The sequence below is a fragment of the Mytilus edulis genome, chromosome 3 (assembly GCF_963676685.1).
Source record: "Mytilus edulis chromosome 3, xbMytEdul2.2, whole genome shotgun sequence".
In the NCBI taxonomy this organism is placed as follows: Eukaryota; Metazoa; Mollusca; class Bivalvia; order Mytilida; family Mytilidae; genus Mytilus; species Mytilus edulis.
The window spans coordinates 77,746,982-77,860,637 of NC_092346.1; the positions used below are offsets into that span (position 1 = coordinate 77,746,982).

General features: G+C 31.4%; 4 protein-coding genes across 14 annotated transcripts; 2 read left to right on the forward strand and 2 right to left on the reverse strand.

Annotated features, from left to right (window-relative positions):
* Positions 1–7,061: 7,061 nt before the first annotated feature.
* On the reverse strand, positions 7,062–35,349 carry LOC139517499 (cell division cycle protein 16 homolog). The gene is made up of 16 exons (XM_071308639.1): positions 35,205–35,349; positions 30,828–30,882; positions 28,245–28,342; positions 23,596–23,634; positions 20,837–20,953; positions 19,285–19,444; positions 18,175–18,269; positions 17,283–17,416; positions 16,812–16,891; positions 14,377–14,426; positions 13,711–13,781; positions 12,675–12,953; positions 12,054–12,179; positions 10,393–10,528; positions 10,095–10,185; positions 7,062–7,262 (listed from the first exon to the last, which is right to left on the reverse strand). Exons 1-16 carry the CDS (start codon positions 35,307–35,309, stop codon positions 7,120–7,122), a joined length of 1,779 nt encoding a protein of 592 aa, XP_071164740.1. The 5' UTR covers positions 35,310–35,349; the 3' UTR covers positions 7,062–7,119.
* A 68-nt stretch (positions 35,350–35,417) lies between these two features.
* LOC139517500 (A-kinase anchor protein 14-like) lies at positions 35,418–39,779 on the forward strand. Its single transcript, XM_071308640.1, has 5 exons — positions 35,418–35,539; positions 36,882–37,152; positions 38,224–38,403; positions 38,797–38,849; positions 39,620–39,779. The coding sequence occupies exons 2-5, from the start codon at positions 36,892–36,894 to the stop codon at positions 39,702–39,704; spliced, it is 579 nt and encodes a 192-aa protein (XP_071164741.1). The 5' UTR covers positions 35,418–35,539; positions 36,882–36,891; the 3' UTR covers positions 39,705–39,779.
* A 7,947-nt stretch (positions 39,780–47,726) lies between these two features.
* LOC139517502 (sperm axonemal maintenance protein CFAP97D1-like) lies at positions 47,727–58,531 on the reverse strand. The gene is made up of 5 exons (XM_071308653.1): positions 58,343–58,531; positions 55,653–55,733; positions 50,856–50,974; positions 50,487–50,670; positions 47,727–49,862 (listed from the first exon to the last, which is right to left on the reverse strand). Exons 1-5 carry the CDS (start codon positions 58,433–58,435, stop codon positions 49,698–49,700), a joined length of 642 nt encoding a protein of 213 aa, XP_071164754.1. The 5' UTR covers positions 58,436–58,531; the 3' UTR covers positions 47,727–49,697.
* Positions 58,532–62,930: 4,399 nt separating this feature from the next.
* On the forward strand, positions 62,931–109,643 carry LOC139517501 (uncharacterized). 11 transcript variants are annotated; one of them, XM_071308646.1, is made up of 17 exons: positions 84,547–84,840; positions 91,446–91,682; positions 94,904–94,960; positions 95,431–95,559; positions 96,432–96,485; positions 96,820–96,891; positions 97,273–97,386; positions 97,985–98,080; positions 98,505–98,633; positions 99,622–99,768; positions 100,092–100,154; positions 100,669–100,760; positions 102,144–102,249; positions 102,635–102,818; positions 103,685–103,752; positions 106,849–106,970; positions 107,795–109,643. In XM_071308646.1, the coding sequence occupies exons 2-17, from the start codon at positions 91,476–91,478 to the stop codon at positions 108,906–108,908; spliced, it is 2,754 nt and encodes a 917-aa protein (XP_071164747.1). In that variant the 5' UTR covers positions 84,547–84,840; positions 91,446–91,475; the 3' UTR covers positions 108,909–109,643. The 11 variants fall into 11 exon arrangements, with proteins under 11 accessions (XP_071164750.1, XP_071164752.1, XP_071164747.1 ...); XM_071308647.1 differs by lacking the exon at positions 84,547–84,840 and adding an exon at positions 84,862–84,972; XM_071308644.1 differs by lacking the exon at positions 84,547–84,840 and adding an exon at positions 86,885–87,360.
* Positions 109,644–113,656: the final 4,013 nt, after the last annotated feature.

The following is a 113,656-nucleotide window of genomic DNA, read 5'->3' on the forward strand; positions in this document are numbered from 1 at the left end:
TTCCATTTACAATAGCTGGTTATTGTTGCAGGTCAAAAGTGGTCCTTTAAAGTGCAAGTATTGTTGTAAAAATGAGAATGTCCATAACATCACAATTTAACCTCTAATTGACAAAGGATACAAAATCTGTCTATTTTTGTATGACTTATGATCGCTAATTACAGGTAATATTGAAATCCGCCTATCTTCTAATGTTAGTTCAGTTCCCACAAAATCAATAGATCTATCTTTCTAATTTGTTTGGAAATATTCACAAATCTCATCATTCTCGTTTGTCATTGTGAAACAGTGCCATAGAGAATTACACGGATGAAATCATGATATGCCGGAATATTAGATATGAATAATCATTTATTAAAAGTATTAAGTGATTATGAACTATAATAATGGTACATGTATAAAAATGGTATGCTGATATTGTCAATCTCTAATTGATTTGTTTATCTCCAGGTAATTGAACTGTGCCTTCTTAGTATTTTCTTCAATTTTCAAAATAAATATAAAAAACCATAAACAGAACTCTTCAGATTAAGATTTATAATTATCTTTGAAGATTGAAAATAGAGTGTCCGATGTTTCTTTTTTTTTTTATTATTATTAATAATAAATAGATAAATTGGATGGAGAGTTATTTCATTGGCACTCATACCACATCTTTTTATATCTAGATATCTAGAAATAAGAAAATGCAAGCGATAGAAAATGTATCATATCTAAAAACGCAAAAGGATTTGTCAAATGTCACTAAATTTGCTTCACATACACAGACTGAATAAACAGCTCTTCTGACTTAATAACAACACGAAATATGAACGAGCTATAAACTCTAGTTGGAAATGGTTTGACTCGATCGTCAAATAGAGACGAAGCACAAACAGCAACTAAGAAAAAGAGAAAAGCCGTGAAGTACCGAACTTAGAGTACTCGCAGTTACTGAAAATAGTTCAAATTTAAATACAAATTACAATCGTGAATAAATAGTATTCTCCAAGACTGAAGTATCAATCAGTAAACATCCAATGGATTAGTGTAAATATAATACGTCATATACATTACTATATTCTTTATTCAAAATGCTCTTATGCTCTCAAAGTTTTTGAATATTATTGTAAAATGAGCAAACTTAGTGTTAATATTGGTAAAACGGTGAAGTTGTTTGCAAAAGAAAAACAAGAATTGATTTTGAGTTTAAACTTAATGGTATGTCTCTTGCAATTGTAGATAGTTATACATACATTGGACTTATGGTAAATTACAATGGGTCATTTGTTTGTGCAAAAAAAACTTGGTGTAGATCACCTTTTTTCTGTTCAGTGAAGAGTTGCGTTTTGTTTTTCAAGGGTATAAACAACTCAATTAGAGATTGACAATATGATTTCATCCGTGTAATTCTCTATGGCACTGTTATACAATAACAAACGAGAATGATGAGATTTTGTTTTTCAAGGGTTTGCATTGCTAACCTTATTTATTCTGTAATTGGGAAACATTGTTAATTTTCTGAACTCTATACACAACTTGTCAAAGTTTAAAAGAGGAATTTGAAAATGCACTTGTTTACACAATAAAATATTGTTTTAACACACACACACACAACTTGTTAAAACATGTTTGTGTAATCCTTCTTTTTTAAGATTCACGAAAGGAGTTATATGGTTCTCTAGCTTTCTATGATCATATAGACAACTTTTTGCAATATCGTATGACCTCTATTGTTTGTGTGTTTGACATGTCTTCGATTATTTCGATATCTCTCTGTGTCACTGTTCGAATGTCAACAGCCAATGACAGTAAATTGTCGCCATTAAACATTTTTCTTAAGTTTGTTGTCTTCTGAAATTAAGAGACCGAGGTCCTTTCATTTTTGGTCGTCTCCAAATATATGCATATCTTATCTAAAATATATGCTTCATCAAGATCAAGTTTTTACTTCCTTTTGTTTTCTTCCTCCTTATTACCCTTTTCGTCTTTTTTTCCCCTGTAAATTTTGAAGCCCATTCGTCATGCTTATGGTATTACTTTTTCTTAGTCTCAACAAAATCTCTTTATATTTCATACCAAATAATAAATTAGTTTTTGAACACTGTTGGTTTTTTTTTTTAACAATTTACACCTTTGCTTTCATTAAGTTTTAAACATTTATCTTAAATTTTAAACTAGGAATATATGGTACAGCTGCCACTCATCCCGAAAGACCAAACAAAAGGGGTGAATCGTCAAGACTTTGATGTGTCAAATTAAAAAAAAGATTTAAATGAGAATTCCTTTAGAGTAAAGGTCGTTTTGTGGCAATTTCTCTATCCTTATACAGTAAGTATGTACATGTTAACGATCGATTTATGGTTGCTAAACGTTCAGTGGCAAATATTTCATGCATGTTCAAGACATCTTTCAATTACTGCCATTTACACACTCAGCTTAAATGTCATCATTGTCTCTGCTTTGAAGGGGGGTTATACTATTTATCCCTAGTGTTGCATTTATTATTATTCCTCTAAAGTTCCATTAATATGTCCTTCCTTTTGAAGAAAGGTTGTACAATATTTCCTTTATCTTTAGACAAAGGCTGATACTAGGTAAAACTATGTGGGAACACTTAAAACCGATGTATTGATTCCATGGGGCATTCGTATACCTTTTGACCATAATGTCAATTTATTGATTTTGATGAGTATTGTGACATGGCCTGTCATTTCTTATTTTGTATAGAAATCTTTTGTCATTTAGCATACATCGCCAGACAATGTGTTCTTGACCTTTGACCCCAATATTCACTTGCAATTGTACAAGATGAAACTTAGATTATCATGTTGTTTAAAGGCTAAAAGTACTTTTATTGTTAAACAGCAATACTGTCTTACATTTATACCCACTGATAACACAGGATGTAGCCACACATTGAGTAGAGACATGTTTTAATCAACTAAAATGATTATTATTTGATGTTAAGCGTCCTCTGTGGATGTGATGAATAAGTTAATTAATATTTATGTGTGGTATTTGGTGGATTAAATGTATGGTTTAAGCTTTTCTTTTCACAGTTTTAAAGATAATAACCAAATACTTTGAATATAATTATATGCAAAGAAAAATTGCATTACAGAGTCAATAACTCTAAATGGATCATTGTCCCATTTAAAATGAAATACATAGGATCTATAGAAATAAACCAGCTGATCATTTATCCAATGTCAGTTTTAGTATTTCAGATATAAACCAAAAACAATAATTGTTTTTGAATTTCAGCAGCAATTACTCCAAAATGGGTTGTTTGAGTTTTCTGAAAATTTGACAAGAGATAGACTTAATTTCTGTGTCATTTGGTCTCTTGTGGCGTGTTGTCTCATTGGCAATCATACTGTATCTTCTTTTTTTATATCCTGACTTACTGTTAATTTTAGCTCTAAAAATTTTGCTCCAACTGTTAAGATTTTTAGATATGATCAACAACAAACTGTGCCATGAGAGTATGATACACCCATTGCCAAATAGACATTTTTCGTCTTAATAAAGTTCCATAACTCCTCAATGTCATATCGGGAATTTTTTTTTTTTTTAAATCCATGGAACCCAGTGTCTCGCCTACTTTATGAAGCTAATAAATCTTTTAGGAACTTAAACTGAAGAGTGTATGTTATTTTAAATGGAAGACTACGTACATAATAAAGTAAAATACGGAAAACAGGAAATTAATTATTATTACAAAATTGCCTTCCCAGATAGAAGCTTTTGATCATAAACAAGCTTCTGTCCAAGTTTGGTAGATATCCAGCATTTACGATGGCCTAGAAAAGAAAACTGTCGTTATGAAGAAATCTATTCAAAAGGTTGGGTACAACCCATCGAATGAGACTAACCCTTCAAATAATGACTACACCTTAAACGAGGGATCGCTTTCAAGTGATAACCCGATGCTCCGCAGGGCGCAGCTTTTTACGACCGCTGAGGTCGAACCCTGAACAATTGGGGCAAGTATGGACACAACATTCAAGCTTGATACAGCTCTGATTTTGGATTGTGATTAAATAGTTGACACAACAAAGGTTTCTAACACAGAATGAATGTGGTATAATGAACTTATTTTTTTGTGTGGCTTGGAGCAATATGCTATCGAATATAAATCCCCTCAAAATAAAATATTTGAAGAAAAATTCTTTTGAATTTCTAAAATCTCTAATGAGAAATTTTTTACCCCCACCCCTTCCCATTTTTTTTCACCTCCCTCAATCCCTTATTCCAAAAATAATCTCAATTCAAATTTCTTATTAAATTGGCAACAATAACTACTCATTTAAATACATCCTAAAGTATTAAAATATATAATAACTTACAGTCATGGTTAAAATTAATATTAATTAACAGTAAGATTCTAAAAATAAATTTACAGTTACACATCTTGAGACAATTATCACTTCCTTTAACATAATTTTCAAGCAGTGTAAGGGAGGTAATCAAGTAATCAAACATATATATAACAGTATTCTTTAAATTTTAATTGGAATTGGATTACCTTCCTTAAACTGCTTTTAAATTGTCTAAATTGTCCTTTAACCAGAAAAACCCTTGCCCCCCCCCCCCCCCCCCTTTGCCCCTAATTGCTAAATATTTGATCCATTACCCCCTATAACCATCCCTTTGTAGTATGGAAACAGTATAATTTCAGACAGATTTATACACTTAAACACAAGTTATTGACTGAAAACTACAAAAATGCTTATTTGGGCCCCTTTTTTGGCCTCTCACTTGTTGAAACCTCCCTTGGAGCAAGAACCCCAAAACTCAATTCCAGCCTTTCCTTTGTACTAAGAAACCTTGTAGAATAATTTCAGAGAGATCCATACACTGAAACACAAGTTATTGTCTGTAAACTAGAAAAATGCTTCTTTTTGGCCCCTTAAACCTAAATGTTCAAGGGCATTAACCCCAAACTGACACCAAGCCTTCCCTTCATTATATGGAACCTTTGGGTACAATGTTAGAGAGATCCATACTGTTAAACATAGTTATTGTCCCGAAACTTCAAAAATGCATGTTTTTGGCCCCTTTATAACCCTTGTTTCCTAGACTGTTTGTCCCCATAACCCTTGAAATAAATCCCAACCTTCTACTTACCCGGTAATGTCTCTTTTATATCTTGGCGTCACTTAATCATGTTTTTCTTTGTCTAATATGTTCTATTAATTTGTATTGTAGTCCTGTAATATTATGTTGTCATTTCAATGTTATATTTAACTTTACCATTAAAGTGCGAGGTTTGGCATGCCACAAAACCAGGTTCAACCCACCACTTTTATTCCCCTTTAAAAGTGTCCTGTACCAAGTCAGGAAGATGGCCATTGTTATATTATTGTTCATTTCTGTGTGTGTTGCATTTTAACGTTGAGTCGTTTGTGTTTTCTCTTATTTTTGAGAAATTGAGTTAAGACGTGGCACGGTACTTGTCTATCCCAGATTCATGTATTTGGTTTTCATGTTATATTTGTTATTCTCGTGGTGTTTTGTCTGATGCTTGGTCCGTTTCTGTGTGTGTTACGTTTCGGTGTTATGTCGTTGTTCTCCACTTATATTTAATGCGTTTCCCTCGGTTTTGGTTTGTTGTCCGGATTTTGTTTTTTGTCCATGGATTTGTGAGTTTTGAACAGCGGTATACTACTGTTGCCTTTATGAATATTGTGGTACAATTTCAGAGTAATTGAAATACTTCTACACAACTTATTGTCTTGAAACTAGATAAATGTATGTTTTTGGCCCTTAATTCCAAAACCGGTGGGATCATAACCCCCAAAATCAATCCCAGCCTTCCTTATGTGGTTATAAACATTGTGTTAAAATTTCATTAATTTTTTTATAGAAATAAAAAAAGGAAAAATTTTAACAAAAACTATATTTATGTTACTTGGCGAAAAAAATCATAAAGTGGCGAAAAAATAAGTTTTGGCGAGAATGGCGGTGAAAAAAAAATTACCCAGGGGAAACCCTGTATCCAGGATAGTTTAAACAACAGAGTGAATATATGTGGACGCCGCAGCCGCTGCCAAAGGAATGTAGGATCAGCTTCGCTATAATTCGCTTTTTCAACAAAACTCAAAGGCTTGACAAAAACCAAAAGAAAGCTTGTTTCACTAGATATAAACAAGTCACAAAAGTTTCATGATAATAAGCCTTTTAGAGTTATTGTCCATAATATTGTAAAATCCCCACTTTTTTATGAATAAAGTCTGCAATACTCAAAATCATAAAAACAGAAATTTAAAACTAAAAAAGGAAATAATGTCAATATATATACAATTCACCAATATTTCATAAAATTTGTTCAAGCATTTTTAAGTAACAGAAGAAAACTGTAAAATCCCTCATGCCATAATGTGGGAAATGTAAAATCTAAAATTTATAAAAAACTCAAACGCGAGCTGACATCAATAGTTAAAGCGTTTGAGTTTTTGACAGACAAACAATGGTATATCATGATATGTCCAGTAAATAGGGAGCACTCCAGATAGGCATACCCTGTTCCAATTATTCTTCACACCATTTGCGAGTATGGTATTGAGAAACGATGATAGTCTGTCGGAAGGGGGCGATAAATGGCTGATCTGTGTTAAGAGAGAGCCATATCTCATGCACGTAAAAGACGCCCTTGAAGAATTTGAAAAAGAGCAGGCTAATGCAACTACAACTCAGCACTCACACCCGCAAAGTGGAAAGGGATTAAAATAAGTTGCAATTACTTGTTTCCCAATCCACTATAAATAAATATGTTTAAACTAGTTATTCAGCCAGTTAGAACAGGAATAACAAACTAACTCATTTCTTTCTAACACTTACACAATTGCAGACACAATATTGGGCCTGATACGTTAATATATCCCTTCAAAATACTTACTATCTGTTAAAAATCTAAGTTGCAACAAAAACTGTGCTTCTGGCAGCAACAACAAACAAACAAAATTTTATTGCAGGCTTGATAAAATATGGTAAATATTATATATGAACTTAAAGTACATTGGGTCAATTGTTTGTGTGAACAAGCTATTTAAAACTTTTGATACCAACAATGACAATTAGTGTTTTAAAATCATTTTATTCCCTTATAATTAAAAACAATGGTATAAAATATGTCTAGTCACTATTATCCATATCTACTTCTTCTATAGCCATACTACTACTATCAGCAAGCTCTGATTCCTCTAAAATCTCCTTTTCACTTCCTGTTTGTGATATCTCTAGCTTTCCTGGGATTGTAAACTCTGGGATATCATCATCTGAAACAATATGAAATATTAAGTCAGTCATTTGATATAAAGTCAACTTTATGAAATCTTTGAAAAATACCTTTGTATGATCTAGACAACTTATTTTTGGTGCAATAGTGCAATTTTTGGCTCTCTGTGCCCCTTTTATGAAAGAAAATAATATCTGTTATGAACAAAAGAAAATTGATATTTTAGGTGATGAGGGATATTGGACCCTAATACCTTGTGAACTACACAAAATACAGTGGCATTTTTTTTAACTATTAATATCAATTTAGTCACGATCAATTCTGAAGAACAAGTAAAATCAACCAATCAATACTCAGGTTCTCACTCAGTAACACTATAATAAATACATATCAAATAATACTATAAGTAAAAGATGAACAGCATTAAATACTGTAAATTTCCAAAATTGTGCTAACGCAATCTTAAACATATACTTTACAGAAGGTGTTGTATATCAATGATATTGAATATCAGACATGGAGGTTTTCTAAACTGTGTAATCTTTGCTGTTGTTTGTACATCTTTTTTTAAGGAGTCAGTTGTTTTTTTGTTTTTTATTGTTGTTGTTTTGTTTGTTAGTTTTTTTTTTTTTTTTTGTGGGTTTTTTGTGGGTTTTTTTTATGAGCACTCAGACTGTAGGGTTTGGTGATAAACTTCAACATTTGCATCACAATATGACTTAAGTTATATGTAAAAACTGGAAATTTATATAAGCATGCCTCCGGTTGCAGGATTTTCTGGCTGTGTTGAAGACCCACTGGTGGCCTTCAGCTGTTTGGTTGGGTTTTTGTCTTTTTGACACAAGCCCCATTTCCATAATGATGAATAATGCATGAATTGTGCAGGTTGAGTTAATTAAAGGAAAAGAATGTCAACATTGAACAAGGTGAATCATTGGTGTGACAGATTTGATCCACAAAAAATCATTCTTATACAGGTAAAAACGACGATTAACATATATTTTTAATCTATAATGTGAAAATAAACAGACCTATAAAAATCCAATTTCATGAGTTCGCAATATATCTATATCTATATTTATGCTTGTTACGATAATATGACCATCAGAGGACTTCAGAGGTCAACTCGATAGTAAATAAGATGGTGTCTAGAGTAAAATATGCACAAAGCGAAACTACACATCAAAGAGCCCATGCCCTCTAAATTGTTTATTTTAGACTTTTAATAGTTTGGATAAATGTTTAACATTGTTATAAATCAAATATGAGAATTTGAGTCAAATCAGTGAACATGAATTTGACAGCTAATGCCCCTTTGACGGTTTCCCAGAAATTAAATGGCCTTAAATGATTAACTAAAAATTTAGGAATAAGTCCTATTCAGAGGGCATGTTTTAATACTGAAATGTAATGTTGAAATATTAAATAAAAAAAGAGAGTTTTTTTGTTTTTCATTGTTGTTGTTTTGTTTGTTAGTTTTTGTTTTTTTGTTTTTTGTTTTTTGTGGTTTTTTTATGAGCACTCAGACTGTAGGGTTTGGTGATAAACTTCAACATTTGCATCACAATATGACTTAAGTTATATGTAAAAACTGGAAATTTATTAGAATAAAATACTAATAAATAAGAATTGTTATAGAATGTTGAACAAATTTGCACAGAAAGAAGCCTAATTTGAGTTTTCAAGATCATATAATTGTAAAGGTTGTTTGTGCTTGCTGGAAACAATTGTAATATCAAAGGTTGTAACAAGAGTGCACCGCTAAAATTTCTCACCTTCTTTACTAACAATTGATATTATGTTGATAGTCTTAAATATAAAACTTTACTACAAGTATTACACAAACTTAACACGATCCAAGAAAATGAGGTCAAGGTCAGATAAACCAAAAGAGAAATACATGTACACCTTACAATCATTCAATAAACCAAACATAGTTGACCTATAGCTTATAGTTTCTGAGAAACAGTCTTAACCAAGAAAACATATCACTGACCAACGAACCATGAACATGAGGTCAAGGTTGGATGAACCATGCCAGACAGACATGTACACCTTACAATCAATTTATGCCTTAAATACAGTTGACCTACTTGCTATTGTATCTATGAAACAAACTTAACCATGAAAACTTAACACTGAGAAATGAACCATGAAAATTAGGTCAAGGTCAAATAAAACCTGGGAGACTAACATGTACATCATAAAATAATTCCATACACCAAATGAAGTTGACCTATTGCATATAGTATTAGAAAAAAAGACCAACACTCTAAAACTTAGCTTTGACCACTGAACCATGAAAATGAGGTCAAGGTCAGATGATAGCTACCAGTTGGACATTTTCACCTTACAATCATTCCATATACCAAATATAGTAGACCTACTGCTTATAGTATCTGATATATGGACTTGACCAAGAAAACTTAACCATGTTCACTGATCCATGAAATGAGGTATAGGTCAAATGAAAATTGTCTGCTGAGCATGAGGACATTGCAAGGTACACACATGGTAAATATAGTTATCCTATTAGCCATAATAAGAAAGAAATTAACATTACAAAAAATGTTGACTTTTTTTTCAAGTAGTCACTGAACCATGAAAATGAGGTCAAAGACAATGGACATATGACAGACAAAAACTTCATTACATAAGGCATCTATATAAAAAGTATGAAGCATTTGCGTCTCCTAGCTTCTCAAATATAGCTTTTAAGAAGTTGGCTAAAGCCGCCAACACATCACTATCCCTATGTCGAACGTTCTGCGACAAAAGTCACAGGCTCGACAAAATGTTTTGCTAATAAATATAATATTTACATCACATACTGAATCTATCAATTATTTAATGATGATGTTAAATAACTAACCATCATTAGGTGCCATTTCACTCATCAAAGCTTCCATTACATTAGTTAACATGGTTGTAGAGAACGTGTCATCTCTTCTAATCCCTAAGGCCTGAAAATCAAATAACATGATTAAATCGTATTAAAATGAAAAAGATTACTAACTGTTAAATTGTAAATCATTACATGCATTTGATCAACAAGACAAAAATGTGTCAGATTAATTAATGCAATATCTGGAAATTCTGCATATACAAATAATACTTTGTGAATCTAAAATGTGAGTTGTAATTAATGTATAAGTTTAGGTAAACAATACCTTATGAAAATAGTCTACAGCCATCATGTTGTTACCCATAAGTACATAACAGTAACCAATAGCAGAAAATGTAGATGGACATTGAGGTGAAATGATTTGTGCTCTTCTATGATATTCTAAGGATTCTTCATACTTCCTGAAAATATTAAAGGAATGTTACTTTAAAACTATATTTATGGCTCAAAGATGGCAATTTTCTTGTAAATCAAATGTTGAAAAATATTTCATAGTTTCATAAAACATATTAAGTCTAATTCACCTTAAAAAAGCCTTTTATAACAAACTATCTCTATTATATAGAAAATACATTTATCCAAGGGGTTGAATGTTTGTTTTTCATTTACTAAGTTGGTATTCTTTTTAATTTTAGTTCATTACTATACTTCAGAGTTTAGTATGACGTCCATTGTCACTGAACTAGTACACATTTTTGTTTAGGGGCCAGCTGAAGCATGCCTCCGGTTGCAGGATTTTCTGGCTGTGTTGAAGACCCACTGGTGGCCTTCAGCTGTTTGGTTGTGTTTTTGTCTTTTTGACACAAGCCCCATTTCCATAATGATGAATAATGCATGAATTGTGCAGGTTGAGTTAATTAAAGGAAAAGAATGTCAACATTGAACAAGGTAAACCATTGGTTTGACAGATTTGATCCACAAAAAATCATTCTTATACAGGTAAAAAACGATGATTAACATACATTTTTAATCTATAATATGAAAATATATAGACCTATAAAAATCCAATTGCATGAGTTCGCAATATATTCATATCTATATTTATGTTTATTACGCTTATATGACAATCGGAGGACTTCAGAGGTCAACTCGATAGTAAATAAGATGGTGTCTAGACTAAAATATGCACAAAGCGAAACTACATCTCAAAGAGCCATGCCCTGTAAATTGTTTATTTTAGACTTTTAATAGTTTGGATAAATGTTTAACATTGTTATAAATCAAATATGAGAATTTGAGTCAAATCAGTGAACATGAATTTGACAGCTAATGCCCCTTTGACTGTTTCCCAGAAATTAAATGGCTTTAAATGATTAACAACAAATTAAGAAATATGTCCTATCCAGAGGGCATGTTGTAATACTGAAATATAATGTTGAAATATTAAATAAAAAAAGAGAGTCTTACAGAAGATAGCAGTGTTCGCTAAGGATTTTTTAAGGCGAGTCAAGGGACTCATCATTTTTGGCCATAGTGAGTCTTACAGTAAGAAGGAGATATTTATTGTGATATAATTTAGTATTTTAGTCTCAATGACCTTATAGCCCAATGAAATGACAATAAATTCAGAATTATTTTAAGCTTTTGCCAGATTTGAAAATTACAGACAGATTTTCATGAGTCCAGGATTTGCCTTAGTGAGAACCCTGAGATAGGTTGTAAATTTAACCAGGTAAGACTTATACATGAGATAGTGATTACAAGAAAGGACAGACAGACAGATGCCCAGAATTTTTATTTCCCCTGCAAGACTTCAGTGGGACAATTAGAGTTGACAGTATTACACTCTCCAACTTACTGCAGCTTTCTACACGTATGACCCAAGTTATTAAGTAAAGTTTCTCATTTCACTACCAACTTACTGCAGTTTTCTACACATATGACCTAAGTTATTAAGTAAAGGTTCTAATTTCACTATCAACTTACTGGAGTTTTCTACACGTATGACCTAAGTTATTAAGTAAAGGTTCCCATTTCTCCACTAACACTTGTTCACCAACACACTGAACTTTCTGTAATGCTTCTTTAAAGTATCTCTCTGCTGCAAGGTAGCTAAAAATCAAAACAACATTGAACTATGGATTCAACAGAACACTTGAAAATATACAGCAAATTCATTGATTATCTATTTTCAAAGTGACATCACTTGAGAACGGTGAAAGTGAAACCAAATTCGCACTTGATCTCAGTTTGGTGACAATAAGCATTGTGTAAAGTTTCATAACAATTGGTTGAGGCAAATTAAAGTATGAATGTACAAACATTAAATTTGGATATTTTTTGATTTATAAAGGGACATAACTGGAGAACGTAAAAGATTGATCACATTTTCATGGACCATTCTTGATTTAAAAGATATGTTCACAAAACCTAAGTAGGTATTCCTATGCATGGACATCTGAATAGAAAAGTTAGTTCTTCTTTCTTTATACCATTTCCTATGCTTCTCAACATAAAGCTCTATTTTCCTAAATCAAAAGCCTTTTCATGACCAAATTTTACCTGCAATAGCAAAGCATGTCATCAAGCAATGTACATACAACTTACTCTTGGTTCTGAAATGCTATCACACCCATCTCATGTAAAACAAATGGATCCTCAGGAGCAATACTAAGGGCCTGACTGAAGAATCTTTCTGCTAATTTGGCATTGTTTGTAAGTCCATATTCCAGTCCTATATATAAGATAGGTAAATGACAACCCTTCATTAACTGTGAAGCTGTGAAGTATGCAGCCATTGCTTGATCATGTTCATTGTCTGAGGCAAAAGAATGTCCAAATGCTAACCATGCCGGTCCGTACACTCTGTCTAATGTCGTAGCTTTACTGAAATATATAAATCATGCTAGAATCTGACATGTTTTAAAAGAAACAATTTATGAAAGAGTTACTTTCCTTTTGTTTCCATATTGGTGGTCTAAATTCTAAATGTTCTAACTTGTTACACAGACCGCTAGACTTTAAGAAAAAAGCCTATTTTTTTTAACAATTTTTATTTCTTTTAGACTTTCTAATTTTATCACTTTGATCTTGTAAGGATCTCTCATTAGACTTGGATGGATTGCATGTTTTGATTTGGTTAGTCAAATAAGGGCTGATCCATATAACATACATAGGACCCAGGGAAAGCATTTTAAAATCTCTACTAAGAGTGGTGTAAAGTACAGTGAAATTTTTGTTGAAATTCTAAATTTGCCTCTAAAATGGCTACCAAATTATGAAAGTGCCTTCCCTGGGTACCATGCATGTTTTCAAGGACCTGTCTTAAATAAAAACAACTGTTTGAACCTCAAATTCGTGACCAAGGGATTTAACTCAAACTTCTAAATATATTAGGTCATTGGAAACCTTCTGTGATATCTTCTTTTGGCTATAAATGCAAATGATTACATTAGTGTATTTTTAATTAAGTTACAATCTGATGTTGACTGCCTGTTTTGTGTGTAAATGCAGATCTGAATAAGAGCAGACATCTTATGTATATGTTTTTTTTAGGAAAGCAAATATGTCTCTTGCCCACCTTTCACAACACTAAAGAGATCTACAGCATAAATAAGTCAAAATGAAAGATGAAAATATTTACCACAGGTATCTTCTTGCAGGTTCACTTTTCTCTATTAATAAATAATAACATCCCACAGCAAACCATGATACCTGGAAACATATCATTTATGTGAATGAATATTTCAATTTAATTATTTATAATGATATTATTATCAATATATTATAGCTGTGTTATTATGCAAGTTAAGATCATTCTACTTCATCAATAACATGTTGTCTTATAATAAACTAATGAATTTCCAAAATAGAACAGACAAGTCATGAAGAATATATTTTGGAAAATTTAAAAGGACTGATCTTGTACACCATCAAAACTCTTGGTCTTTATTGTGTACATTTAAATAGCAAACCTACTGATAATATATATATCCAGAGCAAAAAGAATCATTTACAAACAGACAACAAATACAATTTGACCTCTTTCAAGAAATATAGTTATTGAATGTTTCACAATACATTGACAGTAATCGTAATTCCTTTACAGTGTCTATCTATACAAGATACTTTCTGTGCTTGTTTTAAGCAAAAAGTCTAGATTAGTACATAGTTTCATTACAAAATATGAAAAGGTATAACTGCACATGAGGATATACACAAATTTGGTTGATAACTGTCTCATTGACAGTCATACCACTTCTTTCATTTTCTGATGTACCACAGTGATGTAAAATGTAATTGTACTTACTGGTTTATTAGGATACAAGTCTACTAGTTTGTGTGCTAAATAAAATAATTCTGAAATACAAAAATAAAAGATATGGATATCATCAAGCTATCCCATTATCCTATGTTTAATATATACCTTTGTATAAACATATATCTAGGATTAAAACAATTTTCTTATTGCATTTGTTGCCATTTTGGAAATTCTGTTTTTTAAATAAATACTTTATATCTAAATTTCTAATACCATAATAGTAATAATAATGATAATAATAAAATAATAAATTCTGCATTTAAAGAGGGTAAACACAGTTAGTTACAACAAACTAATCTTCCCTGATATCTTCATCCTTTTTTATTAGGGCTATTCCAGAAAAAAATGTATGGGGGGGTTGGAAGGCACTTTATTTTTATACCCATCACCCACTAAATTACATTTCATCATGGGACAACTACCCATACAATTCATTTTCAGTTTGACCCCACTACCCATATAATTTTAAAAAGTATAAGCTAGCTTTTTCAAGTTCACAAATTAGCAACCAAAATTATATGCATTTTGGCCTTCAACAATGAGAAAATAGTCAGCTATAAAAGGCCCAGATAAGACAATGTAAAACAATTCAAACGAGAAAACTAACAGCCTTATTTATGTAAAAAAATGAACGAAAAACAACTTTGTCTGTAGGAAGTAATATGTTGACAATTAAAGTGGTTTTAACACACAGGGGGGTCTCTTCCTATATAAAGGTATATACATATGTGCCGCTGGAATGGGTCCCTTTTTTGATCCGTCAAATATATCAATGGGGTGCAATTTTACCGAGGAAATATATCAATAGGTAGTAATTGACCGATTGTGATATATCAATGGGTGATAAATATATGAATGGGTTATGATTTCGCTGTGAAATATATGTATAGGTAGGGATTTCACAATTATTCAATATATGAATGGGGGGTGTTTTTAAAATCCCAGCTGCACACCTGTACCCAAAATCCCATGTTGAGACCCCCCCCCCCCCCCCCCCCCCCCCCCGTGTTTTAACAGTTTATTTTGTAAAATTGTGAAAGCCATCAAGATGAAAATTAACAGCAATAAAACAATTTCCTTTTTTTTATCTGGTAAACATGTGTATTGTAAACCCATGTAAATAAACCCATGAAACCTTATCTTCTGCTGTCAGATGTTAAATAATGTTGGATATTGTGTTAAACAAATTTATTCAAATAAGTCATCTTCTTTTAGATTTCTGTTTTCTAGCTCCTTGTCTACTAATTTCAGAATGTCAGCTCAATTGTTCTGTTGTCGTGTGTATGAAACATTGAACTTCTCAAGTAATTTTTTAAGTTCTATAACTGTCAGCTTTCCTAACAAACGATGTGAGAATGCTTTCTTAATTTCAGTCTTTTCACTGAATCCTCCTTTTTATCTTCCCTTTTCCTAATGTATGCCCTATTTCATCAGAGCTGACTCCAATCAAATTCTCAACATTGGTGAAATCTCTTTCATTTGAGAATAAAAGTCCGCAAATTTCCCTTATCCGTTGGATTGTAGCCAGGAACAGACAGCGATAACATCCCACTGTTCTGCCATACTGTTTCCATGCGGTAAACAATCTGGTAACCGAACATGTCATATCAGGGAGAACAGTTGAAAAAGAAATTCTGGAAACCAGTTACTACTCTGACACTTCGTATCTCTCTCCCTTTTAGAAGCACCGATATGCATATATAGTTCCATTCGAAACGCTCGGGCATTATCCAACGGATTTAACATGCGCAAAAAGTAAACAAAATTGCAGAATAAAACACGTTTTATATCGATATTTAAAGGTTCTTTCAACTGAAAAAGAGATTTTCTTCTCTTTAGGTACAACCACCCATCTAATTAAGTTATATAAGAGAACAACTACCCACACAATTTCAATTCCTCCTCCCCCCATCACCCATGCAAAAAAAGATCAACTGCCGTCCAACACCCCCATACATTTTTTTCTGGAATAGCCCTTACGGTAGTTTGTATATTTTGAAGATATTTCCAAATGCCCTACAAATGTTCTAATTTTCCCCTTATGTAATTATTTTGATGCGGTATGCCCTTTATTTAATATTGAGAGGACTAATTAGGATCAGGAATATCAATCCCCAAATTCCGATATGCAATTTTTTTTTTTTACGATTAAGTGCTTTTTCATGAGGACAATTTATATTACAAGAATTTTATATTCACAAAATATACAGATGTAAACATGTAGTTGGTTTTAATGAACAGCAAACTGCTCCACTTTTAATGCCCACTTAAAAGTACTTTAATACAGATGTCTTATAAATCACCCTATGTTAAGCCGCAAGTATAACGATAAATATATCAGAGTTTATCAAAAGTTTATGTGGAGATATGTCATATAGAAACACTTTCAACCTAATTTTGTATAATTAATTATTCTAATGTACCTTTTGTTTTCTTCAGTTCTACTAAAACAGCTATATGTAATGGTAAACATTGACTATTATATGGGTCTTTTTGTAATACCCTGAAAAAAAAGATATAATTATGTTTGTACAGTATTTATGTATCATACAATTTCAACTCATATCAGCAACAACAAATAATAAATATTCTGCTTACTTGAATGTTGAAACAGTCTTGCATAAAATATTATGAAAGATATGAGAAAGACAACTTATAACATATATATTTAAGAATATTCTATTTTTGTTGGTTAATTAAATTGCATTATAATCTCCCTTGAATTAGCTCAAACCTCAGCTTTACTGATTAAGAAGATAAAAAAATATCTCAAAACAATTTTTTAGACTCTATAACCTGTGTTTTAAATGAATATAAGTTCATTTTGTGTTGCTAGGTTGCTGTCACATTGACATATACCCACACTGATGTACCATTTCTGTACTACTACTTACATTGAAGTTATTTTAAAACATTCTCTAAAATCACAGTTATAATAATGTCTTTCTGATAAATTGACTATCACATCCATATTGTCTTTCAAAATATTTAATGAATCTGGTAATTTAAAATCTTTTGGCTTGTTATACTGAAAAAACAATACATCTTTAGTACAAACTGTCATACATGTAACTCATAAATCCATATCAAATAACTTCTCCCACTCTTCTAGAATTACTTGTGCTTTTGCTAACAGCAGATTTTTCTGTGATTGAAAGTTTTATTCCCTGTACTTTGATCTATTATTTCTGTTTTGTTTTTCAACCTTCTATATATCAAGCCATGTAAAATTTAAATATCAGGTTATGAGTTATTGTACTAATTCAGAAAAAAAAACCTGTTGATTTGTAGCAAATTTTATGCACAATTCCAATCTCCATAAGAACCAATGTTTTACATCTGTTTAAAGTAAGGAATCTCTGTCATGGTCTTTCGTTTTTGTCTCAATTTGAACCAGTTTTTGTCCATTATGGAGATTTTGATCTCCAGATCAATATTTTGAGGTAAATCAGAATGGCAGTATTTCTAGATGTATTTTTTGGTTAAATAAGTGTTTTTGGATCTCTAGATGTTACATTTATTTTATATAAGTGTTGCAAGTTCTCTTAATGTTTAATTTGTAGTTAACATGTGTTTTATGGTCTCATGATGTTTATTTGTGGTTAGTGTGTAGGACCTCTGCCTCATTAAGAGTTTATTCCAGATTTTCTCTTGGTAGTATAACCTTTATACCTTGTTTTTAAATTCGAGTTATTCGTGCATTGCAGGCACTAGACAGTGTTAATTCATTGATTCCAATTTCTAATATTATATATATGTAATTCATACCTATCATCTTCATATTACCTTTTTTAATCTATTTTCATATAAAAATCTGACCAGTTCTATTTCATCTTCTGGACACTGCGATGATAATGGAAGGGAATCCATTAGTTCTCGTTCTGTAAAATACAGATTAATTTATTATAATCAATTTAATCATTACAAAGTCCATGAGGTCAGTGAAGGAAAACTACACGCTTTTCAAACATTATTTTCAATATTATTATATATAGAATTTAACCATACATTGTCTCGAAATATCAATGTTATTTGTACAAGGCTTAGAAACAGTGTAGAAAGCAAGGCTGTGCCAAGCATTTCTACCTGTTTCGAGCCGAGTACAAATAACATTGATATTTCGAGACAATGTATGGTTATTCTTTATATACTGCAACTCTTAAAACTGTTCTAAATGAAGCATTTAGGGTAAAAAACATCATTTCTTAATTTTCAACAGAAGATCTAAAATTTCTGCAAACCTGTATGTTTTATTGACGTCATAAATAAAACGCTACGGAAACATATTGTCAACATCAGACACAAGGTGATATACGGTCAGTGACTGTATATCACATATGAATATACGGTCAATGCAATTTGACTGCTCAAATAGCACAGCTGCAGTACATATTATTCTATTCCAGCTTAGAGAGAGTTATATTCAATATCTACTCTTCAGTATTATTTGTGATACATGTTCTATGTCTAGGATTTCCATGATGGAAGATATTTTAGGGAAAAATCAAAATACAGCACTAAAGTCTCAAACTCCAAATTCCATTTTAATCTGAATTTTATAACCCATTGATATACGTAACAGGATCTTCAAATTCCCTCGTAAATACAATGTAATACTGTTCATAAAATTGCATCAGGAACTGTTCTATCCATCTATTTTGTCTAGATTGAGGTGCACATTCAAATCTATACTTCTTATTTTGATATGAGTCTTTTGTGAAGTTTGCCATTTGTAATCTGCTCATAGACAAATTGATGATGATAAAGCCTGTTTATATTGAAATATTCCTAAAAAATATTCAGGTAAAAACTCAAAAATTGGATCATAAAGCGATGGTGTTGATGAACATTAGTTTAATAAAGGTGCTTAAAAAACAATATTCTTTTGATAACAACCTTCTTGAGCTGTTAGCATATGATGATTGACCAGCAAATCAAATGCTTCAAAACAATAAACATCCTGACGCAGAGCCTCTCTGTAACATTCTACAGCTAAGTTTCTATTGTCCATAGCTTCATAAATCTTCCCTCGTAACAAATTTATTGAATGTTCTGTCTGAAAAAATTACAAAAGATGATTACAAATATCTAGAAAAAGATAGGTTAATACAATAAGATTGAACTGACAGGAGCTTTATAACAGTTTTCAGCCAATAAAACATTAAGACTGCACATGTTGACATGCCTTTCCTGCTTTACTGATTTTGATAGAATTTTATTTTGATAATCTTGAAGATCCAGGTCTTACTACAGGTATAACATAAACTTTACATTATTAATGATCCATGAAAACAATATCAGCTTAGATAAAACCTGTTAGACAGGCATATAAACTATACATTTAGTCTTTACACCATATATAGTTGACTTATTACTTATACTTAACTAAAGATCAGTTTATTTGGTTAATGAATAATGAAAACAAGGATATTTTGTACAAAATGTGTGCTTTCATAAAACAGAATAAAAAATACTCATAATTTATACCATTGTTTGTGTTTTCTGTGTATTTTTTTCTTTCTTAGTCTCATTTGGACAAGTTGTGCTAGGAGCTGCATCAAAATCCATATAATTTTGGCACACAAATTACTATGTCCTTTAAGTACCTGCCCTTGGTGACTACTACATTGGATAATTGCATATTAATCTTATTTAAGTGCAATAGCCACGAGAAGGACTATTTTATAGTAATCCAGATTTGAGTATTAGTTTATGCTTGAGTTGTAAATTGTTTAAATATTCATAATTCTGTGTATTGTCTTGAGTGTCCTTTAAGCCCCTGTCCTTGGTGACTCCTGCATCTAATTTATATGAACACCAATACTACATGTATTTGTTCATATGCATTTGCCACGGGGAAGGACTTAACTCAAAAAGCTATTTTTATAATGGATGTGATGATGCTTCTGGTGTATGGTTGCTAAACACTAAACATAATGGTTTACAGGACTACATGTAGTATTTACTCAATTTATATTTCATGTTTTTCATGTTTTTTTTTCTTGTGTATTGTCTATACATGTATTGCAATTGTTTAATATAAAAATCACTATACTGCCTATGCCCATAATGGGTCCTCTATTGGAAACAAAATTTATCTTATCTTAACTTGTAGTATAAACTGAGAAATCGATCTATTCATGAAAACTTAATGCTGACCAATTAACCATAAAAATTTGGTCAAGGTCAGAAGAATCCTGTCACATGGACATGAAGACCTTACATTTCATCCTTTACATCCAATATAGGTTACCTTTTACATATATATGGTGTCTGTAGAAAGGAACTCAAGAAAACTTTGACCAATAAATTATGAGAATATGGGTTAATTGAATAATAGATGTATGATGTACAATCCTTTTATACCCTCAAAACTTTGAAACAGATACCTGATATAATTCATAAATAAGTCAACATAACAAAATATAATTGTACATAAGAATTTTACCTCTTTCATAACCAAGTCAAAATGTGACTCATTAAAACTCTGTGTAAGTTGTCTCATATTGTTGTTTTCTACCAAATCAAGTATGTTTAACGCTTCCTGCCATTCTTTACATTCATACTGAAATATAATCAAAGAGCTGAAGAGCTCTGAGGGAAAAGACGGCCATTGTTTCAATTTTTATGGGGGTATCTTTTGATAGTCTACATACAAAGAATGAGCAAAAGAACAGCTAGAACATATAGAAAGGCTGACAATCATGAAACTAATTGTTGTTTATTGTTATTTCATTTCCTTAAGTCAAGAATTCATCATAGAGACAATTTGGACCAATGAGATGATTGGGTCTGCACCTTCTAAATCAAAACATTTAATTAAGAATTGAATGCTTCTTTTTGTAAATTTATTGGGGTGTAAAAGCGTTGACCGAGGTACATTTTGTATGAAGCGCGGAAGCGCTTCATTCTAAAAATGTACGCACGGTCAACGCTTTTACAACCCTATAAAGTTACAAAAAGAAGCATTCAATACTTATAATTACATTTTTTAGCTATGATCATGAAAACACGAATTTTATATATTTTATTATTTAATTCACCTGTGCACTTTATTGTTGGAGCACGTGTTATCATGAGTGAAAAGTTGTATTGAGCAATGCAACTGCTTACGGAATAACATGTGATGTGCAGTTAGCCAATCAGAATAAAATATTATAATGAAACATACATCTTATGTAATTATTTAAAGTTGGGAGTTAAAAAATGTAATTATCTATAATTCAATTGAATTTAACAACTACTACAATATATTTTAGAATTTTAATTATGTACAACTGAACGGCATGCTAAGACCATTCTCAATTTTTTGTGACAGTATTCTCAAGAAAGTGAGGACTGAAAAATCTATTCAGTTTTAATTTTCCATTGATAAATTTCCCAGTTACAACTCTCATCACAGGGATACATGTACTTATAAAATCAAATATGATTGATATAAGCTGTGTGAAGTTTGTTTCCAGATCCCACATTTTGATATATCTGTAAAATTCATGAATAAATAGCTTTAAAAGCAATATTTAAAAAAAAAAGAAAAAAAAAAAAAAATGACCACTACAATAATTATGTTGGTACGCAAAATCATTTTTTAATTGATGACTACTTATCATATATATACTTAATGTGACATTTTAAGTGTTCAGATACATTAACTTTCATTTTAGTGGATTATTACTCATCAATTGAGGTGCCCCTTAATTGGAGAAAGATTCTAAAAACATAACTTTACAGAAAGAATGAAAAACTGCAGTTGCTCTCCTCAATCTCAATAGGTATAAACTACAAAAAGCAACATTTTCTTTTAAAATTTTTTTTTTTTTTAACCATTTCAATAATTATGTTGGTACACAAAATTTTTTTTATATAGAAGACTACTTATCATATACTAAATGTCACATTTAAAGTGTTCAGAAACATTTACTTTCATTTTAGTGTATAATTACTCATTAATTGAGGTGCTTCTGAATTGGAGGAAGATTCTAAAAACAGAACTTTACAGAAACAATGAAAACTGCTGTTTCTCTCCCCATCTCATGTATCCCCATTGACATTGTTTACCGCAAAAGTTGACCTACAAATTATCTGATTATAGCCTCAGATTAAAGCATGTTGGTGTGTGAATCATCTACACTACAGCAAACATCATTAGGTTTACATTTAACAAATACGGATTTTAAATTAGTATACAAATACTGTGAATGATTTTTATAATGAATAAAGGATATCCCTGTGTAGGTCGGCATTCCAACAATGACGTCACTAGGTTAGATATATTTAGAATATTTCGTAATACTGATTTTTCCGGACTGTAAAAGAAACGTATATAGTGTAAAGGAAAGCTCAATATACGATAATTTCACGAGATACAGAAGGGAAATGTGTAAAAAATGTATTTAAAGTCAATCTGTTCTCCTTGTCATCAATTTCAGTATGACATTTTGAGGGGGTTTCCAAACTATCAAAACAAAATGATTGACGTGAGGGAATGATACTCTGGCCAACCCAATTAGGGAATTGACAGCTTGAAGCCGTCTTTCCCCAAAAAACAGTTATTTCATCCTTCATAAAACATCAAATAATATAAAATCTTCACAATAACAATAAGAAGCATCCTTCAAGGGTGTTTAAGATGAGTTGTGATCTGTGTGGACTTCAGCTGATGGACATGCTGTACAGAAACATAGTTTTAGTGTAAGGTACTTGATTTTTTGGTTTTGGTTTTGAAAGTATTCTAAAACCATTGTAAACAATGTCAAATGATGAGGAAACTAAAATTTAGTCCAATTTTCGGTTTATTAAATGCTTCTTTGCTAAAACAATAGAGACAGTTATGATCTTCCAGGCACACTATCTACCAACAATGACCAAAGATTTGTTAAGATCCAATTTATTACTCAAAAGGTATTGTCAAAAAAGGAATGTTTCCAAATTTGTCAGTCTGTTTATTTGCACTGTGACCTTGTCCTTCTATTCCAAAATCAATAAGTGCTTTGTTCAAAGGTGTATTTTCAAGTTAAATTGGTATAAGTTGTAGTCTGTTGAATGTATAATTAATGAGCTCTCTCAGATGGAGCATTCCATTTAATTAAAATGACATTTTCATGGCTTGAAATGTATTTCACAGTATTGCAGGATATACTGTAGGAAACCTTTAAAACCATTTTACAAATGATTAATGCATATAAAAGTTTATTGAGATAGACTTACATGACATAAGGCTGCTAAATGGCGACATGAGGTATTTGTCTGAAAGAAAGTAAGTCAATATCAGTATTAAATGTATGTACCTGTATTTAAATTTATCACACATACTTTAGGCCACACCAATTTAATTTCTTGTTCTACGGATTTTTTGACTCCAAAAATTGGGGCGAGCGAGCGATTTGAAAATTTTAATAAAAAAATATTTAATTTACAAATTTTTGAGGCGAAGCTCAAAAAGTTAAGGCGAGCGATTATAAATTTTTTTTGTAAACATAAAATAGTAGGTTTTCACTATATTAAAACTTGATTTATCACTTGTACCTTGACATTTCTTTAATTTATGAAGTATTTTTTCCCTGTTTAACAAGAAATAATCAGATAATTGAATAATTAAATTTGGTCTAGTATGTATGTGTGACTGACAATGAGACAATTCTCCATTAAGTCATAATCATGTTCAGAACAACCCCTTAATGTTATTAATATCCCTTTTATGAGGGTCAATATAAGTTATAATATATTTTTTTGTAAAAACACTTTTAGTAGAAAAAGACTAAAATTTTCCCAAAAGAACTATAATATCTATATGGTACTTAAATGGTCAAAACATGAATTTTACTGGACTCAGGACTTTAACCATGTTAACACATCAGTCTGCACCAAAAACTTTTTCAACTACTAGTCCGAATTAGACCAATATTCTGACATTTTTCTTATTTGTCCAAACAAAGTTTTGCAAAAACTTACTAGTCTGAATGAAATTTTACTAGTCTGGGGCATCTGACTAGTGGCTAACGGTGCAGACTGACACATTTACATGTACTTTAACAGTTTAATATTATTCAGAATAAGCGGACCCCTCTTTTAGAAAAGTTGTTTATAATTATAATGTATTTCTCCTCTTTTTGAGTAAAAAAATCTAAGTTTTCAAAGGTTTGTATTGTAGCACTTAGTCTATACAAATCCTTAGTATTTCTATTTTCTTTTCTACAACAGTAAACATGGTAAAATGACCCCTTTAAGGCCATTGTCTGAGGGATAACCTGATAATAACAAACATAGGTCAAAGTACGGACTATACACAGAGCTTTGATCCAGACCAAACAGCAAGCTATAAGGGACCACAACTTAGTATTGTACAAAATTCGAACAGGAAAACCAACGATCTAATTTATATTTCCGAACGGGAAAATACCACATCAACAAACGATAACTGCTGTACAACAGGTCCCTGAATCAATCAGGACAGGCACAAACCTGCAGCAGTTATGACCGTCAGCATACATTACAATTGCAGTTGAAGGCAAATCCTTCAGAAGTTCTTTGTACTTTATTTTAACAACACACATTTTTTGATAGGGAATATAAGTCAGGGGGAAAGAAACCAATGTTTTGTTTTGTACAGGTATTCCCGCTGTTATATATTTTTATCGGAGCACTCCCACTCCACTCATGCTGAAACAAATATTCTCACAGATTTTTACAGTGTCGTGGGTGATTATAGGTTTAAAATCGTAATATAAATGTTATACTGTGATTTTAAAAACAAATGTTGAGATCTTTTTATAATATTTACAAAAAAAAAAAAAAAAACGTGCAGGAACTGAACATGATTACAATTCCGGATGCGGGAAGCGGGAATATAATAAAAATAAAAAAATTCTGTTTTGAAAAAAATAGGTGCGGGCGGGTCCGTCGAACAAGGAATTAAATTGGTGTGGCCTTAATGGTCTATTCTTCTCATAATCAAAGAGCTGAAAGCTCTGAAGAAAAATGACGCCACTGTCTCTAATATTGGGATAGTTTTTATGCAAGTCTTGATTTTCACATACCGTAATTAGTTTAACAATGCAACATGTCTCGTAAGCATATAATTGATATTCGTATATATGTGTGTGTGTGAAGTGAAGGTGACAACTGGCTGTTTTTTTAAGACAAATGAATAGGTCAAGACTACCTGAATTGTACAAATAAATACCGTAGAAAGGCTTGTATATTTCTCACTGGTACATAGTCTGAATCTGGGTCCGTTCGCGCCCACTCATGTTCGCCCCCTTTCACTTTCACACCCTAAATGTTCGCACCCAATCTTAATTGGTTTTGTGTTTAATAACTCTGTAAGCAAGTGTTTTCTTATAAGTATAATTGTTGTCATTGTCTCAAAATAAAGTGAGACGGCATTTTTATTTGTGTTGAATAAATCTTAATCATGTTTTGGATAGCGTATTGATAAAAATAATAATAATCCTTTCTAATTAAAGTGGTATTTTGTCAACATTTTATTTTGTGTTGAATAACTCTTAATCATGTTTTGGTTAGTGTATTGCTATAACTTTGTTTCATTGACTTCTTTCAAAATGAAGTGAGATTCTGACTATGTTTTTTTCTGTGTGTTGAATAGATTTTATCATGTTTTGGTTATAATAGTGGATTGCTATATTTTGGTTCCTATATTTTATTGTTTCGTTGTTTCAGATCAAAGGGACCAAGCTGTTAAAAACAATTATCTTTTGTGTTTTTCCTTTAAAATCTTCAATGTTTTACTCATACCAAGCTATAAATACATTCAGTATTTACACCAAAGCAATTTAAAACAACAATCATGATTTTCCAATTATTCAACTTGAATTTGAATTAAAATTGAGCGCGAATGAGTAGAGTGCGAACGGACCTTGGGTGCGAACGTGCGAGGTGCGAACCTGCAAGGTGCGAAAGTGTATTGGGCGCGAACAGACCTGATACCACAAAATATTAAGTAAATAATCTTTTTGTTACTGTCATCAAAGGTCTAATGAAACTCAGGTAATTTCAAACATTTGTCAAAGAATTCTAGTCAAACCGGCACCTGGTTAAATTGGCACCTGGACAAATCAGCACCTGGTTAAATCGACACCTGATATAGTCAATTCGTCACCCATGTTAAATATATATTTTAACAGTATTTTAAGCAAAAAGAGTAAAAATAAGTAAGGGGTTGCCAGAATTTTTTTCAGTATTTAAGCAAAAGGAGTTAAATACTAACTTTCACATTTTTGGGTGTTCATTGTACATTTTGTATATATTTATTTTTCTCAACTAAATGACATTTTTGGTGTATTTTTAATGATATATATATGAGTAGTCAAAATAATTATTACGTCTGGCAAGGCTTTTTTAATTTTATTCTGGGACACCTTTCTATGACCGCAAGGCTATGTTCATTTTTTTCTGGGAGGCCTTCCTAAGAAACTTGAAAGCCTTCCTACGAACTTCGTAGAAGACGTCACAGAAAAATAAATAAAATAACCTTGCCAGACGTCATAATTATTTGGACTAATACATGAGATATTGGATATTTTTATGCATTATTTAAACCAGTTGAGCATTTTACAGGATTGTTTGTTTAATGCTTTTTAAACTTTACTGAAAAAAAAACACCTTAAATTTGCTTATTATTTGGCATGAAAGTTTGATTTATTGAAAGGGACTCATAGTTTTCCATTTTTTTTTAATAATTGTCTAATTGTTAAAACAACAGCTTGGGTAAGGGCTTCGTTGTTTACCTTTATACACAACAACATAATTTCACTTTGGTTTCGTTGTTTACCGATAAACTGTATTGTTTAAGGTAAATAAAGAATTGAAGTTTACCTAAATACACAACAACATATTCACTATGTACTTGGTAACAGTTATTAATTAATTGAATAGAAAATATTATAACAAATATTATTGGATGCCGAATTGACGTCAAATAGGTGCCGATTTAACCAGGTGCCGACTTGACTTGTACGTTTCAATTCCTCTGCGATCGTTTGCGGTATTTTCTTGAGAAAAACCTATTTTCCATCATCAAAGAGAAGAAGAAACTGCTTGAAAATGATTCTGGAACGCTTCATGATTGTTAAAATAAGTTAAATTCACTCAAAAAACAATTTTAAAACTTGCGATGTTTAAACAGGAAGTTTCAAAAGCACGTGTAAAAAAAGAAATTAACCGGTGAGAGTGGAAATCCGTACATAACAGATATCACTATAGTACGACTTTGAAAGCAAAACAGTTCCATTGTAAAACAGTCTTTAATATACTTATCACATTAATGTTTGAAGGGTCTAAAGCTTATTCAAACCATAAAAGTCGGTATGAAACACCAAAACGGAATGAACAATAACCGATTACGTTTTGTAGTTTAAAATTCTAAACTGGTTCCCGTCAAACTACAACACTTTGTCCGAGTGTAGTGGAATACAAGCAGAAACCAGTTAGTTTGTAAACTGGTTCCTGGCTGATTACTACACAATGACCTCTCATGCATAATTAATGATAACACAAGCAGATTCCAGTTTGTATAGAAAATAGTAAATACGAAACCAAGCGCGGTAGGCAGAGAAATGTAATGAAGTTCAGGTCGCCAGTAATGGAACAATGACTGCGTCATTTTCCAAAAATGTCCCATTTCATCCAAAATCACTTAAATATAGTATACAACCTTTTTAATTGTATGTCATGCTGAAAGGCATAGGTAATGTATCTTGCTGAGAACAAATAACTCTTATTGTGAGGCACTCTCAAAGCTAACTTAGTTTCATGCCACAAGTCAAACTCGTGATTGTTCAGTTTAAATATATTTATCATCACCTAAAGGAATGAGTTACATGTAATAGTGTGAATACCTTATCTAATTTTTTGTTCCTGAGTAATCTTGAAGCTCTGTGATACTGTCCTGTCAGGTATAATGTTTGTGCATACCAGTATATATCATCAACATTGCCTGTAATAAAAAATGTGTTTCAAATGACAAACTTAAGACCTCACAAATGTTTGTGTGACTTTTATTGGCGGGGTAATCATATTTTTTAGGTGTGGTTGGGGATGTTAATTCAAACATTACTAAATATTTATTGCTTTACAGTTATGAAAAATAGTGTTCATACATCCTAAATTGTTATGGAAATGCACAGATTTTTACATTGTCACTGCATCATGCTGCATGGTAAGCAGGCAACAATCAATCAATAATGCTGGTAATATTAATTATTCAAATAATTTGTGATGGTGCAAAAACATGTTCAAAAGAAAATTGTTACTAAAAAACATACACCATACATTAACAAGAGGCTGTCACAACGACAGCAAACCAGATTTATTAATATTTATTTGTGTCCTGGCAATATCACAAGAACCATTACTGATGAATGGTGAAAGTGAAAATCGTCAATATCAAATTTGACCTCCATTTTGTCATCAGTATCAACATATTAAAATTTGAAAAGCTTAGATTGAATGGTTCATGAGTAAATGCAACAACGTGAATTGAAACGCCATTTTACAATCTTTCAAGAACCATAACTCCTGAACGGTAAAAGTCAAAATCGTCATTATTGAACTTGACCTCTATTTTGGCATCAGTAACAACATATAAAAATTTCAAAAGCTTTGGTTGAATGGTTCATGAGAAAATGCACGGACACGACTGGAAACACCATTTTTCAATCTTTCAAGAACCATAACTCCTGAACGGTAAAAGTCAAAATCGTCTTTATTAAACTTGACCTCTATTTTGTCATCAGTAACAACATATTAAAATTTGGGAAGCTTTGGTAGAACAGTTCATGCGTAAATGCATGGACAAGACTGGAAACTCCATTTTTCAATCTTTCAAGAACCATAACTCCTGACCGGTAAAAGTCAAAATCGTCATTATTAAACATGACCTCCATTTTGTCATCAGTAACAACATATTAAAATTTGGGAAGCTTTAGTAGAACAGTTCATGCGTAAATGCACGGACACTACTGGAAACTTCAATTTCAATCTTTCAAGAACCATAACTCCTGAACGGTAAAAGTCAAAATCGCCATTATTGAACTTGACCTTCATTTAGTTGTCAGTAACAACATATTAAAATTTTAAAAGCTTTGATTGAACGGTTCATGAGTTAATGCACGGACAACATTTGATTGCCGCCCGCCCGCCGTACATCCCCAAATCAATAACCGACATTTTTGTCACAAAAATCCGGTTAAAAACTAACAAAAATTAAAGTAGGCTCAGGAAGTCATACATCTTTATAATCTAATCTGAGAAAAAAAAACAATTCAGTCAAATAGTGTTATAAGAAAAACTACCACAAAATAAGACCAAAGCAAAAATTTAGCAAATAACAATAAAATTCTGTATAATAATATAGTGTATATGTTCCAGACCATATGAGTATTTGGACCGTACGCGTACGGTCCGGACCGTATACGTATACTCATACGGTCCGACCATACGCGTACGGTCGGACCGTATGAGTATACGCGTATGGTCCAGTATGAGCTGACAATACATGTTATTAGGGCATATGGGTTAAATCTAAACAAATTAACATTAATCACAATCTTTATTTTTAGTTTTACTTATTAATATTAATACAATTACACGGATAAAATAAACAAATGAACAATTGAAATTTTAAAATACTTGTTTAATTGTATATATCTTGATCCTAATTACTCTCAACCAATGTTACACTTGCTACCACGAGTAACGGACTAATATTTTTTACATTTACATTTTTGTAGTTCGTGAATGTTCCTTAGCATTTGCATTTTTTGGTAAAGTTGCTAAATATTCTAAAACAATTGATCTAATTACTTCCGATATTTTCAATTTTAGTGATCATGATTCAATTATTTTAATGAGTGATCGACATGCTAAATACATGAGATTAACAGATTTAATTAGCGTGAATTTTAAATCATTTAAATATAAAGGTTTTTTTTCAATTACAATTACAGTAAACTTTTTTTATATCAATTTGAGAGTTAAGGAAAATTGATCTGTTATATGCTTCTAATCAACTTTGCCAACTTCTTAATATAAGCCAGACCGTACGCGTACGGTCCGACCGTATGAGTATTTTGAAAAAGTACGCATACGGTCCAGACCGTACGCGTACGGTCCAAATACTCATACGGTCTGGAACATATACATGCATGTGGAAGGCAGTCACAGCATCAACAAAATAATGACTGTAACCTAATGTCGCTTAGAAAATCTTTTAGTATCTGTTATATATGTTTATTGAATTTTTCCAGAATCCTGTGTTATTTTTCTGTTTTGTGAAACATTTCTAGTGGCATCTTGCAATATTCATAAATAAGAACCTCTGTGGAGAATACCAGACAGAGAAAAATTTCAGACATCAATAAAAAAAAACCTTGCATGTACAAATGTACATGTCATTTCCAATATCTTTCATAATGCCTTACCGTTTGACAGGGAAACAATCTTGTCCGCCCAAAATAAAGCTGAGTCATAATGATGCTGAAAACATAAATTGCAATCAAGAATTTGACAATAATTTAAGTACATGTAACTATATCTTTTCTTTAATTTTCTAGTAATTTTATTTGTATTTGACAACAAAAACTTGTGTCGATGAAAATATGCTCCCTTTATACCAGATCTAAGTGTCTATAATGATTAATTATGATACAAGCATTTAGACAAATGAGAACAAACCCCAGTGACGGATCCAGGGGGAGGGTTCCGGGGGTTGGAACCCCCCCTTTTTTTTGGACGATCAATGCATTTGAATGAGAACATGGATCTGCCCCTGAACCCCCTACTTTTTCTTAGACAAAACATTTTGTAGAATTAGTCTGCATGGTCTATGGGGGATTACATGTACTTACATGTAGTATAAAATGTCATTTGTGCCATGTATGATCTGATATAGCTTTGGGTTTAATCAAATGAATTTCTAAATAAATTTTTTTTTACATGTAGGTATTGTCAGTGGGAATGCTAGTCAATAATTCCAAGCCAATTCGTTCCACATGTTTCAGGTTGGTCAATTTGGTTCGCCTGATTTTGTTCATTATAACTGGGACTTAACAATTTTTGTTACTGTTTTTTTTTTTAATGAATATGTCTCTTTATACTAAATTTTTGTTTAGATCAGGGTTGGAGTCTGTCCAGGCCAAAAAGAAATCTTTTATAATAAATCATAGAAATAAATTCATTTTTTTTTAATTTATTGTACATTTTAATTTTCATATAATCATGTTTTTATATGTGTAAAGTACTAAAATAAACATTATAACGTAATTGTAATAGTTCATTGGGTTAAACGATGTGCTTTTAATAGTTGGAATGAATTGACCAAGCAATTTGGCACAAACTAGTTGGTATGAATTGGGGTTGGAACAGATCATCATGATACTGTCAGTGCCCGACAGTGGAGCAGTAAGCTTTTACCATTATGTAGCACTTCAAACTTCATTCTGTAGTGAACATGACACATTGCACATTAAGATTCATTACAACCTATTTTCAAAAATGATTTTTACGCCACAGTACAGACCAACCTGTAACGTAACGGTACCCAAATTGCACTGAGTACCCAAATTGCACCTATTTAGCAAAACTAGCAGCGAAAATCTTACAAGATTTTCTAGAGACTAAACAATTTGTTTTTTTAAGTATTTGATACTAAGCACATCTTTCAACATAGGTAAAACTATTTAGATATGCACAAAACGTTCACAGTATCTATCAACAGATGAAGTATTTACTGAAAAAGCAAAATGAACTGAAACGTCGCCATGCAACGTCATCAAAACGTCATCTTTTTAAAATGAGCAAATACAATATGTTACAAGTATCCATTTAAAAAATAATGAAGATAGTGTTTCCTGCAGCTTTTAAAAAGGGCAGGGTAATTGTTAGCTCAGAGGGCACATTAAGCGCGATAGACAACAATTTTAGGGCACTTACTTAACATAAACAGGCAATTTCTATAAAATGGATTCATTTAAAAAATACTAGTTTAATGACCTCTTTATAGTTATTGTTCAAAATATATACATGTAACAGACTTCTTTCTGGGTCTATCATATTCTTGATGTGGGACCACATTGAAAAAAAATGTTGGTTTGCCAAAGCCAGAGTTCCATAAAAAAGATCAGGGTGATAGGTTGGTTTTTTTTTAAAATATGAATGGACTTTTTAAAATGATTAACTTAAAGAATTTGTCTGGTCATTTTTAGTAACCAAAATTTAGTAAATTACAAAAAAAAAATAACTTTACAAATTAACCCCTTCCCCTCTACACCCTTTTCCAAATTAAATTAATATAGATACACCAAGTTTATTACTTTCATGGCACTACCATATCAGCTGTTTATTTTAAATGTCTATAAATAGCCAGAAATAGTTGTCTGTTACTTAGGTGTTTTCCCAAGTATTTTTCCCGCCTAAAATGATCATGTGACATGTTTGTAAACAAAAGACAACATTTCATCAAGGAATTCATTTATTTTCTGGATTATTCTGCTTTTAATAATTTAGTTTGGATTTTTATTCATTTCATTTAAGGTAGATCTACAGTCAAGCATTTGTATTTAAAAATAGTTTGCAAAGAATTTTTACTTTTCACTTTGACAAATGTCTCATGAATACATGATCGCCGTTCATTGGCTTGTTCAACCATGCAAACAATGTATATTATGTAAATTAGAAATCTATTAGCTGTCAAAAATATTGATCTAAGCAATCGATGTTTTGAAATCGTTTTCCTTAATAGTTATCCCATAAGGACGCGGTGTGTCAGTGTAAGATCACCCCGATGGCCGGAGGCCAGAGGGTGATCTAACACTGACACACCAAGTCCGACTGGGATAACTATTTTACATCCCAGCTGTTTTAGATTAGACGAAAAACCATTTACAATTCATAAAATCTAGTTTAGAACGCCACACAACCATAACAATATACTTTATATATTACTATATGATGTATACCCTTTTTGACCCCCAAACACGATGAGTAGATATCAAATAATGTCAACTCGCCCCACTTGCCAATCGGCCCACGCTATATCGCCACTTTATAAAAATATCGTCCCAATCTTGTTAACCGACTTGCCCCACTTTGAAAAAGGTGTAAAATCAAATTAAACAACCAGTCTGAAAACTCACAAATTAACGTAAAAGGTTAAAACCCCACTGAATAAAGGTTTGACAACTCGCCCCACTAATAAAAATATCTTGCTTCCTTTAAGTATGTCAAATTACTATTATATCGTATCAAGTCGTCCTGGTGTAGTGGTATGTGTCGTGGCTTGATATGCTAAAGGTCTTGAGTTCGAATCCCAGCATATCTACTGGATTTTTTCTACGTGAATTTTGATAGATAGTCTTTTCCGTAAAATTAATTATAAGTTTTATAGTGGATTTGACATTCCCGCCAAAATGTTGCAGAACAAAGGAAAGCATGCATAACAAAAAACTCAAACTAGGGTGATCTGGCAGGGGTGATCCGGCTCAGATCACCCCTGTTAGAACAAAGGAGCTGGGATGTAAGGTTTAGTTTCTTGTCAAAACAATGTCATATCATTAATCTTCTAGGCAAAACGATGTTTCTGGGACTTGGGGGATACAATCAGGACGCGTGATTAGTATCTGTATTCACTATTCAGTCTATTGCAGTTTGCTAATCAGCTGATTACGAAATCGATTACAAAATGGCGTCCTAGTGAACTTTTGTTTACGTTTGAAGGGAAATAACTCGAGCGGTATTCATAAAATATGTCTTTCAGTACCGTAAAGGCATGGCGTCAGGAATTTCGACAAAACTAGGGCAGGGCGCCAAATTTTTTCCCCAAAAAGGGCAGGCGTCGAGAAATCGCGTCAGGGGACTTACTTAAATGTACATTATTTCCATACAGATTGGAAGTAAGAGTTGTCTTTCTTTAATAATCACCTATTTAAGTAGTACAAATTAATCACTAGAAGAAGTGATTGAATTTTATTATAGCTTTAAATATAGAATACTAATGATCCAGGGACTAATTATGTTTCTAAACTTATCAGAACCAACATCTGTGTTGTCTAGGATGACCAGGTCATTTCAGGTGATGACCTTGTACTGAATCTAGGATAATGACATAAAAATCACTTGTTTAAGTATCATACCTTAATTTCCTTCCCAAAAATCACTTATTTAAGTATCATTATTTTAATAACCCCCACTAATTTCAACACCCCCGAACAGTGAAATTTTTATCGCGAACAGTAGAATTTTATTACATAATCTGAAAGATGAAACCTTGAACTTTACAGGAAAAATACTCCCACTGCTGGGAAAAATCTGTTTAGAAAGTATGAGTTTATTATGTAAAGCCATTATTATAGCATTTTTTCAACTAAAATAGAATTTGCAGATAAATGATAGCATCAAAGGCATAAACCTTGCTACATAAAAGAAGAAAAAAGTTCATTTTTTCCAATTTTATTAATGAAAAGATATTATTAAAACCTATGTGTTTAAAATTTTGGTAAAACTACAAAATCACAATTTGTGACAAAACTTCAATTTTGCTACTCAAATAAGTGATTTAAAAATCACTTATTTCAGTAAGTCCCCTGACTGTTAATTAAAATGTTTACTTTTTTCTTTGATATAGTCGTAAGAAGGTATCTATACAAAAGAAGTTGGGTAATATATCAGAGTAATTCTCGAGATGTAAACATAAACAGACAGAATTATTTTTTGTCTATCTTGACTTTAGTATTAAAATGGGGAAAAAATCAGTGCCAATGATGAATGTAAAAATGAAAACGTATGGATATGTTTAACTGTACTTTGTCGATATACTGTTTCACTCTTTCTCTCAGCTTCGGGAGGTTATAGTTGCAAGGAGGAGGTTGCTTTTCTGAAGTTTCAATTTTCACTTCATCACCCGCCATACTTGTTATCTGTTTGACTTCCGGTCAAATAATCCAATTAAAAGACGTCTAAATGATACGACGGAAGTTACAACTTGTAGATTTGAAAGCTCCAAAATAATTGGTCAATATTTTTAGATTTTACATGGAAACGTAAACAATATGAAGGACACTATTTTGTGAAAAAACTCAATAATTGCTAAACCTTGCTCAAGACTAAACCTTTTAGATTGAAAACTCATAATTTCCAGGTAGCGTACATTTGAATATAACAATCAAATTAATGAAAACTACCAATCAGTTTGATTTCCAATGAAAGATATTTGTGTATGAGTTTTTTTTTACAGTTTTAAACCCATTCAAAATGGTAAATGTTGCCGTTTGGAGACGTTTCGGCCATGAACCAGTTCGGCCATTCACGAGTTCGGTCTAAGTAGTCTCGGTCCATTATATTTGTTTATGATTTGAATTAAATAAAGAAGTGGTTTCCAAGTAAAGACCTCTATATATAGATTACTATTAGGAGATAACTGCATTTTAAGCCCCGATCTTGATCCTGATCTTGAAAGGTTTACGGTGATACATCCAAGGATATTAATACACCACACGTGCGTCAAGTAATTCACTAAAGTGATGGCATCAATTCATGATTAATGGTCGCAAATTTAGTTTACTTGCGATGCATTAGCAGAGTTAGTCAACAGATATTTGCGCAACAATCAAATCACCAAATGATGCTGTCAGAGCTTATTACAATATTGTTATCTCTATTCTAATGAAACTGACAAAAAACAACGTCAAATCTTTCATTTAAATGGTTGGAGAGTTCTCCATTGGCCAAAAAAACTCATACCACATCTTTTTCTATTTTAAAGCTGCCATACGTCTTTTGCACTTGCACATACATTTTCGCAGCATCAATTGTGAATTGATGCCATGAGAATTGGTGACATCTTCCAATCAAATTAAATGTAACAAACGATGTTGCATTAGAATTAAGAATGGAAACATTTGTCAGTAATTTTGCCCAAACCCTGGTCTATCACTTTAAGGCTTATACATGTATGTTGATAAAATCCTTATCCAGAGTGTCTCAAATATGTTTCCAAACTTAATTGTTTTTGGCTCTTTCTGTTGGAATGAAAAAAACACAACTCAATATCCAGAAAAGTTTATAATTTTCTGAAACACAAAAACCATTGAAAATTAAATCATCTAGTTCTTGTCATGCTTTAAAACTTTCTAGTTTATATGTTTGTCTGTACTCTAGAGTAAAATTTGTGGTGTAATACAGCCATGTTAGCCTTATGGGTTCCAGTAAATTAACTACATAGAGAATAATAGCTATTGTATTTAATTAAGGATTTGTATAGTATTTACTATACAAATCTTATCAGACAATTCACGACAATTGAACTGAAAAAAGTTTAAATACAATGTACCTTTACCAAGAGGAGATGAATGTGTTTCAAAAAGATCCCAATAACTTAATCATGATCTAGTACTTTCAAAGGTTTTGGACTCATTGTTACGTATACTCAGTCAGCTGCTGTAACACTGCATAGATATAACACTGTTTTTTTTTTTTTGTAGCACATAAACCATGTCCGCAGAAGAAGCATATGCTGATCAAGCAAAAAAGTTGGTGGATGATGTAATAGAGTCTGCTATTAAACGACTAGAGACTGGAATAGCTCTTACAGAAAGAGAAAAGACATTTGAATCAATTATACAACAATCTGAAACAAGTCCAGAAAATACATTTGTCAGGGATGAAAATTTTGTTGTAGAAAATATTAAATGGCTGACCATTGGAGATTATTCTGTTGCAAAAGCAGAAGAAAAAATGCATGAATATATAAAGGTAGATGTAAACAAACGTTTTAAAATGTATAAAGGTAGATGTAAACAAATGTTTTAGAAGAAAAAATGCATGAATATATAAAGGTAGATGTATACAAACGTTTTAGAAGAAAAAATGCATGAATATATAAAGGTAGATGTATACAAACGTTTTAGAAGAAAAAATGCATGAATATATAAAGGTAGATGTATACAAACGTTTTAGAAGAAAAAATGCATGAATATATAAAGGTAGATGTATACAAACGTTTTAGAAGAAAAAATGCATGAATATATAAAGGTAGATGTATACAAACGTTTTAGAAGAAAAAATGCATGAATATATAAAGGTAGATGTATACAAACGTTTTAGAAGAAAAAATGCATGAATATATAAAGGTAGATGTATACAAACGTTTTAGAAGAAAAAATGCATGAATATATAAAGGTAGATGTATACAAACGTTTTAGAAGAAAAAATGCATGTCAGAATATATAAAGGTAGATGTATACAAACGTTTTAAAATAACTGGTTTTTTTTATGGCATGTAATTATTTTCTCTTATTAGTGTAAATTTGAAAACGACATTGTGATTTGAATCATTTTCTAATTCAACTTTTTGCTGTTAAACTTAGTCTAACATTGAATGAAAAATAAGTACTATTGTATGAGTATGACCAGTATAGGCAGTAGAATTTGAATAATATAGTAATACCACAAATGACAAAAAAAATATTTGATCACTTATGGAAAAAATACTTCAATAGGTGAAGGTTAGGTTTTGTTTCTATTAATGTAATTGAGAGTTCAGTGAGTGGACATCAGTATGACCTCAGTATGATTTTATCCACTTCAGGAAGGTTTATTTCTTATTTAAATTTCCCTCATATTTGTATGATAAGCACATGCATATGCATCCCACTATTAATAATTAATAATAAAACCAGTTAACTTTTCTCTATCTATCCATTAAGAAACAATCGAGACATTTGATAACAAAATACATTCTGATAATTATTAGTCTACAATATAGTTTACCTGGATGTAAACTTTCATTTTGATATGTATTACATTCTTGTTATTTTTTTGTAGACATGGCAGTATGATGTCAGTTGGTTATATTGTATAGACTTTTTGGGAGCAGAAGAATATGATTTTGATTCACGATACAGATTCAGAGTACGATGGAGCATACCAACAAGAAGAAAACCAATTCCAAGAGCAACAGCTTCAGTTTATTTTTCATTTGTAGTATCAAAAATTAAACCTAAGGTAAAAAAGCTATCTGTATAATCATTTCAATCTAGAATTTTATTATAAGGGAGATAATTGACAACAAAAATGCATCTTTCTATTAAAACATGTAAACTCTTTTTATTCTTTAAATTCAGTTTTATAGTTTTATTAAAATGTAATTGAGATTTAGGTAATTGCAAATTAACCAGCAACATGGGAGATAATCTACAGAATTATAGCCAATTGAACCTGACATTACTTTCCAGAACAGTATAAACAATAAAAAATAAAACCAATGATTTCAGTGTTAAAGTGTTTTGAATGATATATTTTTGTCATTGAACATGTATGTTTTATATTTATTTTATTCACTGACTATTTAAGAAAGATTTTAGTTGCTCTTATTGATAAATTATCTTCTTTTTTCAGCATTACCCAGTTGATACATACTATGTTTACGAGACACATAAGTTAGTTCACAAGTAAGTATAAATTATAAAGTTATGATAAAGCCACCTTATTTTTTGGCCCTTTAATTCTAAATGCTAATATCAAATGCATATTTCAAATTTATACACAAGTCTACTGAATACATTTGTACCAGTAGTAAAATTTTGTTCTAACAGATTTGCTTTTAAAAATTAAAGAAATTCATATTTTTAGGAAAAAATACCCCAATCGGGATAAGTCATGCTTCTTTACATAAAATGCACAAATGATTGAAAAACAAGGTGAATCCATTGTCTTGAAAATGTTTTTATTTGGACTGTTATGAAACTAACAAAATAGATTATTTTGCCACATTTTTATACCCCATTTTTATTTCCCATTGATGGGCATTATGTTGTTTTTTTTACGGTTTGTCTGGCCGTCCCACGACATGTTAAATTTTTTGGTCGAGGTACTGTTAGTTTTTGATGAAGTTTAAATCCAATCAACTTGAAACTTAGTACACATGTTCCCGGTGATATGATCTTTCTTATTTTAATGCCAAAATAGAGTTTAGACCCCAATTTCATGGTCCACTGAACATAGAAACTGTTAGTGCAAGTGGGGCATTGGTGTACTATGGAGACATTTTTGTTAAATGTGATCTTTATACAACAAGAACCATGTTAAATTTGGACAGGCAAGCCTTTGCCACTAAAGCATATTGCTAATATAAATCTTTTATACTTGAAAATAAAATTGACCTTTTATTTCCTTGATTTTCCCATAATTAAAAATAATAATAATAAACTTGACATTTCAGACCTGGACAGTCCCGATTTAGAGAGAAATGGTTAAAGGATATTATAGAAAACAAAGTGATGATGCTGCAGATGGTGGAGTTCTAATTCATTCCAGTCAGGAGGAAGTTCTTACGTGAATCATGTGATCAGATAAATAAATGTTATAAACAACAAAACTAATTTCTGTGATAAGATGAATCTTCTTTTTTATCTATATATTAATCATGTCAACAAATATTTTGGCATGTTATGATTCTTTATTTTACTTTTATATCTGCATATGCAGCATATTTTAATTTTTGAAGCAGATGGTTTAATTAGAAAGAAAAAACAATATAACTCAATCATGAAGGAAGATATATTTATTATATTTATTGATATTTTAATTATTAAATTATTTTAAAAAACAATGTTTTATCAATTAGAAAGTTTTGCTGATGATTCATAATTTGTTATATATTGAGAATGAATAGAAGTTCTAACGTTAGGACCTCAAAGCTCTGAAAATACCAGAAATAATCTGTATGCATTTCCCAAGTAATTTACAATATCATTCAATAATCTGTCATTTTCAATGAGCATCAGATAGTTTTGATTTTTATTGACAGACAAATAGACAGAAGTGTTGTGTTTCTTTTGACATTAAAAATACCACTCTCTTTATATTCAAAAGGTAAAATCACAAAAATACTGAACTCAGAGGGAAATTCAAAGCAGAAAGTCCCTAATAAAATGTCAAAATCAAAAGCTCAAACCATTAAACGAATGGTTAACAACTGTCATATAATTGACTTGGTACAGTCATTTTATTGCTAGATTAACCTCTCACTGGTATGACAGTCACATCAAAATCCATTATATTGACAACGATGTTTGAACAAAACAAACAGACATAATACGGTAGGTAAAAATGTCATAAAATAGTGGTACAGCAGTCGACATTGTGTTATAGTCTTAATCACTAGAAAAACAAACACATATGTAATAAAGAAGCACAAAAGGCATATAGTCAAAGTGCATTAGCAAAAAAGAAAGACAGAAATACTAAAAATTTACAATAGCTCAATAACACAATGATAGGATGTACAAGTACAGAGCCACGTCAAATGTATCAGAGAAACACAAAAAAAGGGGGCATATAGATAAAGCACATAAGGAAAAATGTAAGACAAAATTACAAAAATTGTAGAAAAATAGCACAATGACAGGGTATAAGTACAGAGCCACGTCATATGTATCAAAAAAACACAAAAAGGCATATAGACAAATCACATAAGCAAAAATGAAAGAAAAGAATACTAAAATAAACGAATTAGTGTAGATCAATGACACTTTGTATGACGTTGCATAACTTTCGGTACATATCAGTTTGATAACTATTTTGAGGCCCTGCCCTCTACAACATGGTCCAGTGACTTTGATTTAATAAGTAACTGTTTATGTTTAGTTAGATTGATAGTAATTACTTACAATAGATAAAAATATTGCTATAAAGTTACATTACTGTCTTAACATCTCTGCCATGCCAATTAGATCATGGTCCAGCAACTTAATAAATAAGCATTGTTGCTTTCTATCAGATTGTCTATTTCTTGTTCTATTTCAAACAGACGAGACATATCTCTAACAGTCTATTTTCTCATTTTTTTAATTTTAGTTCACCTGGCCCAAAGGGCTTAGTGATCTTATCTTATCACTTGGCGACTTTTGTCTGTTAAGTCCATTAAGAAACATCTGGACCAAATTAAACAAATAAGTTGCCATAATCATCATTGGGGTATCTTGTTTAAAGGATGACTTTCCGATGACCCTGTCTGCCAACCAAGATGGCTGGCATGGCAGAAAATAAAACATAGGTGTAAAATGCAAGTTTTATCTATTATTTTGAAAACCATTTTGAAATTAGAAAAGCTGACCACTTCAACAGAGTTCAGATTGTTGAGCTGTACCAATTGGTCATTGACATCAAAACTGTTAGTTAATTGCTTATTAGAGATATTGCCCTTTGATTGTGACTTTAACCAATTTTTAGCAATTTTTTCCTTTTATCTTATGAACTATAATAGATAGATAGAAACTTAAATTATTAATATGATCAGCAAGACAAGATCAACATTTAAGACAATAAGGAGGAAATTTTCTGACAACTTCTTATTGGACTAATTGCACTTTAATGATGATTTTTATACGCCTGCAAAAATTGAAAAATTTTTGGTCGTATATTGGTATCACGTTGGCGTCATCGTCGTCTTCCCAGGACATTTGGTTTTCGCACAATAACTTTAGTATAAGTAAATAGAAATCTATGAAATTTAAACACAAGGTTCATGACCACAAAAGGAAGGTTGGGATTGATTTTGGGAGTTTTGGTCCAAACAGTTTAGGAATAAGGGGCAAAAAAAAGGTCCCAAATAAGCATTTTCTTGGTTTTTGCACAATAACTTTAGTATAAGTAAATAGAAATCTATGAAATTTTAACACAAGGTTTATGACCACAAAAGAAAGGTTGGGATCGATTTTGGGAGTTTTGGTCCCAACAGTTTAGGAATTAGGGGCCAAAAGGGTCCAAAATTAAACTTTGTTTGATTTCATCAAAAAATGAATTATTGGGGTTCTTTGATATGCCAAATCTAACTGTGTATTTAGATTCTTAATTTTTAGTCCTGTTTCCAAATTGGTCTACATTGAGGTCTGAAGGGTCCAAAATTAAACTTAGTTTGATTTTAACAAAAATTGAATTCTCAAGGTTCTTTGATATGCTGAATCTAAACATGTACTTAGATTTTTGATTATGGGCCCAGTTTTCAAGTTGGTCCAAATCAGGGTCCAAAAATTAAACTTTTGCTTGATTTCAACAAAAATTGAATATATGGGGTTCTTCAATATGCTGAATCTAACCATATATTTAGATTTTTAATATTTGGGTCCGGTTATCAAATTGGTCCACATTGAGGTCTAAAATTGAACATTATTTGATTTTATCAAAAATTGAATTCTTGGGGTTCTATGATATGCTGAATCTAACCATGTATTTAGAATTTAGATATTGGACCATAATAGGTAAATGTCCAATTTAAAAATTTTAAGTTTAAGTTCTTAGAACACGTTCATTCTGTGTCAGAAACCTATGTTGTGTCAACTATTTAATCACAATCAAAATTCAGAGCTGTATCAAGCTTAAATGTTGTGCCCATTCTTGCCCCAACTGTTCAGGGTTCAACCTCTGCGGTTGTATAAGGCTGTGGTTACCATTTTTTTTGCATTTTGCCTCAAATGATAAAAAATATATTAGATAAACAGAAAATTTAATAAATAAAAAAGATAACCAAGGCAAGATTCACGAACTAGTTAACGTTTGCTGACATAGTTGGTAGACTGTCACTCTTAATAGGTGGTACTGCCCTTAAATGAAGATTTTTTGTAACCCTTTTTTTGTGTTTTGAGCTAAGTCTAAAGAAGATAGAAACTAAACAGACAAAATAATCAGTAATACAAGATAAAACAAGAGATTTTGTCATGAATTCTATTCTTATCTACAATGGACAGAGTCTTTTGTTGAATATGCACATAGACCTCTAAGGTACTACTCAATGAAAATGAATAAAATCTTGAACAACATTTTCTGTTTGGATATTATTTGCTTGAGTATTGATTGTAAATACAATTTAAAAAAAAACATGTCACTTCCCTTAATAGGATTTAAGATGTTTGCCATTCAAGCACTAGTTCTTCTTTTTGTCACAAAATAATTGAGTGAAAACCTAGAAACCAAAATCAAATAAATATTAATATTTGTTAAATTAAAGTACACCCTTTACAGTTTCAGGTTGTTGAGAAGGTAAAGATAACAAGGAAAACTGTTTGTATATTAAAGTCTTAATTTTTCAGAAGGTAGACTTCTTGGATGCCTCATAGCTTGTATGCATATGTCTTATGTTACAAAGTTGCCTTCTGTCATATGATCAATATGCTTAATCTCATTTTCATGGTTCATTGACTGGTTGATATTATATTTAATGCGAAATAATCACTTATTCTGAGTAAAAGAATAACTTTATTCATTTATGGAATTGATGAAAGGTCAACATGTCCTGCAATCAGAAGTCATTAAACCTTGACTTAATTTCATGGAGCATATTCAAGGTTAAGTTTGTGTGTCAAGTCCAATATCAGATACTATAAGCAATATATCAACTATATTTAGTGTGTTGGATTATTGTAAGGTGTACATGCTAGATTGGAAGTTTTCATCTGACCTCATTTCATGGTTCAGTGGTCAATGTTAAGTATTTGTGATTTTTGTTAGTTTTTTAGATACTGTAAGCAACTTATTAGTTGTATTTGAGTGGAATGTTTATATATATTGAGGACATACCAGTTATGTGCAACTTCTTACAATATCTTACCATATCATTATGTCCTGATACACATTTTAATATGCACCCACCATGCCATATATCACCGTCCCTTGGGGCTTCCTGCAGTTAAGCTAGATATATTTAGCCTACTCACAGAATTCTTTTTTGTTACTTTCTAGAGGTGTGCCTGAGTCGAAGGTTTTATATATATTTCTATATATATACAAATTTATGAAAACTTGTTTCTTATTTGTGTTTGTAACTATGCATACTGTATTGTTTATTATATTTGTAAAAATAATATTATAATGATATTATATATGCATTAATTATGCTCCTTGTGAGCCCATTTGATGGAAATAAAGCATCTTCTTTTATATAAAAATAAGAGTGTCGATGAGACAACTCTCCATCAGACATAAATTAGATAGAAGTTTATGAATATAGGCCACTGAATGGCCTTTGACAATGAGCAAAACCCATACTGCACAGTCAGCTATAGAAGGCCCCAAATGACAAATGTAAAACAATTCCAACCAGAAAACTAAAGGCATAATTTAATTATGATCAAAACAATGAACGAAAAAAAAGAATGTTTACAGCAACAAATGACAAACACTGAATTACACAAGTTATGAAAAACAGTAAAAACAACAAACACTCAATTCAACAGCCTAAACTTTTTCGTAGAAAATAAAGTTTTTCTTTCCTTATTGTAACTACTGAGTATAATGACCTCATTTTATTTTATTATATTGAGACATATTCTATTAAGAAGTTGCAGATAGTGTAAAAGTTTCTCTCCTGTCCATCAATAATTCACAAAACTATGTCCCTTTACCTTAGTAATAAACAGCTGCGCCATGAGCGCATGATACGCCCGATGACTTGTGTGGAAGTTTTATGCAATAATCATAAATCGTTTTTGAGATACAGCGCGACATGTAAAAAAACCCTCCCCCTTTTTTACAAAATACTCAAAAACTCAAAAATGAAATTTTGAATCATCACCAAAAAGTATACAGATATTAAGATTAATATATCCAAGAAGTGTGTAAAGTTTTAAGCAATAATCAAGAAACGTTTTTGAGATACGGTGCGACATGTGAAAAAAAACACACCCCTGTTTTAGTTACAAAGTGCTGTAACTCAAAAAGTTTAAATCCTATTTTCACCAAAAAGTATACAGATCATTTGACCATCATAAGAAACAACTATATTAAGTTTCATGAAATTTGGATAAGTCGTTCTCAAGTTATGGTGCGACATGTTAACGCCGGACAGACACCGGACATTTGTATACCATAATAGCGTATAAAAATGGGTCCATGAGCAACCGTAGATATACTTTCAGAATGCGTGCTCTAGAAAAACCATACATCCATCTCTCTATATGACTGCCTAGTCTTGTTTCACAAATTTTGCCAGATTTTTATTAGCAATTTCTTGGACAAGCTCGAAAATCAGTGCATATCAATTATTATTAATATGGGGACGGAGTCCCCAATAACGGTAGAAAAATCAATCAAAAAAAAAAAAAAAAAAAATGGGGAAAATTTCCCGAATTTTTCATTCTACTAATGAACTCAAAATCGTTAACTTTTTTTTTCAGATCTACTTCCTGTTCCGGTTTTTTTCCGCTTTTGCGCAGATATCAGTCTTGTTTGCATGAGACTTTGAAACAAGAGGCTCTCAAGAGCCTGAATCGCTCACCTGAATTTTTTTGGTTTAATCTCTCATCAATGATTATTTTGGCTTTTCAATTTATTGAAATGTTCTTTGAATCGTCCTATTTTCTTCAAAAGCAAAAAAAAATCATTTTCTCCTATGTTCTATTTTAGCCATAGGAGCTATGTTTCTTGACATACAAGGAAATGAAATATAAAATTTATACTAGATACTCTGAAACTCTGAAACTCATTTAGCCTAAGTTTGGCTGAAATTGATACAGCAGTTTCATAAGAGAAGATTTTTTAAAGTAAGTCAACATGATGAACAAATTGTGAAAAAAGTCTTTAAAGGGCAATAACTCCTAAAGAGGTCAATTGACAATTTTGGTCAAATTGACTTATTTGTAGATCTTACTTTGCTGATCATATTTGCTGTTTACAGTTTATCTTTATCTATAATAATATTCAAGATAATGACCAAAAACTGCAAAATTTCCTTAAAATGACCAATTAAGTGGCAGCAACCCAACAATTGGATGTTTGATTCATCTGAAAATTTCAGGGCTGATAGATATTGACCTAATGAACATTTTTACTCCATGTCAGATTTGCTCTTAAGGCTTTCGTTTTTGAGATATAAGCCAAAAACTGCATTTGACCCCTATGTTCTATTTTAAGTAACGGCGGCCATGTTTTTTGACGGATCAAAAATCAAAGCACACACTTTGTGCAGGATAATCTAAGGAACAACCATGCTAAGTTTTAACCAAATCCATTCAGTAGTTTCAGAGGAGAAGATTTTTTAAAGTTAGCAAATATGATGAACAAATTGTGAAAAATTGTCATTAAAGGACAATAACCCCTTAAGGGGTTAATTGACAATTTTGGTCATATTAACTTATTTGTAGATCTTACTTTGCTGATCTTTTTTGCTGTTTACAGTTTATCTTTATCTATAATAATATTCAAGATAATGACCAAAAACTGCAAAATTTCCTTAAAATTACCAATTAAGTGGCAGCAACCCAACAATGGTTTGTTTGATTCATCTGAAAATTTCAGGGCTGATAGATCTTGACCTAATGAACATTTTTAATCCATGTCAGATTTGCTCTAAATGCTTTCGTTTTTGAGATATAAGCCAAAAACTGCATTTGACCCCTATGTTCTATTTTAAGTAACGGCGGCCATGTTTTTTGACGGATCAAAAATCGAAGCGCACATTTTGTGCAGGATATACTAAGGAACAATCATTTTAAGTTTCATTCAAATCCATTCAGTAGTTTCAGAGGAGAAGATGTTTGAAAAATTGTTAACGACGACGACGACGACGTCGACGACGACGACGGACGCCAAGTGATGAGAAAAGCTCACATGGCCTTTTAGGCCAGGTGAGCTAAAAATTTATATTTATCAGTCTTGTAAAATATAAGATTGGATCTCAATACAAATTCAATTTTAATAATTGTTTGATATGAAAAAACGTTACCTGATGAAAGTGTTTCTTTTGTTTACATCGAATATGACGTTACAACTTAAAGAACGTCACAGCTAATTCCCTAACAACAGAATCAAAATCGGGAACGTTTCGTACGATATTTCGGTTTCTTTTATCAACGTGATTGAATTAAAAAATAATACATACAGACTTCGTCCCCATTCACAGGTTATGCCTGCCTCATATTAGAATTATGTTCTTTTGGAATGTAATTGTGTTTTAAGATACCTCCCACTTAATTATTTGTCAGATTTTTGTGAAATTTATTTCAAATGTTACAAGGTCTTATAAATGTTCCATTAATAGTGTTTTTAAGAAAAATTATTGAAATTGTGGTTAATTGAAAAGTTTATACGAAACCAAACAAAATTTCATCAGAGTTATTGCCCTTTTACAGATAAAATTTGTGCATCAGCAGGGACATTGGGACTTTACAATGGTATTTCATTCAACCTCTAACACCATGACTAACACAAAATATAAACTATCATATTGCTTGATTTGAAGAGACACTATGCAAGGTTCTTTTTTAAGGATAAATACAAAAAATGTATTCCATCAAAAACGGGCAATAGTAAATGTATGACAAAAGAGAGAAAAATACATGTAGAAAATTTGTTTTATTAAAATTTATAAAGACAAACATATGAAAGAATAAAACACAGATATGGATTGATAAATATAGGCCACAGCATTGCATATCAGCTGGATGATTTTAATTAGCACTTAGCTCATTAGATATCTTTGTAGTACTTCCCAATATATATGATTACAGATGAAAAATAAATATTCTGAAAGACGAAAGTTCATAATAATATACATAGGAAAGATTACAAAATGTTTTTAATATTATGTTCTATTTCTTCATAATCAAAATTCAAATTTCATGTATGAGTTGTGAACAAAGCTAAATGGTTTTAAATAATATGTTCATCTGTATTGGCAGTTACTCTTAGTTGTAAGAGGTATTGCAAAAAACATCCTCCAGTTGACAATATCACAATGATACATACAACTGAGTATCAGACATGTTCTATAATGAAGATAGACACAGATAATTCTGTTATAACGGGAGATTGATATGTATAATTATAAATAAGGTATTAATTTTGGTAAAAATTTGCTCAGTTAATACTTATTTCAACAATATAAATTCATTTTTATTTTTGTACAAAAAGATAATTTGAAGAAAAAAATCTACTCACAAAAAATCTTATTATTATGGCTCTGATTAGATTATCACAAGTGCATGTCAATGACAATACTGTAATATATTAACAAATATTCAAACAAATAAATTTAGAAAAACAAATGCAAAACAAAGTCCAAATTTCATATTTTCACATATTTTCCACTGTCTGAGTGTAGTTAAAACTTTTTTCCTGTTTTGGTCAATTGTTTTGTACTTTAGATATTGGATACAAGCAAACTTTAGAGTTAATTAAATGTTTTTACTATGCACGACCAAATTAAGACAGAATATTTCTGCCATAAGTTTGTGTATAAAATCATGCTTATAAGTTATATATATATATAATATATATTTAAATAGCTTATATAAAATAGTGTAAAATTAACATAAGACAATAAGAAATACCTTTTTTGCTTATAAAGCAGTTTGATTTACAATAAACTAACAAATTAATAAACTAAAGCATCATTCATTATGAGCAAAGACGACAACAATATCACAGCACAAAAGTAATACTAATTATGTATACAACATAAAGTACAGAATAAATATAAAATTTAATATAAAAAAAAACTTGACAGAGATGGTCAAGTGAGAAACTTTGGTCATTTTCATTTTAATAGCAATTGACCTTTAAAAAATAACCAGGACCACACTTACTTTGGTAAAAAGCAATAACGATTACATAAAATCTGCTTCTCAGGCACTTTTCAAATTGTTCGTATAAAACAATGATTTTTATCTTTGGTATAAAGATTGAAATTGATCAAATAATTTGGATTTATAGAAACATTAAATTTTGGATATTATCATAGAGACAATGTTCGTTCAAAATCTCTATTTTTATTTTATATAACTTGATAAAAGCAATTAGTCACTTGCTTCACTTTAACATGTAACAATTGGAGACAATCTATTCCTTTCTTAATATTTGGTGCTCTTGTTATTTCAATTTTTTAAGAGCATTAGATATGATGTAGTACTTCTACAAGCTTGCTAATATATACATCTATTTACCCTGGTGTTATTTTATATTACAGTGTAGTCTATCCCTGCAAATCCCTATTATGAGCTAAATATATGATTTATGAACATTTTATTACCAGATGTTTTCATGATCTATTTCTATTCAGACAGTTTACATGTAACAAACCAGCCTTTAAAATTTTCAGAATGTTATAAATAATTTATACATGTAATGATTAGAAGTAAATCATCAAAACATGAAATTAAATGTAACCATATAAGGTTAAAGACAGCTCAATTAAAGTCAGCGCCAGATCAGATGACACATCTAAGAAGACTTTATGGAAATAACATGCTAACATTCATTCATCCATTCAACTGGTGTCAATTTTACATTCATGTCAAAACATTCTCTCATGCTTTTGTTTTTTGTTCTTCTTTTGTTTTTTGTTCTTCATTTTCATCTACAACTTTTGTCGATCCTGGTGTACCAGGTCTGGAACTTTCTTTCACTTCTTCTTTTTTGTCCACTGTTGACTTTTCTTTCTTTCTATTTTTATTCTGTACATTTGTATCCTCCTGTTGATAGAAAATTTCAAATTAGAAAAACTGAAATTTTCGTAACTCAAGAACAGCATTCATGCATTTTATACAAAACTATAAGAGAATAGTTTAACTGGGCACAAAGCTTGTAAAACAAACAAAACTTCTTTCATAAATGTACTTAGATCCTAGATATTTGATATTTCAAAACTTCTCATCAAACAGAAATTTTCATTAAACAGTACATACTTTATTTTACAACCGTTCTTAAGCAATGGGCTAAACTAATTTCACCAGTTTATCACTTTGCAGTAATGAATACAAATTTCAAACAACTTCATAAAAAATTAAGTCTATTTATAAAGTGAAAAGACTATTTGGAAATATTATTACAGGTATTTGCCTTTTGTTTTCAAAGTTTTTCATGAAACTTTTCATAATACTAGGTTTTAGTAACTAAGACTACACACTGTTTTTTCCCCAATATACTGTATAATATAAATGAATATAAGTCCAGAATATAAGCTGTTCATACCTTGAGCTTACTTGAATGTAACAGACTAACACACAGTCAAAAATGATTTATTGGTAGAATTGGACCCGTTTTAAAATTGGTATTCAATGTTCTCATTTACTTTTACTCTTGGCAGGCTTTCTTACCTTCATTAACCACCAGTTTTTAGGAAAATGAGAAATATTATCCATGAATTTCTGGTCATCTTCCCATTGTCTAGCCCATGAATCTGCACTGTATTCTGGTTTCCTTTGGGTAATTCTCCCTAATATTGACTGGTTCTCTCTGGTCAATCGTAAGAGTTCTCGCTGACGTTTTTCTCTATTTAAACTGGAAAAAAGTAGATGAGTATGTCATTATCATTTGCATAAATAACCAGATGAGAGGAGCATGTGTTACTGAATAAATCAATTATTTTACACTTAAATTATAATATCCAATTAACTAAATGACAATATTTTAAACATTTTTTGAAAAACTATAATGATATAAGGCTACATTATGGTAAATCTCACCTTCTGTACTCGTAATTATTTCTATTATCAACTCTTCCTCTAGTTCTCATTATATAGGACATCTTTTCTAGTAAAATTCTGTTATCTCTTTCTATTGTGGCTAGTCTTTCCTCTTCCAACTGAAAAAAGAGAAATTAATTTTACCTATCTTTCAAATATCTCTGCTGATTAATTTGAAAATTATTGAACAAGAGGCTCCAGGGAGCCTGTGTTTCTCCCCTAATATTTTTATTACATATGATGCATACAATAATGCAATCATTATACTTTTGCTTTAGTTTCAGAGATATAAGCTAACAACTGTGTTTTACCCTATGCTCTATTGTTTGCCATGGCAGTCATGATGGTAATGGCAGGTGGGATCATTGGACACATTTTTTTAACTAGATACCCCAATGATGATTGTTGCCAAGTTCGGATAAATTTGGCCCAGTAGTTTCAGAGAAGAAGATTTTTGTAAAAGTTAACAGATGATGATGAACGCCAAGTGATGAGAAAAGCTCACTTGGCCCATAAGGAAAATTAAGGTCAGCTAAAAATTTGAATCCTGTGGTCAAACATACAAATATGTTTCTTATAAGCCAGTTATACTTATAATAATTAGTAAAGTTAAAAATAATATGACAGAATTTTCATAAAAATACTGTAGTCTATTACCCAGGCTTCAAAAATGGAAATTTTGATTGATACATATATCATTAATGATTTGGTTAGAGATAAGTATGACTTATCATGTTTTAACAGTTAATAAAACTGAATCATATGTCTTAATATAATACATGATTCATTCAAGCGCACTTGGTTCCTTCCCTGTCGGAATTTATCTCATGCCAATAGTGGTTTGACCAACTATATGTTTTTATAATTCTACCCCATGTTTAAAAAGAGTTATTTTAAATGATAAACGGCTACAAGTTTAAATTTTTTTTGAGTGGTGAAATCCTTTCAAATTTCAATTCTAGAGGAGAGGAGTATCTTAATTCGATCATATTTTATTCTTAGACTACCATTATATTGTCTTATAAATGTATAAACCACAAAAAAAAATAAAAAAATAACACAGTGTTTGGTACAGTTTTTAAGTATGGTGTGGTGTTACTTTCTCCGGTCATTTTGTTATCTAAATGATTAAATTGTGTTATAATTGAAAAAAAACTAAATTATGTGATTTAATGGCAGTTTTTATATAACATCAGAAAGTTTACTTTAAACAATGCAGGTCTTTGTACAGTTTAAAGAGTGTTTAAAATAATGAAATTTAATATCAAAACATTTGTATCAGGTAACTATGTAAAGATATTCAATGTAAAGATCACATGTATACCATGTACTTAGTTCCTCTACAAAATTAAAGACCATTTCATTACCTTTTCAAATGAAAATTTAAAACCCAAATTCTTCCACTTTAAACACAGTGTGTATTGTACATAAAATTTATCAATAAATATATTGCACATTAATAATTTGTTGAAGTATTTACTTATTTTAAAAGAGTTTTGTGAGAGCATGCAATTTTACCTTTGTATTCAAACTTAAATCTCAAACAAACTATGATACTCAATTGTCAAGTGAATAATTTTTAAAAGCAGTTGGAATTCAAAAATTTCAATACCGATCAACTTTTATAATAAAATGAGCACTAATGGCATAAAATTCTATGTATATTCAGCTAATGTATGGATATTTAAGTAACTTTTTACTGTCTGATACATATTGACTGGAATCATTCAGGTTCTATTTAATACTTATTCTATAAACAGGTTCTCTATTTCTACAGTGTGAGCCTATATAGCTTGATTGGGCTATATTTACTCCATTGAGCTATAAAATGTTATCTCACTTAGACACTTTCAAATAAAATTTTCAATTTCAATAACAATAAACTTCAAAGTGCAATCTAAAGCTTTACAGGTATAATAAAGAAACATATTTGAATATTTCTATGTACAAAATTTCAACTTAATAACGTTTTTTTTTTCAAAATAAAAGTGAAGATGTATACCAAAATAATTGAGTATATTCAGCAGACTTGCTTTTCAGAATCCATAATCATAGATTGCAAAGTATATAAAAGCAATGCCAAATAAAAGAAAATCTGAAATCTAAATAAAGAATGCCAAGGAATAATATTTGTTATAACCTGATAGATATGAGCCAGATCATAGTTTATCAGCTGTAACCTAAAAAAAATTCAACTGAGAAACCACAAAAAAAAAAGAAAAAGAAAGAGGGGACATAACTTAAAATATTTTAAATTTGTGAGAAAACTATTTTAGTTTCACTAGTTTAGTCAAACCATATCATATATAAATTTAGACATAAATATACAAATATTGAATTACTGGTTTATCATAGAGTACACTATCGTTCTTAAATTAATCAAATATCATTTCCAATCAAGTATGATCAAATATTGATAATCAGTTTTATCAAGCTAAGAGAGCATTTTTTAAGTTGCTTTAATATCCGATATTGATATTGATCCACCATGAAGCATTGGCAATAAATGTCCTATCACCAGGTAAAGGTATTCTATGGATTCAACCATGTATTCAAACTTCCGTTTAAATAACCAAGCTCAGCAACTGACTTCATAACACCATCTATTGATGAATGAAGAATTCCACATTTTAGGCAGCAATATATAGAGAACACTAGGGAAACTCAATCAATAGCTGAATTAATGTTTTATATAGATGCAAAAAATATGTCTATATGCAGGAAGTGAGGACTTTTTATGTTAACACCAACAAATCAATAGGCAGTGAGAATAAAGATATATGTAGTAGTATCCATATTTCTATCAAAATGGGGTACAGATGTGCAGCTGGGATTTGCCTAAAAATTATCTCTTGAAGTCTTTTGAAAGCACAATTACCCATTCATATATTTCATAAAAATATCAAACCTATTTATATATTTCATTGCAAAATCATGACCCATTCATAAATTTCTAGATCACAAGATTACTATCTGAAGAGATTTTTGCTGATACTGGTCAGCATAGAAAACATCTGTTATTTCTAACATAATGCCCATAAATGGGGCATAAAAAGGTAAAATTTCAAAGTGTTGGCATTTTGATTTCATTACATCTAAAATTATTCATAAATGCCATCTGCTTTTTCTGTATTGACTTTTAAAAATAAATCCAGTACAATATTAAAATTCAATGCTTCCTTATAATACATTCAGTATTGACAATCATCACAAGGCAGGTTGTGTTGATGAATTAATTACAGTTCTAGCTTTCACATTAAACTTTGTCATTTAAATATTTTGAATTTTATGTATTTAAAAGGCCAGCCTTTAAATGTTAATTATATATATTTGTACATAAAGATTGGCATTAAATGTTTGATTTTTTTAACATACAGATAGATCATATACCTTAAAAGTAAACAAACTTGAGACTATAAATACTTTTTGACGTAAGAAAAAAAGGTCTATAGTTTTATATGTCCACTTTAACTAGCTCATCTTTAGAAATACCTTACCACTTCAGTGATATAACTTATTCATCAAAGACTTTGACCATTGACATGATAATAAATGTTTAAGAGACTGTATGAACTAATAAATCTTTATTCTTACAAAGGTGGCTTATTTTTATGGCCATTTTAATGTGAAAGGCTAATATTCTTAAAATGAGAATGTTTTAGAAGGAATTCATATTTTTTTTAAAAACAAAATAAGTATTTGTCCATTGAAATGAAGTAATTTGAATAGAAATATCTATTTGAAATGGAGTAATTTGAATAGAAAATATACTTATCAAACATGGTGGTTAAGTAAAAAACACCAAGTGATATTTTGATAATTTACAGAATTTACTTATTATATAAGTGATGATCCCATGCAGTTCCAAAAAAAAGATATATTTCTATAATTACATTGGTAAGACCTTTATTAAAAATAATAAATCTGGATTCTTGCTGACAAATTATACACCTTACATTTCATTTTAATTCCATAGGAGTTTATTGATTAACTAACAGAATTGAAAACTCCAATCAAAGATTCATTATTTACAGATTTAAACATCTTTTAAAACTCAAATGTTCAGCTGATGTGCATCTATAGGATTATATTATATACAGCATGAAAATAAATTAAGTGAAAACAGTTTTAGTTATCAGATCAATATCAATTAAAATATACAGCTAAAATCAATTTAAGACTAGTATGGGTATTTTTTTGTATGGAAAAACAGCAAGTCATTTTCTCGAGACTTGTACATACAATCTTTAGCATAAAATTAATAATGCAAATCTTAACTCAAAACATGTAAAGAAATGTATGTGGCATAAATAAATTAACAGTTTAAAATTGAAAAGTCTAAGCTACAAGTACATTTTGTAATCTGTTTCCCATTATATCAATTACAGCACAAAGTGATTGTGAGCATGGTTTATTTAAAAGCAATGCATTACATGTGATTTGTTAAAAAAAAAAGGGATGAGTTATTGACTTATGAAAACATGAAACTGCTTGCAATAACCTGCCCAGCCTAGTGTTTGTGTAATGTGTAGCTCTTTCATTTTTGAAATTGCATTTCATATAATATTGGCTGATTAATTTACATTAGAATAAAATAATGCAAACTTCGTAATGCAAAAAATGATGTTAAACTTTTAAGTTTTTTGGAACATTTTCTACAGAAATAACTTGATTGAGTATCAGTTCTCAAGTCTTACAAATGTTTATGTATCATCTTGTTAATCTAAAGTAACTAAATTACCAATTTTTGTTAGTTTTTCAAACTGGTACACTATTTTATATTTTCTTTGAACATACCTGAAGCTTCTTAAGTTTTAAATGAAGATGCATATATGTTGGTGGAGCTCTTGTGTCAACCATTGGTTTGGCTGTATAAACCTAAAAACAAAATGGAAATTAAAATGAACTTGGTTAAAATAGTTAATTGATTTACAGTAACAGACATCACCTATATATTGTATAATGAATTCTATAGAAAACACAGTATTCTACATCACCTTTATATTGTATAATGAATTCTATATAAAACAAACATGATGTTAATTTAATTTTGTAATTATTCATGCCAGTTTAAAAAAGAAACAAATAATTTGGTAGAAATTGGGTTTTTTTCTAAGTTACACTACTGATCAGTAACTCTGAATACTCTTAGATTTAGATTGTACTTTGCGTCATTTGTTTGATGTTTGTTCCGGGTTAGAAGGGGGGTTGGACTCACAAACATAGATCTAACCCAGCCAAGATCTTTATGTGTCTGTCCCAAGCCATGATCATGTTATTCAGCGGTTGTTGGTTCACATCTGTCATGTTTGTTCTATGTAAATTGTATTGTTAGGACTTCAGCTTTCTTGCTTTTTATAGCTGACTACATTGTACATGTATATACCATATTGGTTTTTCTCACTATTAAAAGCTGTATGTATGGTGACCTATAATTTCTAATATCCATATCATTTAAACTCTGGCGGACAGTTGTCTTACAAAATGTATATTTTTTGTTACAAAACTAACCAACACACAAAAAGGAGAAAAAAATAATATTCATATAATGTTCTCACAGGTTCATGTAATCATGAAATCTTTGGTCAATTAATCGAAATACATATAAATCCTTTATTTGTATTGAATTTCAGAAAGCAGGAAGATGCGGAAAAATAATTTTGTACAATTTCAGTCAGTATAATGAAATATTAGCAACCTGAGTATATAATTACTTTCTTTTTTGCAGCAAGTTGAAGTTAACAAAAAAACTTCCGATACTTCAAGTGTGTTGTAAATATCAATAATATCACCATACATGTATAAAATTGTAGTGAAAATTTATAAAAAAACAAACTCAAATAATATTCAAAAGTAAATTATTCAACAGGTTGATATTGCAAGTACATGTATGATCTTGTTGAAGTTGTTCCATTAAATTTTGATAAATTGGATTAATCATGATGTCAACATTTAGGTTCAATCTCCCCCAGTGAGATTGACATAAACAAAGTTCCAATTGTCAAATTAATTAAAAAAGTATTTAAATCATTGGATGTTTACACCTCTGAAAACAAGCTGTTACTATTAAGATTAATAAACTGTTTATAAATAAAGAATGGCAGCATTGTTTACTTTTTTGAACAAGTGACATGATTTGAACAATCAACAAAAGACCTTTTTAATTTCTTTTAAAACTGTAAATGCACAAACCGACTGACAATACATTTTATTGAGTAAAAATACTCAATTTATTATAGTAAAAGAATTTCATATGTTCAAAAGTTGTATGAGATTTTAAAAACATTATTTTAACCCTGTGTAAAAGAAGCAAATTAAATGTAACTTAGGTACATGTACCCTTGGAATTCTGTATATTTTTTTTTAGTAGACCAAGATTTTTTAAAATAAATTATAAAATGTCTATGAATAAAAGAAAATACAGCAATATCATATGCTGCAAACATATTCAACACTGCCACATTCTTTATGTGCCTACCTTAAGTCAGAAGGCTTTAATTTCAGTGGTTGTTTGTTTCTGTGTATCATAATGTTTTCCATTTATTGTCTTGTACAGAAATCAGTTTGAATTGTTTTGTCCTTTCAGGGCCTTTATAGCTTAAATTACTAAGATGTAATAGTTTGTTTCTGTCGGATAATAGCCTCCTTCAACAAACTGAATATTCTGCTGCTTGTGTATATGTTTCTGACAAGTTCCGTTTGCAGAAGACATGCATCCACGTAATTAATTGTTGCTGTAATACCGTTTAAGTAACTATATACAGTGAACTTTTAATTAAACTTTAAATGAGTTTTATTCATTGCTGAAGGCTGTACAGTAACCAATAGTTGTTAATGTTTATATGATTTGGTATCTGATGGCACATATATGGATCTTCTAAATTTTAATTGTATCATTATATGGTGTATATAGATAGAGGGGGGTATGAGGGGTGACATTTATCTAAATTTGGAACCTCAGGATTTTGTGTTGTTAAGCCCATGATTTTAAGGGATCAGGTCCTTTAAAATAAATTTAAATCCTGACATCCCAAAGTTCGAAGAAAGAATTCCCGGATCCCGAAAGGGTCAATCCCGAAATCCTGAGCTTAAAAACACCTGTCCTATCCCCCTCTATAGTTACAGCTAGCATGCATCAATAAAAATGAAATCAAGGAACACGATAATTTTTAAAAGTTTTTAAATGTCAATAGTCTGTCTTCCACAATTAAGACAAGTTTCTTTTTCATAAATAAAAAGTATACTGGAAATGATAGGATTTTGAAGTATAACTATTCTAAAAATACAACTCTTTGACTAATTGTTTGATCTAAAGAATCCCATCATGGGTGTATATTCTCAAATTATTTGGTACTCATTACAAATGTAAAGTAGGCAAAAAAGACAAAGCTGTACCAAGTTATATCTGACTAGTTTTTTACTCGCATATTAAGCATATTTAAGGTATACCAGAACTAAAAAGAAGTGTGCATAGCTTTGTAGTTTACCTTTTGTCTGTGTTCATTGTAGTAGGTATCATCCCATTTCTTTTGAAGAAGCCTATTATGAGTAGGTAAAATTGAGTTATAACTCCGATGCATCTTGCTTCTGTTTACAATCCACACTACTGTTTCACACAATTTCCCTGTCAATGTTCAATGTGCTAACCACGTGATCAAGCCAAAATCTCCATAACAACAATGAAAATGAAGAAGTTTCGTATCTATTTGCATGTCTCTCAATTTATTCTTAATAAATAACAAAATAAATAGAGATTTGAAGGATAATTAATGTGTAAATTGTAGAGAATAGTTATCAAAGGATATTTTTCTTGTATCGGTCGTCAAGATGCTTTTTTTTAAAAAGGGAAATAACTCTATTTACAAAAATGGAACCGAATAGAAATAAGCAGAGTTCCCTCCCATGTTATGATTAGGATTTTGAAGAGGCAAACATCGTAACAGATCAATAACCAACCTATAATTAAAATGTTAACCAAATCTATTTTTATTCCCGAAGAATTCATTTAAAAATAATAGCAACTTTTCAGGATTCTGTTATTTTAACTACTACATCTAAGATATAGATCGTAAACACTTTTTTTACATAGCAAACAATAAAATTGAAAATTATAGAGGAAAATGACTACATCTACATTGAACCTTAAACTGTCAAATTTAACTGATACTCAAATTTTTAAGTGGGCACAAGAAATAGAGGCATTTTACAAGATAAAATCAAAAATACCATGAAAAGCAAGTATGATAGGAAAAAAAATAAAAACAAAGTGATAAGAACTACGTACGTGTGCCCCTTTAATAGCAGACTTGGTTTTTGAATTGTTGTGAATCCCAGTTTATGACCAAATTCAGTAAAGACCAAAGACCCGTCTAAATTGCATTTAATTGATAAAAACAATACTTACCGTTACATGTATCTTGATGATATGTTTTCGTTAGATAATCAAGAAGTCTAAATATACTACCGAAAATTGCACATAGGAACTTAAATTTATTAAATCAAATGTGAACACTAATAACTGTCCTTTCCAAAATTTAGATTTTTCAGTTTAACACGGAAAACTCTACACTAAAAGGAGTTGGTCCGGTAAGGGCCAATTATGGCCTCAAATTTCAAGTTCATTTGACGAAAGATTTTGTACACTTTTTAAACATTTAAAAGGGGTCTCGCGGGTATAAACCAATTTTTTTTTAGATGGTAATTGTTACAAATGAAAGTGGTCGCATCCGTGTTCCTACTCAACCTTTATATATGTTATATATTATCATCAAATACAACTTATACTTCAATATTAAGTATGAACTCAGATACGGCCACTTTCATTTAAGACGGAAACGGTCAAAAGTTTAACTGAAATGCTAAAATTGTGAAGATTTCAGCTATTTAGCATGCGTTAATGATGCTAGTACCCGATATATATATATATATATATATATATATATACATAAGTACGTCTGAGTCAGTATATATATATAAATACAACTCGTCTAAACATCAACCCAACAATGTTATATACAACTCGTCTAAACTTTCGCAATTTTTTTTGTTCTTCCCTCGCCGGGATTCAAACCCGTGCTACTGAGATATCGTGACACCAAATCTCCTGCACTGTAGCCGTCCCGCTAGACCACACGACCACCTGGGCTTCATAAAAAAGAAACTTTCGGTGGCTGTGTGTTACCTTTCCACGTCAGTTTTAATCTAGCGTTCGTACTACAGTACATGATATATAAGGCATTGAGATGTTATTTTTACAGATCAGCTAAATTATCTGTAGTAAAGGATCCTACACATTAATGTAAGATACAGTCACAGAAAATAATTATATTTATAAGTACGTCTGAGCCAGTGACAACTCTACAACAGATTTATCCATCGAATCACCAGCAGTGATGGTGATACATGGCTGTGTACATTGTGTATATGCAACTCGTCTAAACATCAACCCAACAATGTTAGATCTGTAAATTTGCTTTCGCAAAATTTTTGTTCTTCCCTCGTCGGGACTCGAACCCATGCTACTGAGATATCGTGACACCAAATCGCCTGCACTATAACCGTCCCGCTAGACCACCCGACCATATAACTATGTGCATTGTTTTGTCAAAAAACAGCCCATATTTATGTTGTAGAAGCATTCTACTTTCCAATAAATACCTAACAGTTTACACTAATTAACAATTTGGTAAAACGTATTTCAAACGGGATAGCACATATTCATTTTTAAGGAAACGTTGTTTACCTTGCCCGGAAATTTAGAAATAAACCTTGTAAACTTGTCGATCCTTTACATACACTTATTCTAAAAGGTTACCAATTCTACGCTGTCACTGTCTTTGAATATTGTTTTTATTGGTATTAATATTGATTTTGATATCTGTATATCAAAAGCAAACTAAATATAAAATTATTGTTATGGCATTGCATGTGTTCTCTGACTGTTTATGGGGTCTTCAAACTAAATCCATTGAATGTTGGATGTGTTCTTAATAAAATATTGACAATATAGTATAAGATTCATGATATTTTTTATATTAGTTGTTATTGGCTTTGAACTAGCTGTCAGTAACTGCTTCTACGCTCAGATCTGGACTTAACGTATTTTTGTTGTTGGGATGTACAAGTACTCTGTCACGTCCACATGTTTTTGTTTTATGTATTTCTATTTGTATATCCATCTTATGAGTTATGCCTTTTTCATTTGATTTTTTTAATCCGTTTTTATGTTGTACTGATAAATACTACTGTCCCAGGTTAGAGGGAGGGCTGGGATCCCTCTAACATGTTTAACCCCGACACATTTTGTATGTATGTGCCTGTCTTTCAGTCAGGGTCCGGTAAATCAGAGATTGTCGTTTGTTGATTTGTTTCACATTTGTTTTTCGTCAATTTTTGTGTACATTAATTAGGCAGTAAGTTTTCTCGTTTGAATTGTTTTACATTTGAGATTTCGGGGTCTTTTATAGCTGACTATGCGTTATGAACCTTGTCAATTGTTGTAGTTGTTAATTTCAATGTCATATTGGTCTCTTGTGGAGAGTTGTCTCATTTGCAATCATACCACATCTTCTTTTATATATATACATCCTACTCAATGAAATAAATATAATTTTATAAAAGTCTTGAAAAATTTAGATATTTTAGCAATATCAGGGACCAGATGATCGCTCTTATCTCAACTTTTGCTTACCAGATTTAATTAAAAAAGATAAAGGAACGTTTTGGTCTTCTTTCAACCTATAGACTCTTAAAAAATTAGAACAAGATATAATGATTGAGTAAAATATATAAATGATAACTTTTTCTATAATCTTTAAAGCTATACGAAGGATACGAAGGACAGTTCATAAACCTGTCAACTTATTAGATTTACTAAAAATGTTACCATTTAAAGCTGAATATGATATGCCACAATTTATCTAATACACACAAGTCTGAGAATCTAAGTTTTACAATACATTTTCGATAACATGTATAATAAAAACTTTGACCAATATATGATATCTATTCATGGATTATATCCCGGTTGTAAAAATTCGACTGATAGTGAAAGTATTACGTTCAACAGCGACGCCATCGACAAACACAGACAGAGAGAACCAACTAAGAAATGCAGACTCATCAAGAAGTACTCTTGGAGAAAGGAATACGTATCCTGGTAGTTATAGAATGAAATTCAAAACAGTGTGGCTGTGGCCATTGATTGACACATTAAACTCATCCATTGACTGGGTCAATTTAGGTGAACGTTTGTATGTAACGACCACTGCTTACTATGTACTTTTTAAAGACACTTAAACTATGGGGTCACCAAAGGTTCTCAACACCTTAATAAAGTAATTCGAAAAATTAATCAGAAATAACACCATGTTTTGATTTATATCAATTATATAAATCAAAACATATAGGTTATTCCTGATTAATTTTTCGAATTATTTTATAATTAAAGCCGTTAAGAAACCTTTGGTGACCCCACAGTTTAAATGTCTATCGTAGGTACGTCGTGAACAGTGGTCGTTACAGACAAACGTTCACGTAAATTGTCCCAGTCAATGGATGAATTTAATGTGTCAATCAATGGCCACAGCCACACTGTTTTGAATTTCATTCTAAATTCTGAAAGAAAGATTATCATCAGAAATTATAATATTTTAGGGTATACAGGAAATGAATTCTATGATATACAGGCAAGGATATTTCTTTTGAAAGCGACTTAAGAAATATTTAGAAAACCTTGCTGACACAATGCCTTCTATTAAACTTAGACACATTACACTTCACACTTTAAACAATGTCATTAAAATATGATGGAGCATGCAGTTCAGCGTTTTTAATATATATAGTTGTTTTAAATTATGTATAGAATTCACAGATATTAAACATGTCAATGAACTGATCGGATAAGGTAGAAGCATAAGTGATTGTTTTACCACGTATCATAAAGTTAAATTCATAAAACGACATAAATTATCCCACTATTTACATACACATTGAAAACAGAGACCTGAATGTATTATTACATAGTATAACTTGTACCCCATAAATCTTCTCCTATTTTACAATGACAGATACAAATAACACCGGACATTGCATAGTAGAACATAACGTTCTTACACAGTTATGAGGATTTAGTATTATATTGAAATCTAGCCAGAAAAGTGAGAGTCTTTAAGGCATGTGGCTGCGATGGAGCGTACAGGTGGGTTCATTTTCTTTTAAACTGGCCTAATTAATGTATCCAACCTATTATTGTTACCTGTGGGTGTCTCAATACACATTCATCAAGTTTTTTGTTAGTCACTCAATTGTAAAATGACATTTATGTTAGTAAATCTGTTGATCTATCATACTATCTAATCTTCAGTTATTATTTGACAATAATTTCCACCCTGGATTCTTTTGAGGAAATTTTAAGGTGTTTCGACTGGATTCACCTTTCTGCTGTTGGTGGCATATGTCATCTTAAATACAAGGTACAAGTCAAATTTTTTATTGTATTCATAATTTATTCTTGCACATAATTAATATATTTCCTATAGCATATAGATGTCAAAATAAAAAAAAAAAATGTCCTTTTTGTGACTGTGTTTTGCATAACCAAAGGTGGAGATTGGTAAAACCAAATTATAAGGAACAAATTCACGATAAAAGTAAATCTGCACACTTACAGATTTTGAATATTGCCATTAGGATTACGAGTTATCCTGCTTGTCATTAGAAATATGATAAGTTACTTACTTTCTGTATTGACACACGATAAAAGAAGGTGTGTTAAATATATTTCTTGAGATTTAAATTAAAATTCGAAACTCACATTTTATCCTTTAGAATAGTTGTTGAGTAAGAATATTAAATCCACAAATCTGAAACAGATTACAACTTACTTTACTTTGGTGAGGTATTCATTCGACCCATGGACCAACTTTTTTTAGTAGGTTCAATTTATACTAAATTCAATTACTTAACTTGCGTTAAGCGTTAAGCAATTAGATTTTCATTACGACATATGGTCTTTGCATTTATGTTTTTTTTTCCCTTTTTATGAAACTTTTGGTTGATTTTATCAGAGACATATATACACGTATAAGAGACATATATACACGTATATATGTCTCTGATTTTATTAAGACTTATGTAAGAGGAAATACTGAGCAAATTTCCCCCGAATACAAGGATAAAAGTCTTTGAATCTGAACCAATATCACACTATATCGGCTTTATGTCTGCATGCATGTAAACGATGAATGTACTTTAAGATGACAAAAAACAACATTTAACCTGTAAGCATGTACTCAAATTACAATGTTTTCAGGTGGACACAAACTTATTTTCAATCGAAAGTCATCCAGATTGATTCTTGATGTTTTTCAATAAAATTATTAACACAGATATTTTATATAGCAATTTTTTATTTGATTTTTATGCAGTTAAGCTGCATTATGCGAGCACCCTAGATTTGTGTTCTACCCAATAAATCCTGAAATACTTGCCATTGTTATTATCTAGCTTGCTACTATGTTATATATAACTAATTGAACACTTTTTTAATACTTTTTATTCTGGATTACAAAAAATATGACCAGAAAAACCTTAAATGATCGTCGATTTATCCAAAAGTTTTAAAGTTACACATAGGAAGTAGTGCTTATTAAGAATCCTTGTGTAGTTCATTATGACTTGTGCTTTTAGCTAAGGTGTCAAAGAACAATTGTATGAAATATTTAATCGCCGAAAATCTCTTAAGACAAGTAGTTTAGATTTCCCAAATGACAAAAGTCGTAGGAATATTGTTTGTCATCAATACGTAGTACAACTACGTCAGTAGTCTATTATATAATAAGTTTAACTGTTCATGCTGTTGGCGGCAATTTCAAATTAGAAAAAGAAATTTTCGTACGTAGTTTTTCAATTTCGAGGCAGGTGTGCAAATTAGCGGTGGTCCGAGGTCCGCGACCTTCCACTTTTGAAAGCGGAATTTCGACTAGGATAGTTGGTTTCTAGCTACGCCCGACGTAGTCACCTTCCACTTGAAAGAAAATAAGAAATTACTTTGCAAACCTTTTCACCATGTTCACCAAAGTCTCCAATTAAACGAGCTAAAAACTTATTTTTATCATTATTATTCATGTTGGCGATGTTCATTTTGTTCAACCGCTAGCTTTATACAGAAAATCGCCGACAAATATTGTATAAATTCGAGTAAAGTCGTATCTGATTGACAAAAACAACATTGCAAACACATAACAATGGCGGCCGTGTATGTATGTACTTCGAGATTCCGCCAATGTAGACGCACCCCTTGATTGACTGCAAGGGTACAGCGGATCCATGTACACTCCCTAAGGATTAATGGAGATGTGTCCTTTACAATATTATCCCACCACCAGAACAATCCCCTCCCAACAGCGCCCAAGGGAGCGTGTAGGACACCGGGAAGTCTGTTATTATGGTGGAGGAAGCCGAAGTCCTCGGAGAGAACCAACGGGCCACTCGGTGGAAACAGACAAACCAGAGAGATATCAGAAGATTGATCTCCAGGTCAAAGTAGGGGACAACTTTGACCAACCGAGGCCCCCAAAGTACCCATTCTAGTTTAAACTCCGGTCTGGGTGCCAGAGATGTGTGTGAGAGGGTGAAAATAACCCTTCTGATGTACTGATATTTTTAGCACCCCGAGTGAGAATCGAACTCGGGACCTTCAGCACTGTAGCCATCGGTCTTAACCATTAGACCACGAACTCACACGTGAATTCTAAATCGGATCCGATTCCGGAAGCGGATAAGGGTAATTCAGGGTTTGGCGATCATTTACAAAATAAATCCAAGCAGGTGAAAAAATACATCTATGCATGTTAAATGAATATAAACACTAGTATTTTAAACCAAAAGATATATGTAAAAGAAAGAAAAAGCAGAAAAATATTTTATTCAGAAACTCAAAATTACTTTTTGACAAATTTTAATTTAAAAATCCAATACAACGTGACAGCTGGGAACAGTATATCTAACAATATACATGTTCATGGTCACAGTCTAAATTTTCTTTATAAATGATAAATGATGATAATGCATGTGAGATGCTTTTAAAGTGTAAACATATTACTGCAATTTCGAGGGGTTATTTGTTTTTCTCAATTTTGAAGGGTCAATTAAAGTAGCTGAAAGTTTCTTTCTTTATTTTCACAAATAATGCAACTATATTATATATACCTTAATGTAAGTAAATCATATGATATATAGGTGGCATTCTTTGGGCCACTCTACCCCCTCCTGTTTGATAACTTGGAAACGGTCGAGCTCCCCACCCCTAAACCATATGAGGGGCAGATCCAGGATTTTAGGTTCGGAGGGGCGCAAACTTAAATTTTCGCCGAGCAGAGCGAGGCTAAAAAAAATTGAGGTAAAATTATCGGAATATTCTTTATTAAGCTGAGAACAACCCATGCTTTGCAAATTTAAGGGGGTGCAAGCCCGCAACCCTCCCCCGTCTGAATCCGCCCCTGCATATATTCAAGTTTAGGACAATATAATAAATAAAAAATGAAATATAGGGGGAGTCCATGGAGTTACCCCACCCCCTCCTGTTTGAGAACTTGGAAACGGTCGAGATCCACACCCCTTAACCATATATATTCATGTTTGTGACAATATGAAAAATCAAATGAAATATAGGAAGAGTCGCTGGGGGTCACCCCACCCTTCCTGTTTTAGAATTTAAAAATGGTCAAGTTCCCCACCCTAAACCATATATATTCATGTATGGGACAATATAACAAATCAGATGAAATATAGGGGGAGTCCCTTGGGTTACCCCACACCCTCCTGTTTGAGAATTTGAAACCCATTGAGATCGCCACCCCTTAACCATATATATATTCATGTACGGGACAATATAACAATTCAAATGAAAGATAGGGGGAGTCCCTGAGGTCACTGTTCACCCTCCTGTTTGAGAACTTGGAAATGGTCAAGATCCTTACCCCTAAACCATATATACTCATGTATTGGACAATATAACAAATCAAATGCAATATAGGGGAAGTCCCTGTGGTCATCCCAACCCTCCTGTTTGAGAACTTGAAAACGGTCGAGATCCCCACACCAAAACAATATATATTCATGTATGGGTCAATATAACTAATTAAATGAAATATAGGGGGAGTCCCTGGGGTCACCCGACCCCTCCTGTTTGAGAACTTGGAAACCAATGAGATCCCCACCCCTAAACCATATATATTCATGTATGGGACAATATAACAAATAAAATGAAATGTAGGGGAAGTCCCTAGGGTCACCCTACCCCCAGTGGCGGATCCAGAAATTTTCATAAGTGGGGCCCACTGACTGACTGACCTAAGAGGGGCCCGCTCCAGTCACGCTTCAGTGATTCCCTATATAAGCAACCAATTTTTTTCCCAAAAGGGGGGGGCTGCCCCCCTAAATCCTCTGCCTACCCCTACCTGTTTGAGAACTTGAAAACCGTTGAGATCCCCACCCTTAAATTATATATATATTTATATGTATTGGACAGTCAGACCGCACCTTTGATCCCTGTTGTAGTGAACATTTGTCTGATTCGTGTCTCATAACTTTTGTACTATAGAACACAAACTCAGTTTTCTTTCCAGGGAAACCAGTCCATTCATACTATTACATGTTCATACTAAGTCAAATTGAACTTCTAGCAGTCAAATAAAACCAAGGTTAACTACCAAGTAGAACAACTGCAATCATTGGGAACTTGTACCACTGCAGACTCACCATAAAAAAATATACATTGAGATATGCATTGCTTTTGAAACCTTGATGACATATAAATTATTTGCCTTTATAAATAAATCATTAGATAAACATGAATGTACTATATATGAATGTTTAATGTTGAGGCAACATTGCCACAGTTTTCATAATTACGGTTGCCTTGGTTTTTGGTTAACTGCCTTCAGCGCTTACAGCGCTTTGATTTTTACTGGTAGTGATAAGCGCTGATTTTTTTCAATGTATTGATATCTATATAATCTTTGAAGTATACATATTCAATTTCCTCTATTTTTGTCGAGCCTGCAACTTTTGTTGCAGAAAGCTCGACATAGGGATAGTGATCCGGCGGCGGCGGCGGCTACGGCGGCGGCGTTAGCTCACTTCTTAAAAGCTTTATATTTTAGAAGGTGGAAGACCTGGATGCTTCATACTTTGTATATAGATGCTTCATGTTACGAAGTTTCCGTCAGTCACATGTCCAATGTCCTTGACCTCATTTTCATGGTTCAGTGACCTTGAAAAAAAAGTTCAAATTTTTTGTAATGTTGAATTCTCTCTTATTATAAGTAATAGGATAACTATATTTGATGTGTGCGTACCTTGCAAGGTCCTCATGCCCGTCAGACAGTTTTCACTTGACCTCAACCTCATTTCATGGATCAGTGAACAAGGTTAAGTTTTGGTGGTCAAGTCCATATCTCAGATACTATAAGCAATAGGGCTAGTATATTCGGTGTATGGAAGGACTGTAAGGTGTACATGTCCAACTGGCAGGTGTCATCTGACCTTGACCTCATTTTCATGGTTCAGTGGTTATAGTTAAATTTTTGTGTTTTGGTCTGTTTTTCTCATACCATATGCAATAGGTATACTATATTTGTTGTATGGAATGATTGTTAAGTGTACATGTCTAGCGGGCAGATGTCATGTGACCTTGACCTCATTTTCATGGTTCAGTGGTCAAAGTTAAGTTTTTGAGTTTTGGTCTTTTTATCTAATGTTATATGCCATAGGTCAACTTTATTTGGTGTATGGAAATATTTTATGATCTTTATGTCAGTCGAGCAGGTTTTATTTAACCGTGACCTCATTTTCACGGTTCATTGCACAGTGTTAAGTTTTTGTGTTTTGGTCTATTTTTCTTAAACTATAAGTAATGTGTCAACTATATATGTTGTATAGAAGCATTGTTAGCTGTACCTGTCTGCCTGGCATGGTTCATCTGACCTGGACCTCTTTTTCAAGGTTCATTGGTCTTTGTTTAGTTATCTTGGTTAATGTAAAGTTTATGTGACAGTTGTAATAAAGCTTAGCTTTATACTTAAGACTATCAACATAATATCAATGATTAGTATAGAAGGCGAGACATTTCAGCGTGTGCACTCTTGTGTTTAGTTTGTCAGATAGCTGGTAACATCTTTTCTAGTGGTACACATAATAGTAATTTCACCATTTGAAGGAATGTCAAGGGATGACAGTCATGTCTTTCTTTCAAAATCGTGTACTGGTTCTTTGATTTTGAAAGATTAATTAAGAAAAAAAACCTGAACTGTTTAATGATAAGACCGAGATTGTTTTGCGTTATTACTCACAGTACCCGCAAGTACTCTTTGATTGATGTTTTTTATTTCCTTTTTTTCTTGTGCTTTGTGCCGTTTTGACCGTTTAATCCCTTTTCTGAGATGTTTATAGTTTGTTCTCATGATGTTCTGTTTACCAATGTCCCCACTTAGTGGATGGTTGCCGCCGCTCGTCTTTTTTTTCTCTGGTAGAGAATTGTCTCATTGGCTATAGTCGATTTGCACGTTGATAGTATACATGCATATTTGGTAGATTGGTACATATAAGTGATGTATATATATATATAAAAATCAAGAATTTGTGATTATAGGAGGGAGGACTATGGGGGATCATAACAGGATCCTGTCCTCAAGCACCTTTGATTGAAAACCAATTTCTCATCGCTCCCGTTTTCTGATACGTCGCGTGGAGCACGCGACAACATATCAGAAAATGGGCTCCCATCAGAAAACGGGAGCGATGAGAGATCGGTTTTTAATTAGATTGTCTATAATCATTCAAATTTTAATCGTGCTCTTTGATGTTTAATTCACTGACTAGTATTTGTACTTTAAATCGCACTAGTTTTGACTATGTAATTTCAGAAACAGTGCATTAGTTGTTGTTGCAGTAGTTTTAATTCGTCTGAATGATAAGTGTAAACAACTTCCTTTTCCAACCTATAGGTTAGGTCATGTTTGTACAAAAACGCATATGAAAAGATAAAAGAGATCTTTTATTAAGCGCATACCAGGTAAAAATTGACGTAAATATGTGCATTATCATTTAAATGTTTTTGAAGAGTCCAGTTGTCGAGCAAATCTGTCTAAACTGGCTCAACCGAAGTGAAGGGATTGCACAGCTAGGTTATTAAGAAGTATTTTGTTACTAGTAAGGAACTTCAATCATATCTTCTATATAACATAGACATTTAATGTATGTAGCCGTATTTTGACCTCTTGTTTGTATCTTGTTCATTTGTAACTGTTTTGGTGCTAACTGAATCACTCTTTCTCAAACAATACATGTAAGAGATTGTCCCAATAATATATACTCCATTTGTTTGTTTTTATGTTATGCTAGTAACTACATTGTCATCTTATATTTGAAAAATGTTTTATCTTTTTTTCGTTTCCTTACAAAACACCATAATATCATGAAAATCATTTGGATGTTCTGCATTTATCATGATTATCCGGAAATTAGATCCAGTTCCTGAAAAAACCCTCTCGAACTATATAAAGCAATAGTTTTACATTTACCATTTAACTTTAATTGACATTTGTCCTCGAGGTTAAATTCAATACCTACATTTCCACAACATATATATACATGTATATATACTGAGTGCCAATGAAAACGCAACATTTGTTTTTTTCAAAAATAAAATTTATATTAGAAATGATAATCTTTCAACATAATCTGTTCTTGAAAATTAACAATTTTAACAATAGATCGATATCAAACAAAAATGTTTCATTGTCGTCTTTCGGGCGCAATAGGTAAACAAAACATTCAATGTTTTCGCGACGTCAAACTATGACTTATCGGGAAACGATTCAGTTTTCGACTGATTTTTATAATTTAAACTTATTACCCTGAAAACGAGTTCATGGACCCCTCTTTTTTTAAAATGCCATTTGGTTTGATTACGAGAGAAGATTATGTGTGCCAATTTTCATGAAAACGTAAATAGTGCATTTTTTTAAATTTGATAAATATACAGCCAAAAATTATGTTTTTTTCTATATTCATGAACATTTGATAAATCTGAATTATTTCTGAATAAAGAATATATAAATTTTTGGGATACTTATAAAATACAGTTACAAATTATTTAACAAAAAACAATTTGTGTTTATCTTTTAAAACCAAAAAAGTTATGTCTTTCTTTCGAAAAGAAAAATACGGCCACAAATCCGAATTTTGAGCAAATATACAAAATTTCGACCTCATTTTACTCAAAAAGTTGAACATGAAGGTATATTTTTTATTACATGTTTTATTTAATCAGGTAAAAAATAGTCTATATGGAAACTTTTATCAAAATGTAAATACATTGTCTCGCAAAGCAAACTCAAGCTGACTCATGATATTGGTGGTGGTTTTCATCGTCTAAACCATGTCAAATCTGATGCAAAATTTGTTCGATCGGACCAAAATCCGACGAAAAGCATGACTTTTGGCTAAGGCGGGTGCCAAATCTCTATGTATCCACCACTGACGGTTTTTGGTACATAATAAATGATTTTTGGTCTACAAAAGTCGATGTTTACGCCAGACGGCCGTTAAGATGTCACTAAGGAAATGTATCGGTCTTGCTGAGCGTTTCTTGCTGTTTGTACCCCGGGAAGTGGCTCATCATTAAATGATCCATTTTGGTTGAATTTGAGGATGATTTGGGTTATTGTAGAGGCTACAACTTCAGTCTTCTCGTAATTGTATGCTGTGAAAGGCTTCATTGGATCATGCCCAAAAATGCATTGCGCTGGTTGTCAGAAAGTCCTGGCATTTACTCAGATGTTTATTGCAGTTTCTTAAAAACAAGGGCGGGAAAATTCATGGCATTAGCCAAGCTTTAAATGACAAAATCGTGAAAAGGGTGCGTATGTTGAAAATCGGTGAACTCGGTTTATGTCCGTTCAAAATAACTTTCTTATCCAAAATCTTTCCCGATCGACTCTGTCGACTTTCGACCAACCCTCGTTGTGGTCTATGATTGTGATGGTAAGGTTTTTGAGATCAGCTTGTGCGTGCCCAGGTGATCTCAAATGACGACTTACGGGTAGGTCGGGCTTGCAGGTGTAGTCACTTCGATGACAGTTTTCCCAGAGGGCATCAATGAAAAAACATAGAATGAGTCACTCATTTTCCTGTCATCACTTGTTTCCAGTAACTCCGGCTTCCGTACTGGCTTTACAGTTCGAAGATTTTTTTAAATACCAGTTTAAATTACAGGCCTCCATTCATTTGGGATGGATGTACAAGTACGTAGCCACGTTCAATCATTTTACCTTATTAGATAAAACTTATTTTTCTAATCATTATTAAACTGCTATTCGTTTGGGAGGCTTACATATGTAGTTTCTGTTGCAATAGCCCTACCGTTGTCAAATTTGAAATATTATACCAACTTGGACCGGTAAGGGCATTTTTGATATTTTTGTTTGAGGACTGCCCTCCATGCAGTTATAACATCTAAACTGTCACAACCTTTAGAAATTTATAGTTGTGCTAGTTCACTTCGCTAGAACTATTCTAATTTTTATCTTTGTAATCTTTGCGCCGTGTTTGGAAATTTTAAAATTGTACCAGCGTCTGTGGTGTTCGCTTAAATTGTATAAATTTCAAGATGTTGATAGTTTCTCAGTTTGAATATATTGACATGATTCATTTGACATCGTGCTATTATTGAAGAAGGATATCTGTTATCTGAAATATCTAATATTTGTTCATTTTATAGTTATTTAATGGTGATGTTGTACCTTTTTTGACTTGTTATATAAAAAAAGAATTGCTTTCGCAAAGTTTTTGTTCTTCCCTCGCCGGGATTCGAACCCATGCTGCTGAGATATTGTGACACCAAATCGCCTGCACTGCAGCCGTCCCGCTAGACCACACGACCACCTGGGCTTCACAAAAATAAAGCTTTCAGTGGCCGTGTGTTACCTTCCCTCGTCAGTTTTAATCTAGCGGCGTACTACAGTACATGATATATAAGGCATGGAGATGTTATTGTTACAGATCAGCTCAATTATCTATAGTAAAGGATCCTACAAATTAATGCAAGATACAGTCACAGAAAATAATTATATTAATAAGTACGTCTGAGTCAGTGACAACTCTACAACAGATTTATTCATCGGAGGTGATACATGGCTGTGTACATTATGTATATACAACTCGTCTAAACATCAACCCAACAATGTTAGATCTGTAAATATATATACATATATATATATACGAGTCTAAATTGAAAACTACGTTCAAACCAATGATTGCGTTGGATAAAAACCGCAATTTTTATACGTGTGCATGTAAAACAAATTTCGTTGTTGAAGGGTCTAAATACAGCACAAACAACATTTTCCAAAAGACGAAAAAAAAGTGAAGAAGTATATTTAAACAAAACGCATTTGACTAACAGGTCGAACAACTGACAGGCATCAGGACCAGATTTGATTAGTCACAGAATGCTGAAAATGTGCCCTAAGAAAATGGAGTTCCTTTACAAATAATATTGAATAAATCTCTTCAACAATGTAAGTATCCTTCTAGCTGGAAGATTGCAAATGTTATTGCTATTTTTAAAAAAGGTGATTCGTCATTACCTTCAAATTATAGACCAATTTCGTTAATAAGCTGTGCAGGTAAAATCATGGAACGAATTGTTTTTAAACATGTATATAATCATTTACACATTACTAAACTAATTTATGAATATCAGTCTGGATTTTTGCCAAAAAATTCAACTGTACATCAGCTACTAGAAATGTATAATTGTATTCTTAACTCACTAGAAAAGAAGGAAATAAATTGTTTTGTCTTTTGTGATTTCTCGAGAGCTTTTGACAAGGTTTGGCATAGAGGACTCTTGCATAAAATGAAAGCTTACGGAATACATTCTTGTGTACAATTTGGAAATTAGTATGGCGTTCATTATCACTGAACTAGTATATATTTGTTTAGGGGCCAGTTGAAGGACGCCTCCGGGTGCGGGAATTTCTCGCTACATTGAAGACCTGTTGGTGACCTTCTGCTGTTGTTTTTTTCTATGGTCGAGTTGTTGTCTCTTTTGCGCATTCCCCATTTCCATTTTCAATTTTATGGTAATTTACTTAACTGGTTTGAGAGTTATCTTTGTGATAGGCAACAAAAAGTTATTATTAATACATCATCATCCTCATTTTGCAGTCTTTCAGCTGGAGTACCTCAAGGCTCAGTACTTGGTCCCTTATTATTCATTATATATAAGATAAGATAAGATAAGATATTTTATTTCCAATTATGGGCCCCAAAGGGCATAAACATTACAACATCAATAATTTTTTTCATAATACAATACAAACAATGAGATAATAAAAGATCAATTAAATATATAATAATTAGCCAAAAAGAAAGTAGAAATTAAACATGTCCATGACTCATCCTGTGTCAGCAGCAAATAGGAAAGCATTATGGTTTCCTAAAGGCAGCTGACACCAGGGGGCGATACCTTATGGGCCATAGGCATGTAAAATGTGTGTAAATGTCTCTTTCCTACCTGTATCAAAAGCAAACAAGGAAGCATCATAGGTAACTTGAATGCAGTTGATACCAGGGGACGATGCCTCAAGGATATAAGAGAACATTTGAATAAATAATATATCTTAACAATTTTTTTTTTTTTAATCGGCTAGTACGTTTGTGATATTCAGATGAATATAATTTTCTATGTCCAATCAAATGTATATACACACATAGATTTCCTTTAACCAATCTTCACTAAGGAAGATGTTTGTATATAAAATTACATATTATTTTAAGTAACTCAACATTTTCTACACTAAATAACCAGATAATTTTGCTTTGACTGTTCATATGATTAAAATAAGAATTATATTGTGCAATACTAGCTAACATACAATTTCTATCATCCTCAAATTTGTTACAATCAAATAGAAAATGAGCCTCATCTTCAACAGTATTGGAAGAACATTTATTACATATTCTGTTAATTCGGGGAATACCCTGATATCTACCTAATTCTATTTGTAATCTATGAGAAGATACACGTAATTTAGTAAAACTTCTTCTAAGTTCAAAATTCTTGATCAATGTTAGATATTTTTCAAAACCAAAATTTGTTTTATATAAAAGGTAGGTTTTCAGTTTACTGTCTGAAAATTTATCTATTTGTTTTTTCCAACAGCTAATAAACAATATTGATAGCTTGGTTTGTATATATTTCTTAAATTTGTATAAGGATTCACAAAATGGAGCATTAACGGCATTTGTATAGTCAATACCAAGTATTTTAAAAACAACATTTATTGAACCATACCATGATGTTATATTCATGTGATGTAGTGTCTTTGATTGTGTATATGCCTCTTTTAATAGAGGAAAATTATTACCTAGATTCTCTAATCTATACCAGTACAATAACATTCCTTTTATAATATTAAAATATATTGGAAATCTTCCAAGTTCAGATAACACTGCAGCATTTGTTGTTTTCTTGTGTACCCCAAGTATAAATTTACAAAATTTTATATGAAGTTTCTCACAGGGTAAACCTGAATATAGTTTTTCAAAAGATATATCTTCCTTCTTACATTTAGAGGAAAGAGAATTAAACATCCCCCATATTTCGCTACCATATAATAAAATAGGTTTTACAGTGTGGTCAAAAACATGAATACTTGTTTTTACATCAGGATTAAGTGATAAAAGATCTTTCCTTAATTTGAAATGAGCTTTCAGGGATTTTTTGTATAGTTCATTTTGAGCATAACTGAATGAACCAGATGAGCTTAAATATAAACCTAGGTATTTGTATTTTGAAACACATTCCAGATTTATATTCTGAAATGTGAATATCTGTTTTACATGTCTGCCTGCCTTGTTGAAAATCAGCACCTTTGTCTTATTAGTATTCACATTGAGACACCAATCTTTGCAAAATTTATCAAGCATTCCCAGCTTTTCTCGTAGTCCTTCAGCTGATGTAGATAATAAAACAATATCATCAGCATACATTAAACAATGTAGATCTTTGTCATTGACATTAACTGGGTCTCTAGTATCTGACAAATATCTGGGCAAATCATTTATGAATATCTTGAATAAATTCGGACTGAGGTTGTCACCTTGTTTGACTCCAATATCTAATGGGAAAAAATCACTTACTTGATTTTGAATTTTGACACATGATTTGCTAATTTCATACATACTTTTAATAATGTTATAAAAATAAGACCCAGCCCCAATATCTAGTAGTTTAATCTTGATCCCTGTATGTATAACAGTATCAAAAGCCTTCTGAAAATCAACAAAACAGGCAAACAGTCTACCTTCTTTTGAATTACAGTATTTGTTAATAAGACAGTTTAAAATAAACATATGATCTGCAGTTCTGGCTTTCCTTGTGAATCCAATTTGACTATCATGTATAATATTATGTTCCTGAAGAAATTTGTCCAGTCTTAGACTTAATATTCTATTAAAAAGCTTTCCAATTGCACTTGTTATTGTTATTCCTCTATAATTGTTAGGGTCACTTGTATCGTTGCTTTTAAAAATTGGTGTAATATAACCTTCAGCCCAAGATGTTGGGTATATACCTGAAGACAGACAAGTATTAAACATCTGTTGAAAACTTTTTAAAAGGAAAGTCTGTCCATTCTTTATCATATTATTACTAATGTTATCCAAGCCTGATGATTTATTGCATTTTAAGTGTGAAATGGCTTTGGATATTTCAGACTCAGTGATAACGGAGTCCAACTCGTTGAAACATTTTGAGTTTTCTAACTGTTTCAGTTTTTCACATAGCTCTGTATATCTACTTTGAAATTCACCTTTCAGTTGTGACAACTTTTGGAAATGTGATATCAAAGTTGATGGTTGTACTCCACATTTTTTTTTAGTTTCATTTTTTTCCTGTAGTTCATTAATTAAGTTCCAATACAGTTTTGGATTCTCTTCGTGCAAGGAGTCCAGCTGACTAATCAATGATTGTTTGTATTGTTTGTATTTATATTTCCTTAGTTTGGAGTATTCACGATTCAGTTTATAAAAGTGATTTTTGATAATTGGATCATATGGAAATCTTGAATAAATTTTTCCATAATTAAGCAAGTTAGTTCGAGCTTGTTGTAAACTTGCGTCAAACCACTTTTTGTTTTTTTGTTTGTTTGTGTGTTTTTTTAAAGGTCGTTTAAGTGATAGATTTGCTAATGATAAAAAGATGTTTGAAAGTTTTGATGATGCTTCATCTACTGATGTCTGAGTAAATTGAATTGTGCTGTTGTTGAATTCTAGTATGTAGTTTTGTAGTGTATCTGAAGAAAGTGTTTCTTGAAATTTTATTGCTGAACAGTCAGTCCAGATATAATTAGGTGTCATATTTTTCAACTGGATTGGAATATCATTTTCTCCAGGAACACAATATTTTGCAGATAATTCCCACTCAAGTTTACAATGACAATCAGATAATGTGGGAATAAATCTGGATATATAAATGACATTGCAGAGAAACTCACATCTCTAACTAGACTATATGCGGATGACACTTCGTTTAATTAATTGGGGAACGACAAAGAACAAATAAAAACTGTTATTGGTCGTAACCTCGAAGAGCTAAACGAATGGTCACGGAGGTGGCTAATGTCTTTTAATCCAGACAAAACAGAAATAATGATTTTTTTCAAATAAAGATGCACCCGTTCTAAAATTCTGCTTAAATGATAAAGAAATCCCTATAACAAAATGTCACAAACACCTTGGGGTAACGTTTTGCTCTGATGCTCGATGGAACAGTCATATAGACAATCTGATTATCAGTGTTACGAAACATTTAAATATCCTGAGAAAACTCAAGTATCAACTTTGTAGGAAAAACTCTATTTAGTATTTATAAGACCAATTTTTGAATATGCAACTGAAGTCTGGGATAATTGCGGGATAGGATATGTTAATAAACTTGAAAGTTTGCAGCTAGAAGCTGCTAGAATAGTTACTGGTTTGCCTATATTTACAAAATCTAAAATTCTGTATGAGGAAATTGGTTGGGAAACTTTAGCTGATAGGAGGAAAAGACGAAAATTACAAATGTTTTATAACATTCAACATAACCAAGCACCGGATTGTCTATGCAAACTTGTTCCACCTAGTGTACAGAGCACAACTGTATATCCCCTGAGAAATGGCAATGACATCATTGTTCCTTTTTATAGATTATCTCTTACTAAAGAATCTTTTATACCATCAACTATTAACCTATGGAATCATACCGATTTGTCCCTTCGAAAATCAGACTCTATATCAAAGTTTAAAATCCAATTAAAAAGGTTAAATACCACAAATAAAGATGTACCTAAGCACTATCTATATGGACCGAGGAAACTAAATATGATTCTAACACAATTCAGATGCTACTCATCTTTCTTGAACTATGACTTGTTTAGAGTCAATATAATTGCTGATCCATCTTGCTTTTGTGGATGTAACATTGAGACTGTACACCATTTCCTTTTCGACCACTCTTTATATACACACCAGAGAGAATTTCTGATGAACAATCTAGGATGGCTACCTAATGACCTTATACTGAATGTTAAGTTACTTACATCTGGTAATTCGAATGTCTCGTATGAACAAAACGTGAATATATTCAAACACGTATTCGAATTTATCAAAAGGTCTGAGAGATTTCTTGTTATGTAGAAAATGTATTTACGGTACATCCACGTCTTCATTATCATCATCATCATCGTTTTCAATGTTTACATTTATTTCTGTTATAATTTTTTTTCTCAATTGATAGACTCGTGAAATATTGTTTTTGATATTGCATGCTCATACTTATATTGTATTGTAAATTATTGTCATTCGGAGCGGACTTCATAAGTATGGCTTACTTGTGTCCAATCCATTTTACTTTGAGTAAATAAAATATGTTTAAAATTAAAACTGATGTTCTTTAACCCTGCTGACTGCCATTGGCGATTGCCAAATAAAATTGATCACAAGATGTAACAAAATGGATCTTAATATCAATTTTATACTAAACAGAAAACAATTAACTTGTGGCCACGATGTTATGCCACAAACATACGGTGTTAATATTTTTTTGTACACCAGATCCGGATTTCGACAATAAATGTCTCTTCAGTGATGTTAGGGATCGAAACGGTATTTGGAAGGCCATATAAAATGAACCCTCATTTTTAGATAGACTCTTGAATTTTAAGAGTCAATATAGGATGAACGGATCATATAAATCGGAGGGAAAATATGATACAAGCCCAAACGAAAAAATATAAACGAGTCTAAATTGAAAACTACGTTCAAACCTATGATTGCGTTGGATAAAAACCGCAATTTTTATACGTGTGCATGTAAAACAAATTTCGTCGTAGAAGTGTCTAAAAACAGCACAAACAACATTTTCCAAAAGACCAAAAAAGTTAAGAGGTATATTTAAACAAAACGCATTTGACTAACAAGTCGAACAACTGACGTTCTTTAACCCTTCTGACTGCCATTGGCGATTGCCATACAAAATTGATCACTAGATGTAACAAAACGGATCTTAATATGAATTTAATACTATAAACGCCGTTGTTATCTTGGAGGGGGAAATAGGGTGACGCAGTGATTTTGATACTTTTCTGTCCTGGCAGATTTCTCAGTGATAAGATAGATTATTTATCAATCTGCTATTGATTTTTATTTGAGAAGACGGACATACTTATATACAGCTGCCTATGTCTAGGGAAATAAATCGTGTAGATAATGTATAAGTTAATATATATCACCGACATCCCATATGACAGTAAATCAGAACAACATAAAGTACCTGTCGCAGAGGTTTGAAATCAAATGGAAATAAGACAACGAGAACATTAACTTGTCTAAGGATCTAAAGAGAAGATTCCATACAAATGCTCCAAATGATAATTTTGTATGTCTTCCACCTACACTGGAATCATGACTCAACGCCCCAGTTGTGATCGTAAAATAGCTTAAACTTGTTTGACGCGAGGACACGTTGAAAAAAAAATAGAGAAACACTGAAAACGAAAGAAGAAAAAAAACCCAGATAACTTAAATGATCTAAAGAATAAAAGATGAACAATTGCTTCATGTTAGGTTCTTATGACTTTATGTGTATATATATATTGATATTGTAATGGATGGTGACACTTTAATAAAATAAATCTTTATCATAAACGTAGCTCCTGGCTCACTGCTGAGTATTAGCAAAGTGGTGATAAAATTGAACATATATGCTATTAAGTCAAGTCTTATCATTAAAAAAAGCAATTGCTTATTTATTTGACTCTTTGGTTAATCAAAGTCAAAATCAAAGATTTTATTGATATAAAATCCAAAATCTGGATTAATCATGTGGTCTAGGAATGAAATGGAATTAGTTATTTCTAGAAATACTTTAATTACACAGTTTTATTTTTGCAAGATTTTAAACTCAAAAGATATAATAATCCTTTGGTTTTCCCTCTCTTTTGATTAAATTTAAAAAAGCAAAGTAGATGTTCATTAGATGACAAAAGTCATTATTTGGAATTATTTGAATTTAGTTTTAAAATATTTGAGCATTTCAGAAAAAAATGTCAAGTTATATATCTAGCCTATAACAATTAGATATAAAATATCAGATGTCCTATCTTCTTCGCCGATGCTGTTATTTATATTTACTTCCAACCAAAAACATCCTATTCAATAACCAAATTATATAAAATTACATTTAGAATAACATGTCGGTGTTTAATTGACATGAACACAACATTCATTTATCAATAGATCAATTGAAAAGATTGAAGCATTTTACTAATTTTTCCTTTCCAACGGCCACATAATTGCTCTAGTCATTATCTTTTTTTGTTTCTAAAAAAGTCTATCAAAAAACTTATGTAATCAACCATATTGCAGAGCAAAAGCCCTGACATTGAATGCAGCTTGTGATGTTTTTATAGATTTGTTAATAATTATAAAATGAGCAAAACAAATATTAATCATAACAGTTCTTGCTTTAATCATAGATGTTACTCTTCTAAGAAGAAAATAGTTAGACGAGCCGTTTCATTGAAAAAAAATAGGAGAGACTAAAAGTTCTCGAGATGGTTGATATACGCCTGTAATTCAGTGGTTGCCGTTTGTTTATGTGTTACATATTTGTTTTTCGTTCATTTTTTGTACATAATTAGGCCGTTAGTTTTCTCGTTTGAATTGTTTTGCATTGTTATTTCGGGGTCCTTTATAGCAGACTCTGCGATTTGGGTTTTGCGCATTACTGAAGGCTGTACGATGACCTATAGTTGTTAATTTTTGTGTCATTTGGGCTCTTGTGGAGAGTTGTCTCATTGGCAATCATACCACATCTTTTTTATATCCAACATGTCAGGCATTGCACACGGTCATGTTTTTCTCTGACATTTAAAGAAGTCTTTATATTATTCATTTGATGTTAGCAGTATACAGATTGATATTTTAGTCTTAGATACACGATTTTTTTATAAGTTGGTATTGGCTTTGAACTAGCTACCATTTACTGCCAGGCCAGTTCTTTGTGTCGTTTTTGTTGTTGTGAGGGATGGAAAAATACCCTGACACGTTCGGTCTGTGTTTTTTTAAGATGTTTTTCTGCTTTGTATCAATCTTTCCCAAGTCAGGAGCCTATAGTGCAGCGGTTGTTGTAGGACCATGTCAGTCGTATTTGTTTTTTTTCGTAAATTATCATATATTATTATTATTTATGACGTTACTTTTTCAATTGAATTGTTTCATATTTCCACTTGGTGAGATTGACATGGTATTTCTGGGAGCTACAAATACAAATCACGCTACCAAATGTCATTTCATTTTGATAGTCAGAAGTCAGTAACCTTTTCATGTGTTGTCCTTATATGATTCCTCTTAATGTTTTTGTCCTGTAGAGACCTTGATGCTGATATTATTACTTTCTTCGATTTATGTTTCTTTAATGTGTATTGAACAAATTTTATTAGTGGTAGTAAGAGTGCGATCCCGCACTCTAACTTGACCTTATATAAAAAGTACAGTAAAAAAAATGTCCATATCCTAGCATATCTCATGATAGCACAAACAGCAGTTTTGTTAATCATTATTCAACAAATTTGTTCATCTAATTTTAGGATTTGGTTTGATAAGAGCAAAAACAACAATATGTATATGTCTGGTCAAATCGATTATTTCAACTTACACCTAAATATTTCAATTGAAATAAATTATATAAGAAATATCACTTTTTAAGCGTGACATATTACTTAAAAACCAGCGTCTTACAACAAGACAAATAAAAAACAAAACAAATAAACAAATGTGATATACCTTCAACAGTACCCCAGCCATATACGATTTGTCATTCTGCACACCTTCGCAATAGAAATAAATACACACAAAAAACACCCAACAAAAAATTGCATTATCATTTAAATGTTTGTTCAAGGTTTATTTGTCTGGTAAATGCGTCACTTTCAGTTGTGTTTTATCTGACGGACTTGAACACCCAGACCAAACGTAAGTCTAGTTAACATAGGGGACTTCATTTATATCTAACAAACAGTATTGTGTATTATTTACTTCAGGTGGTATTTTTTCTTCTTTTGCTTTTTCATATTCACATTTAAAATATGAATTTAGTATTTTGATTTTTGATTGCTACTATCGCTTAAATACACTGATGCTGCCATTTATTTCGAAGAATGCACTTGAGATCATTTTGGAACCCTAGCCTGCATGCTAGATTGTTTTATGTAATAACAACGAATTCTGAACTTTATAGAAATAGTTAGATATCTCTATATCAAGATTGCAGCATAATTGATAGTTAGATATCTCTATATCAAAATTGCAGCATAATTGGATCGCAAAATTTAAAAACATAGAGACCAAGGAGCTTTAATCCATCAGGCGACTTCAATAAACTTGTATTATAATAACGCAATGTTTTAAATGGTATACATTAACTCTTTTTTATGATAATGGACACGATACTATGCTTTCCTGAGATTTTGTAAGACTTTAGTCGCTCAGCTTTAGGCTTACACTTCTCTTGAACTTGACTTGATGTTTTCTTAATACTGTACGCTAGGATACTAATACATATATACTAGTTTTTCACATCTTATTTACTAGAGCACAGTAGTGTTTTATGGATATCTACTTTTCATTTAATCTAACACAACTGACCACTATAAAAGGGTGTCAGAATTTGTTTTATTAGTTGTGTCCATTTATTTTCAATTGTCGAGGTGTTTTCGGTTTACTTGTAGATGAGGGAGTGTGTTTATAGTTCTTCAGATTTAAAGTTTGATTGCATGTTATGTTTGTTGATGTCTCATAGGCGTTAAATTCATTACTTTATTACTTTATATTTTATTAGATTCACAGATTTTTATCTTTTCAACAAAACCGGTTTTCGTTTGATATATGCTATCTAAATGTTATCTAAATGAGACCAGAAAATATAAATCTTAAACCTACCCTTTTCCTTGATGTAAGTGAAAAAACATAAAGCATTGAGCCCAAGCATATCTAATAGTTATGAAGCTTGATACCTTATTTCATATTTCAGTGGATTATTATAAAAAAAAAGTCACTAAATATTCAATCCAGGGCGATTCTGTATGGGATGTAGATGGTGGTATAAAAAATCGTTTAAGATTAGAATATTTATATAGTATGTGTATTTAAAAAGCCATACACTAAAATGTTACGATGATAAAATCGACGAAATGCAATTAATTAATGTTTGGTAAAAGTAACATAGACCCGTAACAACCACGCATGTAAAGTTATTCTTTTTATGTATTTTTGTTTCCCTGCATATCCATTGCCATGTACATATAGACAAAAGTACCAATGCACAAAATTATACAAAGAACACAAGGTCCAAAACCACATAACTAAGTTAATTGTATTTTTCACCTAACTCAAGGCCTTGTGGAAAGGACGACAAAGTCAGATGAATTTTTCACTTTTAAAACTTTTTTAAAAGCTCTGGTGGAAGAGAGGTGTGCAGTAATTCTGGTAGAAAGCAAATACAAAATGAATTTAAAAAAAACAATAATAAATATCTTTTAATCAGTTGGTTTATCGAGATTGCGGTCCGTTGATACTATACCGAGGTGGTTACTCGTAAGATGAAGCCTTTGCTGTGTCAATTTGGTTGTAGCAAGTTTTTTTTGAAAAAAAAAGGTTTTAACAAATCAATATCGTATATTATACTATTGATATTTAAGAATGATGATATGTGTAATGATTACCCGTTAAAGGACTAAAGGACATGGTATGAACAACTGTGTGTTTAGCAAACACATTATCAGCTACGTACCACAGGCATTTAAGAGAATCAATCTTCTTTTTCTGTAAAACAAAATGGAGATGATACATTCTTGAAATCCGTTTTGCCTTTTCATTTTCTGAAACTATAATCACTAAGACAATCATGTGACGGGCGTTAATTTAAGAATATTATGTATACAGTATGTAAAACTAGAGAAAAATGTAACATGATGGAGGACCTAAATGACACCGTTATTATGACCATTCACCAGTTAGGTAAAAGTTGATCTCATTGTCACTTTGAGAGTTATATAACAAAGTTGACATTTTATTCCACAAAATAAGTGGTTACATCTTTAAACTGTCAGTCACGTTTGCTGGAAGTATTAATTTCGTCCATAAAAGATCAAGAAAAGTTGTATATTTGAATGAAAAATTATTCATTTAAAAATAAAGTACATTTTTCATTTTAAATGGTTTTACGTAAAAAACAGTGATTTACATTTAAATACAGAAATTATATTTGCAAAACACGTGACATTGCTGGAAAGGCTTCAGTGCTCATGGGAAGCTTTAAGTCACTCTTTTGAACTGGAAAGATATAACAAGGTGGCTTGTCATTTTTAAACAGGTAAAATTTAAAAATCTAAAATTTGATGTATTGACTATTTGACACGGAAACAGCGTGTCTATATCATGTTAAACATATAATATGTGTTCCTATCATACGAGAGGACGATCAGTTTATCAGTTTTGGTTTATGGTAAGTCCAATCTTGCAAGTCTAAGCCTTGGTGCAAGGCGAAAAGCATTTAAAAGTTATGTTGTACTAGTTCATGCCTTAGTGATGTTAAATGGTATTATATTCACTTGTACTTTTGCTCCAAGCAAGGCACATTTGATTATATAGATTATGTCTAGCTATATCTGTTATGACGGCCCTTTATGTAAAAATTATTAAGTATAGAGATAACCCCTAAAATGTTAACTCACTAGTTGTTATTTTTTAACATATAAAATAAGACTATACAAATACTGATTTGTCAAAATAATCAGCTGAGAGGTATAAAAACATTATTATACTGTTTAATTCTTGTTCACCCATATCGATTATGTTACATTAAAATAGTACCCATTAATGGTATTTATATGCATGTAGTTACAGAGGTAATTTGCAAATAATCGTTATTCAAATCACCCTATCAGTTTACATTACGTCGGGTTTTTATAGAATAATAGTTCTAGCTGGTGTTTTTATGTGTTCTAGATTTTTTCTTATCATAGTATATAGCATCCTACACACAATCTACAATGTCCCATTGCTAAAATTAAATCTGTATAATACTTTTTTTTTTAAATATCAAGTGGGGAGATAATATTTGGTAGCCAAATACATAATGAATATGGACACACATTTAATACACATTCATTACAGTACCGTTTGATAGTTTAAAAATTAAAGTTTAAAATTCGATATTTGAAAATTCTTTATCATTTGTACTAAGATCAAAGCAGAATTAAACTTGACTATTTTATTTATCATATCATCGTAAACACAGCAAGGAAAGTAAGCTATCACTTTACTATCATTGTGATTAACTGACAATTTCACATGACTCCATGAACCCATTACAAAGAATAATCTTATAATCAAAAAGCGATTTAAACACAACAAAATTTAAATTACCCATCAAAATAGCGTATCTGATATAAAAGTGTAACCAGCATTAAAACATAGCCAGCAGGACAAACATTTATGGTCATTAAAATTTAAAAGATGACTAAGTCTACCTCAACTATACATTTACTGGTTTAAATGGTCACATTCTATAAAATATTTGAAAGAAATTGGTTTGGTATGTAAATCTTTACAATTATGCTTGTGTTTTTGTTGATGCACGGTTATGGTACCAGCTTCAATCATAGTGTGAAACATATTTTGAATCAAACGTATTTTGATTTCAAGACTCATTCCTAACATGTTTAAGATGAGTGCGATTTAAAATCGACAAAATTACTCGATTTTTTGAACTCCAAATCAACCTTTACAAATTGGATTATTCTTAATAATTTTGATACAATTTCTATACCCGAAACCCTGGCGAAAATCGGAAATCAAATCTACAAGATTTATAAACGTTCTCTTTCATCAGCAAAATATAAAGACTCAGAAATGTCTAGCAAAGTCAAAATTAAAGGAAATGATGATGATTTTATTTTGTCTGGAACTATAAGTTGCAAATATTTAGAAAAACACAACATTGTAATTTAAACGTTTGCGATTAGATCTAAATAGTATCATGTGAATCTTAACGATTTAGAACATTTCTACTCCTGATAAACAAGCAATTTCTTGTTTCAAAACAAAGGTTATATATACCAACCTTATTAAAAGTCTTTTTATTCATTATTATTATCAATGCAATAATTCAACATTTAATTTGTCCAAGAAACATATCCGAATTTACTGATTTTCTGGCTGATGCTTTTCCGACTTTTAATTTAATATATTCCATTCAATTTCCACAATTGATATATATTTTGTCCTTTAAAACAATGTTTTTGCTATCAGTAAAGATACAAAGTAAATTTAATCAATACTGCTTTGAATATTTAAATGAATTGAAAGTAATGTTCAAGGTTAAGAAGGTAAGGCAAATAAATAACATGTAAATAGTTCGTAATAAAATAGCACAATGATATGCTTCACAGGTAACTTTGTAATTTAACTTTGGAATCAACTCAACCATTCACATACATCGATTGCAAGGATGGAACGAGTGGGCTGTCTTCACAGTTCGTGTACCTTCATGAACATATTTTGTCATGCAGTGAATGAATGCTTGGATACGCAAAATTCTAATCCGGTTATAAGATTTTAAATGACGAAAACTTAACCAGGACCTTGTTTAAAGTAACGGACTGAAGTGTTGCAAGTTGTCGTCTGCTTGTTCCCCTATTGATTATGTAATAAATTCTGACATTATAAAAAGGAAGTGGCTTCGACTCAATGATTTTCGTCATACATAATAAATGCAATGGTTTAAATACCAATTGAAAGTGACTTCAAAATGCTGACTGTAGTTATCATTTGGTTTTATTTCCGAGACAATGCCAACTGTTTTCTTAACTGGCTTCAACATAAACAGAGGGTAAGTTTTAATTTTTATATAGTCACGTGACTGATTAAACCCGCCTTTTTTGTTAGTTTACATGTAAAATTAGGGGTTTGTATTTGCTAAAGGGTGCATTCGGGTTCATGTACACTTCAGGGTGAACCGTCTTTTTGCAAAAAAAACCAAAAACAAACAAAAAAAACAAAAACGTAAACTTGTTTTGTGTCTGTAGTTAAATCACTGGTAATTTATATTGATGCTGGTTTCCATGGTAAATATTTCAAACCTTTTTGATGTGATTGGTCTACCCTCCTCCTAACATGTGACATTTATGTTTAACTGCAAAAATCAAAGGGCTTATTGACCCATCATATTTGCACTATCAATGAAATAACTAACAAGACCCTTTAACAAATGGAAAAAAGATAAAAGTACCTTTTTAATCGAATAGAGTTTGGTACAGTGCTACCAAACAGTTTATATAGAACCTATTTTATGTGGACTGGTAGGTTAACTTAATAAAAGATTTTCTCCAGTCTGGTATTTAAAATGAATGTGTATGATTTACATTGCTAAAACATGTGACTCTCTTTTTAATCATAACTAATGTACAAAACATCTTCGACAAAAAATGAATACATAATTATCACCTACAAACAATGCATACGTGTTTAATCAGCAGGTAAATTACATATATCATACAAGTCTAATTTTACCTCGATGAGGAATTGTTCTTTATAATAATTCATCATCCTTGTCAAAATAATAATGTTTGTGTTACATTGAAAAGGAAATTTTTACAATAGACTTGTTTCTAATTGGTAGTGTAGACAATTCAACCAAAAGAAACAAGTAAACCAATTTTAATTTTATACAATTACATGTAAGTTAGCATATCAAATTGAGTTTCCAAGTGCATTGACTATTGCACATGAAATAATCTTAATCCTGATTGAGTCAATATACCAGATAATAGAGAACAATACATGCACAGTCAATCATAGTTTTCCAAAAAAAGTATGCGGTATTTTATTTATGCTTATTATTGTTCCCATTAATTTTCTGAATTAAAACTTGTTTATAGCTATGACTCTCACAATCATAACTAGATAATATTCCAACAACTCTATTTTCAACAAAATTTATGTTCATGGAACTCCTGGATGATCCAAAGTTGTGTTTTAAGCGGCGAAAAAATCTGACCAACATTATCAAAATACATCTAGAACTATTTTAGTACTGATTGGCGCTCATTTTGCCTCTGGGAACGATGAATCTTCAAGCACTTAAACCATAAAACGATTATTTCAACAACTCTTTATCAGATATAAACTATGCACTCAATACCTGATCGTCAAGTTATGTATATTTTTATTCGGCATTTATTAAAATGGTTAAGTCAACAACAGAAATAAAGAAATTAATATATGCAATCAACAACTGCAATAGAGAATGACCCATTCTTACCTCGTAAATTACCAAATGTGTGGTATTAAGACATTAAGAGGTAAAACCTTCATTCAAATATCAACGAGTAAAATCTCTATACAAGTTGTATATGTATCCCCCTTACGTAATGACTGTGACAAATTTACCCAATTTCATACATGACCAACAACCCATACAGCCGGTTAACCTAGGGTATTTAAATGAACGGACCTACCCGCCAATAAAATGTCCTGTGTTTAAATGTAATAGTTCACTTTGAGTAAAGATTAGTACACTGCAGACGCTATTATAATGGAGATTAGGCTATAGTTTTTATAAGCTATTTATAAGAGGATCAATCGCATTTTTAGTAGTAAGTAAAACATATTTGTAGACCTCATTCATGAAGTTAATTATATAAAATGTAAGCCAGCAGTATATGTCATTAACATTATTTTACAAAGTTGTACAATATAATATTCCATTTATATACGCTTAATTCATGGTAACTTATACGCCATATTTGTACGGAAATTAGATAACTTACTGTTTGTTATTTCATGACTAACGCAATACTATTCCCTTACACAACTTATTCTAATCAATACCTCGGGTGTTTGCACTTACAAACACACACATACATACCCATGTCACATATATACTGAAATTAGTATTCCATCTTATTCTGTGGATTCACAATTATATGTGGAATACCAATTTTCGTGCATTTTGTTGTTATTGAATGCAGACTTTGGCAAAACCACGAAATCAAATATCCACGAAAAGCCTTTTTTCCTCAATCTACGAAAATTGGTACCAACGAAAATCAATGAATCCACAGTAGATGTTGTTGGGTTGTTGTCTCATTGACGATTACGTCACTTCCCCTTTTTAATCAAACAAAGACCACGGAAAGGGTTCTGCTTGTTGTGTCATTGACGATTACTTCACTTCCCCTTTTTAATCAAACAAAGACCACGGAAAGGGTTGTGCTTGTTGTCTCATTGACGATTACTCCACTTCCCCTTTTTAATCAACCAAAGACCACGGAAAGGGTTGTGCTTGTTGTCTCATTGACGATTACTCCACTTCCCCTTTTTAATCAAACAAAGACCACGGAAAGGGTCGTGCTTGTTGTCTCATTGACGATTACGTCACTTCCCCTTTTTAATCAAACAAAGACCACGGAAAGGGTTGTGCTTGTTGTGTCATTGACGATTACTTCACTTCCCCTTTTTAATCAAACAAAGACCACGGAAAGGGTTGTGCTTGTTGTCTCATTGACGATTACTTCACTTCCCCTTTTTAATCAACCAAAGACCACGGAAAGGGTTGTGCTTGTTGTCTCATTGACGATTACTTCACTTCCCCTTTTTAATCAAACAAAGACCACGGAAAGGGTTGTGCTTGTTGTCTCATTGACGATTACTTCACTTCCCCTTTTTAATCAAACAAAGACCACGGAAAGGGTTGTGCTTGTTGTCTCATTGACGATTACTTCACTTCCCCTTTTTAATCAAACAAAGACCACGGAAAGGGTTGTGCAAGTTGATTTTTGTTTCATGTAGTGTACTAATAGTTTATTGAAATTGCATTTATCTTTCTATATCATATTTCATAGATTTGTGTAATTCATCTTTATTTCGTAGTTCATGCCATGTGCTTATTAGATATCAGAAACTTATCTGGTGGTGATAACTATTCATTTTTCATTTAGGCCAGCGTAGGCTTCAATGCTTTTAAATTTTGCAAACATCACTTTTGTGTGCACATGTACCTTTTGTGGGCGACATAATAATAAATATTACCAAAAGGACGTTGGAATTCAGTAATTTTATTCTAGTAGCAGTAAATAGTGACATTGCAATCTCTTTGATTTCTGATTTATATTCGTTCGTGCAATCCGATATTGTCTCAAACATAAAATGTACCTTTTATATAGAATTATATACTTTAAATATTAATGAAACTACAATACTTGAAAGGAGTTCCGTGTAAGTACAATTTATGCATAACTTGATTATTTTTGTCGACGTAGCGTGATTTGGACGACATTTCTTGGTAAAATATCATGCATATATTAAATTTATTCTGAGGGTGTGGTATCAAATAACTAAAACCAGTTTTAAACGAGATATGATTATTTACAGCTATGGGTATACCTTTACAATAAATATTTAATATTATAGACAAATCATTCAACACTTTTATCCCTTGACATCTTTATCAATGGATGAATAACAACTGTATAATAAAACTTCCCTTTAAGTCGTACAGAATTTGGTCTATCGACTTCGTTTGGGGGAAAAGGGGGGGGGCTTCGTGTGATATATGCAGACTATTATTGAACCATTATAATGTTTCTCCTAAGAGTTTTAACTAAAGGATAGTGATCGATATACGCCATTGTAGAAGGCCTTTTGACCATGAACATCAACAACTATGTCTTTCATGTACACAACTACTGGTATAGTAAAGTAAATAATCATATAATTATGATTGATATTAATTTATTAAGCATTGATCAATGTTAATAAAAACGTAGATTTTCCAGTATGATTATTTTTGTATTTATTCTCTCATGTATAACATCCTACCCAGAGTGATTGCCTGCTTAACATGTCATTACTAATCACACTCTCATTAATACATGTATTTGCAACAAATGTGATAAAAGTGTTTGTTTGTTTCAGTCATAAATCATCTTAGAATATTCCAGAATCATGGAATACACATGTTTGGAAATCCCACCCTTGTTTTCTGCAAATGGTTTGATGGTAGAAATTTTTTGGCTCTCCTGGCTTTTGTTCGTGCTAGGGTTGATGATGCTGATTTTACTTTGCTATTGCATGTGCTGGAAACGAAATCGTCCAAAAGCAATACTTGTTCATCCAGATCCAATAGTGATGACATCAAGATTTGTACAGACCGTATGTACCCAAACTGGTTCTAGGTGTTGTAGGCCCTGCTTTCTTGTCTATGTTTAACATCAATAGTGTTAGTTGTATTCACTAGATAACCATAGCAATTCGCAGATATAGTGCACGTTAATAGAATTCCTCACTAATTTCGTCTAATAATACGTAGCTATTTTCCTATTTTCCTGGCACATTTTTATTTTAATATCACACGATCCTTAATGATACATGTATATAACTATAGATAAAGTTTTAAAGCTTTTTTTATTGCATTATTGAGCTTTACCAATGGCTTTGTTTTAAAGATTTTTATTGCATTATTGAGCTTTACCCATAGCTTTGGTTTGAAGCTTTTTATTGCATTGTTGAGCTTTACTCTTGGCTTTTTTGTTATGATCTTTTTTAATTTTCTAATTATGTGTGTGGTGCTTTATGTTTGCTGTTTGACAATTTCTATAGTGCATTACGTTTGCTTGCTTTTGTCAGCATACATTTTGCAAACTTTTTCTTTGTATAGAATATTGTCAGTACTTTCCGTAGTCTTTATCCATTACTGAACCTGTTTATCCTTTTCACTCTTCTGTTTTGTTCTCTCTAACTATATGTATTAGTATTTTGATTTCTTATACATTGTCACGACCAGAACAAATAAATGTACCGTGCAGTTGTACGTGTGGATCAATAATTTATAATACATGTTTAAAAGTGGGGATCGTATGTTCGGAAGACAAGAGCTTATTTTGAAAAAATCTAATTATTGGTTCATATTGAATTACTATCATTATGTGTATTATCCTATAAGCAGTATTTGATTTTGGCAAAAGGTATTATAATCAAGCTTTTACAAGTAAACAGAATGATTAATTTCATTTTTACCAAGTTGTGTGCCTCTAGGTTGCATGCCATTTTCTGGTTTTGATGATCTACTAGATCAAATCAGATCTTATGTTTTTGCTGCATATTCATCCATGATTGCAGCATTCAGGATGTGAACGAACACTGGTTAGCATGGAATAATAATAATAATAAGTTCGGCACGGGTGATAAGTCTCCATGTTTTTATATTTTCATTTGTAGCTAGAATGTTAAAGGCATCTGAATCACCACGTCAGTCTATTAGTATAAAGCAGGACTTACTTATCATCATATAACATCAACACTTTATCGCACTGATTGCATGTCAATATTTGCCGCTGGACGATAAAAAGCAATCAATCAAACAATCATTTCATCCACTAGACAATCTCATTATTTTCTCCGGTTGAATCAATTTGACTGAAGCGTTTGATCCTTTTTAACAGCAATTACAAAAATTCAACATATGATTGCAGCTTCCTTATCGTACTTACAAATTGACTGTCTATAGATTTAACACATTAATCGCCCTTGACATGCAGTAGATTCGATCCTTCAAATATGTTTTTTTTAAGTATTTTCAAAATGCACTGTTGAATCATTTATTAAAGAAAAACTGAATGGCGAACCTGAGTAAAGCAAATTTTAGTAAAATGTCCATATATGAATCAAAACCTACAATTTAACTTTCTTAAGATTGTCGTTGAAATATTACATCAAACCTGTATATATTATACGTAGCCACATTTGAAAAAAAACACAAAAGAGAAACCTACACGAATCCCCAGCATAAATTTTGTCGGCTTGTTTGAAGGATTTAATAATCGATGATATACGCCTTTAAAGTAATAGATATCCTCTTGAATCACTGGGTAGACTGTATTATATTTACTTTCAATAAAAAGGTGAACACACCTGCAAAGAAATAAAGATTTATATTTGAAATATTTAAACATATAAATTATAGCTTACTATCGAAAGTGCAAATATTGCATTTCAGTATATCAAATCATGTAAGCAAATGTTCATGTTAAATTAAACTACATACAAAAAGTCTGTATGTTGTATTCTTGTGTAAAATCACTTCAAATATTCGTTATAAATGATTTGATGATTTCAAAAGTTAATTTGATATCTTTATATATGAGAACATACATAGATTATATTGAAATTAAGCTCTTTTCAAATTTGGAGATAAAAACGGCAATACTTAAAGAGAGTTTTTTGTAATTGAGTCGTATAGACAGACTTTAATAGTCATTTTTATTGGAATGCCCACACTAATAGTATAGGTAAGTTGAAATATGACAACATATTTGAAATCAATCGATGTTTTATATAACTTCTGTTGGGGAAAAGGTGTAGGAAGACGGAACATTAGACTGTAATGTTCATCTAATTACCTGGTTGATTTGGTTGCACGAGAATCTATGCTTTATCCAACTTCTTTAAAGATAAGCTTCTACCCTTTAGTAAAAATTTCATCAAATTGTAGAATATGTTACATGTAGGAGGATTGCCCACAACAAGACATAGAACAAATTTGGTGAGGTAAAACTAGTTTCAAATTCAGGGTCAGGTTTTGGTTTTTGATGGAGTATGATTTAGTTTAGGAAGCAATACACAGTTAAGATAAACCTTAAACCTGACAGTCATATTTTTTATTCGCCCTCTAACTACAAATTTTTGGTGTGCAACTTTTTTTTATCTTTAATTCTGTATAACATGACTTATGGTGAATATTTTCTTTTGTCATAGAAGCTTTATAATTCAAGGCGATGTTACATGTTACCAATTCTTAATGTGTGAAAAACCTCCCTACTTTCAACTCTTTCCATATTGTCTGTGTCTTGTTGCAAGTAATGACACAGCAACTAAGAATTTAACTTAAGTACTCAGCATGTTGGTTTGCCTGACGCTTTTTATTACATTTTAAATATCTAGTAGTGTATAAATATAAAGTGCTTAGCAACATTTTTTTATTGGTCAGTTCTTCGACAAGAAAAATCATTTATCTAAATGCGTTTTTTTGTTTTTTGTATTACTTTAAATTGATAGAGAACTTTTTTTCTACATTTACGTTTCAATTATATGCGTATATTATTTTAGCGTCGTTATCATGCCTTTTCATTGAATATTATTACCGAGTTTTGTGCATATTCTGTTTCATTAACTTATAATCAGTAATTTAAAAAAGACATGTATGATAATACTCTGGAATACACCTTTTAACATAAAATTTGTTTTCAAATTTACAATATTCAGCGACGATAACCTCTACCTCTATTTAGTCCCGTTTGCATAAACTTACAGAACAATTGCAGTAATTTGAAATAAAGTTTGATCATTTGATTTCACCTTTGATATTTGTCTTACAGAGAAAAATGTCCCAGGAGGACCTCCACAGTTGTCTGGACTGGCTGTTGCAGGAACAGGTACAAAATATATTCATTCTTTTACATCAAACGACGTCAAATTTAAAGTGTTTTTAATTTCTAGGGTCATAAAAGAAATACAAAAACATTCTTAACAGAACATACATTCAGAAGGACTTCTAAGGTTATTCAGTCAAATTTTTATCTACACTGTTGCTATGTATACATTTGTATATACAATATTAAAATAACACTTTGTAAATTTTATGCGTCCGAAAATAAACTAAATTGATACCAGGATTAAAATTGTGTACGTCAGACGCGTGTACCGTCTACAAGAGACACTCGAAACAAAGGCCAAATAAAGAACGATATTGAAGAGCACTGAGGACCAACAATTTTGACGAAATTATTAACTGACACATTTCTACCATTTTTGAATTGCACATAAGTTAAGATACGAAAGTACATATACAAGCTTATTCACTAAGACAGCAGACTAACGACGATTCCATTTCACTATTTTGTAGGGAGAACTACAGTCAGCATCTTTTGGACAGTCGAAAGATGGGGTATTATCAGCAGCTCGACTTCAGAAACTGAAACAACAAAACATCAACAACTATAATGAAACCATTTCTAAAGTTGTAGCCAAACATGTAAGAAATTTTATTTTATTTTGGATTTGACTACTCCTAGGCTAGTACCGCTGGTGGTGATCTGTCAAACCCATCATTCAAATCATAAATTTCGACTATATTTTTAAACCAATATTTGCACCTTCCTCAGGCAGAATTCATATTACACAGTTTTTAACAGATTTTTGGTTATGATGCTCTCAAACATTACACGTCACAACAAAAATATGCCCACTAAACTATTACCTGTGACTGGTGATGTTACCATAGCTCCTTGTTTGTCAACACACCTGGCCATCTATCTGTTTAAGGTATTTGTTTTCGTGTTTAACCTGTTCTTTCGGTTTATAACTTAACATCGGTATGTAACGTTGTATTCTTTCAAATGTCTGCAAGCAGATTATACTTCCACAGTACATTCCTATCTTTGTGATAAAAGCTTGGTAGACAATATATATGTCTATTGTTTTTATAAAACATTTTAAGTAATCAGTAAACAAACATATTGCCAAAAGCCTTGCATAGGGAAAGAGTATTTCGCTGTCTGTCAGTTAAAGAATCATTGCAACAAATCTTTGAAGGGTTTGTAGGTGGACTATTGCAATGTTAAATTTCTATCCCTATCTAACATAAAATTGTACCAAACATTGTTCCGGTTGGAAACCAATTTTCTTGCCTGTCATTCCTGTCGACCAACCTTGTAGAACCTGCCTATTGTATCGCCTATTATATTAATTTTTAATAGTTTCTGATTATGAAAAATCCCGAATCAATTGTCACGAAAATATATCAAGCAATAAACAACCGATCAATCATTTACGTGCATATGGAACGAACAAACATGAAGGTACATATTCAGAGTGTTTTAAACATGTTTTTATTCATCATTTTAGAAGCTGTCTCCAAATGAATCCAAAGAGTTATCAGAAGCATATGATTCTTTAAAGGTAAGACTGAGTGTTATTCAACTGTTGATTATATATCAAAAAATGAAAAGTAAAATAAATGATTTTTATCTATTCAATTGAGAAAAATAATTGAATAACAACGATTTAGTGCCATGAATGTGCAATCCTTATCTCCTATTGAATTGATGGTTTTCAAATATATAATATTATTTAAATTTTGGTTCTAAAGAAAACGTGTAACAGTAAATACATTCAGAACGGTTGGAAATCGATTTGACATACATGTTATGTTTTGTCAAAGTTTTCCAATGTTATAAGCGAAATGTATATATTATATTATTTTGTTAATGATCCAAATTTTAAACTATTCTAGGCAGTATCAAGTAAGAGAACAGCATGTATGGAGGTGATGGCTGGAGTAGCTTCCCTTGAAGATCCAATTGAGGTATAATTCGATATTCCATTCGATGCATTGAATCTTAACAGAGACATATAGTGCATATAATTGTGTTATCTGTCTCTCATCTAAAGTATGCAAACATAAATCATAGCAGCATGAACTTTTCCAGATTGATTGTGAAAATAACTATTATACTTTAGAAATGTTTTATAATATATATATTTTCATTCCTTTTTTTTATGTTATCCTTCAGTTCAGAATAATAAAATTATCATAATAATATTATTTTTCAAATGTAAAACGAACATTTGTTATCAGACAATTTCTATGAATAATACAGACCATTTTGTAGTTTTGTAGAAATCATCTTGCAGGTTTACATCTTATCGTCAGAAACTTTTTTAAAATGCTTCCTAACACTTTCAGACTCTAGCAAGTGAATTTGACACACGAGCTGTACATCTTGTCAACTTAGGATATAACAACAGAGATACAGCAAATCCTTTGCAGAGTAATGAAAGTATGGCAAGGACTGCCCAGGTTTGTCCACAATATTTTATATCATACCACTCTTTGAAAGGTAGTTAATCTTCCTTACTTTTTGCCCTTGTAAGAAGTGAAATAGATATAATATCGAACTTAAGGTAAATGGTGAATATTATTTGTGTCTTTTCTCGTATGTTTGTGTCATATACGTATTTTTGTCTGTTTCTATCTCGTTGACCTACACATCACATTAAATATAACTTCAGTTACGTAATTGAAAAAAGGATGAACTTAAAATTAATTATATGAGTATCATTCATTTTGTCGTAAAGATTAAGGCAAAAGCAGCTTACCGATGTTCAAATCTTATAAATCGAGAAAGACGCATGGTTACAAGCAAAGACCGAAGAACTCGCATGACCTCCGAAAGGATCGAGACCAGATGCGTCAACATTGATAGTGTTTCCTGACTGTATTAGCAAGCATTCAGGGTAAACGTAAGAATTTTGTTTTTCTACAAACTAAAATTAAACTTTTAATCTGAACAAAACAGATATGACAAACCCAATAAAACCCTAACATTTAATCCATTTAGTTTTATGTGCAGATAATATCATAAAAACATAATACGTGCAATGTTTATTTAAAACAGAACTGTGTAGCTGGCGTACGAAATAACTGGAGATGGATAGATACAGTTCTACAGTGCTCTCAGGTCCACCTTCATAATGCTGCTGCATATCATCAGGTAAAATACTGTTTAGTTGTTAGAAAAGAATTACTGTATAATCCAAAGTTCTAAGGTAAGAATCATCTGTCCTTAAATATGTACTTGTATCAACTCTCCTCGCATTATTTGAATACCACCGTGACGGTTTGTTTGTAGGTGATTTCTTAAATTAAGTGTTTGTTTTAAAACCCCTTTAACAATTTGTTTTTTTTTACGCTCACAACCTCATTGTATTGATGACTTTCCATTTTTTTTACTCGAACATACCTATTGTTTTTTTTTTTAGAATAATGTAAAATTTACCCGGATACTGTATCATAATAGATATCTTTTATTTTATGTCTTTTATGCAACAACAATTAAATCTTTTTTTTAATTACGCTTTACTTATTCATTTCACAAAAAGGTCTTCTATTTTATATTTAATCTTATTTTCATCTAGTTCTTCCATGAAGTAGAAGAAGTTGAATACTGGATGAACACAACACTTTCGCGTATTCATTTAACTTTCGATAGATCAAGACTAAAGGGTGATTCGTCTGATGTTGCCTTTATCCAGGAAGAAATGAAGGTATTTCATTTTTAAACAGAGTTTATAATTTAGATTCCAGATAAAAAGTTACTAACTATAAAATAGCTAAAATGTAATTGCAGTGTGCTACTAAATGCGTTAATAAATTGGTCCTCTAAAGAAATATCATTTACTGAATATAGATATTTCCATTTAGAAAATTTTGGCATTTAACCCCACATGTTTAAATTCCAGTTAGACCAGATCATCATAAAAGACGCAAATGAAACAATAACCGTTTACAATAATATACCCACATTATTTTTGTGAAAATATTTATTATATGCAAATTCAATTTTATTATGAACCTGTTCGGTATTGTGAATTTTGGTTTAATGGGAGGTAAGCGTGTCATGAAATAACGAGAAAAATAAAACTACTGATAGTAATTTGAGATTTGATTTCCTGTTACATATACAGTCATAAGCACGAATATTAAACGGATTAACGTTTTACACTTGACCTGTGGTCATGGTCCAATTTAATTGATTTTAAATCTGTATGCAATACATTCATCAAATTAAAGTCATCAACTTAATATGAATGAAATATGTTAAGTATAGTATAATCTGATTTTAAATTGAATGCATAAAAATAAGTTGTTCTTAGCGATTTATAATGATATACTTCATATGCAATAAGATCAGACTTCTCCCTCCGTAATAAAGTTTAATAATGTAAAACGGACGAAAGGATTAACCACTACCGTTTGTAGAAAATAAGTGGATGATTTGATTGGGTCATTGTTTCACAAAAACAAAATTACGAAAGAAGTAAAATCACAAACATGAACTCCAAGTAAAAATTCAAAACGAAAAGTCCCTAATCTAATGGCAAAATCAAAACATCAAACACATCAAACGAATGGATAGCAATTGTCATAATCTTCTCCTAGTATAGATATTTTCTTATGTAGAAAATGGTGGATTAAACCTGATTGTTTTTATAGATAATAGAAATAAAACATTTGATTTTAACAATTTTGTAGGATCATTTACTAGCATACCTACAGTGGCAGAGTAAAGTTGATAGACTTTTCGATCGTGCAAAAGACATTGTTCCAGTACAAGACAGAGTAGAAAAATTACAACATTCTAAACCAGTGATTGCCTTAACTGATTACAAGACATCTGAGGTATAAAATCATATTAGCTGTCAGAGAAGAAATGAACAAGTTAACCAGGGAATGATACAAATTATAAAACAGATACATAATGTATCTTTTCTGATACCCTGGAATTTGTGAAAATTAAATGTAGTTTCTTTTATTATGGCGTTTACACAATGTATTTTTTGAAGTAAACTTTTGATAACAAAACATGTTTAAATAGCCAAAAAATTATATAGCCTTGATATTTTCATTTTGTTACATCTTTTGACATACTTACAATATAGCGTTTAATTTTTATAAAATAAGATCACAGTATTAATATTTGCCTATAATTAATAACATTATAGATTGAATTCATCGAAGGGGAGACGCTTACCTTAGTAGACAATAGCAAGCGAGATAAATGGAAGGTAATGAAAGTAAACATATTCTATACCCTATCACTATTATTGACTCACAATATTGTTTGCATACATTTACGTATATACACTATTACTTGTTATTCAATTGTTATTTCAATCACCTTTTAGTAATTAAACTATGAATATTGTTAACAATGGAAATTCAAAACAAAACATTAAGAAACCAAGGGAATGAATGGCAACAAAAATAGGTTACCACGTATATTCCAAAAAGTCAATATCCATTTTTACTGATATCATTTAAAACTATTCTCATTGAACGATTTGCGATCAATTGAAATAACTCTGCTTCGATATAGGCATAAGATAAAACAGGATTTATTTCAAACAAAATTTCGTCAGGAATTTAAATAACACAACTTCCAAATTAGTTCCCTTTGATTGTACACGTGTGGCAATCTATAAAAGATCATTGGTATTTGTTTTTAAGGATTAATAAGAACTCTACCTAATTATGGTAAATTATTTAATATTTTCCTAAATTCTGAAATGAATATTTTAGGTACAAAACGAAAGGGAACAGACTGCCATGGTCCCAGCAGTAATTTTGCTGATTCCTTCTCCATCGGGGAGAGCAATTGATGCTGCAGTCAGGTAATAATAATGGTAATAGTAAAAATAACGTTGGAATAACTTTATTTGTATTCAATTGTTTCATATTTGATAATCCTCTTTTTATTTAAAGAGCCCGAAAACTTAAATACGATTCATGTAGATAAACTCATCATAGATCCCAGGATTGAAATTTTATATATTGCACCAGACGCGCATTTCGTCTACAAAAGAATATCAGTGAAGCCCTAATCATGTTAAAGGCCACATAAAGTACGATGGTAGAAAAGTCTTGGTTTTAAAACATTCCAAGTGTTGTAAACAGTTAATTTACAACTATGACCATATCAATGATAATTTATGTCAACACAGAAGGGCTGACTAATGGGCTAGTGATACCCTCGAGGAATAATAAATCCACCAGCAGTGACATCGACCCAGTGGTTGTAAATAAACTCATCATAGAAACCAGGATTAAAACTTGATATATTGCGCCAGACGCGCGTTTCGTCTACAAAAGACTCGTCAGTGATGCTCGAATCAAAACATGTTAAAGGCCAAAAAAAGTACGAAGTTGAATCGCATTGAGGACCAGAATTTAATTGCTATGCATTATCCTTTAATAAACTTAATCAACTTATAACGCCATAGTGAAATCTTTAAATATTGTGTCTATCGGTGTGTACTATCAAACTGATTTTGTTTTAACTATCTTTCAGTCAATACGAGTACTCTTATGTCTCCTGTTTTTATGTTAGTTAATTTTTATGCTTCGTTTCGATCTATTGAGACAAACCATTTACAAGTGATATTTTAGTTCTTTGAGTTATGCTGACATACCACTGTCCTATTTTTGGTAGAAGTTTCAGCGCTCACAAACATGCTTAACCCTGCAATTTTCTGAATGTGTCACTCCCAAGTCCGGAACCTTTTATACACTGATTGTCTTCGATTCATATAATTATGTAACATCAGTTTTTCGTTAATTTATTTGCTTTAAATTAGGCTGTTAGTTTTCACGTTTGATTTAATTTGTTTTAACTTTTGTCATATTGAGGGCTCTCGTATCTTGTTAAACCTTACAATTACCTATAATTTCTTACATCCACATCATATGAATTCTGATAGTTGTCTCATTGACTTTCATAAGAAATCTCCTTATTTTTATATTGATGATGATGGTAGTAGTCGTAGACGACATTTATTTTTAAATTCATTTTCTATCAACTACTTAAGGTCTGATTTTCGTCGAATCTCAGACAATTTATCATCATACTTTCAAGTTTTTGTTACTTTAGAAAAATAACTATTTGTGAAAAGTGTATAGCATAGAATCATTTTCTCTAAACATTGTAAACAAACAATTCTTGAAACTGATTTAAACTTGCTGTTTTATTTAAATATTTTTTTGTCTTTGATATCTAGATTACGAATACAACTACTTGCACTGTGGACTGGAAGTATAAAACGTCTTGGCTATCAAATGATTGCCTTCATGACGTTGATGTTCAGGGACTGGTCAGAGGAAGAGGTAAGAGGATAAGTATTTAAAAAAAGTAAGATATACTTGAACATGTTTCAAAATAAAACATTTAAAAATAACTTACGAAAACCACAAAGAGATGATTTTATCTATCTGAAACATGATAGTAATATGCTAATCATATTACCGTGCTTTGAGATGGTTAGGATCACAAGTTACATATCTCAAGTTGGGTGTAACCACGCAGGACAGTTATGGAAACAGTTTAAATATGATACTTTGTTGTGGTAAAATAAACTTGTTGTATAAAAGAGTCCAGTTTTCCTCCTTTTGCCAAAACTGTGTTTTTATAAATATTGTTTTTTTCATTTCTAAAAAATAACATTGACATTTAAACTAAACTAGAACTATCATCAACTACTTTTATCCGCAGATAAGATCGCTGCAGTCAATGGGTCAGAAAGACAAACGAGATTTATTAGGGATATTGGACAACATTGAAGATACCCTGATCAGAAACTGGAATGGTTATGGGGACTTCAAGCTTCTCCAGGAACGAATGTCTCAACTCAGAATGATTCTCGAAGAATCTGATGATGCTAAAGGGAAAGGCAAGAGTAAGAACATTTTTAAAGCTAGAAACAAAATCTCTTGCTGTTGATTTCATTGTTAAATTATGAATAAGCATATACACTTTCTTTAGTATTGTATCTGTTATTCGATATTGAAAAGTATAACAAAATACCGAACACCAAGGCAAATTCAAAAAGGGGAAGTCCATTAGACTGGCAAAATCAAAAACTATCAATCAACGGAACACGTGAAAAATAACTGCCGTATACCTAACTTGGGACAGATATTTTCCGAATAAAACTTGGTTTAACCTAGTTCTCTGGTATGAATGCTCTTGCGTATGTGTGTGCTGTATTTCTATCACGTAGTGTTGTCATTTTAGCGATATTTTTTTAAACATTGTTTAACAGCAGATTAGACTAGCCATAAGACCAGGTTCAACCACAATTGTTTTTTTAAATGTCCTGTACCAAGCCAGGAATATGGCAGTTGTTATCAAATATTTCGTTTATATGTGTATTTGCTTTTTTTTGTTTCACTACGGTGTTCCCGCTGTTTCTGGTTCCCCTCGGTTTTTGTTTTTGACCAGGATTTGTTTTCTTTCAATCGATTAACGACTTTTGAACACCGGTATACAACTGTTGCCTTTATTTATAGCTAGCTAAACCTACCATAAGTATTAGATATATATGCAACTGACATGAATATTAGATATATACCGGTATGCACAAAAATATTTGTCATGAAATATGTATTAAAAATTAAGAATGGACAGAAGGACTTGTCAAAGTGACAAATCATAAATAAGTGTACAATCTTTCGTGTAATTGATACATTGCGCTTATCTGTCATTCATTTGTCTACAAGTTTATGCAAACCATAGTATCTTTGACTACATCATTTGTTGTAGGTTCAGAAGTTTCTTCAACTGTTGTTGTTCAAGTAAAATCATTGGATGATCTCCTCAACAGATACAAAGTAAGTTATATCTTTGTAACAAAGTAAGTTATATCTTTGTCATACAGTGTAATTAGAACAGATACAAAGTAAGTTATATCTTTGTCATACCGTGTAATTAGAACAGATACAAAGTAAGTTATATCTTTGTCATGACGTGTAATTAGAACAGATACAAAGTAAGTTATATCTTTGTCATACCGTGTAATTAGAACAGATACAAAGTAAGTTATATCTTTGTCATACCGTGTAATTAGAACAGATACAAAGTAAGTTATATCTTTGTCATATCGTGTAATTAGAACAGATACAAAGTAAGTTATATCTTTGTCATACTGTGTAATTAGAACAGATACAAAGTAAGTTATATCTTTGTCATACCGTGTAATTAGAACAGATACAAAGTAAGTTATATCTTTGTCATACCGTGTAATTAGAACAGATACAAAGTAAGTTATATCTTTGTCATACCGTGTAATTAGAACAGATACAAAGTAATTATATCTTTGTCATACTGTGTAATTAGAACAGATACAAAGTAAGTTATATCTTTGTCATATCGTGTAATTAGAACAGATACAAAGTAAGTTATATCTTTGTCATACCGTGTAATTAGAACAGATACAAAGTAAGTTATATCTTTGTCATACCGTGTAATTAGAACAGATACAAAGTAAGTTATATCTTTGTAATACCGTGTAATTAGAACAGATACAAAGTAAGTTATATCTTTGTCATGACGTGTAATTAGAACAGATACAAAGTAAGTTATATCTTTGTCATACCGTGTAATTAGAACAGATACAAAGTAAGTTATATCTTTGTCATGCAGTGTAATTAGAACAGATACAAAGTAAGTTATATCTTTGTCATACAGTGTAATTAGAACAGATACAAAGTAAGTTATATCTTTGTCATACAGTGTAATTAGAACAGATACAAAGTAAGTTATATCTTTGTCATATCGTGTAATTAGAACAGATACAGAGTAAGTTATATCTTTGTCATACAGTGTAATTAGAACAGATACAAAGTAAGTTATATCTTTGTCATACCGTGTAATTAGAACAGATACAAAGTAAGTTATAGCTTTGTCATACCGTGTAATTAGAACAGATACAAAGTAAGTTATATCTTTGTCATATCGTGTAATTAGAACAGATACAAAGTAAGTTATATCTTTGTCATATCGTGTAATTAGAACAGATACAAAGTAAGTTATATCTTTGTCATACTGTGTAATTAGAACAGATACAAAGTAAGTTATATCTTTGTCATACCGTGTAATTAGAACAGATACAAAGTAAGTTATATCTTTGTCATACCGTGTAATTAGAACAGATACAAAGTAAGTTATATCTTTGTCATACCGTGTAATTAGAACAGATACAAAGTAAGTAATATCTTTGTCATACTGTGTAATTAGAACAGATACAAAGTAAGTTATATCTTTGTCATATCGTGTAATTAGAACAGATACAAAGTAAGTTATATCTTTGTCATACCGTGTAATTAGAACAGATACAAATTAAGTTATATCTTTGTCATACAGTGTAATTAGAACAGATACAAAGTAAGTTATATCTCTGTCATACAGTGTAATTAGAACAGATACAAAGTAAGTTATATCTTTGTCATACCGTGTAATTAGAACAGATACAAAGTAAGTTATATCTTTGTCATACCGTGTAATTAGAACAGATGTGTAATTAGAACAGATACAAAGTAAGTTATATCTTTGTCATACCGTGTAATTAGAACAGATACAAAGTAAGTTATATCTTTGTAACAAATTAAGTTATATCTTTGTCATACCGTGTAATTAGAACAGATACAAATTAAATTATATCTTTGTCATATCGTGTAATTAGAACAGATACAAAGTAAGTTATATCTTTGTAACAAATTAAGTTATATCTTTGTCATACCGTGTAATTAGAACAGATACAAATTAAGTTATATCTTTGTCATACAGTGTAATTAGAACAGATACAAAGTAAGTTATATCTTTGTCATATCGTGTAATTAGAACAGATACAAAGTAAGTTATATCTTTGTCATACCGTGTAATTAGAACAGATACAAAGTAAGTTATATCTTTGTCATACCGTGTAATTAGAACAGATACAAAGTAAGTTATATCTTTGTCATACCGTGTAATTAGAACAGATACAAAGTAAGTTATATCTTTGTCATACCGTGTAATTAGAACAGATACAAAGTAAGTTATATCTTTGTCATACCGTGTAATTAGAACAGATACAAAGTAAGTTATATCTTTGTCATACCGTGTAATTAGAACAGATACAAAGTAAGTTATATCTTTGTCATACCGTGTAATTAGAACAGATACAAAGTAAGTTATATCTTTGTCATACCGTGTAATTAGAACAGATACAAAGTAAGTTATATCTTTGTCATACCGTGTAATTAGAACAGATACAAAGTAAGTTATATCTTTGTCATACCGTGTAATTAGAACAGATACAAAGTAAGTTATATCTTTGTCATACCGTGTAATTAGAACAGATACAAAGTAAGTTATATCTTTGTCATACCGTGTAATTAGAACAGATACAAAGTAAGTTATATCTTTGTCATACTGTGTAATTAGAACAGATACAAAGTAAGTTATATCTTTGTCATACCGTGTAATTAGAACAGATACAAAGTAAGTTATAGCTTTGTCATGATGTGTGATTAGAAATCGAGAGTAGATTTGAGGCGTTCACCTGCACATATCCTAAATTTAGTAAAAAAATCTGTTTGTTTCCCCTAAAACCAGGAAGGAAAGTTACTCTTGTTTATCAGATTTTTAGATATTTTGGGTAAATGATGTCGACATCTTAATTATTATGAAAAATCCTCATAGATAAACAATTCATGCACGTGTTCAACTATGAAGTAATATGAAATACTATAAATAGGAAAAGTAAAGCAGCCAAGGAAACTATGTTTTTCAGCTCGTTTTACCACAGTGAAATTAGATGATCGTTCGTTGGTTTTTCTTCTCTTTTTTTTTTTTTTTTATGAAAAGCAACTTTTAGCTGAACACGTACCTTTTATAGTTGATCTTTTGTGGATCATGTCACATATCTTTATTTCACTTTGTTTTAGGATTTCTGGGCGTATTGGGAGACATACAAAGTGGTTGTAGAACTTCTTCAACAACCCAAATATTTACTAGTGTGTGACAAATGGGATCAACTGAAGTATATCACTACTGCACATTTCGTAAAGTAAGTTTTAAGAACTATCGTATTTATCTTAACACATATTTAATTTTCTTAAATTATGATGTAAAAGTGCTGTTGCAGACATATCTAAATATTGAATACTTTTGTGGCTTTTTGATGCGTCCATATAGAGTACTGTTGCATTAAAAGCTATAACACGTTTATATGCTCATTAAAAATTAACAACAAAAGGAAAGGGGATAGTAAAACACAAAAACAACGCCTTGCAATGTTTTTGCCAGTATTTCAATATCTATGTTCGGCAGATGAAGTCAAGACAATTCAAATTTTTTTTGTTGACATCTTGAGGAATCTAAATACTGAAAACTTACACATTCTTCTGAAGGAAAAAGTTTGATGATGATAATGGATCACAAATGGTATTGAAACCCACTCATTTCTGAAAAAAAAGTGTATATATTATTTTCTATGACAGTAGAATCAACACGATTATCCTTTACTTAAATAGAGTAAACTTGGATGTCTTTGAATATTTATCAGTTCCTGATTTCCTTATAGAGTCTTTGTTTATGTACATGCTTGTACAATTTGCTGTAATTCTGGAATAGATGAATAGCTAGGATTGACTAAGACGACGTTCGATTGACAGCTGTATACAAAATCCGTATACCGATTGTAAGACTTCCATAGTGAAGACTTTTATCTAACACTAGACACCTTTTGATCTTTCATGAAAACAGTTATTTATACAGTTATGTTTTCAGTTTTTTTATCTTAAAGAATGGATAGTAGTAAACCTGAAAACTGTTATGACAAGATTTCTTTGATACAAGGTTATAATAACGGAATGAATAATTGTTTTGTAGATTCTGGAATACTCCATTAGATCTTCAACTTCCCGGTTACACATCAACAGATTACCAACTTGACCAATATTCCATTTCGGACCAAAGTATTACGTTGTCAGAAACGCCAAGTGAACCATTCCCAGACCGTGAATTGGAGCGTAGAGCTTCAATTGAAGTAGGAGACGAATATGATGGCTTTGAAGAAATTGTCCAAGAAAAAGTAACTCAAACACAACAATCAGTACAGCAAACTGTCCCCGAAGATGAAACATATGAGATGTCTGAAGAAATGACCGAAACCAGAGAGGAAACAACAACTGATCAAATCTATTCAAGCGTGGAAGAGGAAACAAGTATCTTGGTTATTATGTCGGTTGTTGATACGAGGACAAACACTTTGATATCTGTTCAAGAGGCAGTTATACAAGGAATTTTAGACCAAGTTGAAGGCACGTATGTTGATCCTGTTACAAAAGAAGTAATGAAATTGATTGATGCACAGAACGAAGGATTTGTTATAATGCAAACACAATCCAGAAAACGATTAAGAAAACAGGACCAGTCATATGGTCTTATAACAATTAAGACGACAAAAGAAAACCGACCATACACAGTGAAGGCAGTGCTGGATCCGGGCACTGAAGAGGAGATAACTGTTGCAGAGGCAGTTAAGAGAGGCTTCATTGATACCAAATCGGGAACTTACAAAATGGACAATGGTGATACTATATCAATACATGATGCGATAGAAAGCGGTCTTGTAAAGGCTGAATTCACCGATGGACCAGATGCTACACATGAGGCTGAAACCGTCACAAAAACGTATGCCGTACACGGGGTTATAGACCAAAAGCGTAAAATTAAAGTGTCCTTTACTGATGCGTTAACACGACGTTTGTTAGATAGAGAAGATGGATACTATTTTAACAATTTAACACGTGAAAAAGTTCCAATAAGTGAAGCCATTATGAAAGGTTTTATCAAAGCTAGATTAGTGAAGGATCCATCAAAATTAGATATTAATCCAAATAATAACATTGTTATTGAGAAATTTTCAAATGCAAAATCAAAAATAATGAAAGCAATGAAAATCTCAAAAGCTTTCAAGGCAGCAGCAAATGGAAATACGTGAACAAAATATCTTCCTATCTTATCCAATTATCGATGCTTTTATGTATAGTCTGCTACTGTTGTGTGTTGTAACATGCACTGTCATTTAACCATGCTTATTCAAAGCATGCATTTTTACAGGACCTTTTTAAAGATGTTTTATTAATTTGATGTCTATTACTTTTTCCTTTACCCTTTGATTTGGGTATTTGTTGATCTGTTTATCAAAAATTGATATTTTGATACGGCTTATTTAAATAACTGTTACTATGATAAAACAAATATGCATGTGGTTTTTAAAGAAAAGCACGATTACCTTTAAATTAAACTAAAAACTTTAAAATAGCAGAATGTTCAATCTCTGATTTTAATTCTTCGTCACTCAATGTTTAACTGCTTTAAAGCAGTCGTTGAATGCAGATGCGGTTAGATTAAATAAATAAACAATACATGTAAATAAAGTGTGTGACCAAGAATACATATTTTTTACAATATTTAGACCTTTCTTTCATTAATGTAGTTAATGAGTTGGTCATGTTTTATTTGCTTATTGTTGGCCTTCTAACTTAAAACTCTTTAAATGCAAGATCGTGTATATTTGATGATAATGATATGTTTAACCTCTATAAACGTATTTGCAGTTTCTATTTGTTACATATTCTAAAGCTTATATTTTATTGCTAGATAAAGTATTTTTTACCAATTGTAGTAAAAGTCATTTGAAATTTTGAAAATGAAATAAACATATTATAATATAGAACAATTCAATTCTTTTATTATGAATACGGAGATACGGTGAGTCAAAAAAGGACCGTTGGTATTCCCATTTGAATTGTTTCACATTTTGTCATCTCGTGCCGATTGTTAAAGGTCGTACTTTGATTTATAGCTGCTTACATCTATGTGATTTGGTCTCTAGTTGTATTATTGCCTATATTATCACATCCTTTTCTATGAAAAATAACGTCAGTTTTCCCATACGAGAATCAAATGTAACTTCGAAGTACAGTAACCATATTTATTTAAATATGATAACCTTTTGGTTTGTAATTACACGAACTAATCTATGTATTTTAATGTCTTCTTGTTAAAGATTTCATTGAACACGAAAAAGCATTATATATAGTGTAAGCATAACCGTATGAATGACAGGAAATATGGAGTGTTCGATAAAAAACAGCAACACAACAACTAAAAAACCAAAGATTTTTTTTTCAAGTAAGAAGTTATCATATGTACGTAAAATAGATATAAGAAGATGAGGTATGAGTGCAAATGAGACAACTCTCACTCCAAGTCACAATTTATAAAAGTAAAACTAAAGTAAAAGACTACATGTCAAAGAAAGAGTCAAAACAATGATAGTTGTAAAAATAAAAAAAAAGAAAACAAGAAAAACACCAATCATCAAAACAATACATTATAAACTATGCTTTAAATCTACACCAGTCTTATTTTTGTCCGTCTGATGAGTTAAGCCTTTTTCAACTGATTTTTATAGTTCGTTCTTATGTTGTACTGTTATACCACTGTCTCAGGTAAGGGGCAGGGTTGGGATCCCGCTAACATGTTTAACCCCGCCACATTATTTATGTATGTGCCTGTCCAAAGTCAGGAGCCAGTAATTCAGTGGTTGTCGTTTGTTTATGTGTTACATATTTGTTTTTCGTTCATTTTTTGTACATAAATAAGGCCGCTAGTTTTCTCGTTTGATTTGTTTTACATTGTCTTATCGGGGCCTTTTATAGCTGACTATTCGGTATGGGCTTTGCTTATTGTTGAAGGCCGTACGGTGACCTATAGTTGTTAATGTCTATGTCATTTTGGTCTCTTGTCGACAGTTGTCTCATTGGCAATCATACCACATCTTCTTTTTTATATATTAAAAAATATGTATAATTATTACAGACCTTGAAAGATCTTCCATCTATACAAAATGTATAAATGCCAACAAATTAACTTCAGCTATAATAGCAAAAGATAGAAACGGACAATTTTCTTACTTCCAACATGACATATACACGTGTAGACTAATCAAAGTTGTTTATTTTCTAATTTGTTTGATTCGTTCGATCGAGAGAACAAAAACCAACACATAGCCTGGCCGCTTGATGCTTTTCTGGTTGATAAATTTTCAAGTGGCCTCTTTTTAAAAGCCCAATCGTTTTTTTTAATTGATAGATCTTAATGATTATGAACCGTTAAATCTGCATAGTGTTAACACATGATTGGTGGATCCAGGGTGGCCTTACCGAGTTTACCATTTACAATTCTTTGCAAGGATCATCCGAAAGCCGTAAACGGAGCATAACAATGGGATTTTCAATGAAGACCCCCAAGTATGATGGCTGTAAATATATCAAGAGTAGAACACATCTTATAAGTGCCGTTATATGCAATAATATTTAACTATAAGATGATGTCTGCATAGAGTGTTGACGCCGAGACGGAAATCTGTCATTTAACTGAAATGTTTTGTCCTAGGAACACAATTAGGACTAAAGTAATGAAACAGAACAATAACTACAAGTAATCTTTCACTATTTATCAAACAACAGACAACTATACAAAAAAGTTCATATAAATTATTGTTTTGCATTAAATAATGCGATATTCTTTTTATAGAAACTATGACCATATCAAATTTTGCCAATTTTCCACTTAAAATAAAATTGAGAATGGAAATGGGGAATGTGTCAAAGAGACAACAACACGACCATAGAACAGACAACAGCAGAAGGTCACCAACAGGTCTTCAATGCAGCGAGAAATTCCCGCACCCGGAGGCGTCCTTCAGCTGGCCCCTAAACAAATATATATACTAGTTCAGTGAAAATGAACGCCATACTGTACACAAGAAACTAAAATTAAAAATAATACAAGACTAACAGAGGCCAGAAGCTCCTGACTTGGGACAGGCGCAAAAATGCGGCGGGGTTAAACATGTTTATGAGATCTCAACCCTTCCCATATACTTCTATCCAATGTAGAAAAGTAAACGCATAACAATACGCACATTAAAATTCAGTTCAAGAGAAGTCCGAGTCTGATGTCAGAAGATGTTACCAATGAAAATAAACAAAATGACAATAATACATAAATAACAACAGACTACTATCAGTTAACTGACATGCCGGCTCCAGACTTCAATTAAACTGATTGAAAGATTATGTCTTCATCATATGAATATCAGACACAATCCTTCCCAATAGGGGTTTAGTATGAAAGTAGTGCTAGGAATTAAATGAATGACTTTCGTTAAAAATTGGTTCTAACTTTGCGTGGTTTTGTATTTCTCCAGCGTACTGTTATAGCGAAGTTTTGATTCGTACTGTTGTTTTTATGCCCCACCTACGATAGTAGAGGGGCATTATGTTTTCTGGTCTGTGCATCCGTTCGTCTGTGCGTCCGTCCGTCCGTCCGTCCGTTCAGGTTAAAGTTTTTGGTCAAGGAAGTTTTTGATGAAGCTGAAGTCCAATCAACTTGAAACTTAGTACACTTGTTGCTTATGATATGATCTTTCTAATTTTAAAGCCAAATTAGACTTTTGACCCCAATTTTACGGTCCACTGAACATAGAAAATGAAAGTGGGAGTTTCAGGTTAAAGTTTTTGGTCAAGGTAGTTTTTGATGAAGCTGAAGTCCAATCAACTTGAAACTTAGTACACATGTTCCATATGATATGATCTTTATAATTTTAATGCCAAATTAGATTTTTTACCCTATTTCACGGTCCATTGAACATGAAAAATGATAGTGCGAGTGGGGCATCCGTGTACTTTGGGCACATTCTTGTTTTGTTATGTATTTACATTTTCGGTGTGAAGGTACACGGAACATACTATGTTAAGTTATAATTTTGGAAATGCGAAAGTTTTGTTTACCTTTCCACGTGTTCAATGTGTTTCCTCGCCTATTTGTGTTACCAATTTTCGTCATTCCGTCCTTTTGGCAGTCGAAATGCAACACGTGTCTGAGGGAGGTCAGGAGGTATTTTATTGAATATTTCCTTTCACCTGTTGCTAGTACGGATTATTTGATTTGTTTCGCAAAATACGATTCTGTACGAAACGAAAGCTTTATTTGAATTCGGTATAGTTATCAACTACAAAACGATAAATTCGAATACATACAAACATTTTCAACAACATGAAAAACATAATTACGCAATTAAGCAGACCAAAATAGATAAAGCACATATAAAAGTAAGAAAATCAAAAACATGGCAAAGCAAATTATACATAGTAGTATAAGAGACGACTCTATGATACATTCTCTATTTTCATTTTGATTATTGTGTTAGCTATTTCGTTGTACGGTGATCAGATATTATGTTTTTATAAATATTTTATTTAGATTTGGAACAATCTTTTTTTATTCTTTCAGTATTAAATATCAGTGAGTAAAAACATTGAAAACACTGGAAATTGTTAAACCACCATTTCAATGTTCTTCGTATAATGCCGCCTCGGACAAACGTAATATTTAGCATTTTTATCAACTTTTACATTAAAAAAACAACCGTTTCTGTGCAAAGAAAGTACATCCGTCATATATATGTTAGTGCTGCACCCAACTATAGCGCACATAGGAAAAACTTATCAACATGCTATGATATTCCTAACATCGGCTCCCCATGATACACAAAATCTACAACTATGCTCTGCAATACTTACAAAATGAAACGTACAAGTCGAACTAAGGAAGAAATTCGTCAATAACTTAAAGCATTCATAAAAACACTTATGTCAAGTGATGAAAACACAATTT

Coding starts and splice junctions, on each gene's coding strand:
- LOC139517499 (XM_071308639.1), bottom strand. CDS start 35,309: ATGGCGGGTGATGAAGTGAAAATTGAAACTTCAGAAAAGCAACCTCCT. Junction 19,445..20,836: donor TTGACTTGGTTATGAAAGAG/GTAAAATTCTTA, acceptor TAATTTTTTCAG/ACAGAACATTCAATAAATTT. Junction 10,186..10,392: donor CTGTAGACTATTTTCATAAG/GTATTGTTTACC, acceptor TTTGATTTTCAG/GCCTTAGGGATTAGAAGAGA.
- LOC139517500 (XM_071308640.1), top strand. CDS start 36,892: ATGTCCGCAGAAGAAGCATATGCTGATCAAGCAAAAAAGTTGGTGGAT. Junction 38,404..38,796: donor TATCAAAAATTAAACCTAAG/GTAAAAAAGCTA, acceptor TTCTTTTTTCAG/CATTACCCAGTTGATACATA. Junction 38,850..39,619: donor ACACATAAGTTAGTTCACAA/GTAAGTATAAAT, acceptor TTGACATTTCAG/ACCTGGACAGTCCCGATTTA.
- LOC139517502 (XM_071308653.1), bottom strand. CDS start 58,435: ATGCATCGGAGTTATAACTCAATTTTACCTACTCATAATAGGCTTCTT. Junction 55,734..58,342: donor ACAATGAACACAGACAAAAG/GTAAACTACAAA, acceptor TTTTGTTTTTAG/GTTTATACAGCCAAACCAAT. Junction 50,671..50,855: donor AATAATTACGAGTACAGAAG/GTGAGATTTACC, acceptor ACTTTTTTCCAG/TTTAAATAGAGAAAAACGTC.
- LOC139517501 (XM_071308646.1), top strand. CDS start 91,476: ATGGAATACACATGTTTGGAAATCCCACCCTTGTTTTCTGCAAATGGT. Junction 91,683..94,903: donor CATCAAGATTTGTACAGACC/GTATGTACCCAA, acceptor TTTGTCTTACAG/AGAAAAATGTCCCAGGAGGA. Junction 106,971..107,794: donor ACTACTGCACATTTCGTAAA/GTAAGTTTTAAG, acceptor ATTGTTTTGTAG/ATTCTGGAATACTCCATTAG.